The sequence below is a fragment of the Epinephelus fuscoguttatus genome, linkage group LG7 (genome assembly GCF_011397635.1).
Source record: "Epinephelus fuscoguttatus linkage group LG7, E.fuscoguttatus.final_Chr_v1".
NCBI lineage: Eukaryota > Metazoa > Chordata > Actinopteri > Perciformes > Serranidae > Epinephelus > Epinephelus fuscoguttatus.
In genome coordinates, this window is record NC_064758.1 from 38592955 (window position 1) to 38716089 (window position 123135).

General features: G+C 41.8%; 3 protein-coding genes and 1 pseudogene across 9 annotated transcripts; 2 read left to right on the forward strand and 2 right to left on the reverse strand.

Moving 5' to 3' along the window:
- The first annotated feature begins 2679 nt into the window (after positions 1-2679).
- On the forward strand, positions 2680-58738 carry acap3a (ArfGAP with coiled-coil, ankyrin repeat and PH domains 3a). Of its 4 annotated transcripts, XM_049581380.1 has the most exons (22): positions 2680-2728; positions 19775-19833; positions 20167-20350; positions 23460-23504; positions 23590-23685; positions 24241-24315; positions 26769-26780; positions 34910-35022; positions 37864-37915; positions 38295-38395; positions 40498-40609; positions 41149-41357; positions 42424-42493; positions 45085-45179; positions 45263-45480; positions 45822-45911; positions 46156-46245; positions 46406-46632; positions 48164-48273; positions 48732-48842; positions 48934-48995; positions 57831-58738. In XM_049581380.1, the coding sequence occupies exons 1-22, from the start codon at positions 2726-2728 to the stop codon at positions 57935-57937; spliced, it is 2241 nt and encodes a 746-aa protein (XP_049437337.1). In that variant the 5' UTR covers positions 2680-2725; the 3' UTR covers positions 57938-58738. The 4 variants fall into 4 exon arrangements, with proteins under 4 accessions (XP_049437337.1, XP_049437338.1, XP_049437339.1 ...); XM_049581381.1 differs by lacking the exon at positions 26769-26780 and having other exon boundaries at positions 46147-46245; XM_049581382.1 differs by lacking the exons at positions 48732-48842; positions 48934-48995; positions 57831-58738 and having other exon boundaries at positions 46147-46245; positions 48164-48277.
- A 2630-nt stretch (positions 58739-61368) lies between these two features.
- hipk1a (homeodomain interacting protein kinase 1a) lies at positions 61369-94211 on the forward strand. 3 transcript variants are annotated; one of them, XM_049581351.1, is made up of 17 exons: positions 61369-61770; positions 66348-67081; positions 68371-68744; positions 68836-68959; positions 71408-71527; positions 72140-72226; positions 72393-72574; positions 72691-72841; positions 73767-73971; positions 74202-74320; positions 79325-79462; positions 80915-81066; positions 81163-81315; positions 84237-84398; positions 84493-84686; positions 84851-84981; positions 89911-94211. In XM_049581351.1, the coding sequence occupies exons 1-17, from the start codon at positions 61731-61733 to the stop codon at positions 90328-90330; spliced, it is 3486 nt and encodes a 1161-aa protein (XP_049437308.1). In that variant the 5' UTR covers positions 61369-61730; the 3' UTR covers positions 90331-94211. The 3 variants fall into 3 exon arrangements, with proteins under 3 accessions (XP_049437308.1, XP_049437310.1, XP_049437309.1); XM_049581353.1 differs by lacking the exon at positions 79325-79462 and having other exon boundaries at positions 80918-81066; XM_049581352.1 differs by lacking the exon at positions 79325-79462 and having other exon boundaries at positions 61370-61770; positions 89911-94208.
- Positions 94212-94761: 550 nt separating this feature from the next.
- On the reverse strand, positions 94762-100397 carry LOC125891869 (GTPase IMAP family member 7-like; annotated as a pseudogene).
- A 6283-nt stretch (positions 100398-106680) lies between these two features.
- On the reverse strand, positions 106681-113917 carry LOC125891858 (GTPase IMAP family member 9-like). Of its 2 annotated transcripts, none has more exons than XM_049581423.1 (2): positions 113850-113917; positions 106681-108415 (listed from the first exon to the last, which is right to left on the reverse strand). In XM_049581423.1, exons 1-2 carry the CDS (start codon positions 113863-113865, stop codon positions 107337-107339), a joined length of 1095 nt encoding a protein of 364 aa, XP_049437380.1. In that variant the 5' UTR covers positions 113866-113917; the 3' UTR covers positions 106681-107336. The 2 variants fall into 2 exon arrangements, with proteins under 2 accessions (XP_049437380.1, XP_049437381.1); XM_049581424.1 differs by lacking the exon at positions 113850-113917 and adding an exon at positions 112267-112942.
- Positions 113918-123135: the final 9218 nt, after the last annotated feature.

Consider the following 123135-nt stretch of genomic DNA (forward strand, 5'->3'; position numbering starts at 1 on the left):
AAAAACCCCTTTAACAGGGGAAAAAAAACGGTAGAAACCTCAGGAAGAGCAACTGAGGAGGGATCCCTCTTCCAGGACGGACAGACGTGCAATAGATGTCGTACAGAACAGATCAACATGATAAATTAACAGTAATCCATATGACACAGGGAGAGAGAGAGAGAGAGAGAGAGAGAGCGAGAGAGAGAGCGAGAGAGAGATATGCAGGTAATGACAGTATCTTACAACAACATTAATGGAAGTAATAATATTATAGTTATAGTTCTGGTTACTGCGGTACAATATGTTGAAAGTATGTATTAATACCTGGCAGTATACATGTGTGACAATAATCATATGTGTATAATAACAGAAGAAGTATGACTAATGACTAATGATGGCAGCAGCAGCAGGAGGCATCTGGCAGGACCACGGCAGCAGCACAACCACACACGTCACGCTGTCCAGGCACCGCTGTGATATGAGTTAATCTGAGAGACAGTGGAGCACAAAGGCTCCGGAGAAGAAGCCGAGTTAGTGACATCCAGAATGGCCGGGTTAGCTAGATGCAGTAATAGGATACGAGAGAGAGAGAGAGAAGGAGAGAAGGGGCCCGGTGTATTATAGAGGGGTCCTCCGGCAGACTAGGCCTAAGTCAGCCTAACTAAGGGCTGGTACAGGACAAGCCTGAGCCAGCCCTAACTATAAGCTTTATCAAAGAGGAAAGTCTTAAGTCTAGTCTTAAATGTGGAGACGGTGTCTGCCTCCCGGACCGTAACAGGAAGATGATTCCACAGGAGAGGAGCCTGATAGCTAAAGGCTCTGGCTCCTGATCTACTTTTGGAGACTTTAGGGACCACGAGTAACCCTGCGTTCTCAGAGCGCAGTGTTCTGGTGGGATAATAAGGCACTATGAGCTCTCTAAGATATGATGGAGCTTGACCATTTAGAGCTTTATAAGTTAACAGTAGGATTTTAAATTCAATTCTGGATTTTACAGGGAGCCAGTGCAGAGAAGCTAAAACAGGAGAGATATGATCGCGTTTATTAGTTCCTGTTAGTACACGTGCTGCTGCATTCTGAATTAGCTGGAGAGTTTTTAAGGACTTACTAGAGCTACCTGATAATAGAGAGTTACAATAATCCAGCCTTGAGGTAACAAAAGCGTGGACCAATTTTTCTGCATCTTTTCGGGTCAGGATAGGCCTAATTTTCGCAATATTACGCAGATGAAAAAATGCAGTCCGTGAGGTTTGCTTTAAATGAGAATTAAAAGCCAAATCTTGATCAAATGTTACTCCGAGGTTTCTTACGGTAGTGGCAGGGGCCAGAGCAATGCCATCTAGAGAAACTGTGTCATCAGATAAAGAGTCTCTGAGTTGTTTGGGGCCAAGAACAATAACTTCAGTTTTGTCTGAATTTAACATCAGGAAATTGGTGCTCATCCAAGTTTTTATGTCTTTAAGGCAATTTTGGAGTTTAGTTAATTGATTGCTTTCTTCTGGCTTCATTGATAAATACAACTGAGTATCATCCGCATAACAATGGAAATTTATAGAGTGATTTCTAATGATGTTACCTAACGGAAGCATATATAGAGTAAACAGGATTGGTCCGAGCACAGAACCTTGCGGAACTCCAAAACACACTTTAGTACGTAAGGATGGTTCATTGCGACGTCAACAAATTGAAAACGATCAGATAAATAAGATTTAAACCAGTTTAGTGCTGAACCTTTTAAGCCAATTAAGTGATCCAGTCTCTGCAGCAGAATTTGATGGTCAATTGTGTCAAACGCCGCACTAAGATCTAATAAAACAAGTACAGAGACGAGTCCTTTGTCTGTAGCAATCAGAAGGTCATTTGTAATTTTAACTAGAGCTGTCTCAGTGCTATGATGCACTCTAAATCCTGACTGAAATTCCTCAAATAAATTATTATCCTGGAGAAAATCACACAGCTGGTCTGCGACTACTTTCTCAAGGATCTTTGACATAAAGGGAAGATTAGATATTGGTCTATAGTTGGCTAACACCTCTGGATCCAGGGTGGGCTTTTTTAGTAGAGGTTTAATTACAGCTACCTTAAAAGACTGTGGTACATAACCTGTTAATAAGGATATATTGATCATATCTAATATATGAGTGTTAACTAAAGGAAAGACCTCCTTAAGTAGCCTAGTTGGGATGGGGTCTAAGAGACACGTTGATGATTTGGATGAAGAAATCACTGCAGTCAATTCTTGAAGAGAAATTGGGGAGAAGCAATCTAAATATATATTAGATTTTACAGCTGTGTTTGAGGTTAGATAGGTACTGTCTGAGGGCAGGAGGTCATGAATTTTGCCTCTAATAGTTAGAATTTTGTCATTAAAAAAGCTCATAAAATCATTACTGCTAAGGGCTAAGGGAATACAAGGCTCAATAGAGCTCTGACTCTCAGAAAAAAAGAAACTGAAACAGCCCTGCAATTACAGTTTCTTTTCCTGTACGAGGTTCAGAAGAAGAAATCCTCCAGTTTACCTCAGCTGACATTAACCAGCTTTATTTTAGCTTTTTTATTTTCTTCCTTTTAGAAATAAATTTTGGTTTTAGTTTTTGACAGGTTTTATTTACTCTCAGATGCAAATACAGCAGCTGAGAGTATTTCTTCATGTTTTATCTGGTTAAAGAAGAATGTTATTTTTTCTTTGCAGGAGTGCCTGGAAAAGTGCGGTGAAAGCCTCCAGGAAATCATCAACTACCACATGGTAAGTCAGCCTGCTCTTCCCCACACTGTACCCACATGTCCGCCTCATACAGCGGAATGAGACGGAGCAGCGCAGTGATATCATCCAACATTTACTGGCAGTTTAAGGTCTCACTAGGGTCCCATATTTCCTCTAGAGCAACACAGAGGGTCAAGTTGAGCTGAACTGATTCCACGTGGATTACTTCCGTCACACATCACTAAATCTGTCTGTCTGTCTCTGTGAAGCAGTCCACTGTCTCACATCTCTGAAGAAATAGCAAAAAAATACACTCACTGTCTTTTAATGAGGCTTTATGATTGAAGAATGCCTCATAGTGTGCAGTTAAGTACTGCTAGTTAGGCACCCTTTAGTCTGAGTGGGCGGAAGTTCGCTGCATAGATCAGCCTCTCATTGGGTGGAACGAGCCACCCGCTGAAGTCCCGCCCTACCACCTCTGGTTGTGTAGCAGTTTTCAACACGTCCTTTACTAACTTTTGTGGTGTTTGATCTTGCGGGGATGTAGCCATTTTTCTGCCATGGTTCGCGTCCTGTAGGCGATATTTTTGTGGGCGTGTTACACCAAAACCTGTCTCCCCAAGGCAATATTTTTGCAAGCGCACCGTTGCTGTGGCAGTGGAAAGAGTTTTAGTCCAACTACCTACAGCAACAGTATTCTTGTTATCTTTTCTCTTGGCAAAATCAAAGTAATGGGGGGCGTCGGTGGCTTAGTGGTAGAGCAGGCGCTCCATGTACAAGGCTGTCGCCACAGCGGCCCGGGCTCGACTCCAGCCTGTGGCCCTTCACTACATGTCACTCTCTCTCCCCCTTCACACTTGTCTGTCCTATCCATTAAAGGCTAAAAAAATGCCCAAAAAAAATCTTTAAAAAAATCAAAGTAATGGGAAAATTTACAGCCTCTAAAGTAAGCATTTCCATCTTCAAAACTAGCTTGCTGCTTTGTGAAGTGCCTGTGCAGTGCAACAATTATGAAAATGAGTCTGCTGATACGATAACGAGTTGTTTAGTTTTGGGGTAACTAACATTATTACTAGAATTTTATCAGTAATTAATTACACTACTTGATATTGGAAAAGGTAATATAATTAACGCGTTACAATGCAACACTGGCTAATGCAAATTTTTTTGCCAGGGAAAAACAGACATTGAACCATGAATATAAAATACAGTCATGAACTGAAAACACAATGAAATAGTGACACGCCCTTAATTGTGCATAACTTTAAGCCTAAATCAAACATCAACAGTTAAGTTATGTGAAATTCACCTCCGTACAGTTGTTTGGAACGGGGAAATTTGCTATAGAGATTTTTTTTTTTTTTCACCAGACTGTAAACATATTTACTTCTGCTGTGAAGTTTTAAAATGGTGGTCTACAGGAATTGAAAGGCTTCTGGAACATCCACAATCCATTGGAGGAACTAGAGGTTTTTGACGCCTCTGCTCTGCATTTGAAATGTGCATTAAATCCGTGGTTCCCAACTGGTGGGTCACGATCCAAAAGTGGGTCGGGGATCCATTCTGAATGGACCGCAGGCGACTCACGAACGTGTCAACTTTGTAAAAAACACACTTTATATTGAAGTACAGTGAATTTCTAGCACAGAGCTTTCAACTTAAAGTGCAGTTTCCTGCTGTAGAGTGAGTGACTGACGAACAGCTACTTAACAGAGATAGAAAACGAGCTGATGACATGGCCAAACACAAGTTTGATGCTGAATATACTGAACTGTGTGGACCTTAAATTAATGACTAAGGAGAAATCTGGACCCCGTGGCTGGACCAGTCGGGAACCACTGCTCTGTTGGTTTCTGTTGAACTACTAAAACACGCAGCAGGCCCACTAGCTCTGGGTCATACTGCAGTTTTACACAGTGACGTGTCTTCACTCAAAAACAGTCTGTGGCTGGACGCAGACACCAGCTGCAGAGTTAATCAGATAAAAGCCAAACTGGTCATTTTAACAGTTGAAAGCAATGTTCAGCACCAGTTTAAAATAGGAAGCTGTTAACTAAATGTTTTATCCACTGCTCTTTGATAATAGGAAGTGTGAGAAGAGATGTTTGATAAGAGTTAAATGTTTATATATAAGAGCAAAATCGTGGGGTTAAAATACGACTAACCAAACCACAACTTGCTCTCAGCAGTTGCCCTTTTAACTGATCTGTAAAGTGTTAGTAAATAAGTGTTAATAAAGCCATTTCCTGTATCTTAGAAACCATTTGAGAAAGGCTCCGCATTAGAAAGTGGGCCAATAAAGGCAGTTTGTGTGATTTTCTGTTTTCAGCATCAGCTCTTAGTTTCTATCTACAACAATCTGAGTAATTTCCACTCATCTAAAGGCACCTAGATAACATTCCTTAGAATCACAACCTTGAATAGCAGTAACATTAATGTAATATTTGTCTTATTCCCAGCTTTGTAACTGTATTTTTACTCATCTAAATCTTCCCCCAACATGAAACAGAGCATCTGCTTTACTGCAGTCATTTCCCCTCCCTGCCTCTGAGGCTCCTGACCCCCTGCTCCCCCTCCTGCCCCTCTGACACCTTTTGAAGTCCATTAGCTTGAACCCGTTGCGTGCTTGACGATGCTGTAAAGAGCAGAGCATGTGTGTGTGTGTGTGTGTGTGTGTGTGTGTGTGTGTGTGTGTGTGGATCACATTCTTTCTGAAGCCACAACAAAGATGTGTCATCGCAAATCAGCCACTCCCTCCTCCTCATTCACTCCCAGTCTATTGGCAGGGAGTGAGGTCAGCTGTACAAATGGAGGGTTAATGGGTCTGGGGTCGCTCAGCCAGGCGTGGATTAGTTTTAGCTCCTGGACAGTAGTAACCCTTTGTAACCTTGAGCGTGTTCTATATGGTCAGGCGTGTGTACAGTATGTGTGTGTGTGTGTGTGTGTGTGTGACTGTCGATGGCATATAGCCGAACAATAATGTCCTCTCGTCTGGTGAAGTAGTGAAGGTTGTAATCACAGCATTGAAAAGAAAAACTTTGTCGTGCTCCAGTGCTTCAGAGCCAGATCGAAGACGAGCTGAAATGTACGTCTCAGGACAATGCCGATGTTTCTCATCACTTCTGTTGCCAAGCAACAGTTAACCTTTGACAATCAGCAGGTCAGCAGGCTGTTGTCAAATTGTTACACTGGATTGTTGAGTTTGTTGTTGACAGTGACAGAAATACGACAACGAAATGCAGTTTAGCATCAAACCAGAAGTGCAGAAGTATGCACATAATACTGGTACGTTATGAATACATGAATATTAGGGGTGAGGAAAAAAACTCATCATAATTTGCAGTTGAAAAATGGTAATAAAGTGCAATATCTTGAAATATATTTGGTCACAATACTAAGCATATTGTTTAAAATCACAATAATATTGCACACTTTCATTTTTAAAAAATTGTTTCAAGTTTTTTCCAGTAATAAAACATTTGTTTAGCTAAAAATAACCCTTCTGTGTTCATACCTCTAAGGGTCATTTTGACTTACAATACTGATAATTCCGTAATACCGTTGCGTAACACGCTACTTTCTGAGATAGTTATTGCACCGTGAAAATCTCATACAGTTGCAGCCCTACCTACAGATGGTAAGGTGTGGTTTTATATGACCAGTGTGGCTCGCTTGTCGTCAAGAGTCTCATTTGGTTGGATAAACTTCTGTAAACGCCCGAGTGCAGGATGAGTCATCAATCATTTGAAACCATTCTACCTGAGGTTCAAACTGTATGTTCAGAAAAATGCAGAATTTACACATAAGTAGCGTGAGCACTCAAGTTTTCTGCATGCATTTTGCTTTTGTTAATTTCTTTTTAATTCAAAGGGAGATATTCACACATCCATCCGTCTGTCTCAAATGTGTCTAACTTTTCATTAGTTTCGCTAGTACTAACTTTTCGTATGATCAGTAAATTGTGAAGCTGGGCAAGAGCAATGTGTAGGATCTTCTTTTCAAGATTAAACTTCTTTTCAAAGTGCAAGTGATCCGTTGTTCTTGATCTTGGTTGCTGGCCTGTAGCATTAGTATCAGTGGGGAAGGACTAGATATATTTGCAACACCTCCCGACACAACACAATTCAACAGCACCAAAAAATACAGCCTGCAAAATTATTAGTTTAAAGTTGAATCAACACTTTAAAACCAAAAATGAACATTTTAACCTTCACAAAGACATTATCAAAGGACTGTTGTATCAGGCTGTAGTTGTTTCAGCTAAGTGTACCTAATAAACTGGCAATAGAATTATCATCCTACGTTCAACTTAGACATGTGCATTTCATACAAGCGCAGAAGTATGCCTTCGTCACATCCAGAACCGATTGCTGTAACAGCATTCTTCATGGTACACAATCCAAAACATCCAGAACTCTGCTGCCCGTCACCCATTGCTGCGTCACCCCTGTTCTCTAGATTTTCCACTGGCTTCCTGTCCCACAACAAGCCCTTCTCCTCATCCACAAAGCCCTGCATAATCAGGCCCCCTCCTACCTCACTGACCTGCCTCACTGCCACAGTCCTTCCCGCAGCCTCCGCTCCTCTGACGCCAACCTCCTGACTCCACCACTCAGGACAAGAACTGAACCTTGGGCGACAGAGCCTTCTCCGTAGCCACCCCCTCCCTCTTGAACTCTCCCCAAACACCTTCGAGAATGCATTTACCTCTCCAGATTCAAATTACTCATCAAAGCTCTTCGTCTTTCAAATCTTTACTGTACAGTAAATATCATTATCATGGTAAAAGCAGCTTTGTGAAGGTTGTATCGATAATTTCTTTGTTCTATTACAAAGGAACAAAAGCGTCTTTTGCGCTGGCATTCATATGAGAGCTTTGGCAGTTTTGGGACTCCATGTTTCCTCCCAGTCCCAGTCGGATGCAGACTTCAGAGCTTCATCAGTCTGTCTGTGTTTCTGTCAGACTGACAGATCCTCTGTTTGTCTGGTTCAGTGTGTCACACTCTCAGAGACCATAAGAGAGTGTGGGTCTGGCCTGGGACCAGCTGGCCTCTTACAGTGTGCGCTCAGCTGGGTTTTCAGCCTCCCGTTTCCCCCCCGTCTCCTCCCGCCCTCCCTCCTGTCCATTAGAGCCAAGAGTCTGACTGGACATTAATATGATTGGCTCTCAAAGGTTTTCTTTGTTGCTTTGATGTAAAAGCAGAACGGAGCAGAAGAGGGGGGTGCACAGTACGAGAAGTGCGAGACTGAAGCGATAAGAGGGATTCCCCTGAGATTAAAGATTTCACAGGAATAATAACGTGACCTTTACGCAGCCTCGTGATCCACCAGTATTAAAGACTTTTATTATCATTTTCTGTTGACATCTTTCACACGTTCCTGTTTTAATCAGGAAAGACGCCACATGCATTTAACAGTGCAGCCGAGGGACTCCAGCAGAGCGCCAATGAATAAGAAATGATGACGGTTATATCTGCTACTTGTGACGGATGTCCCTCTGTGTGCATGTTTCTGCTGTGCAGCTGCCACAGCGCTTAAGAATATGAAATGGCACCGTACAAATGGGAGCGCTGAGTGCCAACTGCCCTTGTTGCAGCCATGCTCGGATGCCTTTAAAGCGCATAAAATAAACACATATGTTCGAGTGTATACGAGGACGTGAGAGCGAGCGAACACAGATTCAAGAGAAGCATAAAAGAGTCTTGGCTCTCTCTTCCCTCCATTTCCTGATAGCGCGGCTCCGTCTTGCCAGTTCAGCGCCACACAACAGAACAAACAGGCTCTGTTTGTGTGAAGGTCAAGCCAAGTGTGGCTCCTTTTACTTTAGCTGCACGCCGAGCCTGTGCGTCCTCCAAAAATTTCACAATAGATTTTTTTTTTCTTTCAGAAGCATCAACAGAATCAGGCCAACGTTTTAACAGTCTCTGTTTAATTCAAGCATGAAACTCCATATGAATACTCAATAAATTATTGACATATGTTTGACTCTCTGAACATCCATTAGAAATGAGGGGAGACTGACACAAAGGCACAAAGAGACTAACAGCCAAGCTGCTAAAGGATCATATGTAGCATTATATTTAGGTTATAACTACATATTGTGTCTAGCTACACACTGATTTTAGTCATTTAAATACAATAAGTATGCCGATGCAGACGGCTGTATGTACTGAGTGAGTTTATTCCCATGTGGGATGCCAGCGCTGGTGTCTCTCGGTTATATTTGGAAACTGGAAAACAAAGTAAGACACAGCAGGAGGGCGTTTCTGTCTGCAGCTGAAATTCCTCGCAGACTACAACTGTTCTTTGTTCAGAAAGTAAAAATACATGAAAATGTATCTTTAAAGGAAGCACAGCAGCCTGACAGAGACACTTACGCTCCTATCTGTGCCCAAACACTTTGTTTTAGTCGTGTTCCCTACACTGACAGCTTTTTACTGATCTTTTAAAGGTCCAGTGTGCAGGATGTAGGAGGATATTTTTGCAGAAATGTTATTCATATGTTTTCTTTAGTGTATAATCACCCGAAAATAAGAATCATTGTGTTAACGTTACCATAGAGTGAGTCGTTTATATCTACTGTTGTTCTACAGTAGCCTAGATCGGACAAACCAAACACTGGATCTAGAAAGAGCCATTCACGTTTTCACGCCAGCCACAAATTGACCCTTCACTAAGCCATTTGTGATGGTCCGACAAGCTGTCAGAGTAAGCATGGAGCCCACACTGTAGCTAACTGCACTCCCTGAAGAAATATGATCATATTTTTGGAAAAATGACAGAGTGATTCCAGAGAGAAGCAGACAGAGGGGTCTACAGTCTGTGTTTGAAGGATATATCCAGGATGTCAAACTGACTCAGCAGCAACAACAGGTTAAAAAGACAAAGATAGTTAGAAGCTAAAGCCGAACTATAGGCTACAGATCACAGTGTAAAAGTGAACCACCACATCACTGCTGATCGCCACACAAGACAATGAATATAAAGGGAAACTTTGCTGATATTGAACCAGCTGTGTGGCATCGCAGTGTGTGCAGATGAACGGTGTGATGACACACAGCTGGTTGAACATCAGCAAAGTTTCCCTGCTTCCCTTCACTGGTTCCTGTACAGCAGGGTCAGTCTTTGTTTCACTGTTATAATCATTAAAAAGCAAAAGCAGCATGTGTATACATTCAGTAGGCTATATCTTCAGTAGCTAGCTAGCTAACCCTACACTTTTCAGGGTTTGATTTTGGTTTTGGAACAGAGAAGAAAAGTATATCTTTTTCCAACCTCTCCAGGTAACGAGTATCATTAATACACGACGTGCCCCAGGCACAACATTTAGCTCCAAATCCACAAAACCAGCCTGACAATGAAGAAAATCTGAAACGACTGCATTAGAGTCAATGGAGCACAACTGTGTTGTTGTTGCACCCTGGTCTGAGCTGGCCCAATGTTACGGTTCGCTAGTCGCAATCTGTAACCTCACCACTAGATGCCACTAAATCCCCCACACCAGACCTTTAATTGTAAGATTAAGGTTGAAGCCCTTGAACAGTACAAATACAAGGAATTATGGTCTCAATCGTGGCTGGAAACAGCAGTGTCTCACCACGCAGTTTTATTGTTTGTTGGCCTTCAACAGTGGACTGCAGCTTGGCAGCCATCTTGCCTCAGTTTCTCGCCATCGACCATCCTCTCCTCGCTCTCATAACAGTCAACTCATATACATGTAATCAGAACTACGTCACTGTAGAAACACTGATATGCTACTTATGAAACGTACAAATGTTACACATCCGTGGCTTGCAAGAAATGTACAGTGCCAACATTTTCTTCTGCGACATGGCCACTTTATTAGGTACACCTGTAGGATCTATTGAAATTCAGTACAACAGCCCTGCCATAAAGTTTCTTCAGTTCAGTTTTTTGTTGATGTAAGAAATGTGTAAATTCAAATATGTTTATTCTTGGGGTTATATTTAGAGGTATTTAACTGGACTACATTGTATTGAGAGGCAGAAGAGTTGTATCAGATTGTAGAAGTGGACCTAATAAAGTGGCCACTTAAGCTCACTCGCTTATGTTTGATTTAAAAATGGGAAATAAATAGATAAATAGATGTGAACAACTCTGGCTGCTGTGTGACCACTGATGATGTCTAATTTAAATCTTTGATGCAACCCCCAGTCTCAAAAACCTTTAATGGTGTTTAACCAAAGGAGCAAACTGGCAACAGCAAAGGAACAAACTGGCTTTACAGGGAAGTTTTCAATGGATGTAACTGGATGGTTGAAGCATGATCAGTCAATCTTCCTTGATAAAGTAAAACAACAACAGTTTCCTGTCTGATTTGACAGAAGACCTTAACTCGTGGACTAACCCTTGTGTACGGTTCACTGATCTGGCCAAAGATAATTGCTTTACTGCTTTCATTAGATCAGCGTGTGTCCCAACACGTCTGTGGAATGACAGGGAGATTTACGAACTGGTAGTCAGTACAGTAGCCCATTGTGAGGGTGCTTGGAGCAGTCTCATTCCTTAGCTCTGATATCAGGTCATGGAAGATGTGCCAGATAATCCTAACTTACCTTAAACATGTTTGACAGTGTTTCCTTTATTCAACCACATTCCAACTATGTGTATGTAACACTGTCTGTGTTTCTGAGAGGAAGATGTTATGATAGTCATCGATTGCTGGGAAGATTTCAAATCCAAACAAGAGGAGGATCTCATTCATAAACTCTACAGTGTAGCTTGAGATGACTGGAAATTGGGCGTCAGGTTTGGACGTATCCTGCCGTGCCTGATAAGAAGAAATTTTGAAAGTCATTAAAGGAATACTTCACCCCCCAAAATGACCATTTGTATGTCAATTACTCACCCCATGTTATGTCAGGTTTGTGAAGAAAACTTCACAATGGATGAAGAATCCAAAAAAGCGGAAAATTCTGGATGACATGAAGTCATAAGGGTCTGTGATTAAAAGCAAAACTATATCAAAACATCCGTTTACAAACTCTCGAAATTCTAGAAATATCTTGAAATACTGGATGCGTTGCTATGAAATTAGGACATTCATGGTCCCTAGAGGTTTATTCTTAAAGGAGTACTTCACCCCTCAAATGACTGTTTGTATATTAATTAGTCACCCTGTGCTGTGTTGAATTTGTTAGGAAAACGCAATTTTTCCTTGAATGCCTCCACTGTGAACGAAGAATCCAAAAACAGAGAAAGATTTCTGATGAATTGAAGTCACAGGGGTCTGCAGTTAACAACAAAAGAACTATATCTCACACAGCTTGTGCATATTCAAGTCTCATTTATCCAGTCAAATGCTCAGTACTTCGCAAACAGACAGCCCTGTCTGACAGGGAACTGAACTTAAACTGAAACTTATCTGTGCTCTCTTCAAAGCCAGACTCCATTTACAAAAACATTAATTTACCTCACCGAACATGGGAGCTTCTGTTCCACCACTGCCTTGATTAATTAATTTGTTTGTATTATTATTTGAAGTTGGTGTGTTAAAGGTGTGTTAGTTCGGCTTCACCAAAGTCACACAAAAACACAAACTAACTAACTGAGCGAGGCAGTGGTGGAACAGCAGCTCCTGTGTTCAGTGAGGTAAAATTATTGTTTTGGTCAATGGAGTCTGGCTTTGAGGAGAGTATAGAGAAGTTTCACTTTTAGTCGAGTTCCCTGTCAGACAGGGCTGTCTGCTTGGGAAGTACTGAACTACTACTAAACAGATGTTTTGCTCTTTGCTCACCAATGACTTGAAGTCATCAAGAATCCTCTGCTTTTTTTGATTCTTCGTTCACCATGGAGGCCAGTGTTAACTTTGACACCTCATGTTCAGTTCAGTTTAGGACTAGATGTTACAATACCTTGATGCACATACTTGAGTGACTATGAGTGGGAGTGATAGTGCCGTCTGGGGGTTTCCAAGTGGGAGCCAAAGGCTTAAGGTTGGGTTGATAGAAAAGTGGGAAAGAGAGACGTCTGTGCGGACTGAACTCTCCCCCAACAGACCGGGCCGTACACTCTACCTCCCCTTACTACCCATACTTTCGAAGAGAGACGAAACTAACAGGAGAAAAACATACTTAACTTCAGTCGAAGTGGAGTTTAACTGGTCAGTTGTTGCACATACTTGTGTTCGTGAGCGATAGCTGGAGCCATGTTGGGGGAGGGGGTTATGGGTTTAGGGATGGTAAAAGCTTCATTGGGGTCATCAGGTGGGACCCTCCTTCACTGGTGTTTCGATGATAGGCCCACAACACCTCCAGAGGGCTCATCAGCAACACCTAGCATCCCAGGCACCCCCTCTGCCTTTACTCCCCTGGACCCTGCTGTTGTTAGCGGCATTTCAGAGCATAAGTGGTGTCTCTTCTCTTAATCCGTAGCCACCAGCTTGCCTGTTCATCTGCACCAGAGAGAGTTTAAAAAGAAAAATACAGTGTTCTTCACAGATTCAGGGTAGCACAGAGTCAGATATTGAACTGTTTCTTAAATAATAAATCTCTGGAGAACATAATGGTCCTAATTTCCTGGCAGTGCATCCAGTATTTTAAGATATCGTCAGCTCCACATCTTTGTTGTGGCGTATTAAAACGTCACCTTTTATGCTGCTTGTTGTTGATCCTGCAGTTGTTTACATCAGAGACAACCTCTGGCATCTTGTCCCATGGAAGTCAGGGTGTCAACTTGCCACAAAGCAGCTCAGGAATGCTGCAGGCTGCACTACCCTCAGAGCCAGGAAGTCTCACAGCGGCTCTCCTGCCAGCACTCACTCATTCACAAACATGGATGTACGCTTGTTGACTTCACTACTTTTAAAGATGGTGGTTTATGTTGAGCGTCAGTCCACCTCACCTCACCTCACCTCTCCTCACCTCTGCACAGTGCCCAACATAATCTTACACCCGGGTGTTTATAGCCGCCTCACACCGCCGCTCTGCTGCTTCTGTTTTGAGTCATTGCATGTTTGTGGGAGTCCTCAATGGCACAGGACTCCACTTCTCGCTTACGCTTTTTAAAGAGCATCCAGGAGAACGGATTGACCACACGTGCACAGTCACACAGGGTGGCCTCTGAACATGACACTGTGCAAGACGCCATTAAAAGCACTTTATTTACTCGACTACAAAAGCTGGCTCACCTGTTAGCGTGTTACTGGCGAGGTGGATAACACAGCGTCTGGTGCAGCATCAGAGGAATTCCTTTGTTGGTTTCTCACATACGGTGAAGTGGATGGTTTCTGATGTGATGAAGCAACAAACAGGACAAGAGGGCGGCTTCGTTCTCACACTCATTTGGACCCAGTGAGTTTATAGAGCCGTAAAATGAAGCCTTAAGCCTTAAGCCTTAGTCTCTTTTAGAGCTGGTGGCAGGAAAACAATGACCACTTCCATCTCAGCCACATTCTTATTTTGAAGTCTGGTCAAGTTAAACTCATCTGTACCTATTTTGAATCCTGGTTTGGGACTGTTCATTATTTCAGGTTGGTGGGGGTGGTGCGAAATGAGCGAGGTATGTCAAATATTTTTTGAGCACTGGGGAGGGACTTGTGTTTTTTTATTTTTGGCTCAGGGGAGGGGCATAGAGCTTTAAATGGTTGTGTTTTGTATTTATTTTAAATACCATTTGAACCCCTGAACCTACCTGCAGGTTAGAAAGGCATGTTTTTTAAATCAACAAAATCAAAGACTGTAGTATTGATAAGCTCGTTCCAGATAAGCTAAAATGACACCCGTCTGTATGTAGTCTAAGCGTTTTGCTTAATTTGCTGCCTATCTTAAAACTTGGTAAATACTTTTTAACTGAGCTAATGACTGAGACAAATAACGCCTCCTCTCGCTACCTGTGCTAACGGTACCTGCACGCACTGAATGACATCAGCAAAAAGGGTGGAAAGGACAGAGAACAGGAGGAATGATTGATACAGTGACTGATAAATACTAAACTTTATTCAGTATTTTGATGTCAGAAATATTATTTATTTAGTGACTTTGTGGTTGTAAAAATTACTGCTGCTCTAGAAACAAAATTTTGTTATATTTAAAATATTCACTAATCATTCTCTGAATTAATTCTTTTTAAAATGAATATATTTTCTAAAAACCAATTATTTAGAAATGAAAAGGTACCAGTAAGAGTATCTATTAGGGTAGTAGTATTGATAAAATCTTAATGATACCCATCCCTAGTAAAAACAGAAATTTTTGTTGGGTTTTCAAGTTTATGACAGTCCTTGAACACATCACCCTTCCGACAGGAAATCTGAGCTTAAAATAGTGATATTGCATCAAAATTCTCATGCCGCATTTAAACTGTTTTGCCAAAACATAAATTTGCATCAGCTCCTGAAAAAAACAAACAAACATGCATGACAACAGTGAAAAACCAAGCCTTTTTTTCCAACTCCAGGTATTACCTTTTAACCTTTAACTTGTTACTTTTGAACAATGAGGTGTAAGTTTTTACCTAATAACGTCCGCCATGCCAAGTTACCGTGATTCATTATTTATTTGGCAAAACGGCCACGGTGCACATGTTGCTAATGCCAGCTGTGTGCGCGCTGTTATGCAGGTGTGTGTGTGTTTTTCTGTGCATGCATGTGGGATGTGTAGGCTTATTAGATTTTGAGATTTTGTGTGGTAAGACCAATGACGAGTAGCTGGTGGGCACCCATATTTTGCAGAAGTGCACACACAGCTTCTGTAGTGCTGCAAATTGGAAGGAGGGTGGACATTTCGCTTAATGTTGTGTTTGTGTCGCATTACTCGTGCAGGTTTAAAGGCTAGAATATTTTGCGTTGACTCGCTTTACACGCACGAATAACTGGTATGCCTTTGGCGTCATATGTCCCTGGAGGATCTCAATGTTAATTGGCTATCGTGGCGCAAATCTGTCACTGAAGTTCAGATTTTTCAACTTTCGTAAATAACGCGAACAAATAACGCGAAATTGCGCTATTCGCTTATTTCACGTCATTTGCCTCACATCCATCATGTCCATCGGGCCATCGGATGCGAATTTGCGCCTAATCGCGTCTTAACATTGACTTCACATGTAACTCACCTGCGCATATTGATTTATTTGCACCTGGTTTGAACGCAACAGAAGAAATTAACAGTTTGTTTGGATGCTAACTCCCGTGCTGTTGGCTCGTTGCATTGGCTCCTGTACCTACATTTGGTGTAAATATGTTTTAATAATGGTTATTTATGTCATGCATTGTCCTCCAGTCACTCAGGGAGGCTCAAGGAAACATGTTTTTACCTTTTTGGTAGGGTCAAGATAAAAAAACCTCCTCTGATAAGTAAAGAACAGTCCCTTAGTGGCTCCCTCTGTACAGCCTACAGTGGCATCTATAGAGAAAGTGTCTTACTCATCATCAGCGCCTGTAATCCCGAGTTAAAACGCCCATAATCTTAGTTTTATAGGGCCTTGCAAATCTTCTAATCCACACACACAGTTGTATATCCAATTATTCAGGCAGGATGAGGACGCAAACCCTTTAGCCCATCTCGCTGCTCAGTTGTGGTGATGATAGCACATGTGCTGACAATTTGTCTGAGTGGGTTTGCACCCTGCATTGGATGCAGACTCTACAGTGTCACATTGTACCAAAAAGCCTCCTCTCCTCCCTCACACTCACTTCCTCCCTCCCTCTCTGCCCGAGTGACCTATTTAGCAGCAGCAGCAGCAGCAGTAGCATGGCAGGAGCGATCACAGAGGATGTGCTCAGAGGGCGAAACAGAGGAGGAGGGATCTTGGATGTAAAACACCTAAAAGAGGGCAGGGTGTTATTGTGTTGGAGCGGGTGCAGCTTGAGTTAGAGTGACATTCCTCCACCATTCATTCCAGCAGGCTTTAAAGGATGATTTGCATCGTGTGCGTGCATCATGTGGGAAAAGCTGTGCGTTGTCGCCCTCTGTGGGTGAGAAATACACTGTAGGTGTTTTGACTGGAGCACAGTGTTTTCCCTCCGAAATTTGTAGTTTCAGTGTGTGTGTGTGTGTGTGTGATTGAATTTTATTGACTCTGTCTTTTATGTGTATTTTCTCATTTCATTAGGTAAAGCACTTTGAGTTGCACTTGCTGTATGAGCTGTGCTATACAAGTAAAGTTATTATTATAGTTATTATTTTATTATCGCACAACCCAATCGCCAGAAAAAGTGTTATTTCGTAGCCTGTATGTTGAAGTTTTGTGTTTCAACAACGCTGTGGCTAATGTGTGGTTTGGTTTACGCACAAAATCACTTAGTTATGATTAGGAAAAGATCATGTTTTGGCTTAAATACCCACTTTTGGGGGCATAATCCCTGCAGGAAAAGCAGCAATGTCCCAGTAAAACACAACTGCTTTTCGTGCCACTGTCCCCGCCAACGGGTGGCTACAAACGGCAACATTTGGACCCGAAGAAAACACTGAAAAAACAGTAACGAGTCACTAAAACACAACTTGTTTTGTTGTTTGTTAGTCTCAAACAGTGGTCTGCAGCTTGGCAGGCGTCTCACCGAGCTGTCAGACCATCCACAATCCCCTCCACCTCCTGATGACCAACTCAGCTCATATACTACTCCACTTTTGAGACAAAAATATGATATATATGAAACATACAAATCTAACGTATTCATGGTTTGCAGAAGCATACAATGCCAACATTTTGTTCTTGCGATTTGTCTGTATCTTACATGTTTCTCTTATGTGAAATAGGAATTTAAAAAGCGACTGCTAACCACAGCGATCAATTAAATGTGGTTTTATTATGAATTCTGTGTAAATTTAAACTGTAGTGGTTTTAATTTGGTTTCAACTTCAACTTTATTTTATCTCTGGACGGCAATTGGTTGTACAGCAAGTAAAAACAAACAAATGCACATAAATAACAATCAGGAGAGGCATTTTAAAAAGAAATGTCAGTAAGGATGAAGCAGTTCTTATACCTGTTACTCTTAACAGGGGGAATCTGATCCGAGAGCCACAAGGCAAAAACTGAAACCCGGAAATGAAGGGGCGGGAGCTGTCGGAAAGGATGGCTTTAGACTTCCTTCCTATCTGTTTGTGAAACAGGACAGATAACGCACTCTGCTGAGCTCCCAAGATCTCGCTACTTGTTTTCATTATACTACATAGTGCATTTTTGGACTTAATGTTGAGATTCCTGAACCAGCAGAGAAGAGAGTACGTCAGGACAGACTCGATATAAGATCTGTAAAATAGGATCATAAGAGACTGGTCAACATGAAACTGAGACAGTTTCTTTAGGCAAGACAGATGTGACTGGACTTTTTTGCACAATGCCTCAGTGCGGCATTAAAATTCAATTTGTTATCCACTAGAGCCCCAAGATATCTATCCTCTCGGGACCTGGAAGAAAAAAAGGTTTATCGTTTTGATTTTTTCAGAAATGTAATTGTAAATGTAAAAAAAAAAAAAAAGAAAGAAAATTACATGACATTTACATGTATTGTGCATGCTTTCACCTGGTTATATGTAGTGTGAGTGCACGCATGTGTGTTTACAAGACAAATAATCCATGTCTGACTTTTCCTCAATAATTTTTAACAAAATCTTTTCTGACTCAGTGGCCTCAGTGCTGTTTCCTGAAGTATGGAAAATGAAAAGAAGCAGGTTCCACTGTCCCACGAAAGAGGACATGGGTTAAAATGTGTACTTTGAACGGCTTAAAATGAGCATACACTTCCAAAAACGTAAGACTCTCATAAAAGATCATAATCATCATCATCATGAGGAACAGAAACAATATCTCTTTATACATCTGATCACTAAATTGCCTTCGTGCCATAAACATGTTCGCTGCCATTTGAAAAGACAAAAGATATGTTCAGCAGGTCACTCCCTCACGTGTGTGTTACATCACTAGAAACCCCAGGACGTGTTTTTTAACAGATCAGGACTCAAATGGACTGCATGTGTGATGTTGGTGATAAAGGCCTCGGTATCATGTTCCCCACTGAGGGACATGAATTGCTGGTTTTCCACAGAGTCAACCACCTGTTCCTTAATGATGTTTTTTTTTGAGAGGTTGACGGTTAATGCCTGACATCAATACACGTCCTTAGTTTTTTGTACATTTAGATGAAGAAATGCATTGTCACACCAACCTACAAATTCATCATCTACAGGTCCATGGCTGTTTTCATCAGCATGGAGGAGACGAATTATTGTAGAGTTGTCAGCAAATTTTAAGTATGAATTAATTATTGATAAAATTATTTTCATTTTTGTAAATCTGCAGTTATTTTCACAATTAATATATGATTTTTTTCCTCTATAAAATAAATAAAATAATAAAAAAAATAATAAAATGTCAGAAAATTGTGAAAAATGCCCCATCATAACTTCCTACAACCAAAGACTACGTCTTCAATTTGTTTATTTTATTTTCTTATTTCATTTTAACTTATTTAATTTATTTTTATTTTATTTTATTTTATTCACTTTATTTTACTTTATTTTATTTTGTCTTATATTATTTTATTTTATTTCATTTTATTTTACTTTATTGTATTTTATTTTATCTTATTTTATTTTTATTTTATCTTATTTTGTTGTTATTTTATCTAATTTATTTATCTTATTTTATTTTATTTTGTTTTATCTTATTTTATATCACTTTATTTTACTTTATTTTATTTTTTCATTTATTTTATTTTTTATTTTTTATTTTTTTTTATGTATGTATTACTATTATTTATTTACCTATTTATTTATTTTTCGGACCAAAAGTCACCCTTTTGAGATTTAGTTTTCTATCCAATAAGACAAAAAAAAAGCAGCAGTGAGAAGCTGGCACAGGTCATAGTTGATAAATCACTTGCATTAAATCTGTCTATTAATCTGTTATCAAATCAGTTTACATTGAATTTGCCATTGATTGACACACTGAGTAACTGACTAATCATTTCAGCACTAGTTTTGATATTGAAACCAATTCTTCGAATGGTTAGTGACACAGTAATAGCAGCTCTACATCAGCAGTAGTTTGAACATTTTGGCCATGCTTTTTAACTCCAGGTGTACGAAGAATCAAGAACCACTAACCTCTTCTTTCCATGTGTTTCAGATCCTGTTCGATCAGGCTCAGCGCTCTGTGAAGCAGCAGTTGCACAACTTTGTGAAAGAGTGAGTAAACCCTCAGCTCACCACACTTCAGTCAGGTGTCCCTGCAGAACTTTAAGATGTATAAAAGATTCAACACAGGTAGAAACAGTCTTTAAAGAGCAGACGCACCCTTGTTGCCCCCAAAAACCTTTTTGGAGTTTTTAAATATTAAACACAGAACAACCCTCTGCAGGTTGTCACAGACGTATCATGCACCGTGCAGCAGAAGTAGGTCACCTGTGACCTCACGCTGACTCTGTGAATACCCAGAGATCTGTGATGCTGCTTTCTCCTGAGCTGGGCTGGAGTTTGTTTAAAGTTACTCATGTCTCACTTTAATTTTGTGTCCGACAGGGATGTTCGCAAGTTCAAGGAGACCAAGAAGCACTTCGACAGGGTGCGAGAGGACATGGAGATAGCGCAGGTGAAGAACGCTCAGGCGCCGAGGAACAAACCTCACGAGGTGGAGGAAGCCGCCGGCACACTCAGCATCACTCGCAAGTGCTTCCGACACCTCGCTCTGGACTACGTACTACAGGTTAGAAAAATGACTCATTTGAGAATATGTTTGCTTCCTACATTTATTTATTAATTCTAAATGAAGATTGGAGAATATTGATCCCACTGTAAAGAGTCATTGTAACAGTGTGTGTGTACGTTTGGACGCTCTTTGAATCTCTTCAGATGACACTGTAACGTATTCACATTCCAGTCACAATGACTGTGACGTTTTCAGCCTCCAGCGACGTCTGCATCCGTCCTTCCTCCTCTGTGACACATCCTCCCCTCTCTTCATATGCAGCATGCAGTTTATTTTGCCCACAAGTTGTAACCTCCTGCCCACAGCGGCCCGCGGGGCAACAAAGAGACTGATTCAGTGTGATCGCTGTGATGGCCGTGCCCTCTTTTCCATTCTTCACTCTGTCTGCTGGCAGCTTTCTCTCACTGCTCTCAGACACGTTACCCTTTTGAGTCTTAATTGAAAGTGTCTCAAGGCGGAAAAGGTCAAAGCTGTAGGGAGACGCGCTATATGTGCGATTGACCTCTTAAATGTAGCACAAAATGGTATTTAGGTTTGCATCGGTTAAGATGTACAAAGCCACAGGGACTCTTTGTGTATGAGAGTGTGTTTTGTTGCCTTTATTGTTGGTGGAGGAAGTAATCAGATCCTTTTCACAACTACCAATATACTCAAGTGAAAGTATGTTAATAAAATCAAGAGAATGTAGCCATTATTTATTGTATCATTAGATTATTTTTACTGATGCATCAATGTAAAAGCTAGTGATGTGCACGATTGGTCAACTAGCAGATTAAACATTGCTACCATTGCTAGTTGGCACCAGAAATGTCACCTCATCCCATTCAAATGCATGAGCACACACAACGAGCAGCAGCAGCAGAAGCAGCAGCAGCAGCGTCCGACACCGGCACGCCGTGATGATGGAAACAGAGGGCTGAGTGCACAGAGCACCTGCCGCAGCAACCAGTGAACTTCACTACAAGCCCACTGGCTGTTAAAGCTGACGTGCTTAACGTTCTAAAACCAGCCGCTGGAAATTTGACCAGCTGAGCTGCAGCTGACACCATCAGCCATCTTGAGCCACGCCACATTTCGGCAGAAGATTCCGACAGACGTTCAGAAATCTGGAGACAAAATCCGCCGATCCAGGAACGCCACTCCACACCTCACCTTATCTGGGGTCACGTTCAACCCCCCTATGAACTAAAATCACAGCAACGCTAGGAAGGGGAGTTACTTAGCTGCCTTTCCTGGTTAATAAAAAATGGTTTCAACTAGGGCTGGGAGACATAACAACTAGATTTAGACAATACGGTTTATATTGTTATCTCTGACACTCTCCGTACAGCTCCGCCCCACTCATTTTCAGTTTCCTCAAAGTCAAGGATCCTTCTTTGGTAGGATGAGTCCTCCCAAGGAAGGATCCTGCAGAGGCAAGGCGAGAGTCCTTCCTAGCATTCAGTGAACACACATTGGAACAGGCTAACAAGTGTGCGTCATTAACCCTCAGCAGGCTGACGGGGTTTCAGGGTACTGTGATCATTTTGTCACTCTAATGTTGTTGTACAATTTGACCAAATAGAGCTGTATTTTCAAAGTCATTAAGTTATCCTCACTAACTCCACGAGGACACCGACGTCCTCTCTCCCCTCCTCCTCCTCTGTTAAATGGTATCTCCCAGGCGCACTACGTCATCAAACCATGTGATGTTTGGAATTGCCGGATTCAGGAAGCTCTCGGCTTTTCAAATATAACTTCGTTTTTCTTTTATTTCTTGTGTATTTCGCACCAGAGCAGCCTAAACACACATAGTCAAAAATCGCAATGAGCGGTATCAAGTCATCAAGTCATCTCATGCCGTTTTTCGATGGGAAAAGTTACAGGATTACGAGATGAGATACGCCGTCTACAAAGTGGGATCATAACTTTCACGTTTTATATGGCTTTATTCTGGTGATGTTTTATAGTGTTCCTGTGTCAAAAACAACATTAGCTATCACAGTCATGCCTGATATCAATACGGTACAATGTCTGAAGGTGGCTGAGTGTTGTTCGATCACTGATAGTACTGTTTTGAAGCTGAGAGACCGACTTGTCCACCTGGATCTTTTCATGGAAAATTCACTCTAAAATGGTCATACTTTGTGCTTTCTCCTTCAAATTTGAAACAAGTGTTCACTGATAGTGTGCCTACAGCCCCACAGTGTCATTTACCTGCTCAGATGAAGCCACAGACAGTTATTCATCCTGAAACACATTTTTTGTTTTAAACGGACCAAAATCTTCAATTTTTTTACTGACTTCAAATGCCCATTACTCTGTCTCTGTATCACCAAGAGTGTTTCTGACACTTTCACAAGAAACCTCAGGGAGTTTTCTTTCTGGCAAAACCTCATGCATGCATGTAGTCAGAGCGGCTCAGAAGTTACAATCATTTTGATTTGGGTATGTCATTTTAGGCGTTTTTACTACAAAATGGGTGCGAAAGGTTTTGGAAGGATGTGTTAGACACTCTGAGAGCAGTGTTCCGTCAAAATACCCCCAAAGATCCAAGGTGATTCTCCTTGGAGCAATCCCTGAAGGGTATAATTGAATGTATCACAGTAAGATGGTTGAATCCTGAACCTCCAACGTACGACATCTGGATTTAAAAAATATGGGAACTGTATGAAACAAAACAAATCACATATGCACTCTATCTTTACTCTATTTTTTAAGACTCTACTTGTCTTAACCCTGGGTGAATGTTACGGCAGCTCAAAACTTTGTGCATTGCACAATGTGAGCTGTAAAAACTGTGTAGCTTGTATAGAAGTTAAAATAAAAAACGAGTTTTAAAAGAAGTACAATATTTGCATCATACTTGTAGAGGAGTAGAAATTGGCATTTAAAAAAAAGGCTCAATTACATGTACCTCAGATTTGTACGTAAGTGCAGGGCTTGTCTTTTAATGTTGATGGTGTTACAGTAAGAAAAGTAAAGTATTGTCCACTAGATGGAGTTATATCAGTGGCCTGTTGGTGTTAAATGTGGTGTATTGTTGAGGAAACCATCAAAACAATAATCAATACTGCAGAGAGTCTAATTTGTTATTTACATTAAAATATTGTGTCTCTCTCTGCAGATTAATGTCCTCCAGGCCAAGAAGAAATTTGAGATCCTAGATGCTGTAAGTCAACACAGACACACAAACACCTGCTTTGTCTTTAGGTTATATTTCACATACAAAGACAGCTGTCCTCTGTCCCACCCAGATGCTGTCCTTCATGCACGCCCAGTACTCGCTGTTCCAGCAGGGCTACAACCTGCTGGATGAGATCGACCCGTACATGAAGAAACTGGCTGCTGAGGTGAGCAAAGCATCCTCATCACCACTCAGCTGATCTGTGTCACATCCCCAGGCGCTCCGTCTGGATGTGAACCAGTTTGATCCTCATTTGAACGATCGACGAGGCAGTTATGTAATCCTACCATGTGAATTTCCACTTGTTCATTCATACGTTGGATTTTTTTAAATTTGATTTCGGGTGCGTTGAAGCGAGTATAAAGCTTCCTCTCCGCATGCAGTAAAAGGCTCAGTTATAGTTCAAGCCCATATTTTAACTGTTGGATACACGTATTATTGTGGAGGGAGCTGTTTGTCACAGCAGGTCGTCTGCTGCAGGAGAATCGATGCTTCATTACCAAACTCTGACCTAACCTGTCATTGGAGGCTTAGCCTGTGTTTGCAAGTGAAAACTGTTACAGTCAGCTTCTCTGAATCACCCGTCACCTCTCTGACTGTGTCTTTACTGCTGCTATATATGTCAGATTTACCTCACTACATATTGGAGAGTGACACAGGATCTAAGTTTGGCTGAATAGAAACACTGAACTTGTTTTTCTTTCTGTGAATGGACTGTCAGCTGGATCAGCTGGTGATCGATTCGGCCATGGAGAAGAGGGAAATGGAGCATAAACATGCGACCATTCAGCAGAGGGTGAGTTCCTGTTTGCTTTGGATCAACCAAATAAAAATTGTCGGAAAATTATACCAAAATATGCAAATTATCTGCAGTTTTTAAAGGGACAGTGCACCCTAAAATCAAGAATACATACCTCTCCTCTTACCTGTAGTGCTGTTTATCAGTGTGCGTTACCAAATGTTGAGATATCGACCCTAGAGATGTCTGCCTTCTCTCAAATGTAATAGAAATAGATGTCACTCAGCTTGTGGTGCTCAGAGCAGTAAAAAACTACATTTGAAAAACTCAACAGCAATGTCTCTTTGCAGAAATCATGACCCGGTTACTGAAGATAATCCATAGACCTTGTTGTGAGCAGTTTCATGTAGGAACTATTTTCTTGCTGCCAAATTACACCCGCCAACTGTATCACTGCGCAGAAGGAAGCGTTCATCTACTGCTGGCTCACCGAGCACAACCTAGCTAGCTAACGTTACAGCTCAGCCGAGAAAGACACCATTAATGTTTATATCTTGCGCTGTTATGAGTCAGAGGAAGAGGAAGACACACTATCGGTACTCCAACATAACAAACTCTTTCTGGCACTTTTCTCTCCAACTCTCAGTAATGTTTTCAGACTTCTCGTTAGCAGACCTCATCAACCGACTGGTAAAGAAAAATGTTTCATTTCTCTGTGAGGTCCTGTCCATAGTGTTTTCAGTCACTCATAATCACTCATAACTCATAATAATGATTCGAGCCTGTCGGTGGCAAAAACAGGCACATTGCAGCCTGTTTCACTACTGCCAGCTGCAGCGACCTCTCTCAATATTGTACCAGTTTCAAAAATAGTTGTCTCCATGAGTCATTTAGACACAAAAACATGGGAAAAAAGGGTTCAGGTGGAAAAATACCGAAGTTACACTTTCATTGTTATCCCTTCACTCAGTTTCCATAACCGCTTATCCTGTTGGGGGTCGTGGGGGGGCTGGAGCCTGTCCCAGCTGATATTGGGCGAGAGGCAGGGTACACCCTGGACAGGTCGCCGCACTACAGACAACAGTTCACACCTACAGGAAATTTAGAGTCACCAATCAACCTGCATGTCTTTGGACTGTGGGAGAAAACCCACGATGACACGGGGAGAACATGCAAACTCAAACCAGGAGCCCTCTTGCTGTGAGGCGACAATGCAAATTACTGCACCATCCCTTTTATTGTTAAATGTGTTTAATATCAAAAGTTGTTCTCATACTACAAGTGGTCCTTGAGTTTTAACTCTTCGGCAAAATGTCACAAGAGTAGAGAGCGCTCTTCGGTTTCAGTCAACTTGCATGGAGCCTCTTATAGAGTTTGCCCTTTGAGATGTTAGTGTTTATCACGGCCACACATCTGACACTACTTCTTCAAAAACTCTGGACTGAAGAGCACAAACTCTTTCATGTTTGTTTGTCTCCTGTATTTCCCTGTGAGTAAAGGATCTGGACAGTCTGGACGGTTTGAAGTTCTACACAAAGACAGGTTTTTGACCCTTACTGTCTTTTGTCTGCTCTGAGAATCCATCAGGGCGTTAATGTGCTCACATCTCACCTCCAGGATCCAGTCTGCCACTTGGCCCAGTGCATCTGTTGTGACTGGGGAGGGATTAGACGCGGGCAGCTGGGAAGTGTTTGATTAATCCCCCTAACAACGTCCAGGCGCTGATTTAAGCATTAAAATCAGGTGGAATTAAGTGTTTTTAAGAGATATTAATCCCACTGTTGTCTGCTGTAGATGGTCAGCACGTTAGCTTGTGTTTGTGCTGATGTCGGAGCAGCAGTCTGAATGTGCTCTTAGTCCGGTAAAGTGCTGACTGGAGGGACTGGCCTCACTGATGGGGTCGCCCTATGGATGGCGTCAGTCTGTCACCACTTTGGTCCAGACTGAAATATCTTGAAAACTATTAATTGGATTGATATGATTTTCTTACAGACAGTCGTGGTCCCCAGAGGATGAATCCTACTGATTTATTCAATAATTCATAAAGCCTTATTTGCAGCAGGCCCTCGTCTGGCTCCTCTGTACCCCGGGATCAGTGACCATCTGTCAGACAGCTCCGGTTAGCGCTCTCCCTCCAGGCGCTGTGGTTAGAGCCACGGGGAAGGGCTGGGTCACATGTGGGGCCAGTTATTGATCTGTTTTCGCCAGAGCTGTTAGACACTAAGCTCCATGCAGCATCCATCACCGAGGGGCGAGTACTGTAGTAGTAAATAAACAAGGTCAGGGAGTCAAAGCTACATTAAAGTCTGCAGGACATGAAAACACTGTGGTGGTGGTGATGGTTTTCTGTGGGTAGCTTCACTGCAGCACGACCAGTAAGGAGGACAATCAGAGGTGCTTTGAAACTGTAAGATTACTGTATTATCACCACCTAAACCAGTCTGGTGGTTCTAACGCTGTATTTTCTTTCCTTCTCCACATGTGATCCCAATGCCTCCCTCTCCTCTCAGACCCTCATGCAGGTGAGTACTCCTTCATTTATTCTCCCGTCTGTGTTTTCGTTTTCCCTTCACACACATCTTTGGTTTAGTGTGTCGGGGAGGGAGCAGTGTAGCTCACAGTGTTAGCGTGGGACATTAACAAAGCCCTTTGATGTTTCCGTCAAACTGCAGTCAGACTTCAGAAGCCTCGAGGGCAAGTTGAGGAGCATCCTGAATCATTTATACAAAACAATTAGAAACGCAGAGCTCAGTCTGAGCGACCTGTATAGAGACTGTCTGTTACATCACCTATTGTCAGTGATAGAAGCACATTAACTCAAGTACTGTAACCTTGTACTTGAGTATTTCCGTTTTATGTTAGTTTATACTTCTACAGAGAACGTAAATCAACCAGTGAATTATGATACATTAGTATTACTTTTGGCCGCACTGAGTCGAGCCATGTGGCGCCAATTTGCATGTCCATTATCAGTTTAGATGCACCGTGCCATGCCAAGCTGCGCCGAAGCCGGGCCGCCCTCCCTTAAGTTGGTAATGGTCACATCTCGCCAAACCCCCAAACAAGCCATGTGCGTTGTGATACTCTCCTCCCCTCCGTCTGCAGGAGACCAGAGAGAAAGCCGTTTTTTAAAAGTCTCTGTGTTCAGCTCTCTGTGCGTCTGTAGCTTCTAACTGAATCTCTGTAGTTTGGATTTTAGTTTCTCTCCTGCGTCCTGTTTTTACTTTAGATATCTGCTTTATTTTACTGTTTCATGTTTGCTATCCGCCGTAGTAGAAGTTGTGTGAAGTTGCTGCTCGAAAACTCAACATTTCCTTATTTTGCTGCTTCACAATAAAAGTTTTTATGTAACAAAATAACAGGGGACTTTTACTTTGAAGAATGTACAGGAAATGAAATGTGTTTATCACTTAATTAGCGGAACTTTGTTAGCAGCTTTTCCTCAATTAAGACAAGTGTAATAATACAGCAGGGAGGAAGAGTAAAATATTTAGCGAGCTAGCTTCCCTGATATCTACAGGTAAGTGTGCTCCATAGCTTTGGCTGCATCCCTGATCTTCGTCCGGCTGTTGCTGGAACCTCCAATAAACCAGCATGATGATCGCAGTGTTAACAAGTTAGCAATGTAGCTCAGCCCCAGCCCATGTAGGGCTTTGTATACAAGAAGGAGGAGCTTAATATAAACTCTAAAAGCAACAGGAAGTCAGTGCAGAGCAGCTCAGACTGGCCCAATGTGCTCTCTCCTCTTGGTTCTGGTTTGTAGCCGAGCTGCAGAGTTTTGAATGAGCTGAAGTCTCTCGGTGGTGTTTTGTTCCGCATCTTTTCCATTTAGAAATGGTCGTACCATAGCAATCTTTCTGAGTAGGAAGAATGATGTTTCCATCACCTTGTTAATGTGGGACTGGGAGCTCAGATCTGAATCAAGGATCACACCAAGGCACCTTAGGTTTAATCCAGGGAGTTAAATTGGCTGTTGGATTCTGAGTTGTTCTGAAATGGGCCTTTCTGCAAAATGACTACTTTTACTTTTGTACCGGAAGTATGTTTTAATGCTGTTATTGTTTACATTCTATATGCACGACATGTAGTCTTTCTGACCCTAAAATATTACATAAAAGATTTGAGATATACGATTTATTCATGCACAGAAATGTAGAACATCCTTGTATTTTGTGTTCTTCTCAGAACAGCATGGCCTAGTTTGTTATTCTCTTTACCCTGTTTCTTTTCTTCCTCGTCACATTGAGCATGTGCAATAAGCCGGCTTCTGTAAACTTACACAAGGCGAAGGGGCAGCCTTTACTTTACTCGGCACAAGCAGAGAAAAAAAGGAAAGAGGCGAGCAGAAAGAGACTTAAAGTGCTCCAACTGTCAGTATTGCTGGCCGCGCGCACACTGCAGCGAAAAGCATCTAAATGCCAGAGCCATTCATATTTAACGGCAGATTTAATGGAGAAGTCCTGTCCAAAGGCAGCCGGCTCCTCCTGCTGTTCTATATTTCTACGCTCACATCACCAGCGCAGCCTTACATGCTGCCATCCGTGTGCGTCACTGGATTTATTTTTACTGCCTGAAACTCCAGATAGATGTCACAGAGAAAAAACGGTTGGATATTTTTGTCTGTGTGGTGCTTTTTATGATAGACAGCAGCACTCTGCTTCAGGCCGCAGAGCATAAAGCAAAACATATACAGATTTAATGAGATTAAGGGCTGCATCTGACAACTGTTTTTATCACTGATGAACTGATTCATGATTTTGTCTGTAAAATAGTGAAAAGTTCTCATTGGAAACAGCAAATATTTGGCTTTTTTGTTTCAAAATGATTGGAGTGATTTATCCATTATCAAAATACTTGTGGGGTAAATTTTTTGTCCATTGACTAATCATTGCAGCCCTCATAAAATGATGTGATAGCAGTCCAAAAAATAATATTTATGCAGCCATTTGTCCTAAAACTTCCCATGAAATTCCCTGTGGAGAAGCAAAAGCTGCCTGAGAAGTTGTCTGGCCTCTCTGTGTTTAGGTATTCTCATTAGTCAGGAGGGTGCAGCATTGGCTTTGTGGACAAATATAGGTCCTAACACATGTATCCATTAACCCTTTGAAACCTGAGAAGATTGGCTTGATTTCTGTCAAAAACATTGAGAAGAAGGCAATAAGCAATGAAAAAAGAAATAACCCCCCAACATATGTAAGAAATTAGTAAAAAAAAAAAAAAAAAAGAAAGAAAGAAAACGAAAATTTGTTTAAAAAAAGTACTTAATATTACTATAATTCTGTACAATAATTTTATTTATGTAATAATAATTATAGATATAATTTTTCCATAGCTTTTTTCATTTTTCCCATTTTTTTAAAAAAAAAAAATTATCATTATTATTGTTTTTTGCAGTGTGTGTCATTTCTTACCAAGTTGCTCTTTGCCTTTCCCCCCATTTTTTAAAAAAAATAAATCGCACCAATCCTTTCAATAGCCATCTGAAAGCAGCTTGAGAATAGTGATGTCGCTCCAGGTTTGAAAAGGTTAAAGGGGCTTGATGCAAAATAAACAGTGCTAAACAATTGCAACAGTGCTGACAGAGCTGACCGTGTTAACCCGGCAGGGAACCGTAGGGTGGCACTTAAATGATGACACTGTCCCTGTATCAGCAGTAACCGCCGTATGAGCACAGTGCAGAGCAGCAGCGATAAGCTAGCCAGTAGGATACACACATGCACTACATGCACATGCAGGCGAAATGGTGTCGACTTATGCTACCTTGTCGAAAAATGCTACCAAAGCGCAAGTCTGCCAAAGTGACAGCAGAATCAAGCTACCCTTTCAAAAAATGATACAAACCAGGGAAGGTGTACTTTAAGAACATAGGGAGCATATTTTGATACTCCATTATAACATCTTCATGTGAGAATTCAAGGGTAGCATGTTTTGATAGATGCTACACTTCACTGATGACACAGTCCTGATATCAGTGGTAACTGTTGTATGAGTGCAGTGCAGAGGGGCGTAGGTTCTGCATCAACATGGAGACATGGAGCCTATGCCGTAGCCTTATGTGCAGTTGTTTTGTCGGTGAACCTTGTGAGTTGTAATGGAGCCGAATTATGTACCATTAGCTTTGTTAAATGTTGCTGTTGTCCCTGGCTTCATATGAGTAGAGGAAAAGTCTGCTAGCCGCTAGGCTAATTTATACAATGTAGAATGCCATAGGCTTGTGCTAATGACGTTAGCATGTTGTATTTGTGGGGAAAATGTGTCCAGATAAAGACAAGTGTGAATGCTGCGTTATAGTGAAGCTGATTTGTGTTCATGTTTGAAATTGTTGCTATTAAGTCATGTTTAATGTGTATTTAATGTCAATCAATCAATCAATCAATCAAACTTTATTTGTATAGCACTTTTCATGCATTAAAAATGCAGCACAAAGTGCTTCACAGAATAAAAACATACAACAAAAATATTACATACATATTGAAAACCCGCCCCTCCCACCCCCACATATAAACACACACACACACACACACGGTCAGTATAGTCAATAACATGGCTGGGCAATGAGGAACCCGGTGAGGAAACAACCACCTATGGGGAGCTCATCCACACTGAGAGGTGTCACAGACTACGGCCACAGGGAGCGCCGCCACACAGACCACCCCGACCCAGACAGACCGGGGTGGACTCCACACATGGTGCAGAGCCCCCCAGTCCTCTGGACCTGAGGGATCTTCGGGACGATGTCCCCGCGGGCAGACCGGGCACACCTCTCAGCATGGAGGCCCCCCATGAGGAAACACTGGAGCTAAAAACTAAAAGACTAAAAGGCAACATGATAAGATAAAACAAGTATGAGATAAAATAATAATAAATGAATAAATAAATGAAGATTTAGAAACTTAATAAAATGCATAAAGATTTAAGCATTTTTAATTGCAATTAAAATAACATATTATAAGAATTGTGTGTTTAACGTGTGTTTTTGAATCAACTAAACCAGTGTTTTGGAGGTGTAACTGCAGAGTGACACAGACACACCACCACACAAGTATAAATGCTCACAATGGCAAACCTGACGTGCAGGCTGCAGCGTAGGGTCTGCCGCACAACTATAAATCCCACTGTAGCCAACACACGTACAGTCATGCGCTTGCAGCCCAAACAGTGGTCTGTCAGTGCACACAGCCGTGTTAAAAAATGCCACCAAAGTGTAAACCAAAGGCAAATTGGCCAAAGCAAGAGCAGAATCAAGCTTCCCTTTCGAATGACTACAAACCGGTGTAGGTGTACGTAAAAAACATGAGGAGCATATTTTGATGACCAACATCCCCTTTAAAATAATGCTTCTACTCCAGAAGCATTCTCTGTTACACCACTGTTCACTCCACGTACACTGTGAGAGCACGCAGAGCTGCTGAGTGGCACATCTCTATAGGTATTACATATGGACAGAACATCAGCTTACCACAACAAACCACAGAGAAACTCGTACTACAACACACACAGAATGAACGTGACTTCATGCTCTGCTCAGGACGCTGTTTCTCCACCATATCTTTACACAGCGAATGAGTGTCACACACAGAACCTCTAACACATGATGTTTCAGCCCTGGGGCAAACGTCACGTCTCGAGTGTTTTTTTAAGCATCCCTGATGCACTTAAACTCAGCTCATTAGAGGATTCACAGATCCTTATTAGAGACAACTGTGTCAGAATGAAAGTTTTCTTACGACCGTCAGGAGCTTGAGTAGCCTTGATCTGTGTTAACATGTGCTCCCGAGGACCGCTGCTCAATCTCATTATTTAATTTAAGCATTAACTTGAGCCTGTCTCATCGCAGTCACAGTTTGGGCTGTTTGCTGTTTATCTGTGGCAACTTTCCTTCACACTGGCACAATGAATGCATTACAGAAGACTGTGGACTGGTTATTGTCTCTTATGATCAGTGTCTCGTGGCGAGATGGTTGGCTTTTTTGTAGCTTGAAGTCGCCCAGGTCTGTTGAGGATTAGTCAAAGACGGCTAAGCAGATGTCAGGCAGGTATGTTGGGGATGAAGGCGTAAAGCCGGTCTGTGACAGATGAAAGCTTGTAGCGAGAGCTCGTAGTGATAACGAGACACAGAAGGATCCTGCAGAAGATAAATAAACACAAGAGAGCAGGCGGAGTAATCAGCGCGACCAACTGGGCTCCATTTGGCGCTCCGCGGCGATAGCCTTTAGGTCAACGTACGTAGAGCAGCAGCACCAGCAGCAGCAGGTGGATGAAGCATCAGGACATGTCGTCTGCATCGTCCTGTGTTTCTGCTGCTTCACACATACACACACACACAACAACTTGCTTTACTTGCTTCCAAACATTTGGAAGTCTCTTTCCCAGCTTGTTGAATAATTCACAGATGTTCGGTTTCTGTCTGTGTGACGTTGCATCATTAAAAATAGATGGTCTTTGTTGTAGGCTTGAGAGATTGCAGAGTTCCACCCAGTGCACATCTTGTTTCAGTGTTGCCTCCCGTGTTTGGGATGTTGTATCCAAAAACGAGAGGGATCTGACAGCTGAAGGTAAGATGCATCCACCTCTTGCAGATGTGTGTGTTTGCCGGGATTGCAGTAGAGAGTAAAGTGTCGGTGGTAAATCAAGTCCTGAGTTGTATTTGTTTGGTGAACTGGGCGGCCTGCCAGATAGATTCCCTCTGGGTCAACAGAGGGCTGAAACTCCCACCTTCTGCAGAGAGGGAGGTGTGTTTAGGGAGTTGTAAAACTGAAGCAGACACCAAAGTGTCAAAGCAGCCTGGCAGTCTTTGGGTCAAGAGCAGCAGCTACAGTACAGGGTAGCGTAGTCCACTGCTCTGCCTCGGCTACACTGGCAGCTGTATGGTAATTAGTCCTAATCCTGAGGCTCACAGGACGGCAGGCAGGTGGCTGTAGCGGAGGACACACATGTCAGTGTTGGAATTACTCAGCGCTCTGCTGCTGCTGCGACACGATGCTGCGCTGTGAGAGAGTGAGGACAGACATGCTTCAGCTCTGAGAGATTTTTCATCATATTTTGTGCTTTTTGACGTTGCTGGAGCGCACCAAACGTCTGAAAATGAAGATCTTTTGCCGGTGGGATCACAGTGTGGTGGGTTGATTCGCATCATGTTGGCTGTTTGTTACTGTAGCGCATGTTCTCATTTGGTTTTCAAAGTATTTATCCTTATGTAAGCAATGGTTATCTCTGACGTTGTGCTTATTTGGAGAGATATGGAGCTGTTGTAAAGCAAGAGTAGCTGTCCTGCTGTAACTTTAATATCACTGTCACTTTCTGTCACTTTACTCTCTTTATGTCTGACTCCCTACTTTCACTCAGGCTCTCATTAAAATCTGAAAATGTGTGCCGGTCCCAGATGTAATGCTCAATGACGTACGCGTGCATGTTAAATAAGCGTTATCTAATGCACACTGGTGGATAGGCGCATAGTAAAATGCAGTAATGTGGGAAAAGAGGTTGAATTCCTGCAAAATTTTTAAAGGTTATGAAGATATTACCAGTTTGGTGATGAGTTTAAGACTCCTCCTGTGTCTTAATTATTTAGTTACATTACTCATCCAGTCTTTTATATTCAAAATGAATCTGTTTCTGACACGTATCTTTTGTCTCATTTTAAGGGTTTTTCCGCCTTTTGATTGTGACTTTAGTACAGCAATTTAAACTCAGTGCTTCACGAAGCTAAAACAAGTTCCTCTGACGTGAGCTGGAATTCACCCCCCTTTTTTGTATGTATACAAGTCGAAATGATGATACAGTGGAGAGAGCAGCGAGTCGTTCTATTATTCAAGCATGCAATAAGTAGTTAATGGAGTGCTGGGAGCTGCTGCATGTACACACACCCTGTTACGAAACAAGAGAGTGAATGAAGATCGGTTTTTATTTGGGTCACCCCGGCAGACACTTTCAGATATTCTCGGGTGCTCGTTTTGTATTTTTTACGTCTGATACGTGTCTGCATTTTGAGCGCGCAGCCTAAATTGACACAGAGTCAGGTCTTTTCTCAGGGCTGCATGCATGTGATGGTGAAATTCAATTTTAGATAAGTTAATGTTCTGTCCGTACTGGATATTATATTACCTCTTAAATGTAGCTCATTAGACGTTCTGTGTCACACTCCACTTCCTTCACATGTTTACCGAAAACCCTTCAATTTAGGAGTGACTCTAAGCTCTGATACCTGTGTGCCACTTCCTGTTGTTTGGCATTAAAGTGTTACATGTTATAAGTCATGAAAACGTTGGAGGCTAATTTCCAATTGAATCACACTGTGTTTATGTAATGATATGCGTCACACTCTCACATCTGTTGAGTTATGAAATGCCCCAGTGTGCCACGCAGGGAGATGGCATGCAGCTCCCATGCATACATGGACTAACACGTGAATGTTTCTACATGGTCGCACAGTGTATGATGATTTGGTTGGTTAATGGACTGTATGTACAGTACAGTGCACATCCAATGCTACTGGTATTCCAGGAACAGCACGTATGCAGCGCTTTACTGCAGGAAAGGGTTTTATTTCTTGTAATTAAAAGGTTAGACCAACTTCCAGTCAACAATCAGCTGGTGTGTTAACATTTTAGTATGGGTTAATTTGGGGTCTTATGTGTCTGGTTGCTTTCAGGACTTTTCGTATGACGACTCGAAGGTGGAGTTCAACGTAGATGCTCCTAATGGTGTGGTGATGGAGGGCTACTTGTTCAAGAGGGCCAGCAACGCCTTTAAGACCTGGAACAGGTAACTGAGATGGCAAAAATCTCTCTATCTACTGTAGTATATCACTTAGTGTAGACAGTGAATGAATTGCATAATGTTGTAATGTACCATGTAAGTTGGATATGGTTATATAGAGTTAGCAACTCTAAAATAAGGGGGAAATTTTCTCATTTACACAATATAAAATAAAATAAGACCTTACTGACTTAAATAATAAATATGTAAAATTGAAGAATTAAGGAGATGTTTGTAGAAAAAGCTAAATTATCAGGGTGTTAAAACGTCTTAAAATGTCTTAAATCCAATTTTATTTTATTTTTATTTTTTTCATTAATATAGAAAAATAAGACTTTATTGATTTAATTTAAAAATATGCTAAATTAAAAAAAATGTGGAGAAATTTTTGAAAAAAGCTAAAAACAATATACATTACAGCCCTCTAAAGACTTAAAATGTTTTAAATCTGATTTTATTTATTTATTTATTTTTATTTATTCAACAGAAACAGTGCACCGCTAATTAGCTGCACCAGAGTTAGCTACAAGCTCATTTTAATCTGAAGTCCCGGGGCAGGAAACAGAGAATAATGTTCTCAAAATAGAACACATTCATGACACAACTGTGTTAGCAGTAACAACCGCAAGACAACACAACATCAAGTCATCGCAACAACAACAATACAACTTCAACATTAAGATATAGCAATATTTCGTAATATCAGAGCAAGTGTTTGAGTTCATGTGTGATGGGTACATGATTATAGCCATGATTTCATGTTAGATATAAAACAACAAAAATAAAAGTCATTCAGTAGTCTTAAATTTGAATTTGTGAGGTCTGAATTGGCTGAAACATTTTTATCTCATTTTATTTATTAATATTTTAAATTTCTTTTTGTCAAAATGAGTCAAGCTTTCCGGTTTATAAGTCCACATTTCTGATGTTACAAATTTTTTTAAACCTTAACCTGAACTGATTACAGTGTGCTTACCTGTCTTACCTGCAAAATGTAGGTTAACCTCACACTCTCTAATAACCATATTTCTGCATAAAACCTACCTCTGCACAGGACCACATGCTGACGTTTATACATACCTGCAATGCTTGAATAAGAAAGATATTATTTGTGCAAAAATCTGAATTAAATTTGTTAAAAAATCATCTTTAAAAAGGTCTTAAAAAGCTTTAAATATAAGTGAGACCTGTAGACACCATGACTATTTAAGTGAATTTTAGTATCTGGGTAAAGGTATGCATGATTAAGTAAAACTTTTTGTTTGTTTTACATACTCTTTATAACTGGTTTTGTTTTGCGTTTCTGCGTCAAAAATTGCACTTGCTTCCTGAGTCATAACTCAGTGAAATCTGAACACAGACACATGATGCACACATTCATAGATTCAGGCTGACCTGCACTTCTTGAGGATGTCTCCATTTCAGATATGAATTCAAATAAACAGTAATAAATCCGTATAGAAATCGTAGAAAAAAATGCACTCCTTGTGCATCCAGATCTTCCTTGAGAATAATCACGTTTTTATCAAATCAAATCAAACTTTATTTGTATAGCACTTTTCATGCATTGAAAATGCAGCACAAAGTGCTTCACAGAATAAAAACATACAACAAAAATATTACATACATATTGAAAACCCGCCCCTCCTGAGAGCCAGAGCCTGAGAGAGAAATGGGCGGACTCTGGCTATATTCTTAAGATGATTAAAAACCTGTCTTTGTTACATTTTTGATGTGTGGAATAAAACTAAGCTCAGAGTCAAAAATGACGCCCAGGTTCTGTACACATTGTGAAGGTTTAAAATCTTGTAGTTTTGGTAAAAGTTTCTCTCTCTGGCCTTCAGGACCAATAATTAAAACCTCTGTTTTGTCCTGGTTGAGCTGTAGGAAATTCACTGCCATCCATGACTTGATATCTAAAATGCAGTTAAAAAGGGTATCAATTGGCCCTGCGTCATCAGGAGACACGGCGATGTACAGTTGCGTATCATCAGCATAACTATGAAAGCTGATGCCGTGCCTCCTGATGACGTCCCCATGGGGAAGCATATATAGATTAAAAAGAAGTGGACCTAAAATTGACCCTTGGGGCACCCCACACCTAATTTCATGCATTCTGGAGGAACATGTATCCATACTTACAAAAAAACAACGATCTGTGAGATAAGAGCTGAACCAGTTAAAAACAGTACCAGAGAGGCCCACCAGGTTTCTGAGTCTGTTTAATAAAATGTGGTGGTCTACTGTATCAAAGGCGGCGCTTAGATCCAGTAGTACCAAGACTGTGAATTTTTGTGAATCAACATTCAACCTGATATCATTTAAAATTTAAGTTTGCTTCAATATGAAAGTAATTCAGTGATAGCTGCCTGTACATCCATGGGCTAGGTAGTTAGTTAGTTTTGGTGGTGTAATATACGTACTTCCTGTTGACGAGTTGGGGGCTAAAAACTCTCGCTATACAGTGATAATACCATTGTATGAAATTTGTTATTATAGAAATGGAAATGATAACATGGTATAGAATATGATATAATGATATAGACATAGAATTTTACATCACTTCAGTATAGTAGTGATGTCATAATATATTGATATATGTAATATGTATAAAATTGTGTCATAAGCCAGATTTGTGGGCCTGTTTCTGTCCCTGTGTGGCAGGTTCAGGAGGTTAGTGAGGCCGTGATGTGAAGCAATATCATAAATTCATCTCACATGGTCACGATATTGCATTACCAGGAGCGAAACCCATTCCACTCAGTGTTTGTGATTTGTGTGCTGACCCTTAAAGATCATAAAGATATCCATCTGATATAAGTTATTTATCTGTCTCTCTCTCTCTAGGCGGTGGTTTTCCATACAGAACAGTCAGCTGGTCTATCAGAAGAAGCTCAAGGCAAGTCCATATATCCTGGAGCTATCAGCTTCCCCGGGGTAAAGTGGGCTCTCAGAGGTTAAGTGCAACCTTAATGGGAGAATGTTTTTTACCGTTATGGTGATCTTCACTGAAATCCATCATCACTCACCCGAGTGAGTGTTTGTGAGTCAGGAGATCAGTGCTGATATCCGAGCGCTGAATCTGGAGCCCACAGCGCGGCTTTCAGGTCATTTTAAATTCTCTGCTTGACATCAGTGTGTGTGAATATCCCATGGTCAGGTACTCCGAGGCTGCCAGCTGCCAGGAGGAGAAAAGCCTTATCAAGGAGGAACAGCTGTTTTGTGTTTGTGCTGTGTTTGATAAGCAGAGGAATGATAAGTTGTTTGTGTGTTGGCAGGATTCTCTGACGGTGGTGGTGGAAGACCTGCGGCTGTGCTCTGTGAAACCGTGTGAGGACATCGAGAGGAGGTTCTGCTTCGAGGTCGTCTCGCCCTCCAAGTAAGACTTTACTAACTGGGGGAATTAACGTGTAGTTTGGTTCTGATGCAGAATGGATGTTAATATCTGTGTTGATCCTCTGACTTTTCATCAGCGCCATCATCAGGTCGAACTTTTAAATCGTCCAATAATTTATCATTTTTGATCAAAGACCTGCAAAACTAAAACATCCCCATCAGCCTCCACTGTACTTTGTGTTTAGCACTAATTAGCAATTGTTAGCATGATAACACGTTCAACTAGATGATGAACATGGTGAACATTATGCCTGCTAAATATCAGCATGTTTTACAAAAAAATAGTAAATCCCTGTGCACAGCAGCGCAGTGCTTCTTCTAGGTGCCAGCTGGTGCAGGATAAATCACAGTCAAGAGTTCAAAAACTTCCAGCGCACACTAGAATATCAGGATTGACACAGAGTTTATTCAAAAATGTTTAACAACAAAAGGAGCGAACAACGCGTTTTGCTTGTTGCGTCATCAGATTCGAGTGTGTTCAGAGGCGAATCTGATGACGCAACAAGCGAAACGCGTTGTTCCCTCCTTTTGTTGTTAAACATTTTTGAATAAACTCTGTGTCAGTCCTGATATTCTAATCAGCACGTTTTGTTTTGTTTTGTTTTTTTTAGTTTTTTATTTGAACAAGTAATTTGCAAACATAAGGCAAATATCAAATAATCTTCCAGGATGCACTGGACACAACATCAGAGATAGAAAACACAAAGACAACAAACAAAACAAAAAAGACACAAGACAGAATAAATTTAGCTAAATAAACTTTAAATCAACCATAAATCAATAATTATTGAACAAAATATAAACAAAAACTACAAGACATAGTAAGGCTGAATAAGCAATTTTAAATATTCATTCATTGCCGATTATTTTATAGAAGTCTTTTGCACATTTGGAGTTTAAAACCCATTCATAGTTCTCAAACCAAATCTTGGTCTTAAAAATTCATTGGAAGGGTAAAAATTATTCATTGTTTTATAGTGAATTTCTTTTGTTTTGGATGGAACTGGGAATTTGAAGAACTTTGTTCGCAATTGGATACTGTTGATTGGTCGGTCGGGGTGGGAGTAGGCTCCTCCAAATCTGAGGCCATGATTCTCTGCCGGAAACCGGTGGATTGCCCCCTCCGGGTTGGGGGAAGAGTTACTGCCTCAAGCGAGGGTGTTCAAGTATCTCTGGGTATTATTCACGAATGAGGGTAGAATGGAGCGTGAGATGGATTGGCGGTTTGGTGCAGTTTCTGAAGTGATGTGGGCGCTGCGCCGGTGCGTCATGGTGAAGAGGGAGCTGAGCCAGAAGGCAAAGCTTTCGATTTACTGGTCCATCTACGTCCCAACCCTCACCTATGGTCATGAGCTCTGGGTAGTGACAGAAAGAATGAGGTCGCAGATACAAGCAGCGGAAATGAGTTTCCTCCGTGAGGTGTCTGGGCTCAGCCTTAGAGATGGGGTGAGGAGCTCAGACATCTGGAGGGAGCTCAGAGTAGAGCCGCTGCTCCTTCACGTCGGAAGGGGTCAGTTGAGGTGGTTCAGGCATCTGATCAGGATGCCTCCTGGATGTCTCCTGTTAGAGGTGTTCAGCACGTCCCACTGGTAGGAGGCCCCGGGGCAGACCCAGAACATGCTGGAGGGATTATATATCTCATCTGGCCTGGGAACACCTTGGGGTCTCCCAGGAGGAGCTGGAAAGAGTTGCTAGGGAGAGGGATGTCTGGGGGGCTTTGCTGATAAGCGAACAAAAATGGATGGATGATTGGTCAAATAGATATAAAATAAGATATCAGCACGTTAGCATTGTCATTGTGAGCATGTTAGCGCATGATTGGAAAAAATGGCTTTCTTTGCCCAAACTACTCTGAAAGAATCAGATCTGTGTCACAGGAGAGGAAATAAATCAGATTTGGGCCACATTAGCTTGTAATGTGAACATATTCTAAGTACAGCCTCACAGAGCTGCTCGTTTGGTTGTTGATGCCTGTTTTTCTTTGATTAGAATTAGAATTAGCATTAGAATTAACGTTTACAGATCTGTACATACGGTTCGTCACGATTTATGATACTAATACAGCTTTGATTGTCCGTTTTACAGGAGCTGTATGCTTCAGGCTGAGTCTGAGAAGCTGAGACAAGCGTGGATTCAGGCGGTTCAAGCTAGCATCGCTTCAGCCTACAGAGAGAGCCCAGACACCTACTACATAGAGGTAAGTCACACGTAGAAATATGTGTGAGTTTGTGTAGGAGATTTTATTTCACTTAAGTATGAGTTACTAGTTACTAGAATATTTCCATTTTATGTTATTTTATACTTTTACATTTTAGAGGGAAATATTGTACCTTTTACTGCTTTACTGCTTTTTTTGCAGATTAAATTTCACACCTAAAATTAAATATATGCTCCTAAAATGCTGCATTGTTATAGATTAAATATAAAATTAGCTTCACCAAGATAAGGCACAACATTAAAGGAACAGTTTGGCGTTTAAGATGAGAAAGTCATACCAGTCTTTAATCTGTATCGTAGATATAAAACTACAACCAGCAGATAGTTAGCTTAGCTTAGTTTAGCTTAGCATAAAGATGGGAAACAGCTAGCCTGGCTCTGTCTGAAGGTAAAACAAATCCAGCGATTAAAAAGTCTGAAGCTAAATTTATAATATAACTTCATAGATTTTTTAATGTCTTTTGATATGTAATTTATTTTGATGCTAATAAATGGCTAATTTTGTATGTTTATGTTCAGCATCTGGACAGAACGGCCTCTCCGTCCACAAGCAGTATCGACTCAGCCAGCGAGCCGCGGGAGCGCAGCGTCCGAGGGGAGACCATCCTGCAGCGGATCCAGTGTCTGCCGGGGAACGAGCAGTGCTGTGACTGCGGCCAGGCTGACCCTCGCTGGGCCTCGATCAACCTGGGCATCCTGCTGTGCATCGAGTGCTCCGGCATCCACAGGTAGAGACCAGAAAGACTGTTTTTTCCCAAAAAATATTTGAGATTTTGGGGTGAACTGTCCCTTTAAAGTAAAGTAACAATCAGAAGAAAAGGCATTTTTGAGTGGAAGGGACTTAAAGTAAAAGATCTGAATATTTCTTTCACCTCTGCCAGTGTTACTGTGTGCGTACTGGCACTGCAGACAGGAAGTGGTGCCAACTGTCTGTTACTTTGGCCTTACTTTGTGCTGTTAAAGGCGCCGAGCACGCTCTGCCACTCACACACACACACACTGCTGAAGGGATTAAAGTGTGTTGCGTATTGGATCAGTCTCTGACCGAGAGTTTTCATTGACGGAGGCGAAGTGAGAAGATAAAGACGAGCCGCAGTGCTGAGACACACACAGTGAACGAGCCATTGAATCGTTTAATTCAGTGTCAGACCCTGGTGAACATGATGTAATGCTGTTGAGCGAAGGCATCACACTGCAGATAAACACGCAGGTTTGTTTTCAAGCTCCCGGCTGGAATAAAATATCCCTCAGGAGCTGTATGTGTGATTTTGAAGTTGCAATTATGACTGCTGATGTAATCACAATCCTCATCCGTGTGCGTGTGTGTGTGTGTGTATGTGTGTGAGACCACCTGTTGAATATTCATGCTCCTTTTCGGGACTCGTCCTCTCACAGTGGGATCAGACATCTTGTTACAATGCAGGGGGACAGGCGAAAAGGAGAAACACAGTATCGGTGTGTGTTTTTTTCTCTACTGTGCCTCGGTTGCCTGGATACCAGACAGCTTCATCGGTGGAACGTAGTGATTTGCATGACATTAGGAGCGGCTTCTCTCATTTCCCTCAGGATGAAACTCTTGTGATGTTAGATCCTTGCAGCTATTCAGACCAGGTCACCGTACAACTGCAGCGCATGATTCATTTGTAAAACTTTCCTTTTGAAAGAATATAAACTCCTCTTGTTTCCTGGTGCTGGGCGCCATCTGTCGTCCTTATAACAAAGTAAATTTCCTCACCTTCACCTCTAAATTGTTAAACTACAGAACATGAACTTAAAATATGTTTTTTGTTGCAGGAGTCTCGGAGTTCACTGTTCGAAGGTTCGCTCACTCACACTGGACTCATGGGAACCAGAATTATTAAAGGTACAGTTTGTCTCAGCAGTGTCCTTATTTGCATATGAAGCTACAGCCAGAAGACAGTTAGCTTAGCTTAGCTTAGCATGCAGACTGGAAGCAGGGTGAAACAGTTAGCATTCTCAGTCATCCAGGTCATGGTAATCTTAAGTGCTGTATCATAAGCAACTGGACTTGCTTGAGTTTCTTAAAGACTCCAGCGTGTTCTGGTTTACCCCAGGGCCTCCTACCAGTGGGACGTTCTTGGAAACTCTTTCGCCTAGACACTCTTCTAGAAACTCTTTCTGTTACTCTCTGATCTAAAGCGGCTTCAGAATTCCACACATCTGCCACACTGGCGGGTAAATGTTTGTATGAAAATCGTCATATCATTGTGCAGAATTGTGTAAATTTGCAGGAAAGCCCAATCAGTCTTCGTTCAGCATTGGCAGTATAGAAACAAAATCGGGGAGTGCAGCAAAATGCCGCCTACCTACTTTTGTTTATACAGAATGCACCTTCTTCGGGGCAATGGGGGGCATGAGCAAGTAACAAAACGTGTAGCTCAGCGTGTGACGTAAGTGATGTGGGAGGGAAGCCATGGCTGGTCAGTCCTTCGGCAATTCTCTCGTAAGTCGGCCCGTTCCTCACCGTCCCCGTCATCTGATGGTTAATGGCCTCTTTGTTTGCGAGGACAAGGAGGGCGCGCAATTCCTTGTCTCCTCAGTTGCTCATCTTTACAGTGTCTGTCAGGTTTGTGTTTCCCTCTTGCTACTAGCTGCTCAGCTATCAGCTGTTTCCTGTTTATCCACCGCCAGTGGCTCGCATGTGCGGTGTCATCAACAGCTCCTCCCACAAGTCATCAACAGCCCCTCCCGTTGCGAAAGGCCACCTCGGTCTGTTTAAACTGAAAGGGTTCCATCAATATGTCTACCCTACGAGGCGGAAAATTGGGCACCTCGGATCAACTCGCCAATCCGCCTCTGTGTGTCTAAACGCTCGCAGCTTGCCAGCAAAACGGCCCAACATTCACGGAAGATCTGGCAGTGTAAAAGGGGCTTAAGTTTGGTATTATTTACAGTCACACTGCTTCTGTCCTGTGCTGTCTGTCCGTGTCCGAGTTTGACACTCAGAAACCAGGACTTTATGTTGCATTCAGGTGCGCTAGTGTTGTCAGGTGGGAAATGTAGGATTATCATACCAGAGACTCAAAATTATCGTATTTTGAGGGAAATTATCATACACCCGTCATAACCAAAATAACAAGCCTAATGATGTGCTACAGGCAAATGTAGTCACTCTAGTGTTTACTTTTTTGTCATAGAGAAACCGTATTCATGATAACTGACAAGAAAATAAAGAGTAATCTGGCTTCACTTAGTCTCGTCTAGTCTAGCGTCTCGTGGGGCGGGCGCAGCTGACCATTCAGCCAGTCGTACTCGTTGTTCTGAGACAAACGTCACCTGTATAGAGTGCCGAAGTCACGCCCCTTCCGGTGAAGCTCATGGGACCTTAGATCAGAAAAAATATGAATGGCAGTGAATGAGGAGAGAAGTATTATCTTTTGGTCCTGTTTGAGTTGTGACATTAAATCCAAATATGTCGTTAATGAATTTAAAACATACATTTTAAGGTCAAGAAAGTCATACTTTGTGGTAAAACTGTTGAGATATAAGCTTTTGAAAAAAATGTAATTAGAAAAACTACACAGGAGGTGGTCGCGTATGTGACGTCATAGCTTTCGCTCGCTTCCTGCAGCTTGGAGTGACTGCAACCTGGCACAAAACACACAGACATTTTCAATCATAAATCGATTAATCATAAAACAGTGGAATTTCAGCGGGGAGGCCAAGCTGCAGGAAGCGAGCGAAAGCTATGGCGTCACATACGCGACCTCCTCCTGTCTACTCTTGAGTCTTTCTAATTAAAAAGCTTGTATCTCAACAGTTTTACCACAAAGTATGACCTTCTTGACCTTAAAATTTATGTTTTAAATTCATTAACAACACATTTAGATTTCATGTCGCAACTCAAACGGGAACAAAAGATAATATTGCTCTCCTCATTCACTGCCATTCATATTTTTTCCGATCTAAGGTCCCATGAGCTCTACCAGACGGGGCGTGGCTTCGGCACTCTATCTCACGCTAAGCAAAGCGCGATTAGCTGGAAACATGTCACATGGGAACAAATGCCTTCAGGGTTCACAAAAAAACTCTGGCATACTCGTTACAACCACACATTCACGAAATGATCAAATTATCGTACATTTGGCCTTTTTTGGGATTATTGATCATACATCATACAGAGGGCCAAATTATCGTACAAATACGATAATTATCGTACACCTGGCAACACTGAGGTGTTGATCATCGCAATATTGAACAGTGCTGTCACACATCACAGATTTTCCTCACATCCTGCAGCAGGCGTACTGATGGACAGATTTTTTAACCTCCGTACAGAGCCAGGCAGCTTTTTCCCCTTTTTCCCAGTCCTAATGCTAAGATAAACTAAACATCTTCTTGCGTTAGCTCCTGAGTTAATGGGACAGATGTGAGAGTTGTATCGATCTCCTCCTCTAACTCTCAACAAAAATGTCATGTCTGTTTACTTTGTAGTTGATGTGTGAGCTTGGAAACAGCGTCATCAACCACATCTATGAAGGTTCATACCAAGAACAAGGTCTAAAGAAACCGTTACCGTCCAGTTCAAGGTAAGAATTCATTAAACACAGCCAATCAAATTAAATCTGTTACTTCTGAGCTAGTCTCTGATTTGTTGTGTGATTTGTTTCAGGCAGGAGAAGGAGGCCTGGATTAAAGCAAAGTACGTAGAGAAGAAATTCCTGAAGAAGCTGGGCTCCACGGAGATACTCATCAACGGAGAGAGGAAGTCGGAGCGGCGGTGGAGCGTGAAGAAGTGTCGGAGGCACAACAGCGCCACCACCGTACCAAAAACACGGCGAAGATACCGACAAGAGCCTGGAAGCATCTCCCCGTCGACCCTCTCCGCAGGTACTTCAGCGGATCTCTGTCTGAAAGGATTGTTTGCATTGTTTGTGCTTCTAATGTCTTACCATTACACTAAAGTGACAGACCGCAGCGTCTGATTTTCTCACAAATATAAGAGCATGTATGACTTTCTCTGTGTTATTGAAGGACAGAAGTGAGAGGGTTTAAAAGACAGGTAGAGCGGTGTATCATCTGCAAAGCTACGAGAAGAGATGTGATGATGTATTATCTGTCCCAGGGGTGGCATGTACAGGGTGAACCAAACGTTTGGTTTTGTTCTGTTCTAAGAAAAGACTTTTCTCTGGTTTTCTCACAACATGCTTTCACCTTTGTTTCTCTCACAGCAGCTGCTAAGTTCAGACGAGACTCCCTGTTCTGTCCCGATGAGCTGGACTCTCTCTTCTCCTACTTCGACACAGGATCTGGGCCTCGAAGTAAGCGGCTCACTATTTTGACAGTCTGTTCCAAATAATTGGCAATGAACTTCACAGGTGACTCCAAGATACCCAGGGCTTTGACTATGAGACTATCACATGCTTGAAACTTGTGTTTGTGTACCAGACTATGGTGTGTTTGCACTTGTTGGCATGGTTCTGTGCCATTTAAAGAATACTGATGAGCCAGAAAGAGACAGCGGTGACTAATGTGTCCATGTTCTGGCATCTCCCGGTCCGGCAGGCTTAAGCAGTGACAGCGGGTTGGGAGGCAGCACAGATGGCAGCACGGACATCCTGGTGTTTGGCTCAGTTGTGGACAGCGTCACAGAGGGTGAGTCCAGAGGAGGTGTAACAGATGGTCTCTTAGCTGTTACGCACAGTGTAAATTTAATTTGCTTCCTTTAATTCAAGTACACACTTGCTTCTCTTTGTGACACACATTTTGTATATCACTTGTTGCTTATACATGAGTCTCCTCTTCTTGTCCTCAGAGTGTGAGGTGTCAGAGGACTCAAGCGGTGAAGCTGAGTTGGAGGCTGAGCCGGAGACATCAGACCCGGAGGACATCAGGGACCTTCATCCCGGAGCGCTGCTTTTCAAAGCCTCGAAAGCCCGCAACCTGCCCGTCATGGCCGAAGCACTGGCTCATGGGGCAGATGTCAATTTGGTCAATGATGAGGACGAAGGAAAGACGCCCCTCATACAGGCCGTAATCGGGGTGAGTCAGTTGACTGCAGTACCAGAAATGAGTCATATAGGAAGAACCATGTTAGTGCATCTCTAATGTTTTATTCATAGAACAAAACAGTTGTTAATGTCCTCTGAGGGTCTGGATGAGCTTTGTCAAGTCTGTGAAAATAATTCTGATGATGTCATAGCGATGAAGTATGAAGGTTATTTCATCTCGGGTTTAGAGACTTCAAAATTTAAATGGATAGCCTGTGTTACAAATTGAAAGGGAGCATGGAGGTCGAAGTTCGTTGACATTTACCAGTTCCACAGAATCTTTTTGGAGAGTGTCTTTGGAGCTTGACCCATGTTAGAGACCAAAGGCAGGATATCGTACCATTTTTTAAAAAAAACTCTGTCTCTTGCTATTCACTGCTTTATGGAAGTACAGTACTTAATAACTGGAGAAGCTGTGTTTAATTAAATACCTCATGCAAATTTTGTTGTCAAAGTAATCAAAACTATTTGGTGTAACACTACATTCTTATTGTAAGATACGATACTTTTATTTTACCTTTTTATCTCAAAAAACAAGTTACACTGTGACTGAAAAATATATTTATTTAGTGCCAATAGCGGCCATTTTTAGGTTTAGTCTCCTCATCTGGAGGGATGCCAAAGAGGCCAACCTGAAAACCGCAACACTGGTTTTCAAGTGTCCATCCATGTCATTCTGGTGAATGCTATATCTCCGAACATCTTGAGGAAGTTTCTTTACTTCAGTCGGGACCTCTTTAGTCAAATAAAACTTTATTTCAATTTGCAGGATTATATTTGGTGGTATGGCTCTGTTCTGGGGCCTCTCTGCCTTTCCTCGGCCTATGCAGACAGCCTGAAGCGGAGAGAGCAGACCTCTCTGCCCTTCCATGCGCCTACATGCAAGAGCAGCAGCAAAGACCCCCCAGGAACAGAACATAGCAGCATCAGTGACAAACAAAAATGGCATTGATAAGTCAGATACAGCATGAAAAGGAGGAGCTGGGTTGGAGGCAGGTTGCAAAGCAGTTTGCAGAGGAAGCAGCAACAGTATGCAGGCCAGAGCAGCTTAAATAGGGCGCCCTGAATGAGATTTGCCAGTTGGTTGCATAGAAAGGAATCATGTGATTTTCAGTATCAGCTGACTCCCTTGCATCAATCAGCTGCTCCATCAGTTGATTGGGCTGTTTGAGATTAGCTGATGTAGCCGGGATGTGACCTGAGCTTGACATCATGTCCTGCCTGAACTAACGCTATGCTCAATTTTGGCACAAAGGTCGACTTGGACTCAAAAATTAACTGATTAGGATTTGCTGGTCAAAGGTCATTGTGACCTCACGATACACATTTTTGGCCATAACTCAAGAATTCATTTCAGTGATGACATTTTATATCCAAAAGGTCAACTTTATTGTGACATCATAAGGTTCTGGCCCAAAAAAAAAAAAAACACCTTTCTGGGCGTTATTCAATGTCGTAACTATTTGCAGGTGAAGCACACCTGTACTGCTGTCAAGCAAACTTGTACCGTTACTTTATTTTAGGGTTCGTTGATCGCCTGTGAGTTCCTGCTCCAGAACGCTGCTGACGTCAACCAGAGGGACGCCAGAGGGAGGGGCCCCCTGCATCACGCCACATATCTGGGACACACGGGGTGAGTCATGAAGCAGAGCGTTAAGTACTCACTGCGGACTGCATTTGTAGCACTTCTAACCACAGCTCAAAAAGTTTGCATTTCAATAAAACATGCTCTGGTGGCTACACAATAGGCTTAATGGCAAGAAAAGTCATACAAACTAGGGATGCACGATAATATCAGCACGTCGTTGATATCAGCCAATATCGGCTTCTGATGATTATGCTAACGATTAAATCTCACAAACGTGCACCTCTTCATGAACAGGTGACATTTATCAGCCTGAAACTTTACAACCAGTTTGTGCAGTTTTGTGAATCCAACTTGGAGCACAAACCTCAGAGAGAAAAAAGGAAGAGAGACTTAGGATAAGAATACCAATGTTACTGCGTGATGCTATTGACCGCAGCTGCTCTGTTAGTCACAGTAATTGTATTATTTGCTGTGACTGATCTTTGTTTCTCTGGTATTTTCAGGCAGGTGTGTTTATTCCTAAAACGAGGAGCTACACAGAACGACGAGGATGAGGATGGCCAGGACCCTTTGAGTATCGCTGTGCAGCAAGCCAATGCAGACATTGTCACACTGTACGTTCATTAACATAAATACTTTCCGTTAAGTTTTTTTGTTTTGCTCTCCAGCTTTAATTGATTTTTTCTACCTCCTTCTTTCCACCAGGCTGCGTCTGGCCAGGATGAACGAGGAGATGCGGGAGTCGGAGGGACCGTTCGGACAGCCAGGTCAATACCCAACCAGCAGCCCCACTGAGCAGCAGTATAAGAAATGCATTCAGGAGTTTATCTGTCTCAATATAGCCGAGTGCTAGAGTCCAGTCAGGTCACAGTGCAGGGGGTGCCAGTAGACGTATGACTGACTGAGAGAGACATGCTGGAGCTCGTGTCCTCCACTTGTTTCCTCATCACCAGATTAACTACTTCTTCTCTACATCAGATATATCAGAATAACTCCTCTCCCCAGCACAGTCCGCTGACTTCACACCCCAGCAGTCAGCTCCTCACTCAGGATCACATGAGAACTCAGTTTTAACCTCCTTCAATGATGTCAGATCTGACCGACTGATGATGAGCTCATCAGTCCAATCACAGCAGAGTTGGAAATCACTGCCAGGAAAGGGTTAGCCACCTTTCTCTTTTTTTTTAAGATTATCCAGCAGCACTATCATCAAGCAATCACTAGACCACTGATGGAGGCGTCAGCAGTGTGTTCAGGAACAGCTTTGCCCATTTATTTAGAGGTTTTCTAGGGTACAGGGTGCTCTGAACCAAAGATCTGCCGCAGCTCATCTGTCCCCACACTTCTGTTTTTTAATTCCATCTTGTGATTGAGTTGTTGTGTCATAGTGCGAAGTGGAGGGGAGATATGGTGGGTGCCCCTTGTTCTGGAAGTAAAAGTCCCATTCATTAGTCCCATAGACAATGGTACCACCTCTATGGCATGAGAATCTCCTGGTTAAATCGCCAGTAGGGAAGATTTAAACCTGCACTAAAATAAGTATCTATTTATTTGATATCAAGTTGAAAGTACAATCCTGTGTGTAAAGATTTTGTGGGTTGGAGTTAACTACGACTCCCATGGTGCATCTCGGCAGGAAACATCCAATCACAGAGCTTTCATTCAGAGTTTACAATTTGCACTTTTAATTTCTTGGCCACTTTTGGATAAACTCAGCAGCTATAGCACTAAATTTCTCCCCAGCTTCAACAACAAAGCACTTTGAATTCACTCCCGCTCTGGTTTGTGTTTCTACCTGGGTTCTTCACCATGGCAACAGCAGCCAAGGCTCATGGGTACTGTAGTATTCAGAGCCGTCTGCTGTCCCTAAAGGATGGAGAAAACATGATTTCTTAGAAATGAAATAGACATAATTAAAACTTAATGAAGACAGAGTATGAGGGCCAGGCTTATGGAGAGAAAATGAGAGGCTGAAGATTTCTCAGAAAGGAAATTTATTTATTTATTTATTTATTTATTTAACATTTCAAGAATAAAGTCAAAATGTTGAGAATAAAGTCGACATTACAAGTGTAAAGGTGAATTTTTGAGAATAAATCAAACTACAAGCATTAGCGTGTATGGCTGCCTCAACAAAATGCTTTGCGTGGTTGATTTGGTGAAATTGTACTTCAGAATTGGTTTCAGTAACACAGGGTTATTTCTCTTTCAGTGCATAAACACGATGTGGTAATAACTAGCAGGACTTTCAAGAGATTGTGTTAAAAATTGTGCCAAATTTTCAGAAGAAGAAACCAAACAAACTCAGAAGAGGCGTCCACATTAATGCAAACTGAAATAGTTGGTCACGGACAGATGCAAGGGTGTCGATTGTTACGCCCAGATGCAATACAAAGAGGATATGTTGTATCAGAAGAGACAATTTGATAAACCAGAGGAGTTGACTTTATTCTCGACATTTGGAGTTAAACCTTTGAGACCTTGGCTTGATTTCTTTCAAAAACATGGGAAGAAGGCAATAAGCAACAAAAAAGACCCCAAAATGTGCAAGAAATTAGTAAAAAGAGAAATTTAAAAACAATAAAATTAGTCAGAAAAACAACAACAAACAAACAAACAAACAAACAAAACAATTGGAAAAAGTGGTTAAAAATGACAATGATTCTGTACCATAATTTTAAATATGTAATAATAATAATAATAATAATAATAATAATTATAAATATAATTTTTCCCTAGCTTTTTTCCTGCAGTTTTTATTTATTAAATAATTTTCTAAACCTATTATTTTTTGCAGTTTGTGGGACAGTTTGCTGAAGTTGCTCGTTGCCTTTTTTTTCCCCATGTTTTTTTTTAAATCTTGTAAAAGGTGTCTGAAGCAGCACAAGAAAAGTGATGTCACTCCAAGTTTCAAAGGGTTAATTCTTGAAATGCAAAAAATCTTCTTCCTCATTTTTTTTTTCTTATGCCCGGCACTAACACTGAAAGTTTGACCTTTCTTCTCTACATTCAGACTGTATGCTCATGATTATTATATTATTTATGTTAAATTAAAACTAATCTTCTTCCTCTCATTTTTTCCCCCTAATGCCTAGGCCTAAAATACTTTTCCATAGTAAACCTACAGGGGATATTGTATAAAGACATTTTTTTAAATATATATAAAGAATGGGGAAAAATGACTTCCAGAACCAGCGGCTCGTCCCACTTGGTGACTCTCCACAGTTTTCATTGCACAGATGAGTCGGGGAATGACGCCAAATTGTCTTGTACAGGGTGGTGCAGCCAGTTCAACCTGCCTGTTGATGGTCAGTCCAATCAGAGCTGTTCTTTTTTACTGACTTGTGATAAAATGGTGGAGCTCTTGTATTTAAACCGTGACGGTCGTGAGGGGAAACTGTGAGGCTGCGATAACCGTGACTGAGAGTAAATGATCACAGAAGAAGAATCATTTCTCCGTATTGAACGAGAGATTGATCAAGTAAAGCTTTTACGTTTAATTAAAAGCGGAATTATGCACTTTTTTTCTTACAGTGATTTGTTTTCCTCATATGTCGTCGAACCTTCCTTCCTTTTTCATTTTTTTTTTTTTTCGGAATAAGTTGGAATGCTTTTGTTTTAATTTATGACGAAACGTCCGGAGCAATAGTGCAATGATTATTTCAGTACAGATAATCAGTATTTTTTCTATTATGTTTGACAACAATGCAGATGGTATTTTTTTAAGCTGGATATATTTTGTTAGATTTTATTTTGCCGAGCACTCACACACATAGCACCAGTACTATATTCTCATGATGAGAACGAGCCAGTGCTCCACAGTTTCATAATATATAATCAGTGGTGGAGTAATTCTGCAGTAAACGCTGCAGAGGAAGACGGACACTTTTTTGATAAATCACACTAACATGTAGTACTGTATTTACAGTATTTGTATATGTTAAAAATGTTTGTTTATGGTATTCTAATGTATCACTATATTAGAGTTGGTCTTTGTTTATAGTGCATGGGTGGCTGTTGCCCAGGTCTTCCTCAGCCCTGTTGCTTTTTGTTTACTTCTGTGCCCAGTGTATGTGAATATTTGACATTTAGTATTGTTGAATGATGTTGATATCCATATTATATACTGCCAAATCATGACAGCAGTGCATGGAGCGACAGTCATGACAGAGATAGATGCAAACAGACTGAACACAGCTTCCTCACCGTCTTCCATTGGCTGGTTAGTGCAAAAAGCTTGATGACAATGAACATGGCTGCCGCCCAAAACTGTATTTGATGATCCTGTTTATGCTCTAAAATGATGTCAGGTCTGACGAGTATGTTTAACTCCCCTGGTTGCTCACAGTAAACGGCAGTAATCCAGAAACTGTTTGTTAAAGCACTGAACAGTATGAGACTGACCACTGCTGTTTTCACATGTGGCAAAATTAGCTTAAAGGAAAAATTTTTTCCCAAAGATGTTGCTTGTCTTTGACAAACGCTATGGACTGTTAGGGTTTAATCAAACCAAAGACCACAGACAGTTTTTTCAGAGTGCCAGAAAGTGTTTTATGTTAGTGTTTTCTGTCCCATGGTAAGCCACGAATCCAAAGGGGTTGTATGAAAATTATTCAGATGGCAGGACTGAGCCTCAACTTTATAAGACCCTGCCTTCGGCTATTAATCCTTAGTCTGGACCCTCTCCTTTACTTAGAAAATCCTCCCACTTAATTTCTCAACTCACCCCTTATTTTACGCCTAAACATTAATTGAACAGTCCCTGAAAGTCTTGTGTCTGCAGACCTCCAGTGGTTTAACTTCTCAGCTTGCTGCAGTGATGTACAGGTGTGCTCCAGGACCCTGTGACATCACTGTTGGGTGTGGTTACAGGTGCAGCAGAGCACATGTCTGACCATGAAGCTGGGTGTGATCCAAGTCACTGTAATATTTTTTGCTTTACCCATTTTTTATTATCCTTGGACGCCTATTTACATCAGGCAAATGGACGACTGATGAAAACTAGCTCTCTAGCTAATGATGGTGCAGTTGGACTAGCCCATGGTAACCAAAAGCTAATGCCTGGTTGCCAGCCTGATGTCCACTTTTAAAAGTAGGCTAAGTGTTGAGCCCTGTGTTGTCTTGTGAAGATGGCGTGCTGGATCAATCCCTACTAAATATCCAGATCCACATTTAAGCTACTGTTTTTTTAATGTAACTATTAAGTTTATTTTTACACTTAACCTCACAAGAAAATGGTGAAATTAAGGCAGAAAGTGGCAAAGAAAAGCTAATCGCTAACACACTATCTAGCTAGCTAGGAACATGCTAGCACCAGTTAGCCACAATAGCTCCTTGAGCTTCAGCTGTTTTCTCTTAACTGTGGCATTTACTCTTTTCTGAGGATTTTATTGATTGTGTATTATTTAATTTAATAACAATCTATTAACTTATACTTATTAAAGACTAGAAAAAACAACTCTCTCTTGCTAGCTACCACTTAGCAAGCTTGTTAGCTCAGCCGCTAATGGGACAGTAAGTTCACAAAGTTTATTCAAAGAAATATTTGTACCATTTTTTTGTCTCATTACTGTCTCCAACCATTTGATGGAGCAGTTACTCCTATAGAGTGTAATAAAAGAAAAATAGATGGTGCAATACAGCTAATGAGCTCTGAGCTCTGCAGGTCTCGATCCCTCAATGATCTGCATGGTCAGGACAGCTTGCTACTCTACACTGGTGCAAAATTGCGGGTTAAAGTTCACAAAATAGATGAAAAATAGTCTTTTGGCTAATTCTGGCATTTTCACCATGTGTGTTTATTATTTTGCACTGTCCCTTAAACTAAAAAATAAACTAAACTAAAACCAAAGTTGAAGTGAAAATATTTCTGTAAATGCACTGTAAGTCCACTGAACTTGGTGATTTCAATTGAATTTGCTATTTTAAAATGAATTTTCAAGAAATGTATAACCCCCCTTTCTGACCCTACCTGCCCCACTAATAATTTTCATACAGTCCCTAACTTAAGTCACGCACAGGTCGGAGTCCTGTAGCAGTGATATGTGTTTCTTAGTTTACGTGGCAGTGACAGAAAGAGCAGCTCATCAGTGATAGATTCAAAGCACTTTGAAAATCCAGCCTTTTTTCTTATCGTGTGCAGTATTTAATGTGGTAACTTACGAAAGATAACAGGAAGCAGATTTTACTAGATGATGTCATCACTGACCAAACAATGATTTGCATCGAGCCATTGAAGTATTACGTGTTGTACAGTTACGACGTGTCTGTTGACTGTTGTGTATATAAACTAAAAACTATTAACACTTTAACTGCTTGCTTCTAACATGCAATTTTTAACTCTCTTGTATTTTTTCCTGTCTCTGACTGTTACCTGTACAATTTCTTTGAATATTGTAAGAGAACGTGTGTCTCTGAATATACCTGTGTATATTAACACTAACTACCTATGTTTGGTTTTAACTCCCTCTTTTTTTGTTCAATAACTCCTCCCAGTGTCTTATCAAATGAAAATAAATGGAAGATGTGACTAAAATCTAACCTCTCCCTTTGTTTCTTTGCTTCTTTCTTCTTTGCTTTCACTACATCTAACAGCATTAACAAACCTCTAACATCTGACATTAATAACTTGTTTAAATATGAATGGGGAGAATTTATCAGTCAAGTTTTAGATGAAGATTTTTCTAGCATTTATAAGCAGTAGGAATAATGAATGGTTTTTAATGAACTATGTAGTTGTAATAAAATATTTAGTTGGTTTTTATTCTAAACCTCTCAGAAAATGATGAAATGAAGGCACAGTTGCATTGGAAAGTGGCAAAGGAGAGCTAACCGCTAACACGCTAGCTAGCTTGGAACATTTTAGCGCCAGTTAGTCACCATAGCTGCTCGAGCTTCTTTCAGTTCGCTCTAAACTGTTGCGTTTACCCCTTTCTGACTAATTTGTTTTCTTGAATGTGCATTATTTAAGAAAGGCCTATTAGGCTATATGTATTAAAGGCCAGAAAAAAAAACTCTTTTGCTAACTGCGACTTAGCTAGCTTGTTAGCTCGGAGGCTAATGGGACTTAAATTTGTTCTTCAGCTTTCAGATTAATATAGTGGGGTAAAAATTACAGTATTTCCTTTATGAATTGCAGTGGAGTAGAAAAATTAAGTAGCATTAAATGAAAATACTCAAGTAAAAGACAAGTATGTCAAAACTGAAGTACAGTAGTTAAGGAAATGTACTTGCCAGGGGTCAAGAAATATACTCAAGTACTGTACTTAAGAAGAGTAATAATGCTACTTCACTACAATTATTCAGTTATTTGAGGATTTTTGTAAGTAGTTTCTTTGGGGATTTAGTTGTTGTTACAAAATATAATCAACAAATAAATTAGGATGTACAGAGAAAGAAAAAAACACTTTACATGCCACCCAGCAGCATTTAGATAAGTTAAAACAGGCTCCTCCCTTAGCAGCTGCAACATGATGCACACATGAAAAGGCTTTGCATGGTTTATTTATATGTCATACTTTTTATATTTGTTGTCAATAACATTAAATTAGTGCATCATAATCATATTCTAATTGTACAATATAATCTGAAATGGGTCATTCTGCACAGTGAGTACTTTTGGTACTTTAAGTATATTTGATGCTAATACTTTTGTACTTTTACTTAAAGGAACACTTCACTCTTAAAATGACCATTTGTGTTTCAGTTATTCACCACGTGTTACCTTGAATTCTTGAAGAAAACTTATGTTTTTCTTGCCTCCATGGTGAACCTAGAATCCCAAAATGGAGAAATTTCTTGATTTATTGAAATTGTAGGTGTCCACGTTTAACAACAGCAAAACGATATCAAAACATCAGTTTACAAACTATCACACAACTCGCACAGTAAAATTCATTATTATATATTCAGGAGGATGTTCGATGTTTCTTAAATGTGTACTGCTGCTAAAACATTACAATTTAAAACAACTGAGTGCCCCATTTGAGTAGAGTTCATACACGTGCCTGTCCTTTAGGCTACATGAGTGTTTGTACTGACGTGTTTTAAATCTTAATGTGTTATCAAAAATGCATGTGTTTGGAAAGCACTGAGCATACGACTGGATAAATGAGACTTGGATTTTTCTGCACAGGTTGTGTGTAAGTTTGTATAAAAGTGTTTTGATAAGGTTTTGCTGTTGTGGCCCCCATTTAACTCAATTCATTTGTATTCTTCATTCACCTTGGAAGCATGCGAGAAAAACATTGTTTTCTTGTTGCGGGTGAGGTATTCCTTTAACCCAGTGCTTCCCAACTGAGCCAGCCATGGGGTCCAGATTTCACTGTAGTTGATTTTAGCGCTGCTCATCGTGGACTATATTGCTGTCATTGTTCATTTTAGTCAAAGCATACAGTTTGAAAACGAGGCACGGCTCCAACTAGAAAACAATGTTTTGATACATTGGATGTGCTGAATGTGCATATTAAGGCAGTACAGGAGGAGGTGCACATTAATAATCCTCCAGGACTGTAACATGCTCATGTTTAACCCAAACAATGTGTCATGTGACTGCAGTTGCTTCACATCCAGGTCGGAACACCTTCTCACCACAAACAAACCGCACCAGAGTTACTTTGGAACCGGACTGAGACCACCTCTTCAAGAAGGTCTCGGTACGGTTGTTTTGGTGCGCACCTGAGTGTGATTGCTGTGTTCACACCTGCCCAAATGAACCGCACTGAGGGGGCAAATGACCTTGGGTTTGATTGAATCTAACCAAACAGGGCAGGTGTGACAGCACCCTAAAAGTCAAGTGTGTTTTTTACAAACAAGTTTGAGTCACTTGCGTTCCATTCAGAATGGACGTGCGACCCACTTTTGGACCATGACCCACCCCTTGGGAACCACTGCTTTAAATAAATGGATGAATTCATGCTTTACTATTACAAGAGTATTTCTACACTGTGGTATGATCTGAGCACTTCTTCCACATCTGGTATTCAGTAACTTTCCACCTGTTACACAAGTCACAGGAGGCGTTATAGTTGTTGACAAATACATGAAAAATCACTACTAAAAATACACTTGTGTCTACTTACAACTAAATTATTAAGTGTTTTAAACCACATGCAAATTATTTGTTTCTCTACTGCCTATACGTACTGAATAGGGAATTAAAATAAAGTGTCACCAGGAAGCCATATCTACACTGAGGCTTGCACTCAGTGATCTCTCCGTCTCTTTCTCACACTCACATAAACATGGAAAGCCAGGAATGTTCATTCCCCCTTTTTTTAATTAGCCAAGCCTGGGAGCTCTCATGGGACACAAAAGAGTTCAACTGCTTTTGTTATGCGTGTGGATTCAGCCGTTACCATGGCCACCAGAAAAGTAAAGGCTCAGAATTTGGAAAGTTGAAAGAAGGAAGCTTCGTGGTGCCTCAGCCTGTTTTTGCTCCTCCATTCATGAGGCCTTTTTCTTACACAGAACTCCTCCCCTCTCTCTTTCCTCTCATTGCTTGTATTCATTTTTTTTAAAATTTTATAACAGATGTTTTGACTGTTCAAAGTGCTCAAGTGGCGTCGTTTTCACAGTTATTTTTCTCTTGTTTTCTTCATCAGGAGACGCCACATACCTTGACATCTTCCGGGAATTTTCCCACATGGCATCCCACAACCCGGAGAAGCTGAAACGAAGGAGTGTGCACTTCCGACACTCCTTCAGGTAGTCCGCCAGTGAGCGTCTGGAGAGGAGCAAAAACATGTACTTGAAAAGTGCAACAGCCACTTTCCATAGAAAGTCACAATTGGGGCCCAACATCAAGTAAACCTGATAATAAAAGCATATTTTCACTATCATAATAAATCTGTTTTATTTCCACAGAGAAATTCACCTTTGAAGTGCATCAAAGTGAAGAAGTCATGTCAATTTTTTGATGCTGTTCATGATCATTCGACTTTTACAATAGCTGCATTATACCTGCAAGAGTCCTGTGCTGTTCTTAGATCAACCTTTTATTTTGAAATGAGGATTTGCTGGTCTCTTCCTCTTATAAATGCATCTATGTATAAATATAGCATTGCTTTTGTACAGTGTTAACTTTTTGGATGAAATGCCAAGCACTTGTTTTGTTTATTTTCTTTGTTTTGTTCAACATGATCGATGTATTGAAGGAATACTTTACATAAATACATGTCCGTGTGTGTAATGCATGCATTTACTCCCATTATATTTCATACTTAAACTTGAATTCAGCTACAGTATATTGTATGGATAAAGAGTGTCATATCATCAGTTAGCATCATCGTCGGTCTTGAAGTCGCAGCGTTGTTTCTCTTGATGAGCAGTTGATTTTTGTCATATTTGTTTTGCATCGACTATGCTGGTGTAGTCTCGGTAATATTTTGTGGAAATGTACGTTGCAGTACCACTATGAAATGCAGTGCTTATGTTACTGTATACATGCTGTAGAGGCAAAAATGCTAATATATCTGAATGAGCAGGAATGCAGATGGAAGACGGATGAAAAATAAACGTTGTCTGTGTTTACACATGCAGTGAAAAGTCTTTTTTTTTGCCACATGTAGTGCATATGTCATGTCTCTATGTACGGTAGCTAAGACAACAGCAACATCTGGTGGTGAAAGTTGAGACCAGTTGGTCAAAAAAGAAACCCTGGCATCCTGCATGACAACACAACACTGGATGATCTCATGTTTTACAGTTGGATGATAGTTATCCAGATGAATTATATATGTCCACTCTTTATTATATCCTGCTTTCCAAACACATTCATCACATAATTTAACAGCTGTGTCATGAAGATAAGATTATTGTGCAGCTGCTGCAGAGCAGTGTAGGAACAAGTGCAATATAAAATATCAATCGGATGAAAATCCAACTGACAGCTTTAGTTACTTTGCAGACTGGATTATTAATACAAAATATAAATCAACGGGTCATTCTGCATTATGAGGACCTTTGGTGCTTTAGTATATTTTGATGCTCATACTTTTGTACTTTTACTTAAAAAGACTTTGAACGCAGGACTTTTACTTGTAACAGAGTATTTTTACACTGTTGTATTGCTACTAAGCAAAAGATCTGAGTACTTCACTGCCCTCTGATATATAAATGTAAAGTAGCATACAACGGAGATACTCCACTGAATTATAAGTACTTCAAAATTGTAATCAGTTACAGTACGTGTGGTAAATGTTCTTGGTAGCTTTCCATAACTGCATGTATTAATGATTCGGCTGCACTTACACTGACTCATGTTTCTTAAAATAGATTTAAACGGTGGTCCAGTGATGAGTAAGGAGTGAAACATAGTGAGTCACAGACGATCTTTGGCTCCATCACTGTGGCCCTTTGCATTATAGAAATCCTCAATAATAGATAAGGTATGCAGTACTGTTTTTATTTATATGGTATAATATGACATCCTTGGCTTCCAGCAAAATTGAATGATTGGTTAAAGTGTCTAAATGATCTCTTTTGGGAGCCCAATAGCTCAGCGGGTAGAACGGGCACCCAGGTACAAAGGCAATGTCCTTGCCACAGCAGCTGTGGGCTCCATTTCAGTCCATGGCCCTTTGCTGCATGTCGTCCCCTCTCTTTCTCCTTCTGCACTTCTGACTGTCATTAAAGGCCCAAAAGCCTCCAAAAATATCTTGAAAAAAAAAACAGGTCCGTTCTCACCCCAGAATCCTACTGTGTACTGAGACACTGAGAAAAAGTCATAATATTACGAGAATAAAGTCGTAGTTTTTAAGGAAATAACCAACAACAAACAGAATGGGTTTGAGGATGAACCTGCTTGTGGCAGCTGCTCTTTGTCTCAGGTGTGTTGCCTTGACACACACATTTGGTGATATTACGATTTTTTTCTCGTAATATTATGACTTTATTCTCTTAACGTTATTACTTTTTTCTTATTAAATTGTGACTTTATTCCCAAAATATTATGACTTTTTCTCAGTTACGACTTTATTCTCGTAACATTATTACTTTTTTTTATTAAATTGTGACTTTGTTCTCGTAATATTATTACTTTTTTCTTATTAAATTGTGACTTTATTCTCAAAATATTATGACTTTTTCTCAGTTGCAGCTTTATTCTCGTAATATTAAATTAAGACTTTATTCTCGTAACATTATTACTTTTTTTTATTAAATTGTGACTTTGTTCTCGTAATATTATTACTTTTTTCTTATTAAATTGTGACTTTATTCTCAAAATATTATGACTTTTTCTCAGTTGCAGCTTTATTCTCGTAATATTATGACTTCATTCTCATAACGTTATTACTTTTTTTTATTAAATTGTGACTTTATTCTCGTAACATTATTACTTTTTTCTTCTTTAATTGTGACTTTATTCTCAAAATATTATGACTTTTTCTCAGTTGCAGCTTTATTCTCGTAATATTATGACTTTTTCTCGGGGCGACTTTATTCTCGTAATATTATGACTTTATTCTTGTAATGTTATGACTTTTTCTCGGGCGACTTTATTCTCGTAATATTATGACTTTATTCTTGTAATGTTATGACTTTTTCTCGGGGCGACTTTATTCTCGTAATATTACACGTTTTTTCTTGTAATATTATGACTTTATTCTCGAAATCTCCTAAAAAAAATATCTTCAATATGGCCCTAATACTCCACCGTAGGTACGGAGACAAATGGACATGCTCTAAATATTGAGGGGGATGTGTCCCCCTGCGTCCCCCACAAAATCTACGCCTATGGATCTATGCATGATACTGTGTCAGCTGTTTATTGTTACATTTGTGACTTTTAAGGAGCTATCAATGGGTAGGCTCCAGTTCTAGTAACTCTTGCCTCTCATGGTGGCATTTCATCAGCAGAATGATTTCACTGGGAGTAGTCTTTACTGTTTGATGTTCTTAATTAATGAAAGAAAAGGTTTTAGATGTGAGAAATTGATTTTATATTTGCTGCATGAAAAATGATATCTCTGTTAATTCAGTGTTGCAGACTGATTTATTCTTTCTGGTTATGAATGTATTGTTCTAAATAATAATTCTGCGTGGAGATAAAGATGATTAATTAACTATAATGTTGCTGCCGTAAGAACCTGTTGATTAAATTCCACCGCTGACGTCCGTCACGTCTCGTCGTTACGTCGTCTCGGCAGGAAGTACGGAGAGCAGACAGCCCGTGATGATGATGATGAAGATGATGATGATGATGATGATGATGATGGAGCTCTGTCTAGTCGACAGTGCTCGTGATGATGCCATCTGACACCTCCAGTGACATTATGCACATTCGGCTCGCTTGACACGCGATGTGACTGCGGACTCGAGTCAGGTATGACTCGGATGCTCGTAGCTAGCTAGCTTAGCCGTTAGCTTAGCCCTCATCCACCCTGCTGCAGTCGGAGAGCTCCAGTCAGCAGGCGGCTAACAGCTCCAGCTGATCAGCTGCAGCACCACACACAGCCCGGCGAGGAGATGATGATGATGATGATGATGATGATGATGCCTTAATGTCAGATCGGAGACGGTGTGTGCGGTCATCAGATACAGGTACTGTCACCTTTGTACAGGTAACATTACAGCTTAGCTGACAGCTGTTAGCTTTTATCGCAGTGGCGTTCACGGACACCTGAAGGGGCAGGGGCCAGAAACCAAGACCCTGACCCCATTGTGTGATCAAGGTGGGACAAAGCAGGTAGACACGGTGGGAGCACACATTAAAAAAAACTGTCCCCTATCTGTTTCAAGATACTGGTCATTACTCCAGGAGTGAGACAATTAGTTGATTAATTGATTAATTGATGGGAATAAAACTGATGATTTGTTTCAAGTAACAAACACCTTACATTCTCTGGCTGCAGCTTCTCTAACGTGAGGATTTTCTGCTGTTCTTTGTTTTATTAACTGAATGTATTTGACATTTAAGCCCTCCGGCACACAGAAAGTGTTTTAGCAGCTGGAGGCGGCTTTTTGAAATTGTTTTTAATCAGAGTGAAGCTTTTTGCTGGCTGTATTTGCGTTGCTACGAGCCGCTCTAGACACCTGGCGCTTTTGCCTGAGCACTCTGAACTCCTCAAGTTAAAAGAACTTTAACTCAGGGCGGAAATGCACCCCACATCATTTCTGCTTTTTTCATTGTCCAGTGGGATGATGTGAGATGAAACCTGTGGTCGTCATGACAACAAGTTTACAGCTGGTAAACAATGGAGGAGAAACTGGTGGTAGCAGTTGCTGATACTCAGAGCTATACGGCCTGACGATAGACAGCAGGTTAAACTGCCCCCGAGTCATCCTAAAATATGCCTGGAAACATCCATCAATGTGTTGAAGCTCCTGGACCACCTGGTGGTGCTCCCCATGATCCAGCCTCTGTTTTAGGGTCTCATGTACCCACACAGATCTCCGTTTATCTGCTGACAGCCTCTCACCCTCAACCAGAGCTACAGACAGGACCCTCTGCCTCAACATTTTAGGAACTAGATACTGTGAAATAAATTTAAAAAAACGGTAGATTGATTACAAGGGAAGGTGGTTACCTGGCAACAATAAAAATGTGCAGCAAGTGTTTTTTTTTTTTTTTTTTTTTTTTACTAGTGGCATTCAATTTAAAAACAAAAAAGGTAGTGCGGTGCGCCTCGCATTTTGCAACCTGCACAATACTTTCTGTGTGATCAGAGCCTTAGACTTTAAAGAAAATGAAGGTACACAGTGTCGGGCTAATTATTCATTACTTGTATCTCTTTTAAAAAGTAATATTGCCATCAGTAATGTGTGGCACTCATAGTCTGTAAAAATAATGGATGTAGCTGCTGTGATGTCACCCATTGGTTTGTGGACTCTTGTGTCAAAGCCTCGAGTTCGGCATTTCAGCCGTCACCATCTCGGGGTTTTTTGATTCAGAAGTGACCATGTTGTCATGAGTGGGACAATTAAGCAATATCACACGAGAGGAAGTGATGTTGTACTGTGATATCGTCACGGCTGTGATTGTCTTCGGCCTCGTACCTACGACCGAATGACAGCCGTGACGATATCACAGTACAACATCATGACCTGGAGTGTGATATTGCTTTTATACAACAGTTCAACAACAGTTAAAATAGCGATGCTGAGTAAGAAAATGTTGACAAAAGGTGACAAAATAGATTATTTAGGTATTTTATTTTCCTCCGCCAACAAAAACAGTCGTGTCCCCCCCCCGCCCCCCCCCCACAGTGGTAGTTAGAATGTTCCCATGGCAACGCGTCAGCATTGATCAGCTGTTTGATGCGGAGTAATACATTGAGAGAGTAAACAAACCGTGATGTTGTACTCCAATATCGTCACGTTTTGAATGTCTCCTGGCCAATCAAATTGCTTCAAATTGCTTGGCCAGAACTAACTGTTGTATAATTAACAGTAGAGACCAAAACTGTTTTTTGCTCCAGGCTGCAAACATGTTTAGTCCTCCTGTATAGTTGGACATCTTCACATAGGGCTCTATGGGGTTGACTGGCTTCTGTAGTCAGCCCCAAGTGGCCAGCAGAGGAACTGCAGATTTAGCACTTCTGTGTTGGCTTCATTTTTCAGCCCCAGAGTATGCAGCTTGGTGGCACTATATACTACTTTTCTGTTACTCCCACAAAATTGGTAATCACATCCTTCAAAATTCAGACTTGGCATGTGCCTCTGTGTAAAAGTCAGAGTAATCTCCAGTAAGTGCTGCCAAGGCTAGATAGCGTGCAAATGTTTTTTTTACCCAGGGGTTTTCTGTTGCCTGTTACCAAGGATCTGTCTGAAAGATGGAGAGTCAATCATGGAGCCACAAGCTTCATTAGTTCTTTGTCCTTGTAGCCTGCAGCTGTCCATGATTAAAATCCAGTTTTGGTTGTTGAGCCAGTGTAGGGCTACATCCATCCTTCATGGCCACAGAGGGCTCATCTTTGGTGGGGTGTATTTCCACGAGCTTCATGTTGTGCTGTCGGTCTATGTCTTTCAGGACGTTTAAGGTTGTTTATTTTGCAGTGGAAAGAGTCTCAGTACCGCCACCTGGAACAATGGTGGCCTTCATCTTTCCTCCCAACAAAATCAAAGTAATGGGAATATTTCCAGCTGCTGAATGTGAGCGTTTCCATCTTCCAGACTAGTTGCTGCTTGGTGATGTACATGCATGACGATCCCGGAAATGAATGTGGTATTCATTGAATGCTGGATTTCTAGTCAGTAGGAGGGTGACAACAAAAGACTTATTTGCTTTGGGGTAACTTTAATATTATTATTGAAATTCTATCAGTAATTTGTTACAATACTCGTACAAGAAAAGTTGAGGTAGGTACATTACACCATCTTGTGAGGTACGTGCTCTGTTACCAAAGTGTATGCAATGTCCAGGTATGTAAGTGAAGGTGGTGTTTAATAGTCTGTAATCCAGTCTTGCTGCCAAGTCATATGGATCTATGTTGTGTATTATGATTAGTTTGTCCAAATGTTGCTTGACCACATTGGCAGGGACAGGTATGAGAGTGGGTACCTCACAAGATGGCGTCCCCTGTCCACAAACATTTAATCCTGCGTGACGTTGACTTCACATTGTCTGTTGTTTTGACAGGTCAAGCCGTAAGAAGATGTCACATTGCATTTTTTTTCACTATGTTCAGATATTTTACAGACTAAATCAGTGGTTCCTAACTGGTGGGACATTGTCCAAAAGTAGGTCATGGGTCCATTCTGAATGGACCGCAAGTGACTTGCAAACGTGTTTATTTTTAACAACCACAAGGCCAACCATAAGTGTGACACACTGGGTGTATTAAACTGTGTGGACCTTGAACTAATGATGAAGGACAAATCTGGACCCTGTTGATGGAACCACTGGACTAAATGTTCAGTGCGCTCCACTCACCCCAACACCGTTACAGACCAAGTAAACCCCCTCATGGCAACAACACTCCCAGATGGCAGTGGTCCCCCAGCAGGACAATGTGCCATGCCACACTGCAAAAACTGCCCAGGAATGGCCTGAGGAACATGACAGAGCGCTCAAGGCATTGACATGGCCTCCTAATTCCCCAGTCCCCAATCCTGAGCATCTGTGGGACGTGCCAATACCCCAGACGTACTGCCCATCCACGGTTGGGCCTCTACAGATTGGACATAGCTCTGACATGTCAAGGTATGGACACAGGAAGTCTGGGGATGCCCTATGGTGTCTGGCACCAGGGTCTTCACGGCAGATCCTTGGAGTCCTGTGGGTTGCAAGATGACACACCAGCATGTTCCAAGGATGCTCGATCAGATTTGGATCTGGGGAATTTGGAGGCCAGGTCAAGGCCTTAAGCTCTTTGTCATGTTTTTCAGTCATTCCTGAGCAGTTTTGTGTGGCATGGCACATATGAAACAGTGGGTTCTTGGTTGTCTTTAGCATCAAATACTTTATCTTCTTCTGTCTGGTTATTTTTGAATGCAGCAACTTGTACCTTTTCTGCATCAATGTATGGTGTACATGTCTGTAATTTTGTCAAAGTCCTCTGCTTCTTTCATCTTTGTATTGAGGGGGATGTGTCCCCTGCATTCCCTGCAAAATCTACACCTATGCATGGTATTACGGTAGGTAGAAATCCTGAAGGTATAATTTTCAGAACTTTCAAAAATACAGACACTTCTCTCTGTACTGAACTGATACAGAGATACTTTATCGAGGTAATGTATTGTAGTGCACATCATGCACCACCAGAGGTCAGTCTCTTCTGGTGGAACAGGGAGTTGAGCTGAGAGAGATGGCGACAGTGAGTGGTGGGGATAACTTTACAGGACTAGTAAACGACAAAAATATCTTGCCACATTAAACTTCTTCCACCTACATAAGCAGTTTATTAGCCACATGATTTTATTCAGCACATCATCTCCGTTCAGCCTACTGATGTGTCTGTTTCTGCTGCAGTAACATGTCATCAGGTCCTCCAGCAAGAAGGGCACTTATTTCCTATTTGTCCATTCATCTGTGGGCCATAAGTGTTGAAGCCAAGCAAAACTTGTCTAAGTAGGCTACTTGGATATTAGAAACACAGCACTGTAGCCTAGACAGTGACATACATGTTACAATGACTTCTATCACCAGTAGCTGCTGCTGATCTTTAATTCATCCACAGACATGGCGTCGCAGCTCCAGGTGTTCTCCTCGCCCTCTGTGTCCTCCAGTGCCTACTCTCGTTCAAAGAGGCTCAAAGTGGAGAATCCTGCCTGGGATGTGTCAAACCAGCTGGGAGATAATGGTTACTACCAGCAGAGCCCCACCCAGGGAGCTGCACCCTCCACTTCTGGCTCTAACTTCAACCAAGTGTACAACTCCAACCAGGCGCATCCTCCGACAGCCGGCTCCCGGGAGCAGACGGTGGTGCGGGCAGCAGACAGCACAGGTAGCGTTCGTGGACCTCCCTCCTCCTCTTCCTCATCGTCCTCGTCCAGCCGTCGTGTCAAGGATGCAGAGTCCTCCTCCCAGCCGTGCGACCTCTACCACAAGCAGTACAGCTTGAAGCGGAAGAGCGAGGAGGTGGACAGCAGCGACAGCGTTCAGATACTGGAGGAGCTCTCGGCCCCCGTGGTCACGAACCGTACTGGTGGTGGAGGGGGAACCACCACCGCTCAGTCCATAGCACATTCCACTTCTACCACAAAGAGCAGCAACTCCCACAGCGAGGGCGACTACCAGCTGGTCCAACATGAGATTCTGTGCTCGATGTCCAACAGCTACGAGGTGCTCGAGTTCCTGGGACGCGGCACCTTTGGTCAGGTGGCCAAATGCTGGAAGCGGGGCACAAATGAGATAGTGGCGATTAAGATCTTGAAGAACCATCCCTCTTATGCTCGACAAGGTCAAATTGAAGTGAGTATAGTGTTTTGGAAAGAATAAAAACTCTAGGGTGAAAAGCAGAAAGCTGTTCTCATTCCTTTACCCTAAGCAGCCGATAAACGTCCGTAAATCTGCTTAGAAATCACAGAAGAAGAATCAGATCTTGCCTGATAATCATCAAGTTTGGAGTCATCCTGTAATAATTGTCTGAACATCAACAAATACACTGCAAACAGTAACTGCTCATTGCTAAATTAGCATGACTTTTAATGGTAGTAGTTCCACTTTCCCTCATTCACTTAATCTTAGCCCTCAGTGTTACGCAACAGCTTTTGTCGCACTGAGGCCACTTCGAGAGCAGAAGGAGGGTCAGCTGGGGACGAGCAGCGATTGAAATGGCACCTGCCCTTGTTCACTTTCAGTCTATACTATCATGGATCGACTGCCAGTTGTAGACTTAGCGTTGTACTGCTTTTTACAAAACATCAGAGGTACTCATTTCAATGAGGTTAAGGCGTCTTCTGCAGACAACTGCAATATTAACTGCAGTTGATTATTAGCTGCATCAGTGTCTGATTTAGAAATGTCTGTTGGTCTGCAAAACAGCAAGTTATTATCAACTGCAATTAGTTATTTGACATTTTTCAGTGTCGATCTCATCAAGTTCACTTCAGATTTTCAGAAAAATGGTACGATGGCGGTGTCAATTCCCCAAAGGACAAGTCAACAAAGGCTTGTTATATGACTACGAAACGCATCCATGATCTTTGGCTGATTCGAGGCGTCCATATTTGCTTTGTTTCCAGGCCGTATTAATAAATGCAAAGTTAGATATATCAGAGCTTGAAGAGAAATCCAAGTTTCCCAGTTGTAATTTTGACTTGGAATTTGATGTGAACGCCATTTACAAGTACACTCTTAATTACACCGAGTCCTATGTGACATGAATGTAGCATACTGTACTTTATGCTTGCAATCCCCAAAGATTATGGGATGTATGGGAGCAGTGCTAAGGCTCCAAGTATTGTTTCAACATGGTTGCTAACACTCTACTCTATCCATTCATATTAAGGATTTTTAGCTAACTTTACAAACAGCTTTACAAAAACGGTCTAAGGTCACATGAAATTTTCAAACTGTATTTATTCTGGTAAGAGTATGCCGTGCTAAGACATGTAGTAAGTCTGCTAAAAGCCTGTCAATAAAGGGAGTGTAAAAGAGTTAAAATACAAAACATGGTTAGCTACTGTTCTCTTTGTCATTATTGATTTAGATTAATAATCACAATTATATCTTCATCGTTCTCTCCCTCCTCCCTGCAGGTGAGCATCCTCAGCAGGCTGAGCACAGAGAACGCTGATGAGTTCAACTTTGTCCGCTCGTACGAGTGTTTCCAGCACAAGAACCACACGTGCCTTGTGTTTGAGATGCTGGAGCAGAACCTTTACGACTTCCTGAAGCACAGCAAGTTCAGCCCTCTGCTGCTCAAGTGCATTCGGCCCATTCTGCAGCAGGTGGCCACGGCGCTGATGAAGCTGAAGAGCCTGGGGCTGATCCACGCCGACCTGAAGCCCGAGAACATCATGTTAGTGGACCCTCTGAGGCAGCCGTACAGAGTCAAAGTCATTGATTTTGGCTCGGCCAGCCACGTGTCCAAAGCGGTCTGCTCCACCTATCTGCAGTCGCGATACTACAGGTGAGTGCGTCAGCCTCGACTGTGCAGGAAGGGATATGAATAATATGTAAATTACCTGCTGTGATTGTGTCATATGTCCATGTGCCTGCAGAGCTCCGGAGATCATCCTGGGCCTTCCTTTCTGTGAAGCGATCGACATGTGGTCGTTAGGATGTGTCATTGCTGAGCTGTTCTTGGGATGGCCTCTTTACCCTGGCGCCTCAGAGTATGATCAGGTCAGCTGCAGCACTCTCATGTAATATATTTAGTAACACTTTACTTGAAGGTATCTACATAAGAGTGACATGACACGGTCATAACTATGACATAACATGGTTATGAACCTGTCATGAACATTATGTACCTGTCATAAAGGTTTATGACTGCTGTCATTAAGTGTCATTCGGTTTTTGTAATGACAAGTTGACATTGATCAAAGTGACATTACCAGAAGTTGTCTTTGTCATGACAAGTTGACATTAAATTTGTTTGGGATGTCCTTATTATGACAACTTGACATTAACCAGGATGACATCATCAGAAGATGTCTTTGTCATAACAACTTGACATTAACAAGAAATGCACCTCTTTTTGTGTTTATGACAAGTTGACATAATGATTATTATTGTTATGACAAAGACATCTTCTGATGATGTCATCCTGGTTAATGTCAAGTTGTCATAATAAGGACATCCCAAACAAATTTAATGTCAACTTGTCATGACAAAGACAACTTCTGGTAATGTCACTTTTTTTTTAATGTGAAGTTGTCATAATCAAGACAACCCAAACAATGTCAACTTGACATGACAAAAACCAAATGACACTTAACGACAGCAGTCATAAATGTTTATGACATTACACAATGTTCATGACAGGTTCATGACCGTGTCATGTCATAGTTATGACAGTGTCATGTCACTCTTATGTCGATACCTTAAAGTAAAGTGTTACCATATGTTCTAAATTGACCTTTATTGTCTGTCTTAATAGGAAACTAATAAATAATCAAATACATTTTTAATCATTTCACAAGTTCTTTATTTAAAGAAGTAGGAGTTTTGGGGAGTTTGCTTTCTGGTGGGGAGTTTGATGAAAAGATTGATACCAGATCTGACGAGAGGCATAGTTCTGTCTAGTTTTAGTTGTGAATCCACAGGTCAATTCAGTTTTATTCATAAAGCCCAATATCACAAATCACAATTTGCCTCACAGGGCTTTACAGCGTACAACGTCCCCTCTGTCCTTTGCACCCCCCTCACAGCAGATAAGGAAAAACTCCCTAAAAACATCCTTTAATGGGGAAAAAATGGCAGAAACCTCAGGACGAGCAACTGAGGAGGGATCCCTCTTCCAGGACGGACAGACGTGCAATAGATGATGTGACACACACACAGTTTTATGCATCTGGCCCTGATGCCAGTCCCTGGGTCAGATTCCTTGCAAAATCAGACAAAACGATTTACAGCACACAGACTGGTAGAGCCTATATTTGTGTTATATATTTTTCCCAGGCAAAGTTTATTAGCCAGTTAAAAGAAGCAGAAGGACATTTTTCTGTCAAGGCCTTTTTTTTCTTCCTTTTTTTTTAACAACTTTTTTATATTGGGGGTTTTCAAAGTTAAAAACGCATTGACAGTGGTTTAAAAGTGAAAACAGAATTTCTGATACAAATATATCGAAAATATTCAACAAATCAAAAATACATTTAAAGGGTGAGCTGTCATACATGTATAGAAGAGACACAAGTAAGTAAGTAACTATTGTTTTTACAGATAAAATGTACATTAGCATTTTAATTTGAAAATATTGAAAAATTATATTAAAAAGAGAGAAAAAAGAGGGACACTGGAGGGGATTTAAAAGGATATCAGAATGATCGTGTTTTGTATCATTTATCATTTAGGCTAGTTGGGGGAAGGAGGTAGTGCTCTCTTCTTGTTGTGGTCTATAAAGGATTGCCAAAGTGTGAAAACAACAGTGTGGTTTTACAGAGGGTGACGTGGAATTATTTCCTTTTTGCGTGTCTTTTAATGTTGACATATCATCTGATAAAGGGAGTCAGTAAGTGGGTAACAGAACAGAAATGAACAAACTTTACACAGCTTAACACACACACACACACACACACACACACAAACAATAATCATTCCTATAAGGTCTGTATATCAAGATGCCAATCATTTACTTCTGAACAGAGCCAGGCTATCTGTTTCCATCTCTTTCCAGTCTTTATGCTAAGCTAAGCTAAGCAGCTGCTGGCTGTAGCTTCATCTTAAACAAACTGATATGAGAGTGGTATCAACCTCCGCACCCAGCTCCTGACAAGAAAGCAAAAGAGCACATTTCCCGAAGTGCTGAATTTTTCTTTTAGGGGTTTTTTAGCACTTGTTCTGTGACTGTGACTGTGTACAAAGTGAAAAAAGACGTTTCCTGTTGTTGGCAGGGTGTCAGACGTGAGAGGAAAGTGTGTGTTGATTATTATCAATACTTTAACGTCTTCAGACCATATCTGGGGACATTTGACAGTTTAACTAAAACAATAACCACATGTTTTGCATAGTTTTGCATACTATGTAAACTAACACCTCCTTGTTCGGAGGCAGTCAGCCCTCAGGTGATGATATCTGTATAAACATCTGTTGCAACTGACATTTTGTGTTTGTTTTCATTGTCTCTCTCAGATTCGTTACATTTCCCAGACACAGGGCCTTCCTGCAGAGTACCTGCTGAGTGCAGGAACCAAGACCAGCCGCTTCTTTAACAGAGGCCCCGACTCCAGCTACCCCCTCTGGAGACTCAAGGTGAGTGACTCTGCGGCGGTAGAGTTCATTTTGTGTTATGTTGTTTAAACATCCGAACATGCACTCACAATTTTTAAGGCCGTCCACGACCTCGCTCGTCTGTACCTCTCCGAACTCTAGCGTATCCACACCCCCACCTGCACTCTCAGGTCTTCCTCTTCCATCCACCTCACTGTCCTGCCAGCCCGTCTGACCGCCATGGGGTCTAGAGCCTTCAGCCGCTCTGCCAGACTATCACAGGGCTGACACATGGAGACAGACAACCATTCACACTCACATTGATACCTACGGACAATTTAGAGTCACCGATTAACCTGCATGTCACGGGGAGAACATGCAAACTCCACACAGAACGGCTCCCCCACCCTGGGTTCGAACCCTTCACCCCAGGGGGACATTTATATTCACAGTTTTTGTGTAATGACGTCTGTGTCGTCTTGTCATCATGTCTGGTTAGTCATGGAACAAAGGGTTGCTGACGAACATATTTAGTCATAGTTTTCGTTAACGAAATTAACACTGTGCAGAGATGTAGATTTCTGAGGCTGATTTTATCATTAAGTGTGTGCACATAAGATATACTGAGGTGTTGCTGTGGTTATTGTTGTGCAGACTCCTGCAGAGCATGAGGCGGAGATGGGCATCAAGTCAAAGGAGGCACGGAAATACATCTTCAACTGTCTGGATGATATGATGCAGGTGAGGAGGAGCTGTTTGATTTCAGTTTACAGTGATGTGGTTGATAGAGCTGGTTTTGGAACTGGTTATTTCACATACAAAGCAGATCACTTTGAGCTGTGATGGGAAGACGTTTGGGTGTGTCAGGATGCAGTTTGGCAAACACAGACTTCCTGTCACTCTGCAGGTGAACATGACAAACCTGGAGGGGACTGACATCTTAGCAGAGAAGGCTGACAGGCGGGAGTTCATAGACCTGCTGAAGAAGATGCTGACGTTGGACGCAGACAAACGAATCACGCCCATGAAGACGCTGAACCATCCCTTTGTTACCATGACGCACCTGCTGCACTTTCCTCACAGCTCACAGTAAGTGCAGGGCTGTGGCAGTGGTGATTGTGGTGGATGTGGTTTAGCATCACAGTGCAGGACTCCACCTTTGTTCCTTTTTCCTCATCATCATTATTATTCTTTTTTTTTGGCAGCGTGAAGTCCTGCTTCCAAAATATGGATATATGCAAACGCAGATGCAGCGCCTTTGAGAATGGAAAAAATATGTTTGCCAGCAGCAATACCCCGAGTGCAGCCACCAACCTCACTGTCACATTCAGTAGCCAGCTAAACCAGCACAACCAGGTGAGAATATTCTCCATTAAACAATTCCTGTTGATCCAGTTTTTACTTGTAACTGTGAAGTGATGGCTCTGGGGCCTCATGTATTCACCGTGTGTGTTTGCTTAAATCCTGCATTCGCTCATTTCTACACACACAGACTCTGATTTACTCCTCTTGTGCTTCAGAGTGTGAGTTCCTAAAGACGTGCATTTCCATTTCTATTTGAAATTCAGTAACTGACACCATTAGCGCCTCCTGTTTCTCTAGTGCTGCTCCGCTGAGCCCTTGTTGCTGCATATAAAAGATCCTGAGGATTCAATGAAATCAATCTGCATTAATGATTAACTGTTACGCTTCAGTGCCAATCATTTTAATTGATTTAATTAAGCCGCATGTATTTTCTGTTATGCTAAAATAATTTTGCTTTAATAGGGTCATAGACGTGGGACTGCAGTTCTTCATCAAACTGCTCCCATACTGTGTCTCCATTTATTTATCTTTGTACACTGTTTATGGGCTGACAGGAGCAACATCATTTTTATGAAGCCTTTCTTGTTATATTTAAGGAAGATCTCTCACGATCTAACTGCATTAACTTATAATAACTAACTGTACAACAACAAATGTAGTGTGGAAATACTGGGAACATTGCAGAACACAGTGTAACAAAAAATAAGACCTTTACCAGGAACTAGGTTTACAATGGTATGAGATTTTTAGGGTACATTAACTGTCTCAGAAAATATTGCGGTTTCATGGTAATTTGGTTTTACAGGATCTATATTTTGATCATGAGTGCACTTGTTTGTTTGTTCTTGTTCACACAGACTTATTTAGAACGTGTTCTTGCTTTTTTAAATGAGGCCCCTTTGGATGTTTTTGCTGAATTGGACTCATCTTTTCAGGCTTTGGTTACAGTTCGTTTCCTGCATCTTGTATCTTCCAGATGGCCTCTACAGGAGGCCAGTCTCTGTCCCTCAGCAGTAACGTCCCGTTGCTGAACTACCAACCTGGCCTCTACCAGCAGGCCACCATAAACATCCCCGGCCTGACCCAGCAGGGCGTGCCGCTGCAGACCAGACCCACCCAGCTCTGCGCCCAGACCGAGCCCTTCCAGCAAACACTCATAGTTTGCCCTCCCACCATCCAGGGTGAGAGAGCAAGATGTTTGTGTCATGTTAATGAAAGTAAGGAAGCATTCACACTGGCTGCTTTAAACGAACCCTGGGCCGCTTCCATGGATAGTTCGGTTGATTTGGAGTGGTGTGAACGCTCATTTGAACTCTGGCTGAATTTATAATCCCAAATTTCTTATGTCCTACGTCCTATTTTACACATTAGATTTCACATAATACCAGCTGCTTCTGTCTTCTCCTTACAGGTCTTCAAACATCTAGTAAGCCCTCTGGTTATCCAGTGAGGATGGACAACTCTGTTCCCTTAGTTCCTCAGAACCAGTCGTCCCAGTCTCTTCACATCCAGCCCGGCATGCTAGCACAGGTAGGACCCACTGCATGACCAGTGGAATGTAACTAAGTACTTTTACTAAAGTACAGTTTGGAGGCACATGCGCTTTACTTGTGTATTTTCATTTTATGTTACTGTATACTTGTACTTTTCATCAGGAATTATCATAATTTTTACTCCACTACATTTATCTAACAGCTGCAGCTACTAGTTACGTCACATATTGAAACAAAAAATAGAAAACATAGGCCAGAGTACAGAAGGATGTGTAGGTATGAAGGAGTTCAGATAGGTAGGAAGGGGCTGGATTATGAAGGGCCTTAAAGGTGAGAAGCAGAATCTTGAAACTGATGCGACATTTAACAAGAAGCCAGAGAAGCTGCTGGAGAACTTCTCCGCTCTACATGCAAATAAACACATACAGCATTTCATTTACCGTCTGCTGCTGCTGTATTAGCTTCTGCTCGTCGACGGTCCTTCAGCGCTGCATTGAGCTGTGTAACAACAGCAACAGAAAGTTTGCTTATCCAGACGGAGAGTCGGAAAAACAAGGACGTCAGCTGAGTAGGTTGTCCTCAGCGCACACACTGCTGAAAGAATGTGACCAAATGCAGCCAAAACCGCCTCTGAATATTGTCTGCGTGATCGTATCTCAAGACGTGTTGAGTGATCAGATCAAAAGTGGACAGCTCTATGTGCTGGTGTAAAAGCACCCAATATGTCCTCAAGACAAATGTTAAAACCAGGTATAAATACGGCCTCTGAGTGGTTAGACAAGTAAAATTGTTAAATTTGTGCAGTAGAACTTAGTTTTTTTCTTCTTGTTTATCCAATTAACCATCTCACAATCCCCCAGATTTATCTTGTGACTCTTTGGAAGGTTTGGAAGCACTAGACTAAGGGCCTGTCCCAATACCCACACTTCCCCTAGAAATACCCACTTGCACTTGGTTGTGCGCGTTCATGTTTAGGCTAGTGGTGTCCCAAAACAGAATTGAGGTAGTGGAAGTGGTTTCCAACACTTAAAACCCGCCCTAGATTCCAAGGGAGCCCCGACCCACACTTTCAACGAAGTGGAAGATGAAATTTCCCTTAACACCTTGCGAAGTCAGCAACTTGGGCAAGTTTTGGAAAACAATTTGTTACTGTATGATCGGAATGTAGGCTATACAAACAACAGATGGTTGGACTAGCGTAAACTCATCAGCAACTCGGTTGAACACAGCGTCAAAATGTTTAAACAAATTGGGGCGTCGGTGGCTTAGTGGTAGAGCAGACGCCCCATGTACAAGGCTGTTGCCGCAGCGGCCCGGGTTCGACTCCAGCCTGTGGCCCTTTGCTGCATGTCACTCTCTCTCTCACTCCCCCTTTCACACTTGTCTATCCTATCAATTAAAGGCAAAAAATGCCCTAAAAAATATCTTTAAAAAAAAAAAATATATATATATATAAATATATTTAAACAATCCATTCCATCCCAAACAAAATCGATCAGAACTAGAAGACATCGTAGGCGCCTCCTGTTTTCAGCATTTCTTCTCCGTTTATTCATCAGACGGAGGAGAATAAACATAGCACAGGTAACAAGCGCTGCAGCTGGCATTTTCAAACCTGAATGACTACTGATACCTTGCATCGCTACTACGCATGACATATGCCTGCACGTCAGTAGGTTTGTGCCGGTTTGAAAATTTTCCAACCGGTTTGATTTAAAGCCAAATATCTAACTGAACTGATATATCGAATTATATACCTAATTTTACCACTGGGGGTCGCATTTGAGCTATTTTTCCCAATAAAAGCCCATTGTAGGTGTAATGCGCTTCCAATCCACTAGGTGGCAATAATGCTGTATTAACCGTCAATACACACAAGGTTACACAAGAAGAAGAAGCAGAAGGACACCAAGACTTTAGGGCAAAGATGGTGGATAAACCAGTAATAATAGTAGTAATAGTACAGTATAGTATATACTGTATAGTACAGTAGTAATCCAGTATCTTTGGTTAGGGCAACAAACTGAATGACTGCTGACTCCCTCGCACTTTTCCCCGCCCCCAATGAAATTTGATCTCTTGCAGCAGACAGCTGAGCGGAGCGGAGCTGCTGAGTACCTCCGCAGCTTCCGAGACAAACTAAACAAAACACTTGTAGGCTCCACTTCATTTATAAACAACCATAAACCTTATTAAGTTGTCATAATGCATGTTACAACGCAAGAAACCGGAAATCGGCACATGCCTACACGTCAGCCACACCAATTTGCATGAAGTGGTGTCTCATTTCTTAGGGAAAGATCTCTACCCTAATATTTCTCACTTCCCTCATCAAGGGTTATCTCGCAAATGAGGGCACTCAATACCAAGTGGAAGATTTGAGGGGTAGAAATGTGATTGGGCCTAAAACTAACTTAACTGTATAAATTAGTTAACGCTATAGTGCGTAACTTCTGTTGCCTCCCAGCGGATAATGCGTTATTACAACTAATAAGCCGGCGGCACTTCATGTACACAGAGTAACACTCGCCACACACCGTGTACACAGAGTAACACTCGCCACACACCATGCACACAGAGTAACACTTGCCTTTGTGGTAGGATCCACTTCTGCACCGTGTCTCGGCCGCTTCTCCGCCATGTTGCTTTCTCTTTCTACCTGGGCTCTACCTCTTGCTATGACACTCTCCGCTCTTCCTCCCCCTCCCTTCTTGTTGTGAGGAAGCATTTCCTGTGCGCCAGCGGGGGAATGTCACTAGTCGACACGCATACTAAAAATGATATACAGTACAGGCCAAAAGTTTGGACACACCTTCTCATTCAATGCGTTTTCTTTATTTTCATGACTATTTACATTGTAGATTCTCACTGAAGGCATCAAAACTATGAATGAACACATGTGGAGTTATGTACTTAACAAAAAAAGGTGAAATAACTGAAAACATGTTTTATATTCTAGTTTCTTCAAAATAGCCACCCTTTGCTCTGATTACTGCTTTGCACACTCTTGGCATTCTCTCCATGAGCTTCAAGAGGTAGTCACCTGAAATGGTTTTCCAACAGTCTTGAAGGAGTTCCCAGAGGTGTTTAGCACTTGTTGGCCCCTTTGCCTTCACTCTGCGGTCCAGCTCACCCCAAACCATCTCGATTGGGTTCAGGTCCGGTGACTGTGGAGGCCAGGTCATCTGCCGCAGCACTCCATCACTCTCCTTCTTGGTCAAATAGCCCTTACACAGCCTAGAGGTGTGTTTGGGGTCATTGTCCTGTTGAAAAATAAATGATCGTCCAACTAAACGCAAACCGGATGGGATGGCATGTCGCTGCAGGATGCTGTGGTAGCCATGCTGGTTCAGTGTGCCTTCAATTTTGAATAAATCCCCAACAGTGTCACCAGCAAAACACCCCACACCATCACACCTCCTCCTCCATTCTTCACAGTGGGAACCAGGCATGTGGAATCCATCCGCTCACCTTTCTCTGCGCCTCACAAAGACACGGCGGTTGGAACCAAAGATCTCAAATTTGGACTCATCAGACCAAAGCACAGATTTCCACTGGTCTAATGTCCATTCCTTGTGTTTCTTGGCCCAAACAAATCTCTTCTGCTTGTTGCCTCTCCTTAGCAGTGGTTTCCTAGCAGCTATTTGACCATGAAGGCCTGATTCGCAGTCTCCTCTTAACAGTTGTTCTAGAGATGGGTCTGCTGCTAGAACTCTGTGTGGCTTTCATCTGGTCTCTGATCTGAGCTGCTGTTAACTTGCCATTTCTGAGGCTGGTGACTCGGATGAACTTATCCTCAGAAGCAGAGGTGACTCTTGGTCTTCCTTTCCTGGGTCGGTCCTCATGTGTGCCAGTTTCGTTGTAGCGCTGGATGGTTTTTGCGACTCCACTTGGGGACACATTTAAAGTTTTTGCAATTTTCCGGACTGACTGACCTTCATTTCTTAAAGTAATGATGGCCACTCGTTTTTCTTTAGTTAGCTGATTGGTTCTTGCCATAATATGAATTTTAACAGTTGTCCAATAGGGCTGTCGGCTGTGTATTAACCTGACTTCTGCACAACACAACTGATGGTCCCAACCCCATTGATAAAGCAAGAAATTCCACTAATTAACCCTGATAAGGCACACCTGTGAAGTGGAAACCATTTCAGGTGACTACCTCTTGAAGCTCATGGAGAGAATGCCAAGAGTGTGCAAAGCAGTAATCAGAGCAAAGGGTGGCTATTTTGAAGAAACTAGAATATAAAACATGTTTTCAGTTATTTCACCTTTTTTTGTTAAGTACATAACTCCACATGTGTTCATTCATAGTTTTGATGCCTTCAGTGAGAATCTACAATGTAAATAGTCATGAAAATAAAGGAAACGCATTGAATGAGAAGGTGTGTCCAAACTTTTGGCCTGTACTGTATATTGAAAAATACCGCGAGATGTTAGAGGAGCCGATCGGCTTAATCAGCATTGTGTCATCTCCTCTAGTAGTGGCTTGGGTGAAACGGACATTTACAGACATGTAGAAGTTACGCACTATAGCTTTAAAACTAGCTCCACCTTGAGCAGCTACAACAACAATACGATAATGATGATACTTCTGTCTACTACTGTCAGTTAAAGTTTGGATTTGAATTAACTTGTATTGAAGATTTGGTACTTTCCAGTGAAAGATTTGAGTACAGACTTGAAACTGTTCACCAGACTAGACAACAGCCAAGTTTGATTTTGGCAAATAGTTTTGGCATTGTTGGTTAGACACAATATAATCTGCTGCTGATGAGTGAAACTAGTGGTCAGTGCCGATAAAGATAAAAGATAACAGTTTCAGAAACAGATTTGTTATCCTCAGATCCAAAATGAAACCATCTTCGGGGAACCACCACCAACACCAGTGACCCTCTGCATCTGTGCTTTGGTTTGTGTGTTGGTTGGTCATGTGTCTGTTTGTTCTCCTCTGCACTGCAATTAAAGATTCTCTTCAGTAGAATATGGAGCAGGTCTCTTCTAAATGTGTCTTAACACCTCCCCTCACACCTCCTCCCAGGCCTCCCTCGACCCCCTGCTGGTCAGCAGCCTGTGCGCCTCAGTGGCGGGAATGCCGCCTCTAGGTTCGGTGCAGCTGCCAGTTGGCTGCAGGGGCGCGAGCCTCAGCGGCTTACTGGATCAGAATGCCTCCGTGCTGGTAAAACACCATCACCACAACTGATTGAAATCTCTTCTTCCTTCCTTCAAGCACATGTATGTCAGCGGGGTGCAGCGGAGCGTGGGACGTATGTGCAGCTCAGTACTTTGGTTTGTGCTTTTGCTTACAGCTTCAGGGTCCAGATGCAAAAAACTCTGTAGATTCAAGGCTAAACTGTGCACGCGCAAAAACAGAACTATTGATATGCTTTCTTTTCTTCAGATCTCGTATTGATCTTATCATTTAATTCTCTGCCAGAAAGCAAAGACGTGCATCTCCCAAAATGTCAAGCCATTCCTTTAAAAGCCTCTCTGCAGGACACTGACGGCCACACTGTCATCTTTAAGGAAAACTTGTTTTTGTAAATATCAGAAGTTGTCACAGAAGCTTTTAGAAATTCACATCAAGTAAAATAATAAGAGAAATTTGCATTTAAACCTGTTAACCATCAGATTAGCTCTGGTTTTTGAGCCAGTTCCTTGTCTTGGAACCTTGGTGCTATAATGGGAACCAGCACACCAGTTTTGAGCAGAAGCATTTTATTCAGGACGCTGCACAATGTACAAAGGATGCCAACAGTCGTAGCAAGATGGCGGATTGCATTTATCACCATCAAGCTTTTGTTCTGTGGTTACAGAACTGGAACATAAGTGGTTCCATGTTGGTGGAAAATATGTTTTTGTGTAGAACTCTTGCGCCTCCTGGTGGCAGATAAAAAAGACTAACTGGGAGACCGTCATTTCTGCTTTAAAGAGGGACAAGAAAGGCAGGATAGAGAGGGTGATGACAAGCAGCAAAGGTCCCACCCTGGACTTGAATGTGGGCTGCTGCAGATAGGACCCTGCCTAACTGGTGTGCCCTCTACCTAGTGAGCTACCGTGTACCGCAAATGTCAGGAGACACCTTGATTTCCTCCTCTCTTTGTCTCAGACTAACACATTCCTTTCACTTTCAGGGTGGCTGTCTTGTTTCTGGATCTTATCTGTTTTTTTTTTACAGTGCAGAAGTGTACAGCATGCTGCTTGCATGCTTGGCATCAGAACCTGAGTAAATTGTTTTTGGAGGGGGGCTGTGTTTTTTTAAGGCTTTCTTTGGTATTTCCTGCTTCTTAAGTATCTTTTAGCACATATCATTCTGAGCACTAACAAATGCAGCTCTCTCTGCACAGGAATAAATCTGGAAACAAGATGCAGGTGGTGACCATGTGGAGTCATCTTGAGTTTTGTTCAGCTGTCAGTGTGTGAGGGTTTGCTGGATGTCTCGGTGTTGGACTGAGATGGGGACGTATGTGTTTGCATGTGCTTTTATTTCAGTATGAGCCTCTAAGAAAATAACTCTGACTTCTATCCTGCCGAGGCTGACAGACTGCACTTTATTCTCTTCTGAGTGTGTCACTGCTGAAGGTTTTGAGAAGTGCAGTATTTTAACGTGTTTATGTGTGTGTGCGTACAGCAGGGCTGGCCAGCAGGCACACAGCAGATCCTCATCCCCTCGACATGGCAGCAGATGCCAGGCATGGCCATCCACAACCCTGGGCAGGCCGTGGTGCCCGACTCACCCATGGGAGCCCCGATCTCCGACAGTCAACAAGCTTCTGGCTGGAGGTGAGTTTAGTCTGACGAGACTCTGTGAGTTCATGCTGCATTTCAAAGCTCAACTTCAGGTCAGTCTAATGTTGAATGCGTCTTTCCTGTTCACAGGGGTCGTCATGGAAGCCAATACGATGGAGTCAGCCAGCAGGACTCTGGTGTTGGCCGTCACGCTGCCTCCCAGAGCCACAACTCAGGGGCCGCTCACTCCAGATCCCAACAGGGCAAGAGGTCAAAGGCTCGACATGCAGAGAGCAGAGCCAGGTATCCTGTCAGACCGTCATACATCCACATTATCTGCATGTTTTTGGGGGGCAGGTCGTCCATAAATTGTATTGTTGGTGGTTTGATCCCCGGCTTCTCCTGTCCTCTTGTTCAAAGACTGAGGGGCTGCAGAGATTTTCATTTAATTAATAACACATGAGAGGAAGCCTGCAGCCTTGTGCCTACAACCAAATCACAGCCATGCTGATATTCAGTATGAACCAAGAGTCTGGTGCGAGACAGCAAGGTTCTGCAGAGGATAATAAACACAGCACAAGCAATCATCGGCCGTCCTCTCATTCCCTGGAAGTAGCTGCTAACACCCGCTACCTCAGCAGAGCCTTGGCCAACGTCAAAGAGTATACACACCCAGGATACCATCTGTTTGATTTGCTGGGTTAGAGAGGACATCTTTCCTGTTCCCCACTGTGCTGTTTTAAAACTCTACTCGAGCATTACCGCGGGCAGGGGGACTGCTGTCTGACGGCTCTGTAGCACCCACTAGTGGCGACCGGCTGCATGACAGTTAAGCAGCCTCGTACATGAATAAAACACTAATTGGTTTAACTGACTAATATTTCTGGTGCCGACTAGCAAAGGGGCGGACGTTTAATCATTTAGACATCTAATCACGTGCATCCCTATTTACTATGTTGCCTATTGCCTATAAATATTTTAGCTTACTGTAGTTCCATATTGTTTCTTTAGTTAGATTAGTCGACTAATCGATGACTAATCGACTATTGAAATAATCAGTGACTATTTTAGTAGTCGACTAATCCGTTTGAGTCACTTTTTCATAGAAAAAAGTAACCCAAAATACTCTTATTGCAGCTTCTTACGCTCATATATTGGCAGCTTTACACACTCTCCAAAGATAGTGAACTAAAACCCTTTGGCGTGAGTATAAAACAAGACATTAGATGCCATAATTTTGGGGTTTGGGAGAGACAGACCGACATTTTTCAACATGTTAATACATTTTTCGATAAAATGATTAGTCGGCTAATCGAAGAAATAATCGACAGACTAGTCGACAATGAAAATAATCGTTAGGTGCAGCCCTGTTTGCAACCTTCTACTGCATAGACAGCCCAGTTTTATGAAAAGATCGTCTTTCCAGCAGTGAAATACTTCAACTAATCAAATAAGTGACTGTTTTTTTCCTACAGTATCATTAATGATTTTAACAACAATAAACGAAGACATACACACATCCAGTATGTGTTTTAATACATCTACAAACTCGCAAAAAGAAAAGGACACCAGGACAAAATCTCGGCACATCCGCCGTATATTTAACACACATGTAATCCACCCCCAACCCCCACCTCAAAAGTATGAATTTAAAGATAAAAAAAGAGAATAAATGAGAGAGGAAGATAAATACCTACATAAATTACAGGTTGAGGATCGCAATAGTGCAATACACTGAAAGAAAAAAAACGCTGACAGACGTTTACTTATGGCATATTCCCGAGTACTTCCAACATGTGGGTTAAGTCTGTTGTCTCTAGATAACACATGAAGTAGACTCACAAGGCAGTCTTTAGACGCTTTGCTTAACTAAAGACTGATGACTTTCTCCCTGATTTTGTGTTTCGATGGGCGGATACAATTTCAGAGTTTAAAAAAACTCCCTACGTTGCAGAACCAATAGTAAATCCACAGGGCGGTCCTTCGGTGGCTCGCTGAACTCTTGTGCTCGTAAACATAGTCCAACTAGAAACACGTGTAGCGGTACAAAATGGCTCAGCCGCGCTCGCAGAAAACGCCGTCAAAGTTAGTGGATGTTTGTTGCGTTTGCAGCGACACATTCTCGCCAGCTAAAAGAAAGAAACATAATCTTTTACAAGGCCATGACTCATCCGTCCGGCCGGACTATAGAGGGAATCGCCTTGTTGTTCACAAATACTTCCGGGTAGAAAACCAGCAGAGCTTTTAGCTATATATATAGCCTATATATCACATTTTTCACATCACTGTATCAACCTTTAGACTAATCCGATGTTTGTAAAGTCTATAAACACAATGATTGAACAAACATTACTATTTCTTAGCCGTTAGCGGTGTCTGTAATAGGTAATAACTCATTAAACGGTCCGTGAATTTTTTTTTTTTTTTTCTCCAGCGGATATCTTAGTTACAACATGACTGAGCTGCCAAAGCAGTTTTGTGTTGCTATGTGTGGTATTTATTCAGTTTTGGGAAATCAGGATGTCTAGAAAGCATCAGTGGCTGCAGCTGACAGGGACAGCTAACAGCAGCAGCAAAGCTAACATCAGGACGTCATCTGTTAAAAGCCTCCCGTTGTCGGACACGACATGAAACTACTCCAGTTAGCTCAATCATGTTGTCACTAAGACATCAGCTGGAAAAAATATATTCTTCATGGATGAGCACACGTTTGATAAAACGGAGTTAAATCTCTCGGCACCCATTTTCAAGCCCTCTGTGTGTTTGTTTCCTTGCGGATGAGAAAAGGGGGAGCGCACATTTCCGAGAAGGTGTGTCCTTTTCAAAAATGCAAGAGGCGTTGCTTTGTTGCCAGCCGTTTTCGCCGGTGTGTTAAACACACTTTAGATAGGATTGTCCCCAGACTACACATGAAGGGACTCCAGATGTTGTGAAAGAGTGGTTGATTACCTCTGATAGCGTATGTAATTTTTTCTAAGGGCAGAGTTGTAGATCCATTTACCCGTCCTCAGCCTACTGACATTCTACCATGAAAAAGCAATAACTCTTTTAGCCAGTAACAGTCCCAGCATTTAACGTTATTCATTATTAAATATAAAAATGAAATGTAGTTTAAAGTGAGCACAGGCTGTAAAGGAAGTTTAAGGCAACATAAAGGTGTCACTTTACCTCTGCTGCCTGAGGTATTCAATTAGACTTTGTATTTGTGTCGTCTTCCCCTACAGGCCCGTGTCATCGGCCACCACTGTGGTGCACAACACTTCTGCTTTTGCTGGTGACCAGTCTCAGCCCATCGTCATCTCGGACACACCGAGCCCTGCCGTCAGCATCATCACCATCCACAGCGACTCCGAAGACGAGGATGACAGGAAGTTCCCGGCTGCCTGGTGAGCTCATTTCCTGCCTGTGGAATTTGAATTTTTCATGCTTTTTGGGTGAAATTGAGAGATTATTTTATTCGTCTCTTCTTCTGTCCTGCAGCTCTGGAACAAGCCAGAGGACCAACGTGATCAGCTGTGTGACGGTGCACGACTCCCATGACTCAGACTCCTCCACCAGCAGCCCTCTGAGTCCTAAGACCACCTCACAGCCCACCAAGTCTCTGGCCATCATCATGCCGTCTGTGAAGAGCCAGCCGGGGGAGAGCACAACCCACAAAGCTCCAGCAGCTCCAGGTCCTCGAGGCCAGAGATTCTCCAGTCTTTATATTTATTGATTTTATTTTGAATATTAGATGTGGATTAATTTAAGTCGCACTAATAATCATCTCAGCTCTTAGACTGAGAGGTTAAACTGATCAGTTTACTTCAAGCAGCTGTAATCTGTTTTGCACTCGTAGATCAAGCTACAAGTGGCTCTGGAAAATCCAAGAAGGCGTCAACTCAGCAGTCCAGTCGGGCGGGAGATTCCAACACTGATCGCCATCAGCGGGCCACGTCCAGCAGATCTCAGCCTCTGAACTTGAGTCAGGTAGCAGCTGTTGAATGTAGCTGATGTCCTGCTTAACAAGATGAACCCGCGAGTTCAGTTCAGAGTTGAAACAGGCAGCTACTTGCAAAGCTCCGTTCTGCAACGTTCTAAAAACATGCCGGTTCACACCAATACAACTAGATGAGACGGTGTATCATCTCTATACAACAACTCTCTGTACTTCTGTTCTGATTTCCAGCTTTTCAAGTTTATTTAGTGGCTGAATATAATTTGTAGCTTCTTAAACTACAAATGAGGATAGTGATAGTGAGATACTGGCTACATCTGCAGTTGCAGTAGTGATGAAACAGTGAAAAACAGAAACAAAACGAGCATCAGATGGACTGTATTCATAATAAATATGCCACAGGGGGTGAGCGAGCACATAGTGTGAGCAGCAGCAGCCACCCACCGTCCCACGCTGGCACCATGAGGATGGAAACAGAGGGTTTGAGCACCTGCCGCAGCAAGCGAACATGCCGTTTGCGGTCATTTTGATATGACCAGAGGACTCCACTTCAGTGTGCCTGCTTTTGCCACTGGCAGTCTTAGATTGTTATTATAAGTGCTTGGGTAACACTTTACTTGACGGTATCTACATAAGAGTAACATGACACGGTCATGAACCTGTCATAAACGTTTATGACTGCTGTCATTAAGTGTCATTCGGTTTTTGTAATGACAAGTTGACATTGTTTGGGTTGTCTTGATTATGACAACTTGACATTAATCAAAGTGACAATACCAGGAGCTGTCTTTGTCATGACAAGTTGACATTAACAAGAAATGCACCTCTTTTTGTGTTGACAAGGTGACATAATGATGGATACAAAGACATCTTCTGGTAATGTCATCCTGGTTAATGTCATGTTGTCATTATAAGGACATCCCAAACAAATTTGATGTCAACTTGTCATGACAAAGACAGCTCCTGGTAATGTCACTTTGATTAATGTCAAGTTGTCATAATCAAGACAACCCAAACAATGTCAACTTGTCATTACAAAAACCAAATGACACTTAATGACAGCAGTCATAAATGTTTATGACATGTACATAATGTTCATGACAAGTTCATGACCATGTCATATCACCCTTATGTAGATACCTTCAAGTGAAGTGTTACCAGTGCTTGACAACACAGAAAGAATCCCTGCAGAGGTCGATGTGGGAACAAAATGTATCATCACATATAGACATCAACTCAACTTTATTTATAAAGCGCTTTAAAACAACCACAGCTGAAACAAAGTGCTGTACATAGGAGGTCATAAAACAACAAAACAGTGAGATAATAAAAAGCAGTTAAAACAAAAAACAATAAAAACAGCAACAAACAAATAAAAACAGAGCGAGGTCTCATGCTGGGTTAGAAGCCAGTGAGTAAAAGTGGGTTTTAAGACGGGTTTTAAAAACAGACAGTGAGGAGGCCTGTCTGATGTGCAGAGGTAGATTGTTCCACATTTTTGGAGCAGCAACGGAGAATGCACGGTCTCCTCTAAGCGTTTGCTTGGACCTCGGTATGTCAAGGAGCAGCTGATCAGCTGACCTGAGGCACTGGGCAGGGGCGTAGGGGTGAAGAAGCTCAGAGAGGTAGGGCGGGGCTAGGCCATTTAAAGATTTAAAAACAAATAAAAGGATCTTAAAATGAACTCTAAAGTGCACAGGCAGCCAGTGGAGGGAGGCCAGGATGGGTGTAATGTGCTCCCTCATTCGTACTCCAGTTAGCAGATGAGCGGCAGCGTTCTGAACTAACTGGAGACGTGCAAGGGAGGACTGGCTAACTCCAAAATAAAGTGCATTGCAGTAATCCAGCCGAGACGTGATGAAGGCATGGATTACTGTTTCAAAATGCTGATGTGCAAGAAAAGGCTTCACCTTCGCAAGCTGCCTGAGGTGAAAGAAACTCGACTTTACAACTGCACTAATTTGGCAGTCCAATTTAAAGTCACTGTCCATCTTTAAACCCAAGTTAGTAACAGTAGACTTTGCATAAACTGCCAAAGGACCCAGATCAACAGGGGAGGAAACACAGGAGCCGCTCGGGCCAAACACCATCACCTCTGTTTTTTTTTGTTTTTTTTTTCATTAAAATTTAAAAAGTTTAGGGCCATCCAGGCTTTGATGTCTTCAAGACATGGCAGCAGGGGTTCCATGTGGGATCCTGCTGTTTAAAGAGTATTCTGCTTCCTTCTGATGTGTACGTTTTAACCTGACCTGATCTGAACTGTGTCCTTGAACACATTTCATCTGTGTATGAGAAACTTGCTTTGTAGCTGTTCCCATGACGGTTATCAGTAAACGGGAGGCCTCCCTTTGGCTCCTGCTCTTCTAAGTATTAATTCTATCATGTGGCTGAATCTGTTCTTCTTTGTCAGACCTAGGAGGGTCAGTCCAGGTGTCAGAGCTCTGACCTCTCAGCTGAAATAGATTGACTCTGTTATAACTTTTATTATCCTGTTCAATCTTTTTGTTAAAAACACAAAAGACAACTTGATCATTTCATTCTTAGATATTTTAGATATTAGATATTTTTGTTTAACCACAAGCAGCCCTGAAATCGCCATCGGCAAACCAACCAGACTCCATTTAAATAAACAGTACTTTTAGCATGCATAGAGTCAGCATATTTTGACACCTAACTGGATGGATCAAACAAATTAGAGCTGGTGATTGTTGGAACAGTGTGAAGACGAACCAAGACAACTTTTGTGAGTTAAATTTTGTTTCTGTCGACTTTAAATGAAGTGTGTTTTATGATGGTAAAATTACTGGGGTTTTTTAGATGGAGTCTGGTTGGTTTGCCGACAGCAATTTCAAGCCCATTTATGGTTAAAACAAAAAGGATTTTTGCTCTTTAACAAATCGTCTTTATCTGTAGGGATTCTTTCCATAACGTTCACAGACACTTATAATAACAGTCTGAGCAGGTCTGTGGCAAAAACAAGCACTTTAAGTGGATGTACAGTACAGGCCAAAAGTTTGGACACACCTTCTCATTCAATGCGTTTTCTTTATTTTCATGACTATTTACATTGTAGATTCTCACTGAAGGCATCAAAACTATGAATGAACACATGTGGAGTTATGTACTTAACAAAAAAAGGTGAAATAACTGAAAACATGTTTTATATTCTAGTTTCTTCAAAATAGCCACCCTTTGCTCTGATTACTGCTTTGCACACTCTTGGCATTCTCTCCATGAGCTTCAAGAGGTAGTCACCTGAAATGGTTTCCACTTCACAGGTGTGCCTTATCAGGGTTAATTAGTGGAATTTCTTGCTTTATCAATGGGGTTGGGACCATCAGTTGTGTTGTGCAGAAGTCAGGTTAATACGCAGCCGACAGCCCTATTGGACAACTGTTAAAATTCATATTATGGCAAGAACCAATCAGCTAACTAAAGAAAAATGAGTGGCCATCATTACTTTAAGAAATGAAGGTCAGTCAGTCCGGAAAATTGCAAAAACTTTAAATGTGTCCCCAAGTGGAGTCGCAAAAACCATCAAGCGCTACAACGAAACTGGCACACATGAGGACCGACCCAGGAAAGGAAGACCAAGAGTCACCTCTGCTTCTGAGGATAAGTTCATCCGAGTCACCAGCCTCAGAAATCGCAAGTTAACAGCAGCTCAGATCAGAGACCAGATGAATGCCACACAGAGTTCTAGCAGCAGACCCATCTCTAGAACAACTGTTAAGAGGAGACTACGCGAATCAGGCCTTCATGGTCAAATAGCTGCTAGGAAACCACTGCTAAGGAGAGGCAACAAGCAGAAGAGATTTGTTTGGGCCAAGAAACACAAGGAATGGACATTAGACCAGTGGAAATCTGTGCTTTGGTCTGATGAGTCCAAATTTGAGATCTTTGGTTCCAACCGCCGTGTCTTTGTGAGGCAGAAAAGGTGAGCGGATGGATTCCACATGCCTGGTTCCCACTGTGAAGCATGGAGGAGGAGGTGTGATGGTGTGGGGGTGTTTTGCTGGTGACACTGTTGGGGATTTATTCAAAATTGAAGGCACACTGAACCAGCATGGCTACCACAGCATCCTGCAGCGACATGCCATCCCATCCGGTTTGCGTTTAGTTGGACGATCATGTATTTTTCAACAGGACAATGACCCCAAACACACCTCCAGGCTGTGTAAGGGCTATTTGACCAAGAAGGAGAGTGATGGAGTGCTGCGGCAGATGACCTGGCCTCCACAGTCACCGGACCTGAACCCAATCGAGATGGTTTGGGGTGAGCTGGACCGCAGAGTGAAGGCAAAGGGGCCAACAAGTGCTAAACACCTCTGGGAACTCCTTCAAGACTGTTGGAAAACCATTTCAGGTGACTACCTCTTGAAGCTCATGGAGAGAATGCCAAGAGTGTGCAAAGCAGTAATCAGAGCAAAGGGTGGCTATTTTGAAGAAACTAGAATATAAAACATGTTTTCATGTTATTTCACCTTTTTTTGTTAAGTACATAACTCCACATGTGTTCATTCATAGTTTTGATGCCTTCAGTGAGAATCTACAATGTAAATAGTCATGAAAATAAAGAAAACGCATTGAATGAGAAGGTGTGTCCAAACTTTTGGCCTGTACTGTATATAGACAGTGTTCAAATGCCCTTTGTGGTTACATTGCAGCCTGCAGCGCTCTCGCTCAGCACTGGAACAGTTACAAATATTGTTGTCTCCATGAGTCACTCAGACACAAAACATAGGAAACACAGGGTCCAGGTTGGAGCTCACAGGGACATTTATGAGGCCATCCTGTGACCTTTGCAGATATACGGCTCAGTTAAACTAATACAAATAAACAAATAGCTTGGATCGGTCATACAGCATCACAGGTGCAGTCAGAAATACGTCACACAAGTACTTGACAACTTGCAAATACCATCAGTGCGGATATTTATAATCCTCTCCCTGTTGTTTCAGGTACAGCAGTCTGTGATGTCATCATCCCATGACCAAACAGGAAGCAGTAGTTCTCTGAGGCGGCAGCCGACGTACCCCCCTCCTGTCTCATCCCACTCCTCTTACCGGCTTCACGAGAACACCCTCTTCAGCTCAACCCCGAATCTATACGCCTACCCGGCCTCCGCCGCCCTGGCCTCTGTGTCCCAAGCTGTGGACCAGATGCAAGGCGGCTCGTCCCGCCACGGCAGGGCAAGCGGAGCTTACTCTTCCCTGGCGCTGCTCCAGAAGAATGGCAGCCTGGCCCTGGGAGGCTCTGCTCCGGGACAGTATGGCAACCACCACCAACAGCAGCAGCAGCAGCAGCAGCTGGGAGGGCAGCCTTTTCACCACGCTAGTGCTACTTACCAGCGAAAACTCAACCAGTATCCCTACCTGTAAAGACTGAAGGGCTGCATGGAGACCAAATGGAGACCGAGACTAGAGACGAGCACAAGCTCATCACGGGTGGCTGTGATCAGACTTTTAACCTTCCTTTACTTTCCAGTCCTTGTTTTTACATCTTCCTGTGATTATTGTGGATAAAATAATCATAGAACATATTTATAGTTTCATCCCGGTCCGTTTCTTTTTTAATCTTCACCTAATTTTGAGTTTCTTTGTGTCGCGTCTGGCAGCAACAAACAGTGCAGTCTGTAAGTATCTGAACAGTGACACATTTGTTGTTGTGTTGGCTGCGTGCTCCAGTATGTTAGATTTTTAAAATGACACAAAAAGTTTGTGGTTTAATTTGAGGGCGTTTACTTCCACATAAGGTGAAAGAGTAGGAATTATACACTCTTCGAAATAAGGGTTACACTTGGTCTCTTCCTGAAGGGCTGAGGTGCTACCCAGAACCATTTTCTTACGAAGAACTCTTGTTTGACTAGGGGTTCAATTAACAAGAAAAAACGTAAGGGCTTATTTACGCCCAATGGTGATAGGAAGACAGAGACGGACGGAGCCTTCTGTCTGTACTCTGCGCTCATTTTGTCAAGCTTATGGATACGGACGAAATAGAGCAGAATCACAGCAGATCGTGAAGGCAGTGTAGCATAGTTCAAGCCAAATATGATTGTAGGAGACAATAAAGAAATTTACGTGACAGCGGAACAGAACAAATTAGTCATGTATAATAATATATGGTGAAAATATAGACAAGAATTTTCCGTCCACGCTGGGATGTGTATATAATGGCCGCACAGACCACAGACCTCCATTTAAAGGGTCATTATTTCAACCTCCTCCACCGTAGCCTTGTTTGTTGTTGTGTGAAACTTTTGACTCTTTTGCCGTGTAGTGCCATCTATTAGCTGTTCCTATGTCATCATGAAGGACACATGGCAGTACGTGGACAGTGACATTTACAATATTTGAAACAGATGTATCTTTTTTCACGCATAATGGGAGTATGAATGAGCCTTAAGTGTTGTAGGTGCTGGACCACATCGGCTCCGGCCCTTTAGGAGCCTCGTGAAGCCCGAGGCTGCTGGACGTAGTTCCTTTGGCCCCAGGCTAACCTGGTAAACTAAAATCATGATAAGTGGGAGAGAGATCTATGGATAATTTATCCAGTTATTATTTTAGAGCAAACACTAGTCGGCAGTGGGGTTTCTATGAAGTGCTGTAAGGTTTAGTTGCTTCAAAACACACATTAAACACACATTAAACATGGCTTAATAGCAACAGTTTCAAACACAAGTACACGAATCAGCTTCACTATAACTGTAGAGGCAGATAATGTATCATTTTATACCGAAGGTGAAAAAAATAAGGTCCGTTACACAAGGTTTAGGAAGCAACTGGTCAAATATCAGATTTGGCAGCAAAAAGGTCCCATAAGAGGTGTTTTGAAAATTTGAGTAGTTTGTCAAGTCAAGCCTTGGGAGGTCAAATGAGGGAGAACGTTCTGGGTTAGGGTGACCTGACCGTTGGAGTTTCACAATAGGAACGGTTGCTTTTGCCAGAGAGACAAAGAAGACAGGAAACATTGGTGCATGAAGTCCAGCGTTAGGAACAAACAAGGGAAATCAAGAGAACTTTAGATTTCCAGGAAATACGACCCAAGCGTGTTCACACACACATACACACACATGCACATGAACAAGCAGACACCCCTTATAAAAGCATTTGAGGGGTGATTGTTCCGGGCTGTTTCCATCTGTTTTGCTGTGTAGACTAGTATACTGTTGTATACTGAGTTCTGCGATTCAAGTAACCCCGTTGGCTGTAACTTTTCTCCGTGGTTCTCCGAGTCTCTTCATTTCAGTGTTTGCTGAAGTTTCCTTACATAACTCGCAGCATTCACAGACAAACACTTGTCTTTATCTGGACACATTTTCCCCACAAATATAAAATGCTAACGTTATTAGCGTAAGCCTAAGGCATTTTACATTGTATAAATTAGCCTAGCAGCTAGCAGATTTTTTTGTCTACTCATATGAAGTCAGGGACAACAGCAACATTTAACAAAGGTAAAGTTACAAAATTCAGCTCCAGTACAACTCACAAGGTTCACTGACAAAACAACTGTCTTATACTAAACCTGTTTTCCAAACAAATACAACATGCTAACGTTACTAGCACAAGCCTATGGCATTTTACATTGTATAAATTAGCCTAGCGACTACCAGACTTTTCCTCTACTCATATGAAGCCAGTGACAACAGCAACATTTAACAAAGGAAACATTACAAAATTCGGCTTCATTACAACTCACAAGGTTCACTGACAAAACAACTGTCTTATACTAAACACGTTTTCCAAACAATTACAACATGCTAACGTTATTAGCACAAGCCTATGGTGTTTTTATAAATTAGCCTAGCAACTAGCAGAGATTTCCTCTGCTCATATGAAGCCAGGATAAATCACACACAAGACTTAAAATGTTATTTTGAGGGAAATGGTTTCAGCTTACAATAACAGTGGCAGGAGGTCTGCGTCACCACAGCGTCTAGTTACATTTCTGGGATGGTGCAGGCTAGGCTGGGGAGGCCTTCGTTCAGGCTAGGACGTAGGTTACAGCGTAGGCTTTGCATTGACGCCATAGAAGGGTTCAATGTGGGGTTTCAGGGTGGAACCTTTCACAGGTGGAACCCTCTGAAAGGGTTCCTTATAAAGGGTCCTACCAGGAACCAGCACAGGTTCTCCTCTGGCGACAAGCCGAAGAACCCTATGTGGTTCTCGTTTGCAGAGTTATCTCAAAGAGTGTTGCCGTTTTTGAACGCGGTCCTTGAATTCAAAGGGACCAGACATAGAGCTGAAAATACAACGGATACGAACAAACTGCACTGCTGTAGTCATTTTTAACATGTTGAGCCCGAAATTTTTATTTTATTTGAGAAGCGAGTAAAACTGGAACTTGACTAACTGTTATGCTGCTCTCTATTATTACTGATATCATCATCATCAGAGTCATCAAATAATTGTTTAAAAGTTGCATTTACATAAAAAATGTCGCCTTATTTACGTCAGTTTTTTTCATTTTAAACTTTGATGTGTTCGCACATTGTGATAGGTGTTGTATGTTTCATTTATGAATGTACTGTGTGTGTGTGTGTGTGTGTGTGTGTGTGTTATCTGTACTCTAAAGAAAACGGAGAAGGTAAGCTATGTACTGTATAATGATGTGTCACTGTGTTTTTCACGTTGATTCTGTTTTAGTGCTGGCCATTGACTCGATTATATTTATATGTTTAGTATGTTGAATGATGCAGTACATTCAAGCGTAGGTGTGGTATTTAAAGGGGACTGTCATGTTTTTTACAGTTTTAAAGTTATTCTTAAGGTTGCATGTGTCTGACATGAGGTAGCATTCAGGAGAGGTTTGTTAAAAACCGCAGCTGCACGGATTCTCAGTGTCGCTGACGGACGGATTATTAATGTTACATTCAGAACACATTAATGATATCGGGGAAAATGTAAAAGCTCTTGTCTTGTGAAGTGGTGTCTGTGAAGTAAAAGCGTGCACATAAAAATCTGATTGGGTATCACACTATCATGTCAAAGTCAAAGCCATTTAGATTGTAAAATTCACAGTAACGCGTTGTGAATAATCAAATCTGACAAAAGATGATTTATAAAAAAAACATGAATTGATGTTCAGTATGTAACCGCTTCTAAACAAATCATTGGTTTGGTGAAATGATGGTTGTTCTTACAATCCTGCTGTGTCGTGAAGTGCTACATTACATAGAACACACAATGAACCTTAACCCGTATATACGCAATAAAATCTTCTCAAAACAGATTCTGAGTCTCATTGTTGATTGAAACTGAAGAATCTTCTTAAATGACACAATCTCATATACATTCAGATTAAATCCAGAATGGGACAGAGCATTGATTCAGATTCCCTGCTGCACCTAACGGCATTTTCAGTATCAGTTAATCTGGCTTTTTTTTTTTTTTTTCTTGGTTGAGAACCATGTGCAGTCACTCTGAATTTCGATCAGAGCCCCTTTAATATGAATATAAACGTGTGTTTTAGAGCAGTGGTTCCCAACTGGTCTATCCACGGGATCCAGATTTCTCCGTAGTCATTAGTTAAAGATCCACACAACTTCAAATTAAAAGCTCTGTGCCTGAAAATCACTGTACTTTAAAATAAAATGTGTTTTTTTCAAACTTGACACATTTTAGAGTCACTGGTGGTCCATTAAGAACGGACCCATGACCCACTTTTGGACTGTGAGTTTGGAACCACTGTTTTAGAACGGGGAAAATAAAAAAAAGAACAGATTTGCCCTTTTCAAGCTTGACAGGGGAGTCAGGTGGTAAGAGTGAGTGAGCAGATAAACAAGACACACCTGTGAGCTGAGGGAACTGACAGAGGAAGGTGGAGAAGAGAAAGAGGAGTGAGAGTGGTGTAAAGTTTGATCCAGTTTCTGGACATTTTGCTAAAAGAAAACCAGGACATGTGAGTGACAGACTTTGTGTTTGATTAACTCAATGGTTGCTTTGAATTGGTTTTGAATGAATTTAATGAATAACCATTGGTGGTTCAGTGGTTAGCAGTGTTGCCTCACAGCAAGAGGGTTCCTGGTTTGAATCTGGGTTTGGGGGCTTGAACCCCAGGGTGGGGGAGCCCTTCTGTGTGGAGGTTGCATGTTGTCAGCATGGGTTTTTTCTCCAGCTTCCTCCCACAGTCCAAAGACATGCAGGTGAACTGGTGACTCTAAATTGTCCGTAGGTGCGAATGTGAGTGTGAATGGTTGTCTGTCTCTATGTGTCAGCCCTGTGATAGTCTGGTGACCTGTCCAGGGTGAACCCAGTGTCAGCTGGGATAGGTATTGCTGAGTGTCAAGATATCAGCTGTAGAGATGTCTGCCTTCTCTCCAATATAATGGAACTTGCAACAACAATGTCTCTTACTCCCCCTCTTTCCTCTCTCTCGTTCCTCTCTACCTGTCTCCTGACCTCTCTGTAGGAGTGTAGCACCTGAGAGTGATTGGAAGGAGAGAGTAAAAGGGAGCTGGGGGCCGGAGTGTGGAGACACAGAGACACCATCCTGCAGCAGCACAGCAGTAATGACGTATGGTTTTCTTCCTGCTTCGTCTCCCAGCATGAGCTAGCTTGCTGGGTTTTGAAATTTTAGTTTGCGCTGAAGATTGTCGGTAGTTCAGTTTTCGGCTTTAGTTTAGTTCAGTTTAGGCAGTTAGGGGGATGAGCTAGATGCAACGGTTGGCCCAGTGATTTCCCCATCTCTTGTTTGTCTTGGCTGGGATCTCTCTAGCATCCTTTATATGTTCCGGTCTGTAGTTGAGCTTTTGTCTATTTAGAGAGGCTGTAACAAGAAGGACCCAATTAAGTTTACATCCGACAGAAGGCAGACGTCTCTACGGCCAATATCTCCGACACTCGGCAACTCACAAAAACAATCTAGCTTGATAAATATATAAGTAAGAGGAAACTTATGTATTTTTGATTTTGGGGTGAACTGTCCCTTTAACAGTAGATATCTGCAAAAGTACCTGCATCATGTGATCACAGTCAGTTAATGACATGCAGCATCCTACAACTGTTTTTGTTATACTCTTATTAGCCTCTTTTACACTGCCAGATTTTCCGCAAATGTTGTGCCGTTTCTTGCTGTTCAGTTATTTTACTCAGCAGGTTTTTCATCTCCCTTTCCTTTTCTTTTCTCTCTGCTTCACTCTCTTCCATAAACCTCTTTCTCCTCTTCTCCCTCATCCTCTCCTCATCTCTCTCCCTCCTCTCCCTGTCTCTGACAGCCTGGAATTGAGCGTATATTTTCTTCATCTGGTTTTCATATTTTTCCTGAATCTTCCTCTCCAGCTCTTCTCTTTCTTTCTGCATTTGTTCTTCTTTCTCTTTCAGGATGCGTTGTTTCTCCTCTTCGATTGCCCTCTCAGCCTCCTGGAACATCTCGCTGGTGTAGTGGCTTCCTCCGTTCTTCTGGACTATGTTTCTGATCTTCTGGAGCAGCTCAGTGACCTGAGAGCGATCCTTCAGCTCGTTGTTGAAGACGTGGTACTGGCCGTTACACCTGGCCACGAGTTCTTGAAGCTCTGAGCTTTCATCCAAGAATTCCTCCATAGTGGTGCCTTTAATGAGGTCACCACCAGTGAAGAACCATGCTGTACTGGTTCGCCGCCTGGCCAAAGATTTCTTCAATCTTTTGCACCGTCTGCTTTTCTTCCTCAGTGAATCTGCCCAGCCTGATGACCACCAGGAACACGTGGGGTCCAGGAGCAATGTAAGAGATGCACTGGCATCAATCTTTACTTGTTTTATTCAAGCCAAACCTGGTGTCAAACAGGCCCGGGGTGTCAATGACTGCAACCCGTTGCTTGTCCACCTCACCTCTGCCCTTAGAGCAGTCGACAGTCATAGACTTTGAACTGAACTTCGATTCAAAGCACTGTCGTCCCAGAATCGTGTTTGCGGAGGCACTCTTCCCAGATCCAGTCTTCCCGACCATCACTATCCTGAGCTCCTCATCATTTCTGAAGATGCTTCCTGTGGAGAATAATGAATGACACTGAATAAGAATCCTATACATCGTATCATCACATCGCAAACCTAGTCACTAAAGGAAAATGTTGCTGTGTGTTTTGCAAACTATTGTTGTCAAAGTTACGTTGTATAAATACTGACTTTTTCATCAGTTTGACATCCGGTGAAGGGGATGATGGATAGTTTAACACCTAGGCAAGATGCCTGCCGAGCTTAAGACCACAGTCTAGACACAAACTACAAAACCAGTTGTGATTTAGCAAGTTAATGCCGTTTCCATCAGCCCTTTAGGCGTCATACGTGGGTGTTTTTAGCCACCTGTCAGCGGGGATAGTGCCACAAAAAGCAGTTGTTTTTTAGTTTGGCATTTCTAGCAGGGACTTTGCCCCCAAAACCTGGTATTTTAAGTCTAGACATGAACCATAACTAGTAGTTCAGTCAGGAACACTTAGTCAAAGAAAACTTTATTTCCATTTGCAGTATTATATTTGCCTCTCTGCCTTTCCTTGGGCCTATGCAGAAAGCCTCTTCCATGCGCCTACGTGGAAAGCCTAAGGCGGAGAGAGCACACCTCTCTGCCCTTCCACGTGCAAACAAGGAAAGCTTGTGGCAGAGAGAACACACCTCCCTGCCCTCCATGCGATGTGAGCTGACCAGCCTACCAGAGTAAATGTGATTAAGGTAGCCTAATGTTCAATCAGAGTTACAACACAGCTACCAATGTGCAGAATATTATAATAATACTAGCATTTTATCTAGCAGCTGGGTTCAACCATGGAGCGCCGCCAGGGATTTTGGGCCCCATGAAAAGAATTTTTACTGGGCCAATGACACAGCCGGCAGGGAGGCCGCCGAAAATTTTTGATGCTATTTTACATAAAACTATGTATTTTGATGGTATTTTTGACTGTCATTCCCACATTTCCTCCACTTCCACATTCCACCCTGACAAACTTGAAGAGGATCCTGGACCTGGCTCTGTAGAGTGTACGTGACATACATAAATTATATAGTATTTCCTATAATGTAGCCTAACTATTGTAATAGCATCATAGTCACTGTTTCAGGTGGCCTCCCACCATTTTGTTTTACTTAAAGGTGCTTTCAGTGATTTGACCAAAAATAACAAAAGAAAATGCGATTTTCAATAATCCCCCACTGCTCACTGTCTCCCTCTTGAAGGTATAACTTATCTCCAAAACTGTAGACTCACAGGTGGTGGCATTGGATTTGGGGTGAAAAAATACATATATGAGGCTATATGGTCGTTAATCTATTTAATTTTCTGATTTCCAGAATATCTAAACATTTTTCTGATTGGATTGAGAGCAGTCAGCCAGTCTGCTGCACACACCACAAATTTTCTTTTTACAAAACAAAAAAGTCTGTAATAAAGTTTATCATTATTATTAATTCAACACACAGCTGCTCACCTCCTTCCTCATGTGGGGGTATTGGTTCAGGGGCAGGTGGAGTTGGGGGCTGACAGACAGCTGCTGCTGCTGCTGCACTTGGCATATCTGTTCGTAATGAGGCATCATTTTGACAGAGGGGAGGTCAACTGATTGAATATGAGCAGCTTGCTAAACGTTTGACTGTATTGATTATTTAACTAAAACAACAGTGAAATGTAAAAATCCAGAGTTTTCTTCAGAAATATGAGCTAACATGGGGAGAAAAGTGAGCTAGCTTATAGACCATGGACAAAGTTAATATTCCATAACTTTCCACCACATGAACCACTAACAAACCCACCTTGCTTTTTGAAATACTGGACCCTTTGCTTCTTTCTCCTCTTTTAGCTTCCTTTCTTTCCATTTTTGGCTACCTGATTTTGAGGCATATTGCCTCTTATTGCCCCTTATTTACATTGTAAATAAAATATATTTGTGATTATAAGTTAATTAATAACTTAGTGTCATATTATTTTTTGTCAGTATTGTAATTTTATTAGGGGCCTCTCTGGGCCCCTCTTAATCATGGGCCCCTAGAATCCTTCTCCTTTTTCCCCCCTTTTCAGTGCCCCAGCATGGAGGGATTACTGAACAGACCTACTGAGCACTATGGAAGCAAATCATGACTAATATTTAAATTATAATGTATTTACAGAAATGCAATAAATAAAATTAATGATTGATTGATTGATTGATTGATTATTTTTATTTACGTGTCATGCACAAAGTGCCCAACCCTCATGGGTTTATAAGACACCAAAAAGAAAGTACAGTTGCAGTGTACTTTTTTTTTCATTTCATACATAATTACAGCCCCTTTTACAGCTCAGACTTTAAACAGAATATTCTGCCTTCTCTCCCACGCTTTGCAAATAAAATCTGCACATTTTATGCCACAATCAAAAAGAAAACAAAGAGGACATTGCTATTTCATTTTCGTGGTCTGCCCTGCAAAATAGTGCCCATAATTCGAAAATGATTTGGCAATCTGAGCGGCGCAGGAGAGTGACGTCAGTAGCCACTCTTCTTCAGCTCCAAAATGAAATGAAATTGCAATGTCCTCTTTGTTTTCTTTTTGATTATGGCATAAAATGTGCAGTCTTGAAGAAAAAAATTAAAATGCAAATAGGCTGACTGATTATTAACTTTATTTATCAGTCAAATAATGCAGCCACATTCTTAAAATGAAAAAGTATTTCTGCAAATGCATTTTAATTTTCAAATTTTACATTTCAAATTGAATTTTGGTATCTATTTGCTGGGGCATATTTTGAAAATTAAATCTCAAATGTCTTTTTCTTTTTCATTTTAATTAAGTAAAAGAATGAGCGGTCTTGAAGAAGAAAATTAAAATGCAAATAGGATGATTGATGATTAATTTTATTTATGCAGCCACATTCTTAAAATGAAAAAGCATTTCTGCAAATACATTTTACATACAGTTTTTAAACATATGTCCTAATATAGTTTTGCTGTTATTAAACACAGACCCCTATGACTGAAATTCATAAATGATTTTCTCCATTTGTGGATTATTTGTTCTCCTGAGGCATGCAAGATCATAGTTTTCTCACAAATTCAGTGCAACATGGGCATGACATGAGTAAACCATTTACAAACGTTCATCTTGAGGGGTGAAGTGTTCTTTTTATGTAGAAACACATCTCCCAGATTTTCCTCCAAAAAGGAGTAGTCAGATTCTTTAAAACAAAAACAGCATCCATCTCAAAAACTAATCTATTTGCTGGTGACCAGGAAATCAGGATTTTTGACTGAATGAATCTTCGCAATGTATAAAAGAGCTCCAGAATTTATAGTCAGATTAAGATCTTGGAACAAAAGGTTAGTTTAGAAATACAAAATAATATAAATGTCTTTGTGGGAACTATTAGAATTGCATGAAATCAGATTAGTCAGATCACTGTTATATCACCGTAAAATAATTGTATTTTAAAATGACTCACCTGAGTTGCTGGCCATGTTTGAGCTTTAAGGGTTGCTGGTCGTCTTTGGTTGAAGAGTTCAATCTGTCTGCTGCAGCTCCTGTTTATAAAATGGCTATATGCAGCAAACCACACCCGCAAACCCAGAGAAAGTGAAACTAAAGCTTTATGTTTTTGTTTCAGTTACAGGAGGAATTTTTAACAGATGGAGTAAAAAAAGAAATATATTAATAGCACAGTCTTTAACCACTTAAAATAAATATATCTAGCAAAAGAACAAGAGATGCTCTATCTCAGTGAAGTCCCACAAACATGACAGTAATTTATTCCAAATTGATTCATCAAGATATTGTGTTAGTTAACAAATATCATGTCACATTGTATTTGTTACTGAAGCTTTTAAGAGTAGTTCTTAGAGACAACAAATGTTTCTCATTAAAATGCTTATCTATGCAGTAACCAAACCTTATGAGTACATGTACTCTGTCGTAGGAGGCTGAAGTTTTGATATGGAGGTGCATTCATATACTGTTTTTGAATGATTGTATTGGCAACAGTGAGCCTGCACACTATAAAAAAAAAAAATCACATCAGGGATTTTTGCTTAGATTTGCTTCATTATTTATTTTGTTTATTTAATTATTACACCCTGCAGTTTCTGTAGTCTTTTTTTTTTTTTTTTTTTTAAAGAGTTAAGGCCAAAAAAACCCAAATTTGCATATTTATTTTGGACCAAATGTCCTGAAATGATGGATAACCTTGTTTGTTAGATTTACCATGATTAAAGAGCCAACCTGACCTTTATGTCTATTCTCAAAGAAGACGTCTGTCTTCAGGTGGTGCGGGTGTCCAGTATGGGTCAACTTTGAGGGCCCTGTCTCTGTTTATTCAAACCACGTTCACTCACTCTGTCTCAAATAAGTTAACATGTAGGGAGGAATTTATTGAAACTGAAAGTGGTGAGAACAGAAAGTAAATTCTGCCCCTCTTGTATCTTGTGTTAACACATGGACTTTCTAAAAATAAGCCCCAACTGTTCACCTCTGTTACGGCCCTTGATGGAGCCCAGGGGATGGAGAGCGTAACACAATGAAAAGAACCGGGATGAAAAGGATGAGAGCTTGCTCTGCCCCTCCCTCACCATTTACAAGAAACACCAGCACTTTCTCAGAACTGATGCACAAAGCTGCACAGCTCTCCCCACTTTCTGTATTTACAGGAATGGCTTTGAAGCTCCACAAATCAGGGGAGACTGACTATGGCTATAGCACTTTTTGTCCCAGCACCTATAATTTGCTGAATTCTTGCGTCAGAGCTCCTAAATTTTGAGACAAAGTAGATTTGCCTCTAAAATCCAACTTCCTCAACTATCTCACTCCAACTCATGATTACAGCTCTAATTCAGAGGATCAGCTGTTGCTTTATTTTGTTTAAACATGGGGTACTTGAAAGCACAAATGACAAAAGGCTGCTATAAGGGTTGTAGAGACGTAGTAAGGACCCCGCCCCCACCCCCTCCACGGAGTCTAGACACTGGTGGTGGTGATAAGATGAAGAGGGAGCTGAGGATCTGGATGTGAAGAGGAGTGGGCTCTGGATCAGGTGACTGGAGGTGAACGGGGTGGAGGAGGGCGCGACACTTCTGCCTTAAATGACATAAGTTTATGAACAGTGCCTACTCATCTGTCCCTGCAGACAACAAGATATAAATCCCATGTATACCCTTTTTTGTGACAGCACAAAACTGTATTACTACAGCTCTATATAACATGCTACATGCATTCAAAAAAAAGAAATGTTTGTAAATAAGGACAGGACTATAGATCTCAATAACTGGGTACTGCTTCCATGTGAAGACCCTCTATTGTTGTTTTTTGGCCAGTGTTTGTAGCCTATTATCTTTTAGCATTTTATTAATAATAATTAAATACTAAAGAAATAATAATAAAATAATGAAAAATGCAATAAAAATAATGAAATGCATGTTCAGTCCCTCTACAGCCTATACTGCGACATATTTTTGTATCATGATGTGGTTGAATATTATTTCTGGCCTACACAATACGAGCAGCATTTCAATAGGCCTAATTAACAATAACGATTTTTAACACAACACAATGTGGAGTCTGTATGGCAATGAATTGTGGGTTATTAAGTCAGTGAGGTCTGCACCCCAAGCGGACTCTCTGGAAGTCTGCAGACAGTCCACTTGAGGCCTCTTGTTGACTGGCTGAATAGTGGATTTGAACAGCACTCCCAGACTTCCCTGGAAGGCGCCCACAAAGTCTGCGAGTCTTCAAATTTGAATTCAGTCAGAACTGTGAATGAATATAGCATAAAGGAAGTCTTCCTGACTGAGCTTATGCTGAACTTCATAAGTGTGTGGCAGAAAGAGGAGAAAAGATATAAGGTATGGAACTGTGCTTTTCAGTCTTGAGAGGAGAGCAACGTGGGGAAAGTGAGGTGTAAATGAGACACACCTGTGAGCTGAGGGAACTGACGAAGGAGGGAAGCATGGAGACCAGGAGGAGGAGTGAGAGTTACTAAAAGTTTGTTTCGCTTCTCGGACATCTCTGCTGACAAACAAACAAATACACACTGCAAAGTAAACAGAGTGGCAGTTGTTGGACTTCACTGACTTCTCTAAGGAGCAGGTTTGGATGAAACTTGTTCAGCTATCTCCATGACTGTCTGCTCAGGACTCTGCTGGACCTGCACGAGTCAAGGTGAGTCTTCTATTCTCCTGCCTCCAGGTTAATGTGCACGGCCTCTCATATTCTACATTCAGCCTACTCTGTTTTTGCACCGCCTTTTTTATCACGCTCATCCCTTCCTTGGACAGTTAAATGTCCCCCTAAACACACTTTGTTTATTTGAAAGGGCCTACAAACTGTTCATTTATTCACTCACACATAGCTCATGCACAACTTGCACACAAACTCCTGCAATGAAATGATGAAAGTTTATCTGGGGCCGTTTTCACAAAGCTTCCTCGTACTAAGAGTTGCTCCTAGTGACATAACTTAAAGATAATTCTCAGAGTTGAAATGTTTTCTAAGAATGTCTCAGCCCATAAAAGAGCTCCTAAGGTAAAAAAAAATGTTGGGAGTAGAGAGGAGGACTTTTAGGAAGCTTCAGAGTTTTTTAAGCAGAGGAGAAAATGGTGGCAACAAAGAGGTGCCGTCCACTCACCCACCAAGCTACTGGGTGCCCCATGTTCAGGGGCAGTGTCCTTGCCCGGTGGCTGCAGGCTTGATTCCAACCTGAAGCCCTTTGCTGCCTGTCATCCCCCTTTCCCACCGTTATGCACTTCCAACTTGTGTGGAGAGTGATGAGCGGCTTATCAGCTGTTTCCATATGTCATGACATCTAGAGATACTCACTGATGGTCCAACACTCGTGTGTCAGGGCCTTAAAGGAGAAGTCCGGTATTTTGCACTCTGAGCCCCATTTCTGGGTTGTTTATGATGAAATAGAGAGGCTAAGACCAAAATGGTGGAGATTGCTCCTTTTCGGAGAATTTGGCTTTCCCCTGCCTGGCTTAAAGGGGATAGATACAGGATTCATACTTCCCAGCCAGTAGGTGTGGCACTCAAACTCGCCCGCTCTCGCTCCACTCTTCAGTTCTACAGGTTGCCAGGTTCGTAAACGACAGCCACTGACAGCTCGCCAAGTTATTTAACATTAGCTATAAGTTAGCTGCGTTAGTTAGCAAACATTAGCTTACCTGTCCAGAAGGAAAGCAGTAACCTCTGTGTGGCTTTTTAGCCCTTTTTCTGCCTTTAGCTGACACCAACGATCAAAAGCTGAACTGATGTTGATTCTGGTTTTGCTTCTCCATTGCTTGGCTAGAATTTGCGACGGATAGTGCTGGGATGACGCCATTCCTCTGCAGCTATCACAATCTGGCAAGCCTTTCTAGACGTTCTGTGGATGTATTATTTTTGAAAAAATATTCGTTTTGAAGAAACAGCTATACATATGACCTTTAACACTGCTGCCTATGGCCATGTGTGAACCTGTCCTAAAACCACACCTAAACGTTTGTTTTCAAAGCCTTGAAACTCACGGAGTGGTCAGTGGTGTTCGTTGATGTTCTGACATAAAAATCGTAGCAATCTGTGGTTTCCGTGACGATTTATTTGACATTTTGTCTCATCCACTGCTTTTCTATAGAAGCCTCATTGTCTGTTGGTAGTAATCTGCCACCGGAAACAGAAAGGGGGTTGTTCAAGACAAGGCTGTAGTCATTGTAGTCTTTTAGCTCAGTGAAAGTGCTGGCTCGACAGTGCTGTGGATTACTCGCTTGTAAACAACCTTCGCAGTAGGATGTCTTTGAACACAACACCAACCTTCTTCTTCTGCTTCTTTTCTGTGTTCCATTACATTGCAATGGTTTCCTGCCGGTTGGCGACACCCACGTAAAGGAGCATTATTGCCATCAAGTGGGCTGGAGTGTGTAACGCCTCAGGGTCAAACGAACGATCAAGCGGAAGTTTACACACGGGTGTGAGGCAGCTGAAAAAATAGTTCCACAATGGAGATGAATAGTGAAAACACGGATGGAGATCACAGTTTGCTGCGATTTTTATGTCAGAACATCAACGAACACCACTGACCCCTCAGTGAGATTCATGGCTTTGAAAACGAACGTTTAGGGTGGTTTTAGGACAGGGTCACACATGGCCATAGGCAGCAGTGTTAAGCCAGGCAGGGGAAAGACAAATTCTCCAAAAAGGAGCAATCGTCACTATTTTAGTCTTAGCCACTCTATTTTATCATGAACAATCAGAAATGGGGCTCAGTGTGCAAAATACCGGACTTCTCCTTTAACATGTGCATAGAAACAACTGAGGGTGAGTTTCGTGTGCACTTGTTTTTGATGGTCAGAGTAAGAAGTGTTTCTACCCTCAAATTAGTAAATGAGGCCCATTGTGACACAGTTAATTTAATTTCCACTGGACACCCACACCTCAGTGGCTCACAAAAGGACAACCAATTACATCTGTTAAAAGAATGTGTCACACCTGGTAACGAGGTCAACCACACCTCCTCATGAAGGTCAAAGTTTCTGTCCCTTCCTTGCACTGATAATTTCCTTATTCACTTCTGAGCTCAGAGTCCTTGCTAAAAAAAATTAGGTTAATTTAGGAGCTCAGTTCTTAAAAACGTTTATGAAAACTGGCCCTGGAGTCCTTATTCAGTTTATTCAATCAAAAGACACACTTTCATTTTGATTTGTTGATTTAATGGACATTTTATGATTGAGAGACTTTGATTAACAATTTGATTTGACTGATTTTAATTTATTAATTTATACTATTTATTTCTGTGTGTGTCTTTTGTTTGCAGAAATCTTATTTTGCAAAGTGACGAGAGTTAAGTTATTAAATACCGGCTCTGGATTCTGGTGATTTGTTGTACATGAAGGTATCTGCGTGTTAGAAACTGCACATCATAGTGCACTGAGATTTGTTACAAACTGTAAAGCTCTTACTCATCACTGTACGGTTTATTCCAGGGCTGGTCGGCCGTCTTTGACCTTTTGTAGGCTCCCTGTATTTGTTCATTTATAAAGCCACACTGGGTAAACTCCCTTCATACATTTGTACTGTGATTGAACAGTTGCCAATTAGAGTTAAATTTCTCCAGTCACCTTGAGGCGTCCTGTTCTACATTTCTACCAAGTTTAGTAAAAATCCATATGGTGGTTAGGCCTAGATAAGAAATGAGCTCTCTAGCGCCCCCATTTTGTTTGATGGGGTCAATAATGGAGGGGTCCCCTCAGATTATGTGTGGTCATATGCCTACAAAGTTGCGTGGTGATGGGTGAAACCCTTGAGATGTTATACACCTTTATGTGATGAGCCACGCCCTCCGCAATATTCATTGCCTTATAGAAGCTCAGTTTTAGTAAGTTTTCCAACTTTTGCCAAGAGGGAACTTTAGATATTGGTCCCTAGATTATGTTCACCCAGTTTCATGCAGATCGCTCAAACTTCCTAGGAAGAGATCCATTTGAAGTGTTTCTCAAAAAATTCAAAATGGCGGCAAATCTATATAAGCAGAAGTTATGGGTTCTTAGGCAAATGTGTTCCTCATGAGGAGAGGCATCTCTGTGCAAAGTTTCATGTCTCTACGACATACGGGGCATGAGATATGCCCATTCAAAGTTTGCAGTTTCAATCGGTTGCTATAGCGCCCCCCTTTGGCCAATTGATGTAATATTGCTTCATTGGCATCCTCTCATGACCCTCTACCACTGTGCCAAATTTCACATGGATTGACCAAGTCAGTGTGGAGAAAAACATGGAACAGACACACAGACAGACAGACAGAGTTTTCATCGTTAAATAGTAAGATTTATTCCAGGCTGCACTTTTAAAGTAGAGAGGAAAACCTTGTGGAGTTGTGGCAGCAGATGCCTTGTCTGTATGATGTGTCCAATAGCTCTTGCCATGATCATGTAAGCATTGAAGGAAATAACGGCAGAGTAGCAGCTGTCAGATGAGCAACCTAGCAGCTAGCAAACACACACAGACACACAGCAGTATATAGTGCCCACAAACTTTAGGTTATTTAATAATGTGACCCTCTATGTTTTGCTTCACAGTCGGAGAAGTAATAAGTTGTGCAGCATCCTTGTGCATTCAGAATCTGCTGCTAACATATCAGCTACAGGCGAGTGCAAACAAGAGAAGACACTAAAATATTTAGATGGTATATGTAGTCAGGGGTTCCTGCTGTGTCTCTCTTTCAGCGAAGTGGTCCTTGGCCTGAAAAACGTTGAAGACCCCTGCCTTAAGTCATATAATAAGAGAAAAATGTTAGAAGAAAACTGCATGACGGTTTGAGACAATGATATGATGAGTCACTTAGCCTTCGTAACCTGCACTACATAGCTCTACTTCAACAAATAAAATAAGGTTCATATTTCAAACTGTGTATGAAGTTTTATTTTTCTCATATGTTCTTGTGTGTTGGAGCTTCTGGAGGTCCCTCTGTGGTCAACACATGAATCTGGGACCGCTCACGCGAACCAGCTCCCAATTGCCTTTCCAAGTTTGTCAACCGCTCTAACTATACATTTACCAACTACCACCAGAGGATATAACGGATTAATACCCTCAGCTTCTTCTCGGGCCTCACTTTCATACTTGTTCTGCAGCTTATTTCTTTCCTCTCTCAGCTCTCTTTCTTGCTGTTCAGTTATTTTACTCAGCAGGTTTTTCATCTCCCTTTCCTTTTCTTTTCTCTCTGCTTCTCTCTCTTCCATAAACCTCATTCTTTCCTCAGTCACCTCCTGCTTCTGCCTCATCCTCTCCTCATCTCTCTCCCTCCTCTCCCTGTCTCTGACAGCCTGGAATTGAGCGTATATTTTCTTCATCTGGTTTTCATATTTTTCCTGAATCTTCCTCTCCAGCTCTTCTCTTTCTTTCTGCATTTGTTCTTCTTTCTCTTTCAGGATGCGTTGTTTCTCCTCTTCGATTGCCCTCTCAGCCTCCTGGAACATCTCGCTGGTGTAGTGGCTTCCTCCGTTCTTCTGGACTATGTTTCTGATCTTCTGGAGCAGCTCAGTGACCTGAGAGCGATCCTTCAGCTCGTTGTTGAAGACGTGGTACTGGCCGTTACACCTGGCCACGAGTTCTTGAAGCTCTGAGCTTTCACCCAAGAATTCCTCCATAGTGGTGCCTTTAATGAGGTCACCACCAGTGAAGAGAACCATGCTGTACTGGTTCGCCGCCTGGCCAAAGATTTCTTCAATCTTTTGCACCGTCTGCTTTTCTTCCTCAGTGAATCTGCCCAGCCTGATGACCACCAGGAACACGTGGGGTCCAGGAGCAATGTAAGAGATGCACTGGCATAAATCTTTAGTTGTTTTAGTGGAGCCAAACCTGGTGTCAAACAGGCCCGGGGTGTCAATGACTGCAACCCGTTGCTTGTCCACCTCACCTCTGCCCTTAGAGCAGTCGACAGTCATAGACTTTGAACTGAACTTGGATTCAAAGCACGCTCGTCCCAGAATCGTGTTTCCGGAGGCACTCTTCCCAGATCCAGTCTTCCCGACCATCACTATCCTGAGCTCCTCATCATTTCTGAAGAGGCTTCCTGTGGAGAATAATGAATGACACTGAATAAGAATCCTATACATCGTATCATCACATCGCAAACCTAGTCACTAAAGGAAAATGTTGCTGCGTGTTTTGCAAACTATGAATAAGTTAAATTTGCACTTTTCCTGTGTATTATATCAGTGTTGTCAAAGTGACGTTGTATAAATACTGACTTTTTCATCAGTTTGACATCCGGTGAAGGGGATGATGGATAGTTTAACACCTAGACAAGATGCCTGCCGAGCTTAAGACCACAGTCTAGACACAAACTACAAAACCGGTTGTGATTTAGCAAGTTAATGCCGTTTCCATCAGCCTTTTAGGCGTCATACGTGGGTGTTTTTAGCCACCTGTCGGCGGGGATAGTGCCACAAAAAGCAGTTGTTTTTTAGTTCGGCATTTCTAGCAGGGACTTTGCCCCCAAAACCTGGTATTTTAAGTCTAGACATGAACCATAACTAGTAGTTCAGTCAGGAACACTTAGTCAAAGAAAACTTTATTTCCATTTCCATGTGATTAAGGGAGCCTAATGTTCAATCAGAGTTACAACACAGCTACCAATGTGCAGAATATTATAATAATACTAGCATTTTATCTAGCGGCTGGGTTCAACCATGGAGGGATTACTGAACAGACCTACTGAGCACAGACCCAGGGACCAAAGTGTTAGGGTGGCCCCACTGGACCTCACCTGCAAGCCATTTGAGTTGACATGTACTTAGCAGGAAAAGATTTAAAATGATCACAAAGAAAATATATGCAACAATAATTTCAAAAAGGCTGAACTCCTTTATACCAGAAATAATAGAGGAGAATCAAACAGGGTTTATAAGAGGACGTCAGACGCATGACAACATTAGAAGAACACTACATGTAGTGGAGCAAGCAAAACAAGACAAAAAGAGCACTGTATTAGTAATTATCGACGCAGAGAAAGCTTTTGATTGTGTCAATTGGAAATTTTTATATAAAGTACTAGAGAGATTTGGATTTAGCAATAAATCAGTACAGTGCATAAAAACACTCTACCAACAACCAACTGCAAGAATTAAAATTAATGGGGGCCTGACAGACAAAATAAGATTGCAGAGATCAACAAGGCAAGGATGCTGTCTGTCACCCACTCTATTTGCCCTGTTTATAGAGCCGCTTGCGCAGGCTATTAGACAGGACGAAGAGATCAAAGGAGTGGTGGTGAATGGCATAGAACAAAAATAGGACTTTTCGCAGATGACGTAATAACCTATCTTGAGCGCCCAAATGAGTCATTACCTGTGTTGATGAAACTTTTGGAAGCATTTGGGCGCCTATCAGGATATAAAATAAATGTCACAAAGACACAGATATTAGCACTCAATTATAGTCCACCAAAAGAGATCCAAGAATTATTTAATTTTAATTGGAAACTCAAGAGAATTGAATATTTGGGGTCACAATCACAAAAGGACTAGCTAAACTATATAAATCCAACTACGGCAAGATAAATCAGGAAATACAAAAAGATATTGAAAGATGGTCCACACTAACACTAGATCTCAGCTCACGAATACAGATAATCAGGATGAATCTTCTACCAAGGCTCTTGTACCTATTCCAATCCTTACCAGTAGAGGTCCCACAGTCTCAATTTATGAGCTGGAATAGAATAATTTCAAGGTTTGTTTGGGGTGGAAAAAGGCCTAGAATAAGATTGGAGACTCTCCAGCTGTCGAAGGATGAAGGTGGGATGGGACTTCCAAACTTGAAAGCATACTTCCATGCAGCCCAGTTGAGGTATATTGTTGGATTGTGTAAACCAGACTACACTGCGAAGTGGAAAGAGATGGAAACACAACTTGGCGAATACCCGCTACAGACTATTATAGGAGATGAAGACATATACAAGGTGATGAAAGACCAAGTAAACCCAATTACAACGTTCACACTAAAATTATGGTTCAACATAATAAAAAAATATAAGATCCAGAAAGATGCCAATCTATTAAAGTGGGTGGCATATGATAGCAAATTCAAACCTGCTAGATATGATAAAGGGTTTAGGCGGTGGACAACCAAGGGAATCACAGCATGGTGTGTGCTAATGAAGAATGGACAGCTGGAGAGTTTCCAAAATATAAAAGAAAAATACGATTTAGATAAACATGAATTCTATAGATATCTACAACTTAGGGATTACTTCACGAAAGAGATCAGGATGGACCCCTCCGGAGAAGTGAATGGTGTGATCCAACTCATAATCAGCACATACAAAGAAACCAAAGTTAGAATTGTGTCCGGGTTATATAAAAAATTGATATTAAATAAACACTCAACTAAATACATAAAAGAAAGATGGGAATCAGAATTTCAGATAAAAATCACAGATGAAGAGTGGCTAAACATGTGGAAAATTCACCACACATCCACTAGTTCAAGGATCTGGAGGGAGTTCTCCTGGAAAAATCTGATTCGATTTTTTATTTCACCCAAAGTCAAGAGTAAACAGTTGAACAAAAATGTACCCTGTTGGAGAGACTGTGGAGTAATGAATGCGGATCTCTTGCATATTTTCTGGAAATGTGATAAAATCAGACGGTTTTGGAAAATGCTACACGATACACTGTTGAAAATATTTGGATATAAGATTCCAATGTCTGGTATAGTATTGTATCTGTGTAACTTATGTGACAAAAATATAAGAACAAGGGACAGATACCTGGTAAAAATATTACTAACAGCAGCTAAAAAAGCTATCACAAAAAAATGGGGAAGGGAAGATATCCCTACACAAGACCAATGGACTCAACTGGTTGAGGGAATCTACACAATGGAAAAAATGATACACCGCTTGAGACTACAGGAAGCTCAGTTCGAAGAGAAATGGATGAGATGGACAAAATTTATGGATGAACAGCGACAAAACAAAAGACTTGATTGAACAAAAGACAGTGGAATATGGACAGATTGTTTTGGAAGTGACTCCCATACGTTTATATTTGTTTGTGTGTTTACTTGTATTCATTTAGTTGTTACAACTTTGTAAAAGAAAAATTTTAAATAAAAACCAAAGTGATAAAAAAAAAAATGATCACAAAGAGATGCAAATAGACAAAAAAATAACTAAATGATCACAAAGACACAAAAATGAGCAATAAAAGACACTAAATTACCTCAGAGAGACACAAAACCACAACTATCAACTAACAACTCACAAATATCAAGTGTGTGTGTCTTGCTCTTGAGGTGTGGGCCAGCTGTGTGCTCGGTGCTTCCCAAACAGACAGTCCAACAAGGAACTGAACTGAAAGTGAACTGACAGTTTTTAAACATATGTCCTAATATTGTTTTGCTGTTATTAAACACAGACCCCTGTGACTTAAATTCATCAATGAATGCAATGCAAGATTAGGGCTGGGCGGTATGACAAAATGTTCATATCACGGTTTTAAGAAAAAATCATATCGGTTTCACGGTATTTCGCTCAGATTCGGCCAACTTAACACGCTGCTGTGTTGTGCTATGGCCTGTGCCGGAATTTGTTATTTACCTGACAACACCTGAACACAGCACACGCTCTGCTCCATTAGTGCTAGAGCTTAGATTCTCTGCCCGAGAGAGAGAGAGAGAGAGAGAGAGAGAGAGAGAGAGAGAGAGAGAGAGAGATGACTACAGGTTGCAATTCACAGATACAGAAAGAGAGAGAGGGGGGGTGGTAGAGGTAAGTGGGAGGGACAGCGGCTTTCCGTGCCTCCAAAAAATATGCCCTATTCATTCAGTGTTTACCCAACACGCTCAATACATGGACATGCAATGACAAATTGTCATTAACTTATTACGTTATAAAAAACGATGGAAATATGGACTTACCCATGTTTAAAATGACCTGTTTAAGTGAAAAAACGAGCACTGACGGGAACGAGTGGAGTCTATGTTTCACCGACACGGAGAGCGCAGGAGAAATGCGCTGCCTGTGTGGACAGTCAAGCGCCAGCGAGTATACTCGCAGGACTTCCGCGGCACTAACGCGCTCGGTGTGTCCTTAGCGTTAATTATAACAGCCAACTTATTGAAAAATGTCGGGTTTAAATAGGGCTCGGGCCGTTAATTACAGTTAATTGGACAGGCCGGCCGGTCCCGGACTTATTTTTTTGGGCCCGATCTAAGCTCTAATTAGTGCTGTGCTCGGTTATAATTGTCTCGGACTCGGGACGGGTCGCCTTCGGTCAGGAAAATGCGGCTCGAGCCGTGCTCTAGTGTGCTCACCTGTGTGTGTGCGCTTTGTCTGTGTGTGTGTGTGTGGGTGTGTGTGCGCATCGGGGCGAAACTTCGCCGTGCGCGATACAGAGGGCAGAGGAGAATTGTAAACGTCGGTGCGCCGCTGTTAGTTGCATATAGGGGAAACACTGCTCTGTTTGGTAGCTATGAGTTCTTCTGGGTCATCGTGTACAGTTGCTTCACTTTAAGGACTCTCTCCAGCAACCATTCTCGCCTCTTAACGTTTCTATATGCTCTCACTCTCGCCTGCTCAAGCCATAGACATATTTACATAGACGCCGCATTGACTGCTGCTGCCTGTCGGAGCCGACGCCCTCGCTGGCCGCCATCTTGGATGGGTCTCGCTTCGCCTCCACAGTAAATTCACTTCTATTGAGGAAGGAGCTGTATGCACAAGTAAAATAGAATAACTCACTGAATTTTCAACTGATTTTCACGCGGTTTGGTTTGTTACAAACGGCACACATGTAGTTGTGATACAGGATGCTTTGTGGATGCACTGTGGAGGCGAAGCGAGACCTATCCAAGATGGCGGCCAGCGAGGACACGCTCAGGCAGTCGATGCGGCGTCTATAGCTGTGTATATATGTCTATGCTCAAGCGTGCCTGTGGTGTGCAGCGGTGAAATGGGTCCCTACTGAAACACTTTCCCGCCGCGCACGTTCCGGACTTTGTTTGGGCTATTCACCAGTATAGCGGTATATGAAAAATTCATATCACAACGAAAATAAATACCGGTTTTCGGTACGAACCGGTATACTGCCCAGCACTATGCAAGATCATAGTTTTCTCACAAATTCAGTGTAACATGGGCTGAGTAAACCATTTAGAAATGGTCATCTGGGGAGTGAAGTGTTCCTTTTATGTAAAAACACATCTCCCAGATTTTCCTCCAAAAAGGAGTAGTCAGATTCTTTAAAACAAAAACAGCATCCATCTCAAAAACTAATCTATTTGCTGGTGACCAGGAAATCAGGATTTTTTGACTGAATGAATCATCACAATGTATATAAGAGCTCCAGAATTTAGTCAGATTAAGATCTTGGAACAAAAGGTTAGTTTAGAAATACAAAATAATATAAATGTCTTTGTGGGAACTAATTGCATAAAATCCAATTACTCAGATCACTGAGTGTTATATCACCGTAAAATAATTGTATTTTAAAATGACTCACCTGAGTTGCTGGCCATGTTTGAGCTTTAAGGGTTGCTGGTCGTCTTTGGTTGAAGAGTTCAATCTGTCTGCTGCAGCTCCTGTTTATAAAATGGCTATATGCAGCAAACCACACCCGCAAACCCAGAGAAAGTGAAACTAAAGCTTTATGTTTTTGTTTCAGTTACAGGAGGATTTTTTTTTAACAGATGGAGTAAAGAAAAAAGAAATATATTAATAGCACAAGATACAGTCTTTAACCACTTAAAATAAATATATCTAGCAAAACAGCAAGAGATGCTCTATCTCAGTAAAGTCCCGCAAACACAGTCATTTATTCCAAATTAAGTCATCAAGATATTGTATCACATTGTATTTGTTACTGAAGGTTAGTTCGTAGAGAAAACAAATGTTTCTCATTAAAATGCTTATCTATGCAGTAACCAAACCTAATGAATACATGTACTCTGTAGTAGGAGGCTGAAGTTTTGATATGGAGGTGCATTCATATACTGTTTTTGAATGATTGTATTGGCAACAGTGAGCCTGCACACTATAAAACAAACAAACAAAAATCACATCAGGGATTTTTGCTTATTTAAAGGAGCAATAAGCGAAATTCATCATTTCTACATTGAAGGAATTAAAAAATTGCTATGTGAAGAACTAGAGGTGTAATTTCATCTGGAGTATAGCATGACCTCACACACCCTCTCTCTGTGTTGATCTCCAGCCCCAGCCAAAGCAGGGATTGAAACACTGCCTCAGAACACTTGTGCTTCAAAAGATCGACATAGTGTCGAGCAAACTGGCTCGAGCGTAACATCACTAGAGGTCCAACGTTTCCAGCGAGAGGAGAGGGAGAAATAAAACAAAATAAGATAAAATAGGAAAAACCTGTCTCCCTCTTTTATTTTATTTTCAGCGTTTAATCAAGGCGGAGGGGGGCGGCTGGAGGTCCGAGGCTTCCAGCGAGGGGAGAGGTAGAAACAAACAGCCAATGTGTGTGTATGTTTATGTTCAGGTGTTGTCACGTAAATAACAGCGCTCAAGCAATAAACAGGACAGACAATAGGATTTTATTTATTTTTACACTACATTTTCACTGAAAGCTGACCGAATCCGACCCAAGCCTGAATACAATTTATAGCTACATTTTTGACCAAACCCGGCCAACCCGTCGGGTACCGTCGGGCTCGGATCGCCACACTCTAGTGTGTGTATGTGTCCCCTATTGGGGCCTATCTGAATTTCTGTCTTTGAGAGATATTATTTTGTAATATAACTGAATTTTCTATCCATACATATAAATTTTAAATATATTAAAATGATAAGGAATCTTTGAGTAAACTGCGAGTATCATTTAAGTAGGCTATGTCGTGGCCAGCCGAGTGTCCTCTTTTTTGGAAATCAAAATATGGTCACCCTAAACAAGCTGAAGACAGTAATACGGACAGGATGAAACAGTGGCTATTTGTGCTGGACATCGACCCCCACACGCCTGTGGAAATCGTCCGGAAAATGTTTGTGTGCTCCTGCCATTTTTACCGGAGGACTACACTGAAAGGATGGATCGCAGAAGCTCAGGAATGGTTCAAGTGCTTTTCTTCAAAGATACTGTCGTACCATCTGTCGGCATCACTAAACGAGCAGACGTGGTAAGTGATCGTTGTGTATTTTGCTCAGCTAAATATGTTGTTGTGGTTATGTTATGGATAAGTCCTTGCCCAGAGCATATAGTGAAGTGACTGGCATTACTTCTCATTGTTGGGAATAAACAGACTGCTTGGGAACATTTTATATTGTTGTTCCTTCAGGAGTTGTGGTGATTTATGAGTGTGGAGTTAGCATGTTCTCCCTGTGTTCCGGTGATTATTTTGAGGCGTACTCTATATTTATATTGCACAGGTGTACCAAATAAAGTGGCCAGTAAGCCCCACATTTACACCACTGGCTCTGGGTCTCCCCTCAGCCCGTGGTTGCTTGGCAGCCTCAGCCTCTCTTCTTGCTCTCTCTTCTTCCAAAACCTGTAACTCTTTCTCTGTATATTCTGGCTTCTTCTCAACAAACTTGTTGTTTTGATGACAGGAGTAATTGCACTAAACATACGCTGTTTGAAATCACTCCGCCCAGCAAGTACTGTATGTCTGGAATGTAGTTCCGGCTCTGCATTTGGCTTCAAAACAACTCTGTCTCGTTATATTACATTATTATTTCATAGCGTGGTGAATGTGTAAGCTACAAGTTGTCCACAAGAGCGTTTTGGCGTCATTTGATGGTGTATTTGATTAGTTTTGGGGGAGAGAGGGACCTGTACCGTTCACCTCCATTTCAGTGGGCAGCTCTGCCCCACCAGTCTCAGAACAGCACGCACTGACAATTAAAGGTCATGTACCTACTCATATGACTATAGCGATTACGGCAATAGGCGAATTTGCCAAAATGTCGAACTATCCCTTTAACAATGGCCTTGCATTTCCAAGGTGGAGAGCACTGTGAGAGCTAAAGGGGCTACAATCTGACTCAGAGCTAGCTCTTCTTCTCCTGGACAGGTACAGCATAAAGTCAAATGTCTGTTTTAATTAGTGTTACAGTAACGTTAAGCACATGTCGCTATGTTGATTCAATTACATTTAATGTTACAATCGTAGCATGGGTTAATGTCCGGAGCTTGAGTTATTAGCGGCTCGGTCCCATCAATGGGTCAGGCATTGCGGTTGTGCTAGGTGAGTAGCCCGACAGCCCAGCTAACATTTGCAATTAGCATTGTAAAATGTAGCCCGGCGGGCAGCCTGGCGGCTGTGTTTAGCTTTTCCCCTGCCTACTTCAATGATGATGCTACCTGTAATAAATGCAATATATTTGCTGAGATGGAGGCGAGGCTCAGTGACTACAAGAGCTGGTAGAAGCGCTCCATAGCTGTAAGTTACTCCAATAGCCGTAGTAGCTCTAGTGCTAACACTGGGAGCTAACGCTAACGTTCCTCTCTTCTCTGTAAGCCGGGCTCATGGTCTTACGGAGAAGAGTTGGAACGTTAGCATGGCAGCCGTCTAGTGCTAATGCTAACGTCCCCGTGCTTAAGCAGGCTCCCAGAACATTAGCATGGCAGCCGACTAGTGCTAACGCTAACGTCCCCACGCTAGAGCTCGCTGAAGCTGAGAAGCAGGCTCCCAGAATGTTAGCATGGCAGCCGACTAGTGCTAACGCTAACGTCCCCACACTAGAGCTTGCTGGAGCCGAGAAGCAGACTCCTGGAACGTTAGCATGGCAGCCGACTAGTGCTAACGCTAACGTCCACGCTTCTCGGCTCCGACTCACTGAGCCTGGCGGAGAAGCGTGGGGACGTTAGCACTAATCGGCTGCCATGCTAACGTTCCAACTCTTCTTCGTGAGACTGGCTCCCAGCTCAGTTGGAGTTGGAGTGTTAAGCCCAGGATACACTGTACGATTTTTAAAATCTTATTCTTAATACCACCTCACACTGTACGAGTGAATCGTCTGCGATGTGCGGCCAAAGCTCATGATTTACGTGCTCACACTGTACGTTCCGATCATCAAGCACGATCAAAGAGTTCACACTGTACGGGTGAAAACGGCTCGTCGGCCCCTGCTGACTGTCCTGCCCGTTGACAGCTGTCAATAAAGATACATTTGAAAGCTCCGATTTGTTCCGGAAGTGCAGGACAAGCGGTTTGCTTTGATGATTTGTGCTATACTGTATGCCGAAACGTCAAAAAAGAAGAGGCATCGGCGCATATGGACTCGCAGATGGCTTGAGAGATGTGGACAGTATGGTTTGTCCATACTGTAACGAGAGTTGGAGGTCTAGCGCGCTAGCTTGTATGTTTGTTGCGCTTGCTTGAAAATGAGAGCAGAAAAAACTTACCAGGCAGCTGAAGAATATTGGCTATCTCCTGCCAGCGTTTCTCTCGTTGATATAGGTCGTAGTAGGTGGAAGGAGAAACGTCGAACAGCCACTCATACTGTTGCCACAGCTCAACCAACCTGGCCTCCATATTTACAGTTCACTGACGCGTCGCCATGATGATCTATGTCTTTGCGCAGGCGCAGTGAGGGATAAAGGCACAGACGTTGGCGAATCGGATCGTGGCTCTGCTTCAATTGTGCGAATGTCTGTGCCGGCCGACCAAAATTTCTTACATGTCAGAAATTCATCCGACTGTCTGACCGCGGTTCTGGAACAGATGATCAGCCCTCGCTCCCCCCGTACACTGCACGGCAAAAGACGCACTACAAAGCAGAAATCCAGCCCGAGCGTCAGCAGGTCGCGCCTCTCAAAAATCGGGTCAAATCTGGCCAAAAAATCGTACAGTGTATGCTGGGCTTTGGTGTGGCAGCCAAGTAGTGCTAACACTAATAGGAAAGCAGGGAAATAGCTAAACACAGCAGAGACCGAGAGTAAGTGAAAGACATTGCCGACTGCTAAACTAAGCCAAACTAAGTTGGCTGTTTAGGTTTTATTTCCTCACCCCTGTGGCAAGTGAATCTGCCTGCAGTGAAAGCGGGGGCTAACCGGTGCTTCCTCCTCATGCTCCACTTCACTCAGCCGCCAACACAGCCAGTTAGCCTCTCCGTTTGGATCCAGCCGGAGCACCGAGCCCTGGTTTGAAGCGGAGCCTGCAGAAGAAACACCAGGACCGTCTGGATGTGATAGTCCGTGGAGATGCTGCGGTACTCGCCGGCACAGACAAGGCGAGTGGGGGGGGTGGGGAGAGTTGGAGAGCAGAGGTAGATGGAGGTGTGGCTCATGACACATTGTTTTGCTCTACAGGCAGTGCACAACAGCGAACCTAGCGGTGAAACGATTTCGCTTATTGCCCCTTTAATTATTACGCCCTGAGCAGGGGCGTTACTGTAGGCAGTGCAGGCCCTGATTGCCACCTGGAAATACACCTGTGTCGAAGAAGAACTCACGTTACATCAAAAAATTATGTGATTTTTCTATATATGCCCTCAAAAAGGAAAATTCATCTCCATCATGGTTTTTTGCTTTTGTATAGTTTCAATCTATAACACAATCAATATGCTTATTCTACATGAACTATAAAAAAAACTTTAATTTAACTATAAAAAAAATAGTTAAACAAATAATTTCCTATTTTCTTTTGTAGTTTTTGTCATATACAGATATGTTTTGATGATTGCTAGGTAATATGTACACTGAACAAAAATATAAACGCAACACTTTTTTTTTTGCTCCCATTTTTCATGAGCTGAACTCAAAGATCTAAAACATTTTCTATACACACAAAAGACCATTTCCCTCAAATATTGTTCACAAATCTGTCTAAACCTGTGTTAGTGAGCACTTCTCCTTTGCCGAGATAATCCATCTCGGCACCATGGGCCACTCGATCCACAACGCTGACATCAGCAAACCGCTCACCCACACAATGCCAAACACGCTGTCTGCCATCTGCCCTGAACAGTGAAAACCGGGATTCATCCGTGAAGAGAACACCTCTCCAACGTGCCAGATGCCATCAAATGTGAGCATTTGCCCACTCAAGTCGGTTACGACGACGAACTGCAGTCGGGTTGAGGCCCCGATGAGGAGGACAAGCATGCAGATGAGACGGTTTCTGACAGTTTGTGTAGAACTGGTCTCAGACGATCTTGGAGGTGAACATGCTGGATGTGGAGGTCCTGGGCTGGTGTGGTTACACGTGGTCTGTGGTTGTGAGGCCGGTTGGATGTACTGCCAAATTGTCTGAAACACCTTTTGTAGATGGCTTATGGTAGAGAAATGAACATTCAATTCACGGGCAACAGCTCTGGTGGACATTCCTGCAGTCAGCATGCCAATTGCACACTCCCTCAAAACTGCCACATCTGTGGCATTGTGCTGTGTGATAAAACTGATAAACATTTTAGAGTGGCCTTTTATTGTGGCCAGCCTAAGGCACACCTGTGCAATATTCATGCTGTCTAATCAGCATCTTGATATGCCACACCTGTGAGGTGGGATGGATTATCTCGGCAAAGGAGAAGTGCTCACTAACACAGATTGAGACAGATTTGTGAACAATGTTTTAGATCTTTGAGTTCAGTTCATGAAAAATGGGAGCAAAAACAAAAGTGTTGCATTTATATTTTTGTTCAGCATATGTTGATGTTGTCCTATATCAAGTCTCTGTTCAATCAGGCGAGGCATTATAATTTACAGGAGCTAGTTTAGGGGCAACACCTCTCAAGACTGACAAGCTGGGCACATCTGCAGGGGGATATAACATAAAAGCGGCAGTAAAGTGGGATTTATACTTGTGCAGCAGACCTTGTGCCGGCCTTTGGGCCATCATGATTGTTGATCTTGAAGAAGACCCGAGGCTGGCATGTCATCAAAATGAAAGAAATTCAAATGAAGCCAGAATTGCCCTGCAATCTTTTTTTTTTTTTTTTTTAAGATTTAAGGCCAAAAAATCCCCAAATTTGCATATTTATTTTGGACCAAATGTCCTGAAATGATGGATAACCTTGTTTGTTAGATTTCCCATGATTAAAGAGCCAACCTGACCTTTATGTCTATTCATGAAGAAGACATCTGTCTTCAGGTGGTGCGGGTGTCCAGTATGGGTCAACTTTGAGGGCCCTGTCTCTATTTATTCAAACCATGTTCACTCACTCTGTCTCAAATAAGTTAACATGTAGGGAGGAATTTATTGAAACTGAAAGTGGTGAGAAGAGAAAGTAAATTCTGCCCCTCTTGTATCTTGTGTTAACACAGGGACTTTCTAAAAAATAAGCCCCAACTGTTCATCTCAAATGTTGCTCTGCCCCTTCCTCACCATTTACAAGAAACACCAGCACTTTCTCAGAACTGATGCACAAAGCTGCACAGCTCTCCCCACTTTCTGTATTTACAGGAAATGGCAGCAGTTCTTTGAAGCTCCACACTTTTTGTCCCAGCACCTATAATTTGCTAAATCTTTGTGTCCGAGCTCCTAAATTTTGAGACAAAGTATCTTATTTGCCACTAAAATCCAACTTCCTCAACTATCTCACTCCAACTAATGATTACAGCTCTAATTCAGAGGATCAGTTGTTGCTTTTTTTTGTTTAAACACAGAGTACTTGAAAGCACAAATGACAAAAGGCTGCTATATTCAGAAATGTGACATTAACATGAATATATTTCAGACAGGATAGACTCTGAGAGAAAAGAATATTTATTTACATGTGCACATAAGTATGAGAAATGTGAAAAGTCTTTGGCAATTAGACCCCATCGTGATGTCATCTATTCCAGAAGGGTTGTAGAGACGTAGTAAGGACCCCCCCCATGGAGTCTAGACACTGGTGGTGGTGATAAGATGAAGAGGGAGCTGAGGATCTGGATGTGAAGAGGAGTGGGCTCTGGATCAGGTGACTGGAGGTGAACGGGGTGGAGGAGGGCGCGACACTTCTGCCTTAAATGACATAAGTTTATGAACAGTGCCTACTCATCTGTCCCTGCAGACAACAAGATATAAATCCCATGTATACCCTTTTTTGTGACAGCACAAAACTGTATTACTACAGCTCTATATAACATGCTACATGCATTAAAAAAAAAGAAATGTTTGTAAATAAGGACAGGACTATATATCTCAATAAACTGGGTACTGCTTCCATGTGAAGACCCTCTATTGTTGTTTTTTGGCCAGTGTTTGTAGCCTATTATCTTTTAGCATTTTATTAATAATAATTAAATACTAAAGAAATAATAATAAAATAATGAAAAATGCAATAAAAATAATGAAATGCATGTTCAGTCCCTCTACAGCCTATACTGCGACATATTTTTGTATCATGATGTGGTTGAATATTATTTCTGGCCTACACGATACGAGCAGCATTTCAATAGGCCTAATTAACAATAACGATTTTTAACACAACACAATGTGGAGTCTGTATGGCAATGAATTGTGGGTTATTAAGTCAGTGAGGTCTGCACCCCAAGCGGACTCTCTGGAAGTCTGCAGACAGTCCACTTGAGGCCTCTTGTTGACTGGTTGAATAGTGGATTTGAACAGCACTCTGAACTGTGAATGAATATAGCATAAAGGAAGTTTTCCTGACTGAGCTTATGCTGAGCTTCATAAGTGTGTGGCCGAAAGAGGAGAAAAGATATAAGGTATGGAACTGTGCTTTTCAGTCTTGAGAGGAGAGCAACGTGGGGAAAGTGAGGTGTAAATGAGACACACCTGTGAGCTGAGGGAACTGACGAAAGAGGGAAGCATGGAGACCAGGAGGAGGAGTGAGAGTTACTAAAAGTTTGTTTCGCTCCTCGGACATCTCTGCTGACAAACAAACAAATACACACTGCAAAGTAAACAGAGTGGCAGTTGTTGGACTTCACTGACTTCTCTAAGGAGCAGGTTTGGATGAAACTTGTTCAGCTATCTCCATGACTGTCTGCTCAGGACTCTGCTGGACCTGCACGAGTCAAGGTGAGTCTTCTATTCTCCAGCCTCCAGGTTAATGTGCACGGCCTCTCATATTCTACATTCAGCCTACTCTGTTTTTGCACCGCCTTTTTTACCACACTCATCCCCTTCTTGGACAGTTAAGTGTCCCCCCAAACATACTTTGTTTATTTAAAAGGGCCTACAAACTGTTCATTGATTCATAAAGGAGCAATTGTCCTTATTTTGGTCGTAGCCACTCTATTTCATCATAAACAATCAGAAATGGGGCTCAAAGTGCAAAATACCGGACTTCTCCTTTAACATGTGCATACAAACAACTTCACTGCTTTCTCCATGACACACTTCTACGCAAATGGATTTCCTTATGTAGAAAAATGGGGACGTGGCAGTTTGCTGATTGCCCATCAATTTAGACTGGTTCTGATTCATCAGCAGGCAAAGTGCTGAGACCTAAATCATCCAATACGCACGTGTCATGAGGGTGAGTTTCATGCGCACTTGTTTTTGATGGTCAGAGTAAGAAGTGTTTCTACCCTCAAATTAGTTAATGAGGCCCATTGTGACACAGTTAATTTAATTTCCACTGGACATCCACACGTCAGTGGCTCACAAAAGGACAACCAATTACATCTATTCAAAGAATGTGTCACACCTGGTAACGAGGTCGACCACACCTCCTCATGAAGGTCAAAGTTTCTGTCCCTTCCTTGCACTGATAATTTCCTTATTCACTCCTGAGCTCAGAGTTCTTGCTAAAAAGTTTAGGCTTATTTAGGAGCTCAGTTCTGAAAATGTTTATGAAAACTGGCCCTGGAGTCCTTATTCAGTTTATTCAATCAAAAGACACATTTTCATTTTGATTTGTTGATTTAATGGACA

Coding starts and splice junctions, on each gene's coding strand:
- acap3a (XM_049581380.1), top strand. Junction 45,180..45,262: donor CCGTTACCGTCCAGTTCAAG/GTAAGAATTCAT, acceptor GATTTGTTTCAG/GCAGGAGAAGGAGGCCTGGA. Junction 46,246..46,405: donor TGTGGACAGCGTCACAGAGG/GTGAGTCCAGAG, acceptor TCTTGTCCTCAG/AGTGTGAGGTGTCAGAGGAC.
- hipk1a (XM_049581351.1), top strand. CDS start 61,731: ATGTCAGATCGGAGACGGTGTGTGCGGTCATCAGATACAG. Junction 72,842..73,766: donor AGCTAAACCAGCACAACCAG/GTGAGAATATTC, acceptor TGTATCTTCCAG/ATGGCCTCTACAGGAGGCCA. Junction 81,316..84,236: donor CATGCAGAGAGCAGAGCCAG/GTATCCTGTCAG, acceptor CTTCCCCTACAG/GCCCGTGTCATCGGCCACCA.